The sequence below is a fragment of the Schistocerca americana genome, chromosome 6 (genome assembly GCF_021461395.2).
Source record: "Schistocerca americana isolate TAMUIC-IGC-003095 chromosome 6, iqSchAmer2.1, whole genome shotgun sequence".
In the NCBI taxonomy this organism is placed as follows: Eukaryota; Metazoa; Arthropoda; class Insecta; order Orthoptera; family Acrididae; genus Schistocerca; species Schistocerca americana.
In genome coordinates, this window is record NC_060124.1 from 491,008,688 (window position 1) to 491,152,866 (window position 144,179).

Sequence of the window (144,179 nt, forward strand, 5' to 3'; positions counted from 1 at the left end):
CTGTTAGAGGTCAGGTATGCATTTCTTTTATTTAATGATGGACAAGGAACCAAAATGTATCTTATAATTTATAATGAGTAGAAAATTTTGGTCAGATGGATTACACAGAGGTTGTGTGTGGACACTGTGTCTTCGGATTGTATGGGATGCTGAATTGAAGTTGCATTAGGATTTTGTCTGTACTTGTTCGAGGAGACTGACTAGAGGAAAGAGTTGTTATGGAAGTGAAATGATATTGGTGCTGAGGTTTATATGTAGCGACGTATTATTGAGGTATTGAGAGTATATGAAGTTGATGATTATTGGAGTTTTTGTGGACAAGAGGTAAGATAAATGATATTGATGATAAGAGTTATATGTATCGACGTATTGAAGAAGTATTAGTGACGTATTGAGATTATGTGATGCTGATGATTATTGGAGTTTTGGTGTATAAGAGGTAAAGTAAGTGAGGAGCATATTTTTTTTGTTGGTCTTAATGGAACAAGGAGGATGAAGATAGCAGACTAGAACACTAAAATAGAAGGAAGATAGTCTATACACACACTTTGTTAAATCACTAAGCAGTATATACTTTTTTTTGGAGAGAGGAAGTAATTGCATATCTTGGCTCACTGACAGTTGTTCAACAACAGTACATTTTGATTTGGCTTGGCAAACATTGGTCATGACATGATGACTATGACGTTGACCTAACTATTATTGACTGTTATACATTGCTGCCAGTACTACTTGATACACATGATGAACATCAAATTTTGACAGAATTGCATTTACACAATTAACACTATTTAATTACACAGTAGTACTTAATGTGGATGAAAGATGAGTGAGTGTGTTTTGTGTGTTTTCCTTTCCTAATCCTACACACCTATCTCCTAAATATTATTTTATTTGTTTGTAGTGGCTTGCACTGACACCCATGAATATTATAGGTTTACTGGTATTTGTGTATTGTAATAGTTAATAGGACAATTATCTGACATCATTTGTGTGTTTGTTATGATTTGTATGTTACTGTAAAAGCATTTGTATGTGCATTCAAACTATTGTTCATGCCTGAACTGTCTGATTAGTGAAGATAAATATTCTGAACTGTTACCTGCACTTTTCAACATGATGTGTGACATTTGGTCGTGTTTAATTTCTGCTGATGAACTGTGTGATCAGTGATTGTAAAAAAAAAATTATGGACTGTTACTTGTACCTTTTCTACATGATTGGTGCCAGCAGGACATGTTTAATTTCTGCTCATAAACTCTGATGAACAGTGTGATCAGTGCTAGTGAATTTTATCGAACTGCTTCTGCTGAGAGAGGTGACTTTTTGCTGTCTGCACCTGCTCAACATTGCTGGGTGCCTCTGATGGACTGCTTCTACTGAAAAGATGTCCCCTGTTGCTGTGTGCACCTGATCAACATTGCTGATGTCACTAATGGACTGCTTCTACTGAAATGGTGTCACTTGTTGGTGTCTGCACCTGCTCTCAACATTGCTGGGTGCAACTGATGGACTACTCCTACTGAAATGACATCACTTGTTGGTGTCTGCACCTGCTCTCAACATTGCTGGGTGCAACTGATGGACTGCTTCTACTGAAATAATGTCACTTGTTGCTGTCTGCACCTGCTCAACATTGCTGGGTGCAACTGATGGACTACTCCTACTGAAATGATATCACTTGTTGCTGTCTGCACCTGCTCAACATTGCTGGGTGCAACTGATGGACTGCTTCTACTGAAATGGTGTCACTTGTTGGTGTCTGCACCCACTCAACGTTGCTGGGCGCAACTGATGGACTGTTTTTACTGAAATGATGTCACTTGTTGGTGTCTGCACCTACTCAACATTGCTGGGTGCAACTGATGAACTGTTTCTACTGAAATGAAGTCACTTGTTGCTGTCTGCACCTGCTCAACACTACTGGGTGCCACTGATGGACTGCCTTTTACTGAAATAACGTGACTTGTTGCTGGGTGTACCTGCTAAACTTTACTGGGTGCAACTGATGAACTGCTTCTACTGAAAAGATGTCACCTGTTAGTGCCCCTTTTTTTTGTATAAACTAATCATTGAAAGCATTTTATGTGAACATTTGTATAAACTGATTTTTTGTATATTGTGTAAACTATTATGTAAAGCCACATGTATGACAAAATTTGTATTGCCTACTGTATTTTAGATATTAGGTTATTGAAAGGTCAGTGCAAAGCCAAAATTTTTAACTAATTATGTGATATTTAGGTATTAATATTATCTTTTATTTTTGTCTGTATTTTTCTGGACGAATTTGGTGGTATTTTCACCACCAATGCTGGCAAAAATACCATCAAATTCTGGCCTGTGGAGGAGGGGCATATGAAAGGTGGCTACACTGTGCCACTGCGCCAGAGATTGCGCCAAAGAGTACTATTAAGCCGCCTCCACTGTGCGTGTTAAGAGTTCGTAGCAGTCAGTGGTTGTTGAGAGTTCATAGCAGTCAGTGCTAGTAGAGAGCTCGTAGAGGGCAGTGTGTGTTAAGAGTTCGTGCCGAGATGTGCTAGTGGGCACTGCCTGTCGTGAAGTCGGAGTAAGATGTTGTAGTAAAGAGTGTTGTTCCATGTTTTATGCAGTTATTTGATGGGAGAGATAGCAGATGTTATTGTGTGCATTTCGTCAATATATATGAAGGTAAAAACTACAATGTTCTTTTATTAATTGTGTGTCTGAAATAATGCGTCACTACAGGTTCAGTCAACAAAGCATCTGGCTTGTGTTCTTGTATTAGAGTGAATTCTGGTTTTCTTGCGTAATTATAGTTTTTCTAAATTTCTTTTGTCACGTCAGTACAATTGATATTTAAGAATTCTTGTCTTGTTTGAGAAGAACCGTGCCAGATGTGGACGTTGAGTCACACTCCCACATATAGAACAGTTACTTTTGTGCTTATTGGTTTGTAGGTTTTATAGTTGCTGGGGGACTTAATTAATTAACTGTGTTTACGAAAATTTTCTTACATTGTTTGTTGCAGTCAGATAGCGTAATAATACTAGTCAGGGCCAACCGATTACGAGACTTGCGTAATCGGACTAACAGCTACTAAAAATATTTCCAATCGTATTTAATTAAGCCCCCATGCAAGGTGGTTCCAAATTATGCTGTTGAAACATTCTTTTGGGTTCTGTGTCTGCCCATGAATACATTTCCTTAGAAGGTCAGGATGAGCCAAGTCTCTGAAAACAGGCTTAATTGCTGTAATAACAGCAGCAGGAAGAGAATGCTGGTGAGAATAAGATTCTCCATTTGCCTGAGCGCTATTGTATTTGCACCACGAATTTTCTCCTGATGGACACAATCCATGACATGGCTTATCATCAGTAGAGGTCTTATGGAAGAATATGGCCCAAACATCTCTCTTCATTGCCCCCAGATTTTCTTTATTTCTCCTAATTGCCTGCCCATAGTATACCTGCAAGTGTTCTATTGCAGTTTTAGTTAAACAACCCTGCCCGATCAAACAGCAGAAGCAAAACAATACCGACCGTTGCATTCCAAGGATAGCCAACACACTCGGGAGTAAAAAAAATCACTAACGTGTAATGTATGGAATATAAGATCTAAAATATATGCAGAAAAGTGGGTGACAGAAAAGTGGGCGTGGAACATAAAAACACGTGCTAGGAAAGTGCTCTTTAAATGCTCGAAAAATATTTTTTTTTCAGCAAAATCCTTTACAGAGTACTTAAATAAAACTTTAATCTATCGAAATATGATGAAAACCAAAAATCTATGTTTTTCGACCTGAACCACAGTGTGGTCCCCTTAGCTCTGGGGCTCGTCATGTTCTCAAATTCACAGAAACAGTTATACAAAATATAATTTTAGACTCTTCACAACTGTTGGCTGAATTTAGGCGGATGCCTGTGCTTACAGTGTCTAGAAAACTTTGCTCAGGAGTAGATAAAACTTTTATCTCTGCCGATGGATATTGATCACTAGTCTAATTACTGTTCCTGATTCTAAAACTACAATTTCATTATCTTCTTCGTCACAGGTTATGAAGCTAGAAGCGCCAGAACAAAATGGCGCTACTCTTCTACACCTTAAAAAAGGGCTGCAGACAAAGATAAAATTAATTTATGTGGATAAAACATCCTTGATCAACATCACAGAAATTCCTTCATTTGACAAGCAATCTTTGGATTAATAAAACTTTTATTACTTCATAAACCGTCATGCAGCTATTTTCTGGTTCCTGTAGCATCATGAGTGACAGACATGACTACACGTTATCATGACGATACGACAATAAGAGCTTATGACAATAAGAGTGTTTCATGCTGAACAGATTATGACAATGTGTAATGCCTCGTGACTGCTACAGAAGTTTAAAAAAGTTGGTTACAACAGTCGCCTATCTTCTCATTCGACAATGTCAAATAACAACGGAAAAAATAAGTAGGTAACTTCAATTATTTCAGAGATAATTAAAACTATGACTACCGCTCGTACTAACTACCTTTTTTTACAAACTTATGAACTTATCATTTACTTTAGCGGCTTTGCAGTTCCCTGTATAACTTACATTTTCTAACCCAATGTCTCTCGAGTGTTCGCGTGGCGTTATTACTGCGAGCGCGGGATGGAATGAGTCCACAGCGCCGCTCAGTCTATAACTCCCCGCACCGTTCACAGATGGAGTTGGCAGCTCAGCGATTTGCTAATGGACGGACTCGGCGACGGCGCATGCGCAGAGCGAAGGCTCTCACCCGCCTGTAATCCGTGTCGTTATCTGCGACTGTGCCTCAAGTGGAAGTCCTGATGAATAATGGCAGGGGAGGCCCGGGACAAAGCAATCCGCAGAAGCCGGGCCTCTAATAAACGGTAGGCTGCGGTCGCGCCCTGTTATTCCGAAAACCAATGGCGCCCTCCGGCTGTACACAGCGCCGCAACGGACGAGACGGCGAAAGGCAGCGCAATTCCTTCTGCTGTTTTACTTTAACTACCACTTGCCCTGTTTGGCTGCGTGCAGTGAACTCGGACCCTCTTTTGCGAAATGCGAGCAAAGTTATTCTTGTTGTTGCAACCGACAGCACACTAGACTCCTTTATCTCTTTTTTTTTTTCATTTTTTCTACATTCAATTTTTATTCTAATCTGTTACAGAGCTTTCCAAATTTTTCGTCGTGGCGACACACTTATAATGCATACAATTTCGTGAGACACACTTTCACTAATATTAACAAAAGAGATTCTGCTACAGCAAATGATGTTTATTTTTCATTTCTAGGTACGGTATAATTACTATATGAGGGTGATATGATAAGTCTGGTAAAACAATCAAAAAAAAAATGTTTCTTTCCTAAACAACTCACCTTACTTCTCGATACAAACTCATTTGAGGGATTGTTGTGACTGTAGAAAATTTTAATTTTTATTCTTGCTTTTGTGACCATAATAAGAGTCCAGGCTCCATATGCAAACAGCCAGCCGACATTAAGAAATAGTCCACCAGGACGTAGGGAGAAGATAAGCGGTGGAGGCTGCCAAGTATGGCTTGTTGATCAATTAACTTAGTGTTTGACTTCCTGCCAGAGGAAGCAGCATGACGCAAACACTAGGGCGATGATACAGCAAGAGAGAGTGTCAGTCACGTCCGGGAAAGACTCATGTGGAACCAAATGAAGTTGTGTGCAGCTAGAAACGAGAGTGTCGTGTGGAACCGAAGGCATTCTTGCGCAAGCCGACCAATTAGAAACGAGAGTGTCATGTGGAAGCATAGGCATTCTTGTGCAATCTGATCACTTAGAAATGAAAAGGTCGTGTGAAACAAATTAACTCGTGTGCACCCAAGTACATGAGAAACGAAATAAAAGGTCAGGCAGCGGAATAGCTAGAAGCAGAGATTCAGATGCAGATTCAGAGCCAGTGCCGGCACTTTGGAGATTCCGCAGCGAGAAGCCAGCGGGGCCGAGTAGGCCGACAGCAGCCGATATAGCTGATAAAGACTTCAACAAAGAGAAGACGGTAATAGACTCTGGTGGACACTCAGGAACTGCAGGTCAAGTAGGATTTTTTTTTTTTTTTCATTGGGATAGTGTTGAACAGAGGCTGTCAGTCTTTGTCTCAGTTACTTAGAGGGATTTCAGTGCTAACCAAGAACAAGTGATTGCTTTGTACTTGTTTCTTATATGTACCAGCAATTAGCTTTGAAGTAGCAAGTCCGAATAAGTAGACTGAATGTTACTAAGGGGTTTATGGTCCAACACCTCACATAAGTATATGTGAGAATAAACTTGACAGAAGCTAACCAATCTTTTCTGCCTATTGCAATTCTGTAAACTATTTTCAGGAAACTTATTCGCTTCAAACAAAGGAGATTCTCTCCCTCTCATCTCCGATATAAAGGTTGAGAGCAATTTATAACCAACCCATTGTCGTTAACGTTCCGATTGTGCTACACATCTCGCACTTATTTCATTCTGGTATAGTGAGGCTGTGCCAGGACGCAACAGGAAGGAACCCCTTGCGTCCGAGGTAGCAAAAGGCCAATGATATTTACGGCATTCGACGCCCCACATATTATGAACCATGGAACCACAATATTGGTTGCTTGGAACTACTGACGGCCCTGGGAGAGCCAGTCCTGACAAAACTCTACCATCTGGTGAGCAGGATGTATGAAACAGGCGAAATACCCTCAGACTTCAAGAAGAATATAGTAATTCCAATCCCAAAGAAAGCAGGTGTTGACAGATGTGAAAATTACCGAACTATCAGTTTAATAAGTCACAGCTGCAAAATACTAACACGAATTCTTTACAGACGAATGGAAAAGCTAGTAGAAGCCGACCTCGGGGAAGATCAGTTTGGATTCCGTAGAAACACTGGAACACGTGAGGCAATTCTGACCCTACGACTTATCTTAGAAGAAAGATTAAGGAAAGGCAAACCTACGTTTCTAGCATTTGTAGACTTTGAGAAAGCTTTTGACAATGTTGACTGGAATACTCTCTTTCAAATTCTAAAGGTGGCAGGGGTAAAATACAGGGAGCGAAAGGTTATTTACAATTTGTACAGAAACCAGATGGCAGTTATAAGAGTCGAGGGACATGAAAGGGAAGCAGTGGTTGGGAAGGGAGTAAGACAGGGTTGTAGCCTCTCCCCGATGTTGTTCAATCTGTATATTGAGCAGGCAGTAAAGGAAACAAAAGAAAAATTCGGAGTAGATATTAAACTCCACGGAGAAGAAATAAAAACTTTGAGGTTCGCCGATGACATTGTAATTCTGTCAGAGACAGCAAAGGACTTGGAAGAAGGGTTGAATGGAATGGACAGTGTCTGGAAAGGAGGATATAAGATGAACATCAACAAAAGCAAAACGAGGATAATGGAATGTAGTCGAATTAAGTCGGGTGATGCTGAGGGAATTAGATTAGGAAATGAGATACTTAAAGTAGTAAAGGAGTTTTGCTATTTGGGGAGCAAAATAACTGATGATGGTCGAAGTAGAGAGGATATAAAATGTAGACTGGCAATGGCGAGGAAAGCGTTTCTGAAGAAGAGAAATTTGTTAACATCGAGTATAGGTTTAAGTGTTAGGAAGTCGTTTCTGAAAGTATTTGTATGGAGTGTAGCCATGTATGGAAGTGAAACGTGGACGATAAATAGTTTGGACAAGAAGAGAATAGAAGCTTTCGAAATGTGGTGCTACAGAAGAATGCTGAAGATTAGATGGGTAGATCACATAACTAATGAGGAAGTATTGAATAGGATTGGGGAGAGGAGAAGTTTGTGGCACAACTTGTCCAGAAGAAGGGATCGTTTGGTAGGACATGTTCTGAGGCATCAAAGGATCACCAATTTAGTATTGGAGGGCAGCGTGGCGGGTAAAAATCGCAGAGGGAGACCAAGAGATGAATACACTAAGCAGATTCAGAAGGATGTAGGTTGCAGTAAGTACTGGGAGATGAAGAAGCTTGCACAGGATAGAGTAGCATGGAGAGCTGCATCAAACCAGTCTCAGGACTGAAGACCACAACAACAACAATGGCAACAGTGGTCGGGTCGGGACTGCTGTCATCCAATGCTGAGAACGGCATGAGGCTTAGAAGCGTAGTTGAACTCCTTTGTCGACGAGTAATTGACAACAGTGCTACAGTGCTAGTGGTGTTGACACAAAGCAGAACAGTGGCAACAATAAACACAGTAAACGTTGTATGATATCTGCTACACAGTTGCTGAAGTAGACATTTCGTCAGAAAGGGACGCAAGGAATTTCGCGGAGTGAGAAAGAAGTGGCAGATGATTATATTAGCGTTTCTGCAAGGTGAGTCAGTGGGATGTGTGATGTATGCGCTCGACTATGTGGAGAATGCACGTGAGGAATGCAATGATGGCCATACATCCTGAACAAGTGAAGGTATAACTGAACCAAGGGGTCGAGCCATGTGGTTCATCATCCTTGTCGGACAGGGAGCCACAAATCCCGTCTCCAGTGAAACGTAGTAAAGGACAATCGTTGCCCAAGGAGCCTATACCACACATAATACCGTAGATGTAAGATTATCCGCAGCATAGTAAAAAACAAATTATGAACAGATTTGGAATAAATCCGCAGCATAATGACCGTGTAGTGCAGGGGCGGGCAAACGTTGCACGCGGCTCACGAGCGCACAGCGCTGCACGTGTGCTGCTCGCGTGCAACCGTCGACAGGGGCAGTGGCGACAGCCGGCAGGTTGCGGCAGTGTAGTGCCAGGCTAAGCTGCGGACGTTGATGCGAAGCGAGCACTATATAGTGAACGTTGTATTTCAAGAAACGGAGAAGTGGAGATTTGCTATCTTTTAAAAAGTAATGGGGGAATCATTTTTTTCTCTGTGCAAAAACGTGAAAATTCGAAATGTTTAATATGTGGCAGTATTCTCGCTGGTCAACGGAAGTTTAGTATTGAAGGCCATTACAATAAATTACACAAGGACGAGTACAATTTATTGTCGGATTCTGAGCGGATGGGGAATTGACTGAGCTTAAGAAGAGCGATCTGACGATACCAGATGAATCTGTCGTAGTTGGCCGGCCGGAGTGGCCGAGCGGTTCTAGGCACTACAGTCTGGAACCGCGCGACCGCTGTGGTCGCAGGTTCGAATCCTGCCTCGGGCATGGATGTGTGTGATGTCCTTAGGTTGGTTAGGTTTAAGTAGTTCTAAGTTCTAGGGGACTGATGACCACAGCAGTTAAGTCCCATAGTGCTCAGAGCCATTTGAATTTGTCGCAGTTGCTGTTGTCACGAGAGATCTGCTACTTTCTCTCGTCATGTCTCTCATCTAACTGATTTAACATTTTATGGAGCACTGTTTTAAGTTTTCAGGACGACAACAATAATAGCCCAGCGGTATGTGCGAGTTATAAGACTGCGCTTAATATAGCGAGAGCTGGCAAACCATTTGCTGAATTAATCAGTCTCGGTTAAGAGCAAACATCAGTGATGAAAATCTACGTAACTGTTTGTGTTTGTCTGTATGTAGAAATTTTGTTCCAGATATTAAAGTATTGTAAACTCCACCTGCGATAATTAAATAAAACGTATCGTAGGTAATAGGTACTCTTTCAAACCATGATTTCTTTCAAGCACTCCTACTAACCTTATTCATTCACTCAATAAAGCAAGCTAGGAAACAAAACGCATTACAGAGGAAGGAGCGGGCAGAAGGTATGGTGGGGATGGGAGATAAGCGGGTGGCCAGCTTGCCCCTGTGTGCACGCAGAACACCTGTTAACTGCACGCGTGCAAGTGCACCGCACATGTGCGGGATTCCTGCCTGCCCCTGGTGTAGTGCATAAGAAAAACTACGCATATTCAAGGGAGGACAGGGCGCATGTGTTGGTGGTGTTGGCTCGTTTTAAGGATGCTTCATGCAATTTACAAGATGTGCGTGATAGAGACGTACTACGTTACACACATCAGATTGCGTGCGACGTAGATTGCAGTGGTTTAAACGGAAGCAGTAGATTGTTGCTCAGATTCAGACGGTGCTACACAATTGGAAGACGTAAGATAACGAAATTTCAAACAGAGTGTCAACATGACGATGCACAGCACACCGTGGATTTGGCCCGAAAAATTATAGATGAGAAACAGATATACGGCATAGTTCAGTAAGGGATTTGTTTCCAGTTCGACCAATCGGGATTTTATGAAGAAATGCATACGACCGAAACCCTGCAAATTAGAGGTACCAAGAGAATTGTATCAAGTTCAGTTTACATCAGTGCGTTAACGCATTTGTATACAGTAGACTTGGCCACTGTTTCTATGTTTCGATACAGTGTATCGATACGTGGAACTGTTTCAGTGTTTCGGAACGGCTGTGGTTCACTGTTTCGAAACAGTGGTGTTTCATTCCACCCCTGTCTCGAATATCTGGACCAGATTCGATCTCGAGCCAGACACAGAAACTGTATCGTTGTTTCAAAATAAGGCTGTTTCAGTCCACCTGTGCTTGGAACGGACTGATTGTATCGAAACAGTGATGTTTCATTCCGCTCTGTGTCGGACGAGATTCGGGCTGGGCACAGGTACTGAAACACAACATACCACTTCGTGAAACACTTTCAAGAGTGTCGAAATCGTTTTGACAAGCAATAGCATGAAGCTTAAGATATCTGAAAATAAAGCTTCGTTTCTAGATGACTGTCCTATTCCGAAATGGCGTAACATTTGCTTTATAAACATTAACCAAACAATAAAACAACGCATACTATTCACATTCAAAATAATAAATATGTGAAAATCATTCAGTTAAATTACACTTTTTTATAACATACGTTTCTCCGTTCAAGTACAGTAATCATGTTAAGAAACGCAAGTAAACCTAGAACATTTTGAATAAAAAAAGGCGTAGAGTGACAGTTATTATACATATACATAAATTTAATGTTGGTATAATTGCAAGCAATCTGTTTGACATATCACTGATAGTGTAATGGTGAACGGGAAGGGCTGGGAAGCATGGTGAATTTACAGTAACGGTTCGAAACACCTTGAAAGACAAAATTTTTTCTGTTATATTTTGTTATTTATTCGAATTATTTGGCATTATTTGTGAGTCTATGGTCACTGTGCCTATTATCCACAATGACTCCCTTTGTGTGCATGGGAATTAGCAGGATGGGTATATTCCCATACTAGCGGAATGTGGGAATCCCAGTACCATATCCGTTGTTTCTGCAATTCGTTCCCACCTCCAGTTCCGTTCGTGGTGGTTCTCCTGTCTTCAGCTATGGCTGTCCTCAGCCAATTGAAAAGTATGAAAGTCACACGACACGAAAGCAGCGCATTTGCTGCATGAATTACGAAACTGCCAAGACGCCTAAGTGATAGTTTCATACTTTCGGCGATATGATTAGCGCTCTCGCACCTCATTTGTGTTTATATGGACATACCTGTACAGTAGACATTCAAGATGATAAAATGTCTAGGTTCATTAGATTACAAAACACAAACTGTTTCACTGTTTCGAAACAGCGTATCGAAACATGACATTGTACTGTTTCATTTGTTTCGAAACAGTTACGTGTTTCAGTTTGCCCACCTCTAGCATACAGTTATACCGAGCGTTAATCTGGATAGTAATGTACTGGAAAGCTATTTATTGTGCTGCGAGAAATTGGAGACGCTCTGCCCCCTACGATTCTTTCCCAGGCACGTGAGCTTGCAAGGGCATCAGGGAATTTTTACGTCGTAGCAAGTAAAAGTGTGAAAAAAATGGGCTTAAGAGAACTATAACTATGGTATGAGCACTGCTTTTGGCCAGTAGTTAGTCAAAATAACATGCTCTTGCTTCATTCCTGGGTGCATATAAAAATCATATTCCTTTAGAGCTAACTATCCCTCCTAAAAGTGTGACAAATTGCTGTTCATACAATCTGGAACCAATGGATAAATTTAACTTGTAGATATTTGTTTTTTTTTCTGTGCCTATAAAACAAACTATCACACCATCTGCAGCTACGCCGTAAAGGATAGCCAGTTTCACAATAATTTCCACGACAGACTGTTTCGCATATGATGCATGCCATCAGATTCCATCAGTTCCCATCACCCCGTTACACCAACAAGATTCTGTATGCATTTTTTAAGAGTGGATAACTAACTGAACATCCTGCACGGCTTGTAACTCCTAAGGAGTTCGCCTTCGATCATGATGATGCGAACCTCTGTGATCACTGTTGAGGGTCATTTTTCATTTAGTGTAGCCTACATGCTGCAAGTTGATGGTTTGTTTTGAACATTTCTTCAGTGTCGATGACGTCCACCGTGGGAAGTGTAAAACACACGTCCCATAGAAGGTTGATCTCTCCGCATTGTGCTGCCACTTCCTCGGACGAGAAATTAAAATCAAAAACTAGCTCCAAAATCCCCAAAGATTTCCCCAAAACAAGTTCCAAATTCCATTGAAAATGAACAAGCAAACAAATTTCCAGTTAACACTATTATTTGGATATTAACCAGTAATTGAATCAGCAATCTAATACTTAGCAACTTATTAACATACGAAAGAAGGATAGGATTCCAGTAAAATCAGACTCAAAATTCAAAATCATAGTAAATCGCAAATTCATTATAATTAAAATTCGCAAAGTAGAACCAAACGTTCCCAAAGAATACTCCGTGTGACTACTCTTTGAGATTGGTGAGTAATGGCTAAGGATAATTCAATCCATTGTCACTACGTTACGAGAGTTAGCCGAAGCAGGTCATACTTTTGAATGCTCGTGTATGTAGCCGCAATTAGATTTTTTTTTCAGAACTGATTATTGCGCTCTACTATGACGCAGTGAAACGATACTTTCACTTCAAATATTACGTTATTTAGAATTCAAATAGAGGACTTGCATATATTACACAGAAGTGACTTTTAATTAGATAACCTGAAGTTAACATTATGTAGGATGTGAACACAGATAGACAATTTCATTCGTAATAACTAATGGACTATGGAACTTGGCGATAGTTACGAAGCAGATAATTTATAATTCCCTCCAACACCTGGGAAAGCTTCTTCCTCACGGCTCTGTTAGAAAGTGACTAATATTGTGTAATAAACCAGCATATCGTGTCAATTCACGCATTTATCATTCAAGTTTTACAATATTATTTATAGAGATAACGTGCTGCGATATGATTTGACTGACGCGCTCGGCGCTTATGTAGAAACCCTTGACGCTAGGAATTAATAACACTGTTACGAATGATTACAGATTTGAGATTACAACCAGTCTATAGGGAATTTGGTGTCGCTGGAACTAATTTGAACTTATCATTAACATTTAAATAGCAACTGATAATCCATCAATTACAAGCGATTTAATTACGACATTTGGAGACGTAAATATCTCGCACAAGTCGCGGGTTCAGTTCATCGATGGTCTGTTTGTAACGTCGACACTGATACATAAGAAAGAACAATCTCATTGCTCTACCGCTGAGTGTTAGTGAAGTGTTGGCAGAAGAGCCAACACTGTGTTGCTAGAGGACTGTGTTGCTAGAGGAGGCCGAAATGCACGCGTTTAATTATACGCTGTCTGGCGCGAGGTCTGGAACAGTTAAGGGAATTAATAGTAGCAAATAAAGTACGTAGTTGATATAATACTTTAACCCACAATTGGTGTACATCGCTCTTGACGGTACAGGTTATAATGTCAATATCAAATGCTATGGCGCCTTGCTAGGTTGTAGCAAATGACGTAGCTGAAGGCTATGCTAACTATCGTCTCGGGAAATGAGAGCGTAGTTGTCAGTGATCCATCTCTGGCTAAGTCGGCTGTACAACTGGGGCGAGTGCTAGGAAGTCTCTCTAGACCTGCCGTGTGGTGGCGCTCGGTCTGCAATCACTGACAGTGGCGACACGCGGGTCCGACGTATACTAACGGACCGCGGCCGATTTAAAGGCTACCACCTAGCAAGTGTGGTGTCTGGCGGTGACACCACAGTTAACCAAAACCGAAAACCCGAAGGACGTTACAGCTTCCCACACACTCATTTTCTGTCGCCCTCCTCTTGCACATGGTGAGTCATTAGCAGCTAATATTTTTCCTGTCATAATTGTTAACACAACACTTCCAACTGAGCCTTACTAAGCGATCCTCCAGCTTTTTCATTCTACCAGTAAAATAGGTTCTGTCAAACTCCACAAAATACTCGTTGACTGAAACTATCACTTCTCACTTCCTCATGTGATGAAAATTTCTCTCCAGCAAGCCACTGTTTAAAATCAGGAACAGGAAGAAGTGACTAAGGGCAATGTCTCGTGAATAGCGTGGACGAGGAATCAGTTCAAAGCCCAGTTCATGCACTTTCGCCATTGTTATCGCTGATGTGTGGGGTGGTGAATTATCCAGGTGAAAGAGCATTTTTTGCTTGCTAGCCGTTGTTTTTTCAGCCAGTGCAAGTTTCAGACGATCCTAGTTATAGCTCTCCCTTTTTCTAAGTATCCTGTGAGGATTATTCCTTGGGAATCACCAAAAAGAATAGCCATCACATCACAAGCTGACAGAACGGTCTTTGCTTTCTTCGGTGCACTTCACCAACCTTTTTCCATTGTTTTGACTGCCGTTTTAACTCTAGTGTGTCATGATGAATTCAGATTTCATCAACAGTCACAAATCGGAGCAAAACGTCTTGCGGATAGCGATTACACCTCGCCAGACACTGTGTTCAAATGTTGTGCTGGATGCCTTTCGGTCGACTGTTAACAATCGCCGTACTCACCACACACACACACACAGTTTCCTCATAGCCAATTCTCCATGCAGCATATTACACACTCGCTCAGTCGAGACGCCTACATTCTCAGCAATCTCACAAATTTCTATTCGGTTGTTTTGCATTACCAAATCATGGATTTTGTCAATGGTTTCCTTTGTGGTGACCTCAACAGGACGGCTGGAGCACGCTTCGGTGCTTGTCGGACCACGTTTAAATTCATTAATCCAAAGGTGAATGGTCTTCAATGGCGGTGCTGAATCAGCAGGAACTTCGTTCAATTCTGTTTTGATTTGAGCGGCAGTCCAACCCCTCGAATGAGAATGTTTAACCACAGCAGGAAACTCGGTTTTCTCCATTTTCAGTCGCAGTTGACCACTGACCAATTCATACAGCTGTGAACAATGAACAGTACCCTGCATATTGTTGAAATTCTGTTTACCATCCTTCGAATAATCAATCTTACCAACCGTAGAAGTGCTACAGAAAGGTTCCGTTCTTTAATGGAAATTTACCAGATATATCAAACAACACTCGTACGTTAAACATATTCGTACTATACATTTAGACACAGATACTAAACTTTTCAGTACTACTACGAATGATGTGATTCACCAGACCTGACGAGGATTGCAAATATCTTATATTAAGTCGTACATAGGACAAATTCAGATAAACGCCAGGGTAGCTGAGAGTGCTAACGCGCTGCTTCCTGGATTGGGGTAGGCGCGCCGGTCCCGGATCGAATCCGCCCGGTGGATTAACGACGAGGGCCGGTGTACCGGCCAGCCTGGCTGTGGTTTTTAGGCGGTTTTCCACATCCCACTAGGTGAATGCCGGGCTGGTCCCCACGTCCAGCATCAGTTACGCGCGTCGCAGACATCTGAAACACGTCCGCACTATTTCACGATTTACAGTAGACGCAGACAGTTGGGGTACACTGTTTCCGTCCTGGGGGGTACGGGGTGGTGGCAGGAAGGGCATCCACCCATCCCTAACACTGCCAAATCCGTTGTAACCACGCCGACCCTGCGATCGCTGCGGGACTATGGCGTCAGCGAAAGAAAGAATAGGACAAATTCAGATATATGTCATCTGTCTCAAACTTCCAATGTTTTTATATTATTCATAATAGGAAATGAACTTTCACACAAATATGTTATAGAAAACTACAGTAAAACAATGAGTGGTCTTCTATTTTGATGAGGATATTATAGCAGACTGTAAGTGCAGTATCAAGACACAAATGAATTAATGACATTAGCTACCAGTGGGCATAGATTTAAATCAATGAGTAAAACTGAAAAATCGTTGTGGACGCGCATTCGGAGATGGGTCTCCAGTTTGATAATCAGATCGCTGACCACTGCGCCATCCGATCACGGTAGTCTTCGCAACTGGACGGACTACCCAAGCACATCTCTCGTCAGACCCAAGTTCTCAACGTATCCACACACTACTTGTTTAGTGCCCCTCGTCCATTATCCTCATTACTCACAGAATCCACCAATTTCCATAAGAGTTTGAGCGTGGTGTGAATCTGCACTGCGGTGATCATTTCCCATCCTCGCCTTAGTTATATATGTGGTGTCTGTTCTTTCGGACATGTCCGAAATAACGGACGCCACATATAGAAATACAAACCTTGCGTTCGCATAATTCTCGGTGCTCAGTTTCTTTGTTCATCAAATCTGCCAGCTTCTCCTCTTCATCGAGCCGTGGATCACAAGTACTGGAAAGCGCGAAATGGTTTCCTATCCATTTGTATTGGTTTACATCTAGTGTTGGCAAAATATCCAACCTCTGTTTCAATTGCACTAAAATGTCACGAATCAACAGCTGTATTTTGTTACCAGCTTCACATTTAGATGTCAATGCAAACATTTCAAGGATGCCTTGTATAGTTTCTCAGTCATACCTCGACTTTCTCTCTTACGACTGCAATTTTGTCTATGGCGGTAAGGACAAATACCGCCTTACCTTGTGTACTAGCATTTGTCTCGTTGAGAATTCCCAGCCGAGTTAGGTGTTCTGCTCCCCAGTATGATTGCAACTCGCCACGCTAGTCTATCCTCTGCAAGTTTCTCTATCTCTTCACAACTACTGCAATCTAAATCCAACACCCATTAGAACCTGCTTACCCTATACAATTCCAAGGATCCTTCTACATTTTTATCAGCCCGCCATCCAACCCCCCCCCCCCTTCCGCCACACGCACTCCCTTCCATTACCAAAGTGACGTTTCTCTAATGTCTATCAACGGCACCCATCTCTTAGACTATTTCTACCATGAATTTCTTTCTCCTCGAGTTTGATTCACTACCTCCTCATTAATTCGATTTATCCCACTAATCTTCATAATCCTGGGGGCGGTTTCCAGAATGAGATTTTCACTCTGCAGTGGAGTGTGCGCTGATATGAAACTTCCTGGCAGATTAAAACTGTGTGCCCGACCGAGACTCGAACTCGGGAACTTTGCCTTTCGCGGGCAAGTGCCCTACCATCTGAGCTACCGAAGCACGACACACGCCCGGTCCTCACAGCTTCACTTCTGCCAGTATCTCGTCTCCTAACTTCCAAACTTTACAGAAGCTCTCCTACGAACCTTGAAGGACTAGCGCTCCTGAAAGAAAGGATACTGCGGAGACATGGCTTAGCCACTGCCTGGGGGAGGTTTACAGAATGAGATTTTCACTCTGCAGTGGAGTGTGGGCTGAAATGAAACTTCCTGGCAGATTAAAACTGTGTGCCCGACCGAGACTCGAACTCGGGTCCTTTGCCTTTCGCGGGCAAGTGCTCTACCATCTGAGCTACCGAAGCACGACTCACGAACATTTTCTGTATCCAGAAAGGCCCGTACAGATCCTGCAACATACGGTCGTGATTTATCCTGCTGAAGTGCAAGGTTACGCAGGGATCGAATGAAAGGTAGAGCCACGGTTCGTAGCACATCTGAAATGTAATCGTCCACTGTTTAAAGTGCCGTCAATGCGAACAAGAGGTGACCGAGAGGTGTAACCAATGGCACCCCATACCATCTCGCCGGGTCATACGCCAGTATGGCGATGACGAATACACGCTTCTAATGTGCGTTCACCGCGATGTCGCCAAACATGGATGCGACCATCATGATGCTGTAAACAGAACCTGGATTCTTCCGAAAATTGACGTTTTGCCACCCGTGAACTCAGGTTCATTGTTGAGTACAACATCGCAGGCGCTCCTGTCTGTGATACAGCGTCAAGGGTAACCGCAGCCATGGTCTCCGAGCTGATAGTGCATGCTGATGTAAACGTCTTCGAAATGTTCGTGCAGATGGTTGTTGTCTTGCAAACGTCCCCATCTGTTGACTCAGGGATCGAGACGTGTTTGCACGATCCGTTACAGCCATTCAGATAAGATGCCTGTCATCTCGGCTGATCCGTTACAGCCATGCTGATAAGACGCCTGTCATCGCGATTGCTAGTGATACGAGGTCGTTGGGATCCAGCACGCCGTCCCGTATTACCCTCCTGAACCCACCGATTCCATAGTCTGCTAACAGTCATTGGATCTGGACCAACGCGAACAGCAATGTGGCGATACGATAAACCGCAATCGCGATAGGCTACAATCCGACCTTTATCAAAGTCGGAAACGTGATGGTATGCATTTCTCCTCCTTACACGAGGCATCACAACAACGTTTCACTAGGCAACGCCGGTCAACTGCTGTTTGTGTATGAGAAATCGGTTGGAAACTTTCCTCATGTCAGCACGTTGTAGGTGTCGCCACCGGAGCCACCCTTGTGTGAATGCTCTGAAAAGCTAATCATTTGCGTACCACAACATCTTCTTCCTGTCGGTTAAAGTTAGCGGCTGTAGCTTGTCATGTTCGTGGTGTAGCAATTTTAATGGCCAGTAGTGTAATGAAAGAGTCACGTGCACCGGCGCCACTGTTTCCTGCAAACTAATAGCGACAGGGTGCGCAGAATCATAAAGACCAGAGACCACCACGAATCACTTATTCTGGGAAACGCTGGGCAAGGGACAGTTCAGAGGAAACGGCCGTGATGTGGAATGGGAAGAGGCCATCCTGCATCTTCTGGATGGGAGTGTAACACCAGGAGCCATTAGTCTGGCGCCAAGCTGACTGAGGGTTGTTTGACTCTTACTAAGAAGCAGTAAGGGCAGCTGCCATTCACTAACGTAAATAAATTCTGGAGTGGGAGATGGATCCTGGCGGAGGTTCGAGTCCTCGCTCAGGCGTGGGTGTGTGTGTTCGTCCTTAAAATAATTTGGGTTAAGTAGTGTGTAAGCTAAGCGACTGATGACCTTAGCAGTTAGGTCGCATAAGATTTCACACACATTTTTTGAGTGGGAGATGTGTACGTGGAGGGGCCATGATTTGGTGGAATACTAAATGGGACTAATAGTGGGAGTCAGGCTCCAGTACTCAAAGTCCCCACTATTGGTTAACTTTATTAAAATTCTGTCTGGGGACGAAGCTACTGCCTTATTAGAATGCATCAGATTGAGTGATGTTCGGAAGAACCTCTATCATTGGCGAGGAAAATCAAGCGCAAAGGACACTCTCATAATGCAAAAGTAAAAGTTCATTTCTCTCTGGGAGCACACAGTAGAGGAAGCCTTGATCCCAGGATGCAGGGTGACTTCGATTCCAGGCTGTGAGGTAGAACAGCCTTCGATGCAGAATTAATAACTAAAGAGTTCAGTAGCTGCCGCAGCAGCCACTCACTGTCACTGGTAACCTTGAGAGTGGTGAGCAACAGAAGTAGTCACACGATGAGCTGTAGGAGGCTCATGAAGACTTCAGATTAATGTTAGACTTTCACTTTCCAGTGTGAAGCACACTTATTAGCAGTCAGAGGTTCAGCAGGCGTTGATTAATTGTAGTACACTCATGCTCATAAATTAAGGATAATGCTGATACATGGTGAAACAACGCTCTGGTTGGCGGTTTGCGGGTTTAAATCACCTCGGGGTATGACCATGCGGTGCATTTGACCTGCGGTTGTCGCACAGTGGCGCTGGCAGCAGTCCACATACGCAGAGGTGTGTTGGCGCATGTCAGAGCGCGGTGCAGCGCGTAAGGGTGCAGACGTTTCCCGACGTGCTAATGGTGACTGTTGAAAATGGCTCAAGGAACACATATAGATGCCGTTATGAGGGGTGGAATACTAGGGCGACTGGAGGCTAGTCAAACACAGCAGGTCCTAGCACGAGCCCTCCGTGTGCCACAAAGTGTGATCTCGAGATTATGACAACGATTCCAGCAGACAGGAAACGCGACCAGGCGCTGCAGTACGGGACGTTAATAGTGTAAAACGCCACAAGAAGACCGATATCTCACCATCAGTGCCTGCAGACGGCCACGGAGTACTGGTCGGGATCTTACCCCAGCCACTCGAACAGCTGTCTCCAGACACACAGTCTACAGACGACTGAACAGACATGGTTTATTCGCCTGGAGACCTGCAAGGTGCATTCCACTGTCCCCTGGTCGCAGGATAGCCCGTAAAGCCTGGTGTCGAGAACACAGTACATGGTCATTGGAACAGTGGTCCAGGTTATGTTCACAGACGAGTACAGGTATAAACTGAACAGTGATTCTCGCCGGATTTTCATCTGCCGTGAACCAGGAACCAGATACCAACCCCTTAAAGCTCTTGAAAGGGACCTGTATGGAGGTCGTGGTTTGATGGTTTGGGGTGGGATTATGATTGGTGCATGTACACCCCTGCATATCTTTGACAGAGGAACTGTAACAAGTCAGGTGTATCGGGACGTCATTTTGCACCCGTATGTCCGCCTTTTCAGGGGTGCAGTGGGTCCTACCTTCCTCCTGATGGATGATAACGCACGGCCCCACCGAGCTGCCATCGTGGAGGAGTACCTTGAAGCAGATGATATCAGGCGAATGGAGTGACCTGCCTGTTCTTCAGACCTAAACCCCATCGAGCACGTCTAGGATGCTCTCAGTCGACGTGTCTCTGCACGTCTTCAAACCCCCAAGACACTTCAGGAGCTCCGACAGGCACTGGTGCAAGAATGGGAGGCTATACCCCAGCAGTTGCTCGACCACCTGATCCAGAGTATGCCAACCCGTTGTGCGGCCTGTGTACGTGTGCATGGTGATCATTTCCCATACTGATGTCGGGGTACATGCGCAGGAAACAGTGGCGTTATGTAGCACATGTGTTTCGGTCCGGTTTTCTCAACTTATCAGCAATACCGTGGACTTACAGATCTGCGTCGTGTGTGTTCCCTACGGGCCTATGCTATTAGCGCCACCCGGCCGTGGTGGCCGTGCGGTTCTAGGCACTTCAGCCCGGAACCGCGTGACTGCTACGGTCGCAGGTTCGAATCCTGCCTCGGGCATGGATGTGTGTGATGTCCTTAGGTTAGTTAGGTTTAAGTAGTCCTAAGTTATAGGGGACTGATGACCACAGATGTTGAGTCCAATAGTGCTCAGAGCCATTTGAACCATTTATTAGCGCCAATTTTGTGTAGCGTCAAGTTGTGTGGCACCACATTCTGCAGTTATCCTTAATTTATGAGCATGGGTGTATAACAAAAAAAAGGTCCTTCAGCACGTTTCATTATGCTGTGCTCCACATAGACGCCATTGACAAAGCAGTACTTCCGCATTACGATACCTATAATAAGCGAAAGAAAACAAATGTTCTGCCGTGAGAGCAGATGTAGAAGTGTAGCCATAATAATTTCAAGTCTTAAGCTACCACTTGCAAAAAGCACGCAGACACCTGGAAGTGTATCCATAAAAAACGTCTTGAGTTCCGCGACCATTCGCAATGCAGTGCAAAGCTACATCTAATACAGATCCTTAGAAATATTTTTTTACAGTGAGGGTAAGGCTTCATGCTCCCCTGTACCTTCTGGAAGACAAATATTTTCGTGCTAAATGATTTTTGTTTGTGTTAAAAGAAAAACAAACTTTGAAATCACGTCGTATTTTCTTGTGACCACAGTATTGTTTCGAGTTAGAAGATTTTTCGTCATAACATTTCTGTGTTACACGTTTTACACGGTGTATAGACGTCTGTAGTATTTTTCCGTCACCAGCTATGCTCACATGAGTCTCAGCCAAGATCCAAGAGCTACTCACTCTCAGAGCCCGGAATCAAAACGATCAGTTTGTAAGTAATCATGTGCCACTTACACGTAAGGAAGAACGACTGCTGTCCAGACAGTTAAAAGCCTACCTTTTTCCTTTAAAACATTAACTAAGTTTTCAAATGAAGTGTTGAACACGTTTCTCCCTAATTTATATAGCAATATTTTAAGTCAAACACTACATGACTCAAAAAATTTGTTATTAGTGTGGTAGAAAATTCTCGATCGCAAGAGGGGTATTTGAAAAGCATTTCTGACTAGCACAGATTGAATATTAAGTATATAAGCTGCCTAAACAAATGCTGACCGTGTAATGAACTTAATATTATAGGCTTAGTTCATGGATTACAAATGTGCTTGACATCTTTCACAATTATCATTTGGAATATTATTAAACAGTCAGTTTTGGTGTATCCGTAATCAAACTACTGCTCCAAGCATTGCAGTAAGTGCTGAAAATGTATCCGGTTCCTGCACTGCAAAGGGAACATATTTTCTTTCTTAACAAACCAAGCAGAAAAATGGGGCTAGGTTCTATGAGGCCACCTAGTACTGACATGCGTGGACAAATAAAATCCTACACTACATTAATATGCATAGAAAGATATGAGAAATTTAATGTTGTACTGTTAGCTGATAGTATAGAGATGGTAGTTCCACTGAGACAACATAAATCATCAACAAAAGTGATGCACCAGTTCGCAAAACATTATGAAAGCTGCATATTGTTTCCTTAACTTTTTAAAAGAGAGAGAGAGAGATATCGTAAGCCATTTATAATCATGGAAGGAAAAATTATAGATGGATACTGCCACCGACGAGTGCAAGTGGATTCGAATGGTTCCCAAAATGAATATCGAAGTCCTGTTGCAAACCGACAAACGTACGGAACAAGAACCTATTCTCAATAAACATTACATGAAAATACACTGAGAACATAAGAACAGTCAGTCGACACGAATGAATATAATGGCCAATAGCCTGCATCAGGCAGAAATAATCACCCAGCTGTACCAGGTATCATGCCAAACAACCACCACCATCCGCCAAAATGTGTATATCAGACCAAGGGAGGATCCAGAAGCGAAGATGAAGCTTTCTCTTTCAGAGCTTCTCGGTACAGCTAAAGTGTGGCGTCATGCGTTCTCGTTGGATCGCACTGGTTAAAGTTCCTGAACTGACCGTGATATATTACGCCACGTGGCACAAACATATCACCGCTGCCCCGTCGGACTCACTAGATACGCTATACTTTGCAAACAAGTGACTCGCACTGTGCGCGCTTGCGTGAGATATATGAAAATTTGAAACTAGCTTGCATGGCGTCGTCGTGTTTCACAGCGCACTCAGTACGTGTTTGTTGGGCGCACACCGACTCAAAATCCAGACATGCAGTGCCCCAGCTATCAGTTGCCGATTTCGTCGTACACGAATGGTTGTGGTAACTACGATATCATTTACATTTGTGATATAATCCCCATTCATTATGAAATTCGCTCTTCCAGTGCTATATGAATATCGAGTTACAGGAGGAAATGCTCAAGCGCATCGACACTGGACTTTACTTGCACATTTTGTGAGTTAGGCAGCAAAAATTAAGAGACAATGGTGAAAAATGATTAGAAAAGCAAACAGGGTGATAGCGTGTCAGGTGTTCTAGTTCTAGGGATGTTTGCCACTCGACCACCCCAGAATTTGTTCAGATTTTATGCACAAGTTTGTTGATTGATAAAAGGAAGACACACAAATTTGTAATTTTTGATGAGCGGCAGCCTCTTCTGTGAAGGATTACACAATGTTATGGCGATGTGTCAAAAATTTTATCCTTGTTCGGGTTGCTGTATTTCTGAAGAAAACTTGGCAAGGTGTTCGAACAACTTGCACTGGGCAAATACGGAGCATTTCATATCATCTGACTCACTAGTTTTGCTCCAAGCGGAATTTAAAATCGTCAGTGAATTTGGTCACGACAAAATTTCAACATTTAAGTTGCTCGATATTTTCAAGTAGTCACGGTTTGTGACCCTGCCGTCTAATAGCTTGTTTATAACTACTGCGAGTTTAATGAATTATGGGTGTATAGCTATTTCTTTTTTTTTTTTTTTTCAAGTATGAAGCTGAATTTAAAACGAACAAAATTTACCTGTAAAATAAATGATTCTAACACCCGTGTGTCTACCTCAAAAGTGACATCTGAACTACGAGTATATTTATGCCAACCATCATTTGAAATAGCATTCTGTTCTTTATTAAATATCAAATATCGACGATAGCATTTTCCCTGAAGATCTATAAATATTCAGCGAAGTTTCCCATGCAGATCATTATTTCGGAGGATGATAATCTTATAACACTACAATATTTGTATGAAAGATGCATGCACAAGTTCAATCTGCCTTCAATGAAAAGTGGATCGTTACTTTTAAGTTTTCTACTTTTTTGACCAGCATTCTATAAGAAAAAAGTGATCGACTGTGAAAAATGTAATCAAATTTTATTCTGCCGGTGAGTTTTTGTATTGCTGCTCTGGGAATACTTACTGTATTCTTGTACCATGGAACTCCAAGGGAACATAGAATTCGAACAAAATGCTAAACAGTGTTGATGACTTAATTGCTAAACAAGAAAAACTGTCGTTCTTACTCGGGTTTCGTGATTAATCTATACTTTATGTGAAGATAGTATCTGTTCTTTCGGAAACAACAGATACAACATGTTCCCGTTGATATTTATATACCCCTGTAAGCAGCTAATGGCCTGTATTTCATTGTAATTTCGTAATCTATACTGTGTGAGCAAGATGTATGAGACAGGCGAAATACCCTCAGATTTCAAGAATAACATAATAATTCAAATCTCAAAGAAAGCAGGCGTTGACAGACGTGAAAATTGCCGAACTATCAGTTTAATAAGTCACAGCTGCAAAATACTAACGCGAATTCTTTACAGACGAATGGAAAAACTAGTAGAAGCCGACCTCGGGGAAGATCAGTTTGGATTCCGTAGAAATGTTGGAACACGTGAGGCAATACTGACCCTAAGACTTACCTTAGAAGCTAGATTAAGGAAGGGCAAACCTACGTTTCTAGCATTTGTAGACTTAGAGAAAGCTTTTGACAATGTTGATTGGAATACTCTCTTTCAAATTCTGAAGGTGGCTGGGGTAAAATACAGGGAGCGAAAGGCTATTTACAATTTGTACAGAAACCAGATGGCAGTTACAAGAGTCGAGGGGCATGAAAGGGAAGCAGTGGTTAAGAAGGGAGTGAGACAGGGTTGTAGTCTCTCCCCGATGTTATTCAATCTGTATATTGAGCAAGCAGTGAAGGAAACAAAAGAAAAATTCGGAGTAGGTATTAAAATCCATGGAGAAGAAATAAAAACTTTGAGGTTCGCCGATGACATCGTAATTCTGTCAGAGACAGCAAAGGACTTGGGAGAGCAGTTGAACGGAATGGATAGTGTCTTGAAAGGAGGATATAAGATGAACATCAACAAAAACAAAACGAGGATAATGGAATGTAGTCGAATTAAGTCGGGTGATGCTGAGGGAATTAGATTAGGAAATGAGACACTTAAAGTAGTAAAGGAGTTTTGCTATTTGGGGAGCAAAATAACTGATGATGGTCGAAGTAGAGAGGATATAAAATGTAGACTGGCACTGGCAAGGAAAGCGTTTCTGAAGAAGAGAAATTTGTTAACATCGAGTATAGATTTAAGTGTCAGGAAGTCATTTCTGAAAGTATTTGTATGGAGTGCAGCCATGTATGGAAGTGAAATATGGACGATAAATAGTTTGGACAAGAAGAGAATAGAAGCTTTCGAAATGTGGTGCTACAGAAGAATGCTGAAGATTAGATGGGTAGATCACATAACTAATGAGGAAGTATTGAATAGGATTGGGGAGAAGAGAAGTTTGTGGCACAACTTGACCAGAAGAAGGGATCGGTTGGTAGGACATGTTCTGAGGCATCAAGGGATCACCAATTTAGTATTGGAGGGCAGCGTGGAGGGTAAAAATCGTAGAGGGAGACCAAGTGATAACTACACTAAGCAGATTCAGAAGGATGTAGGTTGCAGTAGGTACTGGGAGATGAAGAAGCTTGCACAGGATAGAGTAGCATGGAGAGCTGCATCATACCAGTCTCAGGACTGAAGGCCACAACAACCACAAACTGTGTCTTTACTATAGTGCGATTTTCCTGACAAAATTTGAATCTCAGCAAAGATCACACTGTATTCAATTTTCAAAAACAGTTTTTCACGTTCGAGAAACATTTAAACAAATTTATGAAAGACAGGAAGACCGTAATTGAACGTCACGTCGACGTCGAGGTCAGAGACTGAGAACAAGTTAGCTTTGGATGGGGAAGGAATGAACTTTCAGAGGAACCATCGCGCCATTTACCTTAATCGATTTACGGAAATCACGGAAAATCCAAACCTGGATAATCAGACGCAAATCTGAACCGTCGTCCTCCCGAATTGGAATCCAGCGTCTTAACCACCACTACACCTCGCACGGTTGGAATTATTGAAAATCTGGCAAGTGAGCTAAAAAATATTTCATCGAAATACAGCTTCACCTCAGGTGAGGAGCTGCTTCAAGAAAGTAGCGGCAGCATCACCAGGATCGATCTGCTGGAAAGAACGGCTGGGAGGACTGGTGATATTCTGATCACGTGTCCCACGATGATAGATCACCTCTGTAGGCTATAGTTGGTTACCCGGAACAGGACTGAGGCCTACTGTAAATCATTCATTCATTTTCAAAGCTCTATATTTCCAAAGTATTGCAAACACAGATAATATCGATGCGTGAATAGATGACGATAAATGATGCCGTAAACTCACCGAGTCTGTATAGCGCCTATCAGTTGACGTTAAGAGCACAGTGCCATGACAAAATAGGAGCAAATCAAAGTACATTTTGCCTCCAAACTGATATTCATGGACGTAGCAGCCTTTCATTTATCTGGAAAGCTTAACCACCGCAATGTGACTATGAGTGTGAGTGTGTACGTGTGTGTGTGGGGGGGGGGGGGGGGGGGGGCAGTGAAACCCTCATAGAATTGTAGTCCTTCAATGAGATTCACCGAAGGCTAATGTTTTCTACACACTGTCACAGACGAAGCCGTGCGGGCGGTTTTCTTCTATGAGAAGACTGTGACGGCTACGGAGAGGGAGTGGCTCTGTTACCTTGCCCTAAGTTCAACTTACCCAACGCCTTGTGACATTTTGGGGGGGGGGGGGAAGGGCACTTGAAAGACCTTATTTACGTATCCCTACTACCTAGAACACAGGAGAGCTTCAGAGAATGCATCAGTGATGTTTTTATGACCACTGACAAGATGTTGTTGCATAAGATATCGAACTAACTCGACTACCGCTTGTACTTGTGTCTACCGACCAAAGGGAAACTAATAAAAGTTTACGGACTGCAGAATGCAAACTTGGTGAGCTATGGTTCTATTCATGCTTCAGTCATACCTGTCTGTACGGGTTCAAAAATGTTCAAATGTGTGTGAAATCTTATGGGACTTAACTGCTAAGGTCATCAGTCCCGAAGCTTAAACACTACTTAACCTAAATTGACCTAAGGACAAACACACACAACCACATCCGAGGGAGGACTCGAACCTCCGCCGGGATCAGCCGCACAGTCCATGAGTGCAGCGCCTTAAAGTCGGCACTGCTAATACTTTGAAAAATGTGGACCTGATAAAACGAATAAATCATTTTTAGTACCCCTGTGTAGTACTTCAAGCATAGCTAAAATTCTAAAATGTTGCAGCGAGAATTTGTACTCTCCCTTCACTTCCGAGGCACTAATCACGATATACTGAAATTGTGTGCTTGAAATTTGTATACGAGAGCTATTCGGAAAGTAATGTCCGATCGATCACCAAAATGGGAACCATATTGAAAATCTGCCGTAGCTTTCCATAGATGAGTTGGACACTCTGTCTCTACCATGCCCGTCGATCGCGTCACGTCGCTCTTTTTAGTTGTGAGCGCACGTTGAACGTGTGAAGATGCCTAGCAAATAGTGGCTTCCGCCGAGTATGAATACCTGTGAGAGATTTCGCCTGATTTCATGCAACCTGCACTACGTAAGTGTCGTGCATTTCCTTCTTCATGACAATTCTCGGCTGCCCACTGCAGGGGCAAAGAGAGGGCACCCACAGCGTTTTCGATGTGAATTGTTTGATCATCCACGGTACAACCCCGACTTGGCTCCTTCTAATTTTCATCTCTGCTCACATGAACCACTGGATATGAAAAGAACATTTTAGCACAGATAACAAGATGCAGATCAGCAAAGAGAATTAACAGAAAGCACAGGCCTTCCGTGACAAGGGTATTGGAAAATTGGTACAACGCTACGACAAATGTCTCAGTTGGAGCGAGGCTGTGTAGGAAGTAGCTGGAAGGCGTATATGACTGTTGCAAACCAAAGGTTTTTGATTTTAACTCTGGTTTCCATTTCGCGACCGCTCGGAACTTGCTTTGCGAACAGCCCTCGCAGTTTCCTTTGAACTTTTATCAAACATGCACACGTAATTTGACCAAAATCTGAAATGGTCGAGTGGTGAACATCTCTAAAGCTAGACAACCTGACGTGAAACCATCCAAGAATCTTTCACGTCTCACGGACGATGGGAGTACTTGAACCGCTGCGAGACCCGGGCACAAAGGCACATCTACCGTACTTTGCTTCTGCCCCTTTGTCTGCATCTCGGAATTTCGGAGCAGCCTGTCGGCCAATTAAAAGCGGACTAAGTGAATTCTGTCTCCGGCCGGAGTTGTCCACCCGCTGCGCCCCTGGGGCCATCCTCCCGCCTCCCCCACCCCATCCCGGAACGCCGCCCACAGGAAATTAGCATATTATTGGGAAACGGAAGTCGTGTCGGAATGGTTGGCTTAATTAAGTTGATGTTCTGCTGACAAGTCGCTGTCCTCTTCGCAGACTTGCGGCCTCTTAGAGGCCACTAAATGTGAGGAAAATTCTGTCTGTTGTTTTCGCCAGGCGGTCTGTCCGTTTGATTGAAGCCCCATTCCGCGTTCTTCCTATCGCAGCCATATTTACTATTTACAGCGACGTTACCTCCAGTTTCGCGTTTCGTAACGCGTTTCACTAACTGAGAATGTTGCTTTCTAAAGAATAGTTCTCCATCAGTGGCGAATGGAAAAGTGTACTCAATGAGGCGATGTTGACGATATTAGATTAGGAAAGTTGTAGCTGAGTCTTGTTATTTACGATTCAAAATAGGTGACGATGGCTATAGCAGAGAGGAGATAAAACGCAGACTGGCGATAGGAAGAGAAGTATACCTGAAAAAGAGGAATTTGTTAACAATGTAAATTTAAGTGTTAGGAATTCTTTTCTGAGGGGGGGGGGGGGGGGGGGAGATGTGTCGATTGTAGCCTCGTACGGAAGTGAGACGCGGGGGATATAAACTGTTCAGGCAAGAAGAGACAGGAGAATGTTGATGAAGATTAGATAGGTAGGTCGTATAACTGTTGAGGACGTACTACATCCGATTAGACATGCATTACTTCTTGACACAAATGATTAAAGGAAGGGATCCGTTCGTAGGAGACATCATGAACATCAAGAAGTAGTCCATTTGGTAATGTTGGTTGTGTAGAGGGTAAAAACTGTAGAGAGGGCAAAGGACTCTAAATAATAATAAAAAAATCATTCAATACTCGCAAACCACTCAAATTATCACAAAAACTCTAACAATCAAAAAAGTCAAGAATGTTGAAGTGTTTCCCAAAGCCACGTAACTCTATGAAGGTGCTTCATTCGCAACTATCCGTTCCACGTCGGTGTAGACACATCTTCAGGTTTATAATGGTTATATTTTCATAATGTAGATAGACAGTTATGGAGTCCCAGCATTCAAGAAGTAAATGTCAATCTACGTTACGAAAACACAAGCATTATAAAGCTGAAGATGCGTCTATACTGACGTGAAACCGGTAACTGCGAATAAAACACCTTCATACAGCTATGCGGCTTTTGGAAACTCCTCAGTATTCTTGACGTTTAAAACTGTTAGAGTTTTTATGATAACCTTTATAGTTCCTGAGTACTCAGTGTTTTACGCTGCTATTCACAATGTCTCTGACCTGTGATTGCCCTCCACAGAAAATTGTTTGGACCAAGGATTGATTACAGCAAGCATGAAGAAACGGATGCATGTCGCAGAACATGTGGTGAGACAAAGAGGCTTTGTAGAATAGCGTGGAGGACTGCATACAACCAGCCTTCTGATTGAAGAACATAACTATAACGTTCAAGATATTTTAACTATGTTGCTAGAGTTGTCCCCGTCTTAGAATGCTCGATTGAGATTTTGAATTGACATTACTACAGAAAGAATCACTATTTTGTAAGATCCCATTCTTATTTGTTATTTTTTGTAAGGCCTAGTTGTGAGATCCAAAGAAATATCCAATATTCTATGAAAAAATCGTAGTCTTGGCCAATAAAAGGAACCGTACATACAATAGTGTCTGGCATTGTTCTGAAGGGATAAAGCGCTATTTCTTGACTTTTTAACGAAACTGGTCGCTTTTTTTCCATCGTCCAAACGGATATATGTTCAGACAGGAGTTAATATTTACTGGTAGTGTGGTGATATATAGAGAGCGCTTTTTCTCGCCTGTATTGTGTAGATAGTGTCTGCGTTACTTGACATGTAAAAAAAAGATTTTTATAGCTTTGGAATGGCTTGGTAGGAAGAAAGAAACACCTTAGGGCACAATTTTTGTTATTACTCCTTTGTAGGGAATCGTCGAGGCAAAGGACTTAGATAAAGTGAGAAGAATATTTCAGCTCAGAAAATCAGAACGCTACGCCACAATATAAGCTATATGTAGTTTAAAACGTACTCTTGTGTTACTATTGTAGTTAAAAAATAAAATTTGGAAGAATTGTTGTTAAAAAAGGAATAAGCGGAAAAACTGAGTTGATAAAATTCTTCTGTTTATGTGATCCCAATGACAATGCGTAGAAGCTACGATTTTTCGCCCACTATTTCAAATGGCCTTCCGCAGAGTGCTTTTGCTAACAGAAAAAAACACAGTAAAGAAGACCATTTGCTACAGTGGCCGAAACGTCGGAAGTCTTACACATCGGTAGTGGGGTGACATAGGCAGAAGAATTTGATTTACTATGACGACGGCTGCGGAAGCCCACAGGTGCGCTCGATCACACACACACACACACACACACAAAGCGAGCTTGAATATATGAAAAGCCTATTCATGAATGTTCGGCTAACTACTGAAGGCACTACGATTTTAAATAATTTCTTAAGCATCCTAACTGATAGTGAAGCTAGATCCCAGGTCAAAAATTGTAACAGAAAAATCAGTTTTACTGTGCACAGTATACGAGGTGTGGCTAGAAAAAAACCGGACTAGTACTGGTGAAACAATAAAACGAATGCAATAAGGCTGAAAGTCGCGTGGCCTGTCACGTGACTCTCGCTCCGCCTACTGCTCGAGTTTCATCTGCCTCCTGCACTCAGTCTGCCCGTGGCGTCTGTTTTAAGTAGTTGACGTTTTGTCTGTGCGTCGGAAAATGTTGAGTGTACAGAAAGAACAGCGTGTTAACATCAAATTTTGTTTCAAACTAGGAAAATCTGCAAGTGAAACGTTTGTAATGTTACAACAAGTGTACGGCGATGATTGTTTATCGCGAACACAAGTGTTTGAGTGGTTTAAACGATTTAAAGATGGCCGCGAAGACACCAGTGATGACACTCGCACTGCCAGACCATTGTCAGCAGAAACTGATGCAAACATTGAAAAAATCGGTAAACTTGTTCGACAAGATCGCCGTTTAACAATCAGAGCAGTGTCTGAGTTAACAGGAGTTGACAAGGAAAGTGTTAGGCAGATTCTTCATGAAAGTTTCAACATGAACAAAGTGTGTTCAAAAATGGTTCCAAAGTGTCTCACAATTGAACAGAAGGAACGCCGAAGAATGATTTGTTCTGACATCCTGGAAAACATTGAAAGTGATCCCACCTTCTTACAAAATGTTATTACTTGCGATGAATCGTAGTTTTTTACTTACGATCCCGAAACTAAACGCCAATCGATGCATTGGAAAACTCCTGGTTCTCCACGACAAAAAAAAGCACGAATGTCAAAATCGAAATTCAAGGCAATGATGATTGTTTTTTTTGACATCAAAGGGATTGTGCACATTGATTGGGTACCAGACGGACAAACAGTGAATCAGCATTACTACATTAGCGTCCTGGCTACCCTACGTGAGCGAGTACGGAGAAAACGGAACGATTTGTGGAGAAAAAAGTCATGGATCCTTCACCAAGACAATGCCCCAGCTCACAGTGCGTTGTCAGTGAAGACGTTTTTGGCAAAACACAACATTCCCATCTTAGATCATCCACCCTACTCACCTGATTTGGCCCCCTGTGACTTTTTTCTTTTCCCTAAAGTCAAGTCAGCTTTGAAAGGAACTAGATTTGAGACTGTTGAAGCAGTAAAAGAAAAAGCGACGGAAGTAATGTATGGACTTATCGAAATTGATCTGCAGCATTGCTATGAACAGTGGAAAATTCGTATGGAGCGGTATAGAGACCGAGGAGGAGAGTACACTGAAGGAGACAACATGAAATTGTAAATAATTGTAAATAAATGTTTTTTCCAGCATCAGTCCGGTTTTTTTATAGCCGCACCTCGTAAAGTTTCTCGAAGTCCTTGATCTCAGCTCTCTCCAGAAGTCTCCTGTACGTCTTCTTACGTAGCAGCTTATTCCCAAACTGTTACACAACATGTTTCGAAATTGCTACGCACATCTCCGCAGTCTATGTATTCGATCCTTTTACACAGTCCGTCCAACAGAAAAGCAGATTGACGCGAAATAAAATACAAGTTGTTGGTTGTTTGTAGTGTACATGCCTTTGTATTCAAAATAGTCTCCTTGTGAGTCAATACACAACTGGAAGCGCTGGAAAAGTTGTTCGAAACAATTCTGATTGTCAACATTTGGAATTGCCTCCAGGACCGTTGTCTTAGCCTTCTGGATATCGGAAAACGTGTCGAAACGCAGTCCGTTGGTTCCCATTTTCAGTTTGCGAAATAGCCAGAAGTCGTACGGAGCCAACTCCGGCGAATGAAGAGAGTGCTCCAGCGCAACGATACCTTTTTTAGCCAAGAAATGGCGTACGATCTCGCTTTTGTGCGTCGGAGGGTTGTCCTGCAATATACACCACGTTCCTTGGTTACGGTATTCGGGTCTCATCCGATTAATCCTCGCCCATTAACGAGTTATAACACCCACGTAATAAAGTGCATTCACCATTTGACCTTCTGCAGCGAAATCTTTATGGAATCAAAGAAAATTGTGAGCAGTGTCTTGACACGACTTCCCTGCGTTCGCCCTTTTTCGGTTTCGGAGATTCTGGACGTTTCCATTCCGAGTTCTGGCGCTTTGTAAGTTGCTCGTACCGAAAACACAACGTATCATGGCCTGTTACGATGTTTCCATCGCCGATTGTTTCATGTCTCTGCAGAGTTCCACTCTGCAATGTTTTCGATCGACGTGAGTGAGTTGGACGCAAAGCGACAACAGATCTTTTCTTTGCAAAAATTTTCAGTCACAATGCGATGCACAGTTGGTTTAGGAACTCCAATGAACTCCTCAATTAACCTGGTAGATTCACAACGATAATTTCGAAGAATTTCAGTCACTTTTCAAACATTTTCTTCGACTCGAAGTGTCGCTGATGCTCCTGGACTTTACGACTCATTTCTCCGCTACCGTAAACACATCGCATCATTTTAAAGGTTTCTGTGGCACTCTTACCCACTCTGAAAAAAACTTAATGTTCGCACGTTGCTCCATTTCTCTTTTCACGACCGAGGATCAAAACACACTGCTACAGCTTTGTTTACGAGGTGCATACAAGTTCTAAGGCCTCCGATTTTTTTTCTAATTAACTACTCACCCGAAATCGATGAAACTGGCGTTACTTCTCGACGCAATCGCCCTGCAGACGTGCACATTTTTCACAACGCTGACGCCGTGATTCCATGGCAGCGGCGAAGGCTTCTTTACGAGTCTGTTTTGACCACTGGAAAATCGCTGAGGCAAATAGCAGCACGGCTGGTGAATGTGCGGCCACGGAGAGTGTCTTTCATTGTTGGAAAAAGCCAAAAGTCACTAGGAGCCAGGTCAGGTGAGTAGAGAGCATGAGGAATCACTTCAAAGTTGTTATCACGAAGAAACTGTTGCGTAACATTAGCTCGATGTGCGGGTGCGTTGCCTTGGTGAAACAGCACACGCGCAGCCCTTCCCGGACGTTTTTGTTGCAGTGCAGGAAGGAATTTGTTCTTCAAAACATTTTCGTAGGATGCACCTGTTACCGTAGTGCCCTTTGGAACGCAATGGGTAAGGATTACGCCCTCGCTGTCCCAGAACACGGACACCATCATTTTTTCAGTACTGGCGGTTACCCGAAATTTTTTTGGTGGCGGTGAATCTGTGTGCTTCCATTGAGCTGACTGGCGCTTTGTTTCTGGATTGTAAAATGGCATCCACGTCTCATCCATTGTCACAACCGACGAAAAGAAAGTCCCATTCATGCTGTCGTTGCGCATCAACATTGCTTGGCAACATGCCACACGGGCAGCAATGTGGTCGTCCGTCAGCATTCGTGGCACCCACCTGGATGACACTTTTCGCATTTTCAGGTCGTCATGCAGGATTGTGTGCACAGAACCCACAGAAATGCCAATTCTGGAGGCGATCTGTTCAACAGTCATTCGGCGATCCCACAAAACAATTCTCACCACTTGCTCGATCGTGTCGTCAGACCGGCTTGTGCGATCCCGACGTTGTTTCGGTTTGTTGTCACACGATGTTCTGACTTCATTAAACTGTCGCACCCACGAACGCACTTTTGACACATCCATAACTCCATCACCACATGTCTCCTTCAACTATCGATGAATTTCAATTGGTTTTGCACGCTGTTCAAGTAAGGAAAATATCGCCATTTTAAGTATTTCAAACAGTTCTCATTCTCGCCGCTGGCGGTAAAATTCCATCTGCCGTATGGTGCTGCCATCTCTGGGACGTATTGACAATGAACGCGGCCTCATTAAAAAACAATGCGCATGTTTCTATCTCTTTCCAGTCCAGAGAAAAAAAATCGCAGGCCTCATAACTTGAATGCACCTCGTACTATGAGCAGTCTGTGATTCCAGCACTCTTCCTTTTAAAACGGCAGGTAGTCGAACACCATCCTACTTAATTCTTGCATCAGATTATAAATGGTGATCGTGGTTTCACGAGTATGAAATCCATCACCAATTTTGTGGGATGGATTGTGTATGCTGCTTCGTAACTGGTGCCAATATTCAAGACTGTTAGTGACTGTCCAGATGATTAGTTTTTTCCTTCCTTTCATTGCAGTGAAGGCTCTGTTCTTTCCTGCAGACTTGAAAGCTTCTTAGCTGGCTTAGGTGACATAGTTTACTTAAGAGGACCAGGCGGAGCTATAAATACGTTCATAGCTGAGATCTGTCCTTGAACTCAGGTAGAGAGTGCAAAATTCGCTTCGGCCCATCTCTTCTCATCAAGCAGCGCAAGGGGCGTCCTATGTGTTGTAAATCCCCAATGTATAATGCCTAAAGACCTCCTTTGGAAAGACATTGTGTATAGCCGGATGCAGACTCTAGAATGGGAGAAGCATTGGATTCGCTATTACTCTTCGGGCTCAGTGCAGAAGAAAATTAAGATCCTCAAAAGGCCTCTCTGACTTATAATAATTATTTCTGTAGAACACACACTGCCTTTCGTGTGTCTACATGTTACACCATTTGATAGGCCAGGGTTAGACCAGTTGTGGAGAGATTTTCCGCCTTTCTCCCCAAGCCAGGCTATCACTGGATAATCATGCACATCTGCAGGAGTAGGAGTTTGTTTTACTTATTTATAAAATTGTTACTGGACAGAACATAATCATGACATATCGGTAGGAGTAGGAGTTTGTTTTACTTATATACAAAATTATTATTGGACGGAAGCCGCAAGGTCTGCTGCAATAAGCTGGCGAGATACCTACACTGCTAGAAACAGACGAGCCTCAAAGACAGACGACAAATACTGCTGAAAGATCGATTAGTAAAAACTTGGTGACAGAGGACCAAAGAGTAAAGACTTGCTGCCAGACAACAGATGAGACGAGGCCTGTGATCCTAAGGAAGGATGTGTCCTTTTTAGAACTGAGAACAGAGGATGAAATGAACTCAAAAATCACCCGGTACTGCCATTGCCTTCCACATTCTGCTGTATGAGAGTGGTGGCAAGGATGAGACAGTGATGCAGTACGCGAGTCGAGGGGGATGTGATACTAGTTATCTCCCATCAGGGGCTAACTGCATAGTTTTAAGGATTGCAGCCAGCCGGTTGCTTCCACCATGCACTTTGCCGCCTCTACTGATATTGTTTCTTATTGTTATGTGTTCCTTCTTTAATAACAAAACATTCTCACAATCATTGGCCGTATCCGCGACTTAGTTTCATGTCTATGCTTTTATTGTGTTCACCCACCAGTGCCAAGGTTAAATGGTTCAAATGGGTCTAAGCACTATGGGACTTAACATCTGAGCCGACCGGGGTGGCCGAGCGGTTCTAGGCGCTACAGTCTGGAACCGCGCGACCACTACAGTCGCAGGCTCGAATCCTGCCACGGGAATGGATGTGTGTGATGTCCTTAGGTTAGTTAAGTTTAAGCAGTTCTAAGTTCTAGGGGATTGCTGACCTCAGAAGTTAAGTCCCATAGTGCTCAGAACCATTTGAACCATTTTGAACTTAACATCTGAGGTCATCAGTCCCGTAGACTTAGAACTACTTAAACCTAACTAACCTAAGGACATCACTCACATCCATGCCCGAAGCAGGATTCGAACCTGCGACAGTAGTAGCAGCGCGGTTCCGGACTGAAGCGCCTAGAACTCCTTGGCCACAGCGGCCGGCTGCAAAGGTTATATTTCATAATTACAATCTTTATTCACTTATTAAATGTTCACGTACGTATCTCAGTGGGTAATTCATACGTTGAGACCTCATGATAATAAACCGAATTGTTTCAGTGACCGCTTTTTTGTGTCGTAGACAGATGAGCCCCTTCATTACTGAGTTGACAAAAGTCAGGGGAATGCCGACCGAGACAACGGAACATTATGGAACTCAAGCCATCTTGTCACTCCAACGTTCAATCTTTATGAATCAGAATTCATCACTTTTGAATTTTAAACGACCGCCGGAGAACTATACAGATGGGTAAAATAATCATATGGTAGGTGTCATGTGGCTCAGAAAGTTCAATTAATTTTGATCTTACTTGTGGTCACCTGCATCTAGTGCAGTTATGCTCCTAAGATTATAACCTTAGATATAAGATTATGTTAATTTTTATGCTCCGTTGTTAATTCGTAACTGTTAGTCGACTGTTTGGACCGGCATAATAAACTATCTCTCATAAGCAAGCATCTGATTTACAATTGTAGCTTCAGTACCAGCCTAGTTCATCTTGATGGACGGGATTTTCAGACGAAGTCTACTGCGGATCCGCTAGTGTCACATAATGCTAATGAATCTGGTATTACATATCATCTCATTATCGAATGTCACGTTAAACAGAGGCCAAAAGGTAATGAAGGCAGCCTGACAGGGAAACACCACCATCTGACCTCATATTTTAAAGAAAAAAAAGCCCTTTTAATATGTGAACCCCATCATCGATCCCGGGCAGAAATTTGGGCCGTTCTTCTGATAGTGCGTAGTCATAACTTTCTGAACATACTGGGTGTTTCAGAAGTGGTGGTCAATATTCGGGGATATAACAGGAATGCCCATTCGAAACAAAAAAGTCAAGTAAACATTGGGTCTAAAACACATACCTTAAGAGCTATGAGCAACTCTGGGGAAGTGGTAGTATGGACTAAAACAAGAAACAAGGTTCAATAAAAGTGTGCCCTAAAACGCATAACTTAAGAGCTATAAGCAATTCTGGATCTTCGACACTGTGAAACAAATCTCTTCTGCTGTAAGCTCCTTGCTTTCCATATTTTGAGAAGTGGTAGTATGGACTAAAAGAAGAAAAAAAAAGTTCAGTTAACACGTGCCCTAAAACGCATAACTTAGGAGCTATGAGCACTCGTTCATCTTCGCTATTTTGAAACACAATTCTAATGAACAAGTGCTCAGAAATTTTAAGGTATGCATTTTCGAGCACATGTTTATTGAATATTTTTTATTGTTTTGGTCCACACTACCACTTCCTAAAATATGGAAAGCAAAGAGCTTGCAGCAGAAGAGATTTGTTTCACAGTATCGAAGATCAAGAATTGCTCATAGGTATTAAGGTATGCGTTTTAGACGCCATGTTTACTTGACTTTTTTGTTTCGGATGATCATTCCTGTTATATCCCCGAATATTGACCACCACTTCTGAAACACCCTGTATAACCATTCAACATGTTCGCGGACCGGTCGTCACTTACTCTACCCCGAAGGAGACGCCTAACGCCCGAGGGAGAAGTGGAGTAAGAGTTTTTTGAGATACGATTTGACGATTGTAACAGGCTTTGTTTACTGTGTCACAGTGTGCGACTTCTAATCTATAAGTAGACTTTGGTTGAAACATTTTCATCTTGCGATTCACTGATCCAATGTAAACGAATGAAACGAAGGAGTGTGTAACTAAAGAGGTAGCGTGGTGCTGTTCAATTTTTAACACCGCTTTGTGCGCTGTTTGAATTAGATTTTAACTCTGGCGCTGTTAAAAGTGAAGAACGTTTGCAGGAGATGCAATGTTCTTCAACCTGATTGGCACCATTAAATTGTGAATTGAAAACCATTAACTCAATTTCATCGTAATTCTTCAGTTGCTTCGGTTTATTCAATTTAATTTTAAGGCGTGTGTATATGAAGGGCTAATTTCAATATTGGTACAAGTCCATTACGTCCACTTTTCCGATTATAATGCTTCTGAAATTAATGATCCAAACAAACAGAAAGAAAAGTTCATCTCTAGCAAGAAGCCATATGCTTGAATATTTCTGGTACCTCAACTGCAGATTTTTCAGCGCTCATTTGACTTTGGGACTCTGTACCTCTAAATGAACAAAAATGGACTTGTACTACTATTGAAATAAGCCCTTCATATCAGCAGGATAAAAATACGAGAATACTGTTAGAATGAAATTGAACGCATCTGTGCGCAAGGGTGACAAGTTACATACTCATGCACTGAAGGTCATGGAATAGCCATATGCACACATACAGATGGCTTCGTATAGCGTACGTGAGGTATAAGAGGGCAATACACTGGCGGAGCTGCATTTGCTCCCAGGTGATTCATCTGAAAAGGTTTTCGACGCGATTATTGCCGCACGACGGCAATTAAGAGTCTGAACGTGGTATGGTAGTTGGAGCTAGACGCATGGGACATACCATTTCGGAAATTATTAGGGAATCCAGTGTTCCGAGATCCATAGTGTCAAGAGTGTGTCGAGAATATCAAATTACAGGCATTACCTCTCACCGCGATGAGCCATGTTCACTCCCAGCTATGCGTTTTCGTGAACTTCGCTGTGTATCTGTGTTTGATTTCCCGCCCTTGTTGCGGTTACGTCGTGGTTCTTCTCCCTTCTATGTGTGGCAGCAGTGATGTGTTTCGCTATTTGCGCCGTATACCATCTTTGGGTTGGTGCATGTAGTTTCCGGTTAGGGGGTCTGGAGGCAGTCGGTCGGTTGTTGCGGACGAGGGGAGTTACCTCCGCGCCAAGAAGTCGGTTGGGTCCGTTGGCAGCTCCTGCGCAGTGTCGGAGGGTGTGTGCAGCTCTCCGATCGCCACAAGCTTCGTGGTTCACCGACCCAGGACGTCAAAGTTGAATAGTGGTTTCAACCACCCAAGCAATGTCCTTTCATGTTGTGGTGGTTCGTGTCGGTGGTTTGCTGTTGGGGAGGTTTTCCTGTGAACAACACCGAGTATTTCTACTGCTGAAATTTAGCCGCCATGCGCTGCAATTAAATATTTTGGTCGACTACAATTCGAGTGCACCAGTGTGAATTTTCTGCCTTGTGGCCGTTAGTGTTCTGGTTACCTGCCCTGGACACTGACGTAAATTCAGGCAGTGTTCTTTTGGGGGAAGTTAACTATATTACCGTGTTTCAAATTTAAGTGTACCAGAGGAATTTTTCTGCCCAGTGGTCGTTAGTGTTCCGGTTACCTGGTCCTGGCCAGTAACGGAATTCCAGGCAGCGTCCTTTCCTCACCTGTTGTCGCTGTCCAACATGGTGTGTAATTTTGACAGCTAATACATGCTCCATTGTGGATTATCACGTTTGTAACCTTTTCTGTTTGTGTGCTCATGTACTGATTGATGGGAAGCAAGTCGTCGTTTCGGTCGGTCCGTGGCTGTCCCCAGGTTGGGTTCCGACGGATCAAGTGTAGTTGGACTCACCACCTGTCTCGTGTAAGTGAACGATGGCAGACCGACCACCCTGGAAGCTTCTGAGTACCACCGCTGTTTAATTATCTGTTTTTAGCTGCTTAAAATTTAAGGGTTATGGTTATTTTTTCTTAAAATTTTGCAAAATTGTTTTTAAATTTATCTTTTAATTTTGCAAAATTATTTTTAAATTTATCTTTCAAGCTTAAATATTGCGGCCGGGGTAACATATTTTAAAATTTTGAAACTTAATTGTGGCCTTCAACCATTGGTATTGTACCTTGCATATGTTTGTTCTATCTGCTTTGCCTTAAGGCTTTCCACTTAGCTGTGATATGTTTTTTTTTATTTTCTTTATTTGCCTTTTAATTGCATTTTTATCTAGTTGGTTTATAAGATTGCTCGTTTTTAAACATTCTGTCCTTCTGCCATTAAAAGTCTACGGTAATATATTCTAAAATTTTGAAACTTAATTTTGGCCTTCAGCCTTTGATATTGCACCTATCTACTTTGCTGTGATGTTTTTTTTAATTATTTTATTGCTGTCTTAATTGGATTTTTATCTTGTTGATTTGTTAAGATTTCTTGTTTGGAAGCCTTCAGCTGTGAAAGAGTTGCATTCGGTAAAGGTCAGGCTGTGTGCCACTTTGGTTGTAAAAGTGTTATTAAATTACGATAAATTACAATTAGAAGGCGAAACTGACCCCAACCTTATTTGACCCTTTCCACAATCTTAATTGTCTGTTCTGCCTGGTGGGTTTAGCGGGCGTATCACGCGGCAACGCAGTGGCCGATGACCTTCACTTAAGGACAGAGAGCAGCAACGTTTACGTAGAGTTCTCAGTCCTAACAGACAAGCAACACTGCGGGAAATAAAGCTGAAGTTAGTGTGGGACGAACGACTAACGGACCCATTAGGACAGTGCGGCGAAATTTGGCGTTAATGGACTATGCGAGTGCCTTTGCAATCAGCACAGCATCACCTGTAGCGCTTCTCCCGGACCTGTGTCCATATCGGTTGGACCTCGAACTACTGGAAAACCATCGCCTGGTCAGATGAGTCCCGATTTCTGATGGCAAGAGCTGACAGTAGGGTTCCAGTGTGGCTCAGACACCACAAAGCCATGGACCCAAGATGTCAACAAGGCACTGTGCTAGCTGGTGACGGTTCCATAATGGTGTGGATGGTGTTTACATGGAATTTGAAACGTCCCCTTAGAAAAATTGTAAATGACTGTATTTTGACCATAGCTGGGCAACAGCAACGGTTCCACGTAATAAGATATCACTCCATGTTAATGTAATACTGCCGCCTTCTGAAGAAGATAGATTTAAATCTATCGAAACCTAGGTAAAGATTACTTTATCCTTTGCAACTGGTCGGCTGTTTTTAATCTTATAAATGACTGTGCTTAAACTGACACACAATATTTTTAGCGCAACGCAACCTGACTTTCAAAAATCCCTAGAAAAGAATGGCCCTGACTAACAATAACCTATACTATTCATGAATCACTTACCTCACAAAAATCTTCGTTACTAAAACTACTGCAATACAGCGTGCGCCAATACTGCCAGCTGAACAAAAGATTCTAACTACTGAAGGCACCAACTACTGATAGTCATAGTTAGCAAATGAAAAATTTTGATAGAGAACAAACAATGTATTTACCTTAATAGTGTTCTAAAGTCATAATACATATATCAGTTCATGATATCTAGTGTGACTTGGCAAGACAGCCAAACCACTATGAGATAGCCGAAATGCACGCGTTTAAGCTCACGCAGGCTGGCGTGAGGTCTGGAACAGTTAAAGGAGTTGAGTCTAGTAAAAAAAAAAAAGTACGTAGCTTCTGGAATACTTAACTTTAATCCATAATTGGTGAACATCGGTCTGACGGTACATGCATCACAAGATAAATATCAAATGATAATGGCGCCTTGCTAGGTCGTAGCAAATGACGTAGCTGAAGGCTATGCTAACTATCGTCTCGGCAAATGAGAACGTAATTTGTCAGTGAACCATCGCTAGCAAAGTCGGCTGTACAACTGGGGCGAGTGCTAGGAAGTGTCTCTAGACCTGCCGTGTGGCGGCGCTCGGTCTGCAATCACTGATAGTGGCGACACGCGGGTCCGACGTATACTAACGGACCGCGGCCGATTTAAAGACTACCACCTAGCAAGTGTGGTGTCTGGCGGTGACACCACATCTAGTATTACAAATTTGCTCTTTCTGGCGGACACACGTCCAGATCGTCCGCTCTTAAAATTCTGCCATCTCTCTCCCCACATCCACCACTGCTGGCGGCTCACCTCCAACTGCGCAACGCTATGCGTTGTTCACATCCAACCGCCCACGGCTACAGTAGCGAATATTTCAACAATGCCAACCAGCCACAGACTGCACACAGCACAGTCAGTGATTTTCATACAGAGCGCTACGTGGCGTTACCAACATAAAAACCTAAACAGCCTGCTTATAAATTGGGCCCTTTGGTCCATGGACTGTAAATGGTTATGTTCGCCTACTTAGAGACAATTTGCAGCCCTTAATGGATTTCACGTTCCCAAACGACGCTAGAATTTCATCGGGCCACAATTGTTCGTGATTGGTTGGAAGTGTATTCTGGACAATTAGAACGAAAGATTTGGCCAACCAGATCGCCCAACATGAATCCGGTAGAACATTTATGGAACATTTTCGAGAGGTCGGTTCGTGTACTGAATCCTGCACCGGCAATGATTTCGTAATTATGGATGGCTATAGAGGCAGCATGGTTCAATGTTTCTGCTAGGGACTTTCAGCGACTTGTTGAGTTCGTGTCACTTCGAGTTGCTCCACTACTCCTGGAAAAAGGAGGTCGGACACGATAGTGGGAGATATCTCACGAGTTTTGTCACCTCATTGTACTACATACCTACTTTTCAAATAGGAAAATAAGATTCTTTTCTCGAACAGAATTTCAAAACACTTTGTGCAGATGTTTCCGCCTCCCCCTTCTCTTCCCTCGCCTTTAACGTATTGCAATTAAGACTGCCCTGGTTGTCATTCTGATGTATAATCTTTTGCTCTCGGTCATTAAGAGGCTGCAGTGGGGAGGAGCGAGTGGCAGACAACCGCTGTGCGCAAAGTTAAAAAAGTGAAGGTCATAACTGTGTATCATCAGAACTGTGGCCCCAATTTCCGTGCGGGATCGGTCGCTTAGGCTGATATCATGAAGGTGTACCTTTTTCTCCATAAAATATGACGTCGAGTTGATGATGTTTCCCTCTGAGTGATATTACGTAAAGTTACATGACTGGGGCCAACAACAACTGACGAACCAAAATAAAGGCACAGGCGAGATCCCACAAGGAATACTGTAACACACACAGGGACGCTAACCACAGATGGTCTCAGTACGCCAGTGTTCAATATGCCTAAGCTGAAGGGGAGAAATCTAATCATTCAGTCTCAAACGGGAGTACTATTTTTCTATTTTGACAAACTCCTGTACCAACCTCTTCACTCAGCACACCACTTCCACCCTCAATTACTTGTATGTATTCCAATCTCTGTCCTCCTGTAGATTTTCTTCCCTCTACAGCTCCCTCCGTTTCAATGGAAGTTATTCCTTGGTGTCTTAACACATATCTAATTTGGTACTCTCCTTTCCCGGTCTTCTCACAATCCGTGAGTGACTTCTATATTATGCTCTGCTCCAAATAAACATTCTCCCAAATTTCATAGAATAACGTCGATATTTGACACAAGTAGATTTATCTTGTCCAATATTCCTCTTTTTACCTGTGCTAGTCTGATTTCCACATCCATTTCACTTCAATCATATTGTGTAATTTTGTTTTTATGGTAACAGAATTCCTTAACTCTGTCTACTTCGTTGTCACAAATTTTTGTGTCTAAGTTTCTTCCTCACCCAATTTCTGCTACTCCTTATTACGATCACCTTTCCTCGGTTTACTCTCAACCCAGTCTGTACTCATTAGACCGACCATTCCATTTAACACATCCTGTAAGTCTTCACCACTTTCACCAAGGATAGCTATCTCATCAACGAACGTTATCATTGTTACCGTTTCACCTTGGATTTTAATCGCGTCTTGAACCTTTCCTTAGTTTCCATTACTGCTTTTTCAATACATACGACGGGGTACCTAAAAGAAACTGAACTAATTTTTTGGTTGGCAGAGCTTTCGTAGTACTGCATCTTGCCGCTACGAGTGCATGTTGCCGCTACGAGTGCATAGAGTGAACATTCCAGAGTCAGTAAGCCGTGTGCCATGGCTGAAGAAGGTTATGTCTAGTTTCTGCCGAGTTTATAGTGACAACAGCTTTGTGTGATTGCCGTTTCTACAACGGCTGATTTTTGTGAGCAGCGTGCGGGAGGGGGGGAGGGGAGGGGGGAGGGAAATTCTGCTTTTTGCACTGAGAAAAGTGCAACAGAAGCTGTTTAAATGTTGAAAACGGCGTATATGGTGATGCTATGAGCAAAGCACAACTTTTTGACGGGTTTTATTGTTTAAAAATGGTGAAATGCAGTTGATTGCAATCCTCGTTCTGGTCGTCCTTCCACAGCCCAGACACGTGGAAATGTTGCAAACATTCGCACAGTCATCAATGAAGATCGACGAAGAATTTGTGGAGCTGTCCGGACTTCAGTGCAGCGAATTGGGACAGAAGATTTGAGAATGAAAAAAGTTGGCTGCTAATAGTTGCCACAACTACTGACTACTGAACAAAAAAGAATGTCACGTGGAAACATGCTGTGCTTTTGAAAAAAAAAGAAAAAAACGAAGTTATCTAAACTTTTTTTCCAAAAATTATCGTAGGTGAAGAAACTTGCTGCTACGTTTACGATCATTAATCAAAGGAAGAATAAAGTCAGTGGTAGACTTCAGTTTCGTCTCGCCCCAACAAGTGAAATCAAACATTAAAACAATGCTGATTTATTTTTTCGATGTGAGACGAGTCGTCAGTTCAGAGTTTGTTGCACAGTGCCAGACAGTTATCCAGGCTTTCTACTCGGAAGTATTCAAAAGATTGCGCAACAGTGTGGGGCGGAAGTGTCCTGATTTATATTAGTCGAGTGACTGGTTTTTCCATCATGACAATGCCGCTAATCATACGCCCCTTTCTGTATGACAATTCTTGATCAAAAATGGCATGACCCTTGTTCCTCATCCACATACTGAGCCGATCATGCACCGTGCAACTTCTGTTTGTTTGCCAGAATGAAAATCGACATGAAAGGGAAGCGTTTTGCTGATGTGAAGAACAAAAGGGACGGAGACGCTGTCAAGCATCACATTAGATGAATTTAAACAATGTATTGGGAAATGGAATAGAAGATTAAACCAGTGTATTACTGCAAGAGGAGAATGCTTTCAAGGGGATCGATGGTTTGTGCTTAAAATGTGAATAAATAAGTTCCAAAAAAAAGTTCGGATTTTTATTGGCACTCCTTCGCATACTGAAAACTATATCCATGCCTCACATCCTTTTGAATCTGACCATTCAGTTATTGGTCTTCCTTAATCTCTCCTTATTATCTCTTGGTTCTTGTGCATACAAGGTGCATTCAAATATAATGCAACCAAATTCATAAAAAATAATTTATTGAATATATTCGTACAAATAATAAAAATTTTTCAAAATAGCCCCCTCTTGCGTCGATACGCGGAGGCGGTGTTTTCATGTCTGGAAGGCATCCTGGAATGCCTTTTCCGGAATGTCCCTTAGAGCTCATGTAACATGCGCCTGGATGCTTTCAATCGTGTCCCAGTGTTTTCCTTTCTTTTTATTTATTTATTTATTTATTTATTGTTCCGTGGGACCAAATTAAGGAGAAGTCTCCATGGTCATGGAACGAGTCAATACATGAAATTATAACACGATAGTAGGAACAGATAAAATGAAATATAAAAAACATATTCAGGCGACAAGTCGTAAGTTTAAATAAAGAAAATCAACAATATAACACTGGCATTTGCTTAATTTTTCAGCTCGTCCAGGAGCTCCTCGACAGAATAGAAGGAGTGAGCCATGAGGAAACTCTTCAGTTTGGACTTAAAAGGGTTTGGGCTACTGCTAAGATTTTTGAGTTCTTGTGGTAGCTTATTGAAAATGGATGCAGCAGAATACTGCACTCCTTTCTGCAAGAGTCAAGGAAGTGCATTACACATGCAGATTTGATGTCTGCCTAGTATTAACTGAGTGAAAGCTGCTAACTCTTGGGAATAGGCTAATATTGCTAACAAGAAACGACATTAAGGAAAATATATACTGTGAGGGCAATGTCAAAATTCCCAGACTATTGAAAAGGGGTCGACGAGAAGTTCTCGAACTTACACCACATATAGCTCGAACAGCTCGTTTTTGAGCCAAAAATACCCTTTTTGAATCAGAAGAATTACCCCAAAAAATAATACCGTACGACATAAGCGATTGAAAATATGCGAAGTAGACTACTTTTCGTGTTGAACTGTCACTTATTTCAGATACTGTTCTAATGGTAAATAAAGCAGCATTTAGTTTCTGAACAAGATCCTGGACATGGGCTTTCCACAACAGCTTACTATCTATCCGAACGCCTAGGAACTTCAACTGTTCCGTCTCGCTTATAATATGCCCATTCTGTCTGATCAAAATATCGGTTCTTGTTGAATTGTGAGTTAGAAACTGTAAAAACTGAGTCTTACTGTGATTTAGCATCAAATTATTTTCCACAAGCCACGAACTTATTTCATGAACTACGTTATTTGATACTGTTTCAATATTACACACAAGATCCTTCACTACCAAGCTGGTGTCATCAGCAAACAGAAATATTTTTGAATCACCTGCAATACTTGAAGGCATATCATTTACATAAATAAGAAACAGCAGCGGCCCCAGCACCGATCCTTGGGGAACGCCCCACTTAACAGTGCCCCATTGGGACTGAGCATCACTACCACTCTCAATATTGCGGAGAATTACCTTCTGCTTTCTGCTCTTAAAGTAAGAGGCGAACCAATTGTAAGCTACTCCCCTTACTCCATAATGGTCCACCTTCTGCAGTAATATTTTGTGGTCAACACAGTCAAAAGCCTTGGTTAAATCAAAGAAAACACCTAGCGTTCGCAACCGTTTATTTAATCCACCCAAAACCTCACAGAGAAAAGATAATATATAGCATTTTCAGTTGTTAAACCATTTCTAAAACCAAACTGTACATTTGACAGCAAATTATGTGAATTTAAATGCTCCAGTAACCTTGTATATACAACCTTCTCGATAACTTTAGCAAACACCGATGGCATAGAAATTGGTCTAAAATTGTCAACATTATCCCTGTCTCCCTTTTTATAAAGCGGCTTCACTACCGAGTACTTTAATCGGCCAGGAAACCGACCACTCCGAAAGGAAAAGTTACAGATATGGCTAAGTACTGGGCTGACATACATAGAACAATACTTCAGTATTCTGCTAGATACCCCGTCATATCCAGGAGAATTCTTGGTCTTTAGTGATTTGATTATTAACCCAATCTCCCTCTTGTCAATATCATGGAGGAGCATAACAGGTAACAGACTCGAAACACTTTTTTCTAAGAGCGGTATATGATTCCCTGTTGGGACAAGGTTTCTATTTAGTTCACCTGCTATATTCAGAAAGTAATTATTAAATATTGTACATATATGCGACTTATCAGTAACACGGACATTCCCACTACGCACTGATTCTATATCTTCGAACTGTCTCTGCAGACTAGCCACTTCCTTTACGACTGACTATATGGTTTTAATTTTATCCTGAGACTTAGCTTTTCTATCTGCATACCACATACTTTTTGCCTTCCTAATAACATTTTTAAGCACCTCAAAATACTCTTTGTAATGGACTGCTGCATTTACATCTTGCCTGTTTCTAACGTTTTGATATAATTGCCACTTTGTTCTACAAGATATTCTTATGCCTCTAGTCAGCCACCCAGGCTGCCTGTTTGTGCTAGTACCCTGTTTTGAACGTTCTAACGGAAAGCAACTTTCAAAGAGCACGAGAAAAGTCTTGAGAAAAGCATTATATTTATCATCTACTGTATCAGCGCTATAAACATCTTGCCACTCTTGTTCTTTGATAAGGTTTACAAAGGTCTCTACAGCAACTGAATCAGCTTTCCTAAACAGTTGATAACTATATCTAACATGTGTTGCAGCACAGAAATCTTTTAGAGTTAAAATTTGTGCGTCATGATCTGAAAGTCCATTCACCTTTTTGCTAACAGAATGCCCTTCTAGTAATGAGGAATGAACAAAAATTTTGTCTATGGTTGTTCTACTGTTCCCTTGCACTCTCGTTGGAAAGAATACGGTTTGCATAAGATTATATGAATTAAGGAGATCTACCAGCATCCTTTTCCTTGTACAATCACTTATGCAATTAATGTTGAAGTCACCACATATAATTAACTTTTTGTATTTCCTATAAAGTGAACCAAGAACCTCCTCTAGCTTTAGAAAAAGTGTTGTGAAATCGGAGTCTGGGGATCTAGAAATAACAACAGTTAGAAGTTTAGCTCCATTAAATTTAACCACACCTGCACAACATTCAAACACTTTTCAGTGCAGTACTTTGAAACATCTATTGACTCAAATGGGATGCCGTTTTTCACATACATGGCTACTCCCCCACACCGCAAAGATCTCCTAGAAAAGCTGCCAGCCAACCTGTATCCTGGTAAAGGAAGCCTCTGAATTATCTCCTTATTTAAGAAGTGTTCAGATATACCAATAATTTCAGAGTCAACATCTTGAAACGTCCCCTTTGAACAATTATACATGACTGTGCTTAACCTGACACACAATATTTTGTTAGCGCAACGCAATCTGACTTTCAATAATTCGTACAAAAGAATGGGCCCTGACTAACATTAATCTATACCTTTCACAAATCACTTACCTCACAAAAATCTTCGCTGCTCAAGCTACTGCAATACAGCGAGCGCCACTACTGCCAGCTAAATAAAAGATTCAAACTACTGAAGGCACTAACTACTGATAGGGATAGTTAGCAAATGAAAGATATTAATAGAGAACAAACAATGTATTTACCTTAATATCATCACAAGTCATAATATATATATCAGTTCATGACAAATTACAAATCTCCGCCATCTCTCTCCCCACATCCACCACTGCTGGCGGCTCACCTCCAACTGCGCAACGCTACGCGCTGTTCACAGCCAGCTGCCTAACACTACAATGGCGAGTATTACAACAATGCAAAGCAGCCACAGACTGCACACAGCACAGCCAGTGATTTTCATATTGAGCGCTACGTAACGTTGCCAATAAGAAAACATAAACAGCCTACTTACATAGCCCCCATGCTCCTCACAAAAAATTTTACAAAATTTTTTTTGGGCAGTGGCCAATAATGATTTGATAAAATTTTTCATAATTACAATAACAAACATATCAAATGCACACACTTATTGATACAATGTTGGTCAAAAGCTAAAATTTTCTCACAGTCCATAAAGACAGTCCTAATCGTACATAACAGTAGAATAGCAGTGTTTTTTCTCAAAGTCTGAGCAGTAAAAGAAAATGCACACGGAAGTAGTGGATTTCCATGCAGTCTTGAAGAAGTAGTGTTGTTCTTCCAATGGAAAGACAGTGCTGACTCTTGATATGCATACAGGTAATGGGCCACAACAGAGCAAACCCACAGCAGAGTCAGTCGAAATTTTGAAGAATATTGGTAGTTAGGTCATCACAGAGCAGACCCACTGTAGTCCTGGTAGAGATTACGGTACTGGTGGGCCACCAGAGGTGCAGACCCACTGCAGTCCTTGTAGAAATAATGGTATTGGTGGATCATCAAAGATGTAGACCCACTGTAGTCCTTGAAGAGATAGCCAGCAGCCATCTGTTGTGACTGTGCAGGTGCACAATCACCACTGAAGAGTCTTGCGGAGAATATAGCAAGTCCATAAACCACCACTTGTGCACTCACAAAGTTTTTGGAATTGTCCTTAGAACCAGCAATGCTGTTATCCAGTCCCTTGCTGAATTGTTAACACACTTGCAAACACTAACAGTCCCTACTTCTCACATATTGTCCATATACTATGACCAACAGAAACGTGTGCAGTGAAATGTAACTTACAAGTTAATAATGTCATGAACTGGTGACAATTACAATTTTATAACATAAGAATACAATTACAAAGGTACAAAATACATCATTAAAAACATAATAATACAGATAACATTTGTAGTAATAGGGGCTTTACAAAAGAATAGAAATAAACATATACATCAGTGTTACAAAAATAGTGACATAAGTACATACATAAAATAATGAGAATAGTTTTCGAAACATTAATTTCACACATGAACATTGAAACAGAACAGAATTGTAAACAACTTTACAAAGAAAATAACATATTATTAATGCAACTTATATTTGAGGATAACAGTATTCCTCCTCATAGTGAATATAGCTTAGTATTAGAAGAGAAAAAAAAATTCTATGAAACAGTACACAGAGACAGGAAGAAAACAAATACTCAAGGGTACACAAACACACAGTGGGATAACACCAATAGGAAAGGACAGGGTTCGTTTTCAGTGTAACATTTGGTACTGCAGTCCAACCCAAAACTTCATATATCTTTCCTCTTATTTCATCCTTTGTTTCCACCAAAAAAAATCCTATCCAAGCATGCTTTCTGTATTTATATGTTCACACATTTCTTACCTCAACATTTATTTCCAAGAAAATCCTACCTATACCTGTTTTCTCAATGCATTTCTTTACCTATTCTCCATAGTCAGTTTCTTATATAGTCTACCCCCTCTTAAGCTAACTTAAATCTACTGAGCTCAGATGCTAAACTAAGGGACGAGGCAATGCAGCATCACATAACAATTAATATAAACAGCAATTACCAAAAAATTGGAAAATTGCAAAGCAAGCTACCATAAATCTAAATTAACAGATAAAATGCAAAATTACAACTAATATGAGCCAATGTGCAGCAACATGAAAAATCAATGAGTAGTAAAATTGGCTTAGCAGAGTAACACAAATTAAAGTTCAGTAGCACTATGCCTGGCAAACAGCAGCTTATATCTAAACATGACATAGCTCAAGAAGAAAAAATATTACAGTAAAAACAACAATGCAGATAAGGGAAATGTATATTCACATCTTAATGTCTGTGTAATTAAAGTGGTGCACCACAAGAAGTTATTCTACCAAAAAGTTACCAATTACTTGAAAAGAAAATTATGAATGCAGTTACTAGTTCCTTCTTATTGTTCTTTCCTTTCCAAGTGCTCCTTTTTTAAAGAATGTGGATCATAAAATAATTATTTAATAGATCTGTTGACAGAAAGTGTTCACATTAGCAAATGCATTTCATTTTATAAAAGCAATGCTGCAACACAGCTGGAAACCAGATATCAAGTGAAATAAGCAATTACGCAAACCAAAGCATAAAAACATCATTCAATAGTCATGTGGCATTTCGTAAGTCAGTAGCTCTCAACTCTCATAGAAAGACACTTGTCATAATCAGGTGTGCAGATGTACGAATATTTCTTGTCATTTTATTAGGCATTTCAGTAAATATCGTAAATTAAGAGCTAGTGTAATCATATGTTTTCAAGTTCGACCGTGTCGCATTAGCGATGAAAGGCACACCCTAATGGCTTGTTCTCCAGGTGTTTTCCTGTGCTCTGAAAGGCACGCGCTAATGGCTTTTTCTCCAGGCGTCTGACACAGCTGGGTGCCCACGACGCATTATGTGTAGGTGGTCCGTTAACTTTCTTACGGAAATATTTACGACAGCAGTTTCCGCTACAGAGACAGTCGCATATAAAAATATTTCACAGGTCAAGAATTTGCGTTACAAATCTGTAGAAACAAAATCCTATGAATATAACAGTGTCCAAAAAATGTTCAGTGGCATTGTGATACATTCACACATGATTCACACATGTCATAACTCTTAAAGTACGATTCTTGGTTTCCAACATCCTTTTCATAAATCAGAGTCCCTAAACACTACTCATTATTCCTTACCTCATTATACATATACATATTCGTCGACACTTCTTCAATATTTCATCGTGAGAAATACGTAGCATAATAAACATTCCTCAACAACATAATACACATCGTCGTCGTAATAATATCATAACACTTCAGTCAAATCTCAAAATCGTCGTAACTTCCTCCAATAATTTCCAAGCCTAAAAAAATTCTCTGCTCATGTCAAAAGTGTCAGCTGCCTCAAACGTACTTTAAAAATCATGAATCCATACCAAATACATCATTCAAAGCTCTCATAGTATCACAATGGTTCCAAAAAAAAAAATGAACAGTTTACAAAGTACAGACAAAATACAGTTTCATAAGTGTGAAGTTATCCAGCTGTGTAATTAAGTAAACATCTGTCACTGACGTAGAAAAAAAATGTTTATCTCTCAGTTAAATGATCAGATAGCTGTGTAATTTGTGTGTTAGAGAAATATGGTACCGATGTGTAAAGTTGTATAAGCAAATACCATATTAGCTAGGGTTCCTTGTGGTTGCCACACACATGGTACACAAAGTAGGCATGTACCCTCCTGAGGATTAATGTAATTATACCCTCAGGTGTTACAGATTACAGCAATGGAATGAAATGTATCACTGAAAACTTTCTTTGTAATTCAAAAATCTTTAAAAATAAATGTTTTAAGTACAAAATTAATCACTGAAATGCGTGTCCTGTAGCGCTAAATGTGCATATTGTTGTAAGATAATCTCTGGGAAGTGTCGTAGTTATTGTCCTCCGAAAGCTAAGTTCTGCAGAAGTCAATGTACTTACCTCATGATACACAAAAGTGAAATGCTTTGCGTATAGATAACTTAGTTACTACGCTTATTGTTGTGATGAAGAAATTACTGTGCTGTAACGTATTGTTGTCCTACGGAAAAGGCTGTCTCCTTGTAGCAATAGCACAAAAGTCACCACTAAAACATGTCTCACTTTATAGAAGAATTCAGAAAAAACTGTGCAGATATAAGACAGATACACCGCAAAAGCAACATTGTAAATTGTCATGCATTAGCAGCGTCGTGATAAAATCGTGTAGCTGTCACATAAACTAACCACTGTGTCATCTGGCATTTCACAGAAAGCACCTCAAGTCCAGAATCCACTCTCAAGCAAACCAAAATGTTGCATGAAAATTTCATTAGCAGTGCTGGTATATGTTCTAAGTATGTAAGCCTAATATTCGTTACGTAATCGTGCAACTAACAAGGAGGAATGTATAAATAACAACACTGTGTCGTCTGTTCGCAATAACAATGCATTCGCAATTTCTGTTTGAATAAGTTCTCTTGGTTCTTGACTGGATATTTAACTTCAAACATTGTTGCATGGTAACAGTTTCTTAAGTCTGACAAAGCATACTAGAAATGTGAAGCGAAACGTTTTATGGCAAAGACAAAGTTAAAAAGCAGATTATCTCCCAATAAATGGTTTTACATTTGAAATGTGGTGTAGCCCTTTACTCTTACTAGCACGCAGAGTTTCAACTTTAACGCAATTATCATGTGGTATACGTCGGTAAAGAATACTGGAATTTTGCTCAAGGTTAGCGTCAATGTTATTTTTCCCTGAGCCAGCGGGCGCACGCGGCTGCCTGCGGTGTGAGTCATTGTCTGTTTCTTTGTTGGCGCGCGCCGTTACTGGGATTAGGAGGCCTAACTTCCACAAATTCGCCTTGCCCAGAGGGCCCAGCTCTGTTTAAAGCTCGCCAGTTCTGATGGAATTCAGGTCTGTCGTTATGTCGGTAGTTGACATAGTTTCTTGTTTGTCGGTCATGTGGTGGAGAATTTCTCCCGGAATCGTAATTGCGTGGTGGACCGTTGCGTCTGAAGTTATTCTGTCTCCCTTGATAATAATTATTTTGGTTCCCATATTGTCTGTTTCTCTGATTGTCTCTGTGATAGTCATTACTGCGGCGAGGTGATCTTTCCCTGTAATTATTACTACTCTGCCAGCGGTTGTCATACGGGTGGTGTCTATTTTGGTCACGATTTACGTTGTAAGAATAGAATTGTCGTGTCCAGTTATTACTTCTTTCATCGCGGATTTGCGACGGATGTGACCTGTAATTGTTGTGTTCCTGGTTTCGCGTTCCGCGATTGTCAGTGTCAATTTCTAATTCTTGTAACAGTCCCTGAAATGCTTCAATGTCGTCTTTGCAACGCCCTGCCAAAATAATGTGTCGTAAATGTTCAGGTAATTTGATTAAGCAAATGCGGATGAGTTCTGAGGGGCTGTATGGGTTTGACAGGTACTGATTCTTGTGCAACATGTCTTCAAAATATTTCACAAGACTGGAAAATTCAGATTGTTCGAAATGTTTCATCATTACGATGCCATGTTTTACGCGGTCTTGTGTGGCTTGAGACCAATATGCTGAGAGGAAGGCATGGTAAAATTCTCCTTCACTGTGGCAATCGTGAATGACCGATCGCATTCTTACAGCTGGTTCATTCTCTAAGTAGCCACACATAAATTCTAATCTGTGCTCCAATGACCAGTTGGGAGGAAAACAATGAGAGAATTGATGGAGCCATGCTTGTGGATGAATGTCGTTGCCAGAATTCTTAAATGTTTTGAATTTACGTGTAGTAATGAACAGCTTATAGTCAAAATCATCATGTCGGCGAGTCGCATATCGGTCATTGTTAGGTCGTGTCGGCCGTTCCATCTCAAAATTCGGTGCACATTCCCAATTTCTTTCATTACTTCCGAAATGCCCTGTGTTATTATTTTGCAGCTTTTCCGTGTTTCTAAGTCCCTCTCCCCGTGTTGGAGCGCGAGTGTCCTCTGAAATGCGTAATTCTTGTACTACTTGTGCCAACTGATCTTGTACTTCCCGGATTTCTCTTTTGTACTGTGTATTGATTTGATTTTGATTTTGTTTGAATTTTCTTATTTGTTCATACTCTTCTGTGTCAGTGAAGGCTACGGGTCTTGTGTCATTCAGATCATCATCTACCTTTGTAGATAAGTTAGTGAATTGATCCGAAAGTTCGGCTACTTTCTCCGATAGTGTAGTTATTTCCTCAGCGTGTTTTTCTGAACCAAGTTTCAGAGTATCTACTTTGTCCTTTAAGTTTTCCTGAGCTTTTGCAAGTTGCGTAACCGAATCGGTAGATGCAACTGAGTCAAATTTAGCCCACAAGGTCTCATGATTTTCATGAACAATGGTTTGCAGCTCTTTTATGGCTGCTTCGTGATTCTGTAATGCATTTTCATGCCGCGAAAAAATAGGTTGAAAATGCTCACAAATTTGTGTTTTTACGTCATTACAGACTTTTTGACATTTCGATTCAATGTTATGTAACTCAGTAGTTAAATCTTCACGCGTTTGTTCAAGAGTTTGTTCCAATGAGTCTAACTTTTGAAGCTGTTGCTGTGTTTGTCTCTGGTGTTGTTCCATTGTGTCTAACTTTTTAAGATTTTGTTCCACTGTGTCTAACTTTTTAAGATTTTGTCCCATTTGTTTCTGATTTTGTTCAAGTGTTGTGTCTAACTTTTGTAGCTTTTGTCCCATTTGTTGCATTAACTGTAATAACAATGCACTGGTGTCTGAAACATGGTCCTCAGTGCTTTTCGGCAGTGAATTTGCACCGGCAACATTGACATTTTGACATGCAGAAAATGTGTCTTGACTTATTTGAGAAAACGGCGAGAACCCAAAACCTGAGTCTACAGTATTCGCAAAATTGTGTCCTGACATTCCCGATTCCTGAGGCAAGCTGTTGCCGACCGATCGATCGATAATGCGTCCCTCTTCACTAACTGTTTCACTGTCCACGCCATTGTTTGCCGCCTGCTCCATTTCCCTATGAACAGTTACCAAATTACTACTTTGAACATCAGCTAATTCATTACTCGGTGGCGCTAACACACTGCTTTCATTTTCACTGTCATTTCTCAGTTTACTTTGGAGCCTAGTATTACGTTTTTCACACGCCATTATTGTCACAGTATTTCACACGACAACACAGAAAAACACAATTTGAAGATCAAAAATAAGAGAACACATTAACATAGCACTGAAAATAATATCTAGTTAATTGCAAGCGCAGCTGCGAAATACTTGGTGCAAATCTACATGCATGCCACAACTGTTTTACTGTACAACAATGAAAAACTACAACTACAAAGGAAATTCTCTCTATGATTACGCGCTACCAATAAACAATAGCTACACCAATTACACAAACTACAAGAAAAAATCAGAAGATTCCAGTGAGGTATCCTCGGCTAAGGGTCGACATATGAAACGTCCCCTTTGAACAATTATACATGACTGTGCTTAACCTGACACACAATATTTTGTTAGCGCAACGCAATCTGACTTTCAATAATTCGTACAAAAGAATGGGCCCTGACTAACATTAATCTATACCTTTCACAAATCACTTACCTCACAAAAATCTTCGCTGCTCAAGCTACTGCAATACAGCGAGCGCCACTACTGCCAGCTAAATAAAAGATTCAAACTACTGAAGGCACTAACTACTGATAGGGATAGTTAGCAAATGAAAGATATTAATAGAGAACAAACAATGTATTTACCTTAATATCATCACAAGTCATAATATATATATCAGTTCATGACAAATTACAAATCTCCGCCATCTCTCTCCCCACATCCACCACTGCTGGCGGCTCACCTCCAACTGCGCAACGCTACGCGCTGTTCACAGCCAGCTGCCTAACACTACAATGGCGAGTATTACAACAATGCAAAGCAGCCACAGACTGCACACAGCACAGCCAGTGATTTTCATATTGAGCGCTACGTAACGTTGCCAATAAGAAAACATAAACAGCCTACTTACAATCTATAAGCAGTTCACTAACTTTATCTCTAATACCTTGTATATTTTGATGAAATATACTAATTCCCTCATTACTCGGATACCTAAGGTTTGTCAAAAGTGATTCCTTGTTAGAGAGACTTCCCTTAAGCAGGAATACCAATCAGCTGACTTCAATCTAAAAAAGGTGCGGCTCTGACACCCACTACTGCAGGAATTTTCCCATGAGTGATCCCACCACCCCCACCTATGCTGTCACCTTCGCCAACCTCCCCTTCCCATACCTGTTGAGGTGGAGGCCATGTCTAGTGAACCCCATCCTCCTGATAGACTCCACCGCCACCACTGAAATGCGACCCATGCTTTATGTCATCAGCGCACCCCCAAGTCTCATGTTATTACGCCTGATGGCTGTATTAAGATGAGGCCGATCGTGACGCTGAAACAGTTCCTCGAAATGCACATTCATGTTGCCAGTCTGAGTGGCTATCTTTTCCAGGTCACCATCTATGTCATACTCCCCATCCCTATCAATACTATTACCAGCCCCACCGACAATCACTATCTGATCCTCTTTAGTAAAATCCCTACATAACCCCCCTAAGTTAACAGTCACCTGAGCCAATCATGCATTAGACTTCACAATGCTGGTGACCTGGTACTCACTCTCCAACGCCGGCCGCGGTGGTCTAGTGGTTCTAGGCGCTCAGTCCGGAACCGCGCGACTGCTACGGTCGCAGGTTCGAATCCTGCCTCAGGCATGGATGTGTGAGATGTCCTTAGGTTAGTTAGGTTTCAGTAGTTCTAAGTTCTAGGGGACTGATGACCACAGACGTTAAGTCCCATAGTGCTCAGAACCATTTTGAACCACTCTCCAACACTTCCTGCAACTGCTGGCCTACACCTCTGCCATGAGAACTACCTAACAGCAGAACCTTTTCCTTCCTCTTCGACTTTGCAACTGTCCTAGCAACCGTAACTGCTGAGGTCTGCTGCATACTTCCTACATCTACAGCTACTTGAGATTCCACTCCACTCTGACAGTTGGTCATATCTATTGCAAACACCAATAGTAAAACTATTTGAAAATCTTCTTCTCCTAGCAGATCTTTTGCCAACAGCCAGCTCCCATTCCCCAACCCCCTTCTCCCTCCTCATCCTATCTGGCTCCCCCTGTGCGTTTTTCAATGCACCTGAAGGGCACAGATCTTACGCTCCTGCTCCTCTATCAATTTGCTCTTGCTACATAACCTGCAGTTCCAGGAGAGGATCTCACCAAAATGCCCACTGGCTTCCCCACTGCATTCCCCCCCCCCCCCAGTGCAAATACTTCGAACAAGTCTCACACCGCAATCCACTACTCACGAACCTAGGGCAAAGCCCACACTTCTCACTCATGGTAAAATTTACACTTTTTAAAACAAGAAAACTACTTTATCTAAGTTCCGCTACTACAATAAGAAGATGTTAAAAACCTGACTATAATAATCACAAACTTACTCTACAAGGGAAGCAACTACTATTATTAAAAGTATTAATCAACAACAAATGAGAATATAACAAAAGAGTAATACAGAAAGATAATCAAACGTCTAATGATACAGTAACGAAACTGAAAACAGTTCCCAAAAGGTTCTTCTGAAATTATTTCACCAGAAAACACCAAGAACACCGGTTGAAGACTACTAAAGTACCTAAATAAACCACTATACACACACAATTATTTAGTACCTAGCTTTCGATGCGCCGCTACAACTGCAACTGGTCAGCGCGGAATGTAAACACAGGTAAGAGGTTAAGTTGCTCGATACGAAACACTCACAAATATCAGGTCACAACACAAGAAAGGCAGAGGCGAATGAAGAAACCACTAATAAGTCACTTATATAGTAAATATTATCACAAAAACCGTCTAAATATGTATCTGAAACCTAAAAATATATAAAAAACTTAGCGATCACAAACGCAGTCACTCGCGTATGACGTCACACCAAAGACTCCTTTTAACCGAGGAAACAAAAAAAAGTCAGTGGGAGCCAGGTCAGGACTGTAGGGAGGCTGGGGTACGAATGGGGTCTTTTTTCTGGCCAGGAAGTCGTTGACAATGAAGGCGCTGTGAACTTTCCACGTGTCCTTGATGTCGCTTCGGCACCACGAGACCCTCCTTTTCAGTCTTTTGAGCATTTCCAAGTAGAAAGCTGAGTTCAGTGTAGTCCCATTGGTACGAATTCGTGGTGGACAGTGCCTCTGACGTCACAGAAGACAATGAGCATGGTTTTGATCCAGGACTTACTCATGCGTGCCTTCTTGGGACGGGGCGACGACGGGGTGTGCCTCTCTTGAACTCTGCCTTTTTGTCTCAGGGTTGTACTAAAAAATCCACGACTCATCACCAATGATAACTGAGTTTAAAAAATGAGGATCATTTTCACACATTTCCAACATTTCTTGGCACCGAACCACTCGCATGTGCTTGTGTTCGTCAGTCAATACTTTTGGGACGAGTTTGGCACACACCTTTCTCATGTTCACATCTTCTGTCACAATACGGAAAACGGTTGTTTTTCACATGTTTAGAGTTTGTGCTATCAATCGAAGGCTCAGCTGGCCGGCCGCGGTGGTCTCGCGGTTCTAGGCGCGCAGTCCGGGACCGCGCGACTGCTACGGTCGCAGGTTCGAATCCTGCCTCGGGCATGGATGTATGTGATGTCCTTAGGTTAGTTAGGTTTAAGTAGTTCTAAGTTCTAGGGGACTGATGACCACAGCTGTTAAGTCCCATAGTGCTCAGAGCCATTTGAAGTCTCAGCCGCTGTCAGAGTTCACACAATTGCGCACCCGGGTCACATTTTCGTCGACTCGTGCGGTTGATGGCCGTCCACTGCGAGGTTCGGCGGTGATTTCCTCTCGGCCCTCCATGAACGACTTGTGCCACCGGAAAACTTGTGATTTGGACAAGCGATCAGTCCCAAAGGCATGCTGAAGTAATGGAAACGTTTAAGTGGCGGACTTCCGAACTTAAACGCAAAATTTGATACGTACCGTTGCTCTACAGAAGGATCCATCGAGACGTGTAACATAACCTCGAAACGGGGTTGACGGAAACGCACGTCCTGACTCTCCGGCAGCTCGCAGCCAAATGAGACAAACAGCGTTTTGAAGCTAACACCCCCCTCCACTTATCCCAGCCGGTTACAACACGGTGTGATGTACCGCTGCATCAGAAAAAAATTGGCCGCATTACTTACGGAACGCACTCTGTGTTGTATGTTCTCTGTCTTTCCCCATAGCCTACACCTATTTTCTCAGAATTTCGAGCTCATTACGTTCCACATCGTCGAACTGTTTTTTTCCAACTCGAAAATCCTACGAACGTGTCTTGATTTATCCTAATGTTAAAATATATATCGGCTCAACCACTTGTTTATAGTGTAAAACACTAAGATTGACGCGTTTCGGAAGTCAAGCTTCCATCATCAGAGTAATAAAAAGTAAAAGAACCTGTTAAAACTCGCTAAAATGGAACATGCATCAGGCACAATAAAATTGATAATAAAATTAAAACATCGTGGCTACTTCCCTTGTTGCAGCCGTGTTTTCCAAGGTGCATCTCCACATAGTCGTCAAAATATAAAAAACTCTAAAATGGTGTCGCCTATGGTGTACAACATCTAACCACATGGCTCTCTCCTCTATCGTCGTAAATCGCCCGTGCGTCTTCGTTGATAAAACACACTACGTAGCCAAACACGACACTGAAACGCGAGTGAGTTCACGCGCAAGTAAACAAGGAAGTGACAGAGATGTCTATTCAAACAGATAACGTATACATGTTCAAAGGACCTCATGAAATGATGGTATCCTGCCAATTGCTAAAAATGTAGTTACTAAAAGAAACCAGTGAAATGTTTGAAAAAGTTATTTGTATCACCAGTTAGCTGTTCATTCAGTATGTTCTGATTATCCACGCTATGTATCGTAATTTCCAGCTGTTCTAGTAGATCCAGCTGTTTGCTTTTGTCCTGTCTATGTAAAATAACGAGATCCTGATCTATTCCCAACATGGGCTGTCTCGTTTCCCTAATATGCGTGGCTACAGCTGACTTTTCGAAATTATTAAGCCGGAAAGCATCGCTATGTTCTTTGTAACGTACTTTAAAGGACCTACCAGTCTGGCCTACATAGCTTGCCTTGCACGTGTTACACTGAATTTTATAGACCCCAGCTCTCTCATATTTATCGCTTTCCTGCTGTAAATTATTTCTTAGTTTAATTAATACGACAGAAACAGCGCGCGAATGCAAGGAAGAATACCTCAAATAATATTACGAGAGTCAAAATACCATACTTCGGTGACATTTCGCAAAAAGTGGCTAACATTTTCAAACCTTTTAAAGTTGATACCGCTTTTCAGACCATTAATACGCTGCGGTTTAAACTAAGAAATAATTTACAGCAGGAAAGCCTGGATAATCGGAACACACTGAATGAACAGTTAACTGGTGATACAGACATTTCACTGGTTTCTTTTAGTAACTACATTTTTAGCAATTGGCAGCATACCATCATTTCATGAGGTCCTTGGAACATGTATACGTTACCTGTTTGTATAGACATCTCTGTGACTTCCTTGTTTACTTGCGCGTGAGGTCACTCGCGTTTCAGTGTCGTGTTTGGCTACGTGGTGTGTGGTATCAACGAAGACGCACGGGCGGTTTACGACGATAGAGGAGAGAGCTATGTGGTTAGATGTTGTACACCATAGGCGACACCATTTTAGAGTTTTTTATATTTTGACGACTATGTGGAGATGCACCTTGGAAAACACGGCTGCAACAAGGGAAGTAGCCACGATGTTTTAATTTTATTATCAATTTTATTGTGCCTGATGCATGTTCCATTTTAGCGAGTTTCAACAGGTTCTTTTACTTTTTATTATTCTGATGATGGAAACCTGACTTCCGAAACGCGTCAATCTTAGTGTTTTAGACTATAAACAAGTGGCTGAGCCGATATATTTTTTAACACTGACATGCACAACCACGACCTCTCATCCAGTATGGATAAAATCAAAGTTGATTTATCTTAATTTTCTTAATTCTTGCTTTCGTTATCAATCGCAACGTCGTAATTTTTTTGTCCAAAACGGAACTCGTCTTCAACTAACAGATCTTCAGTTTTCTTTTCCATTCTTGTGGTAAACGTTAATAACGTAAATCAACACGAACATCGTGTTTGCCTCGCACGGCGACGCCCCTGGTGTCGTACCGTGCTGCCAATGTTTTCCAGCTTCGCCCCGCGCCGCGAAACTTGTCGTCCGCGGCTGGGGCTGCCTGGCGCGGACAGCTGCCAACGAGCTTTCTGCCCAAACACCGGCAGCGCCGGCACGTCGCTTCTCGACTGCCTGCTGCCGCTGTCGCCGCCGCCACTCGCCCGGGAATATCACCGCCGTCATAGGCCGCCAAATGAGTTCACGCCAGCCTCTGTTAACGCTGATGTGGGCTCTCCTCGACGCGTTACCGCGCGCGTGCGTCATCGAACCACAACGTCTACCGTATCACTAACAGCGTTGCAGCTTCAAAATCTGGTCTCTGTATCAGTTTCGACTGACGTCGGCTTACAATGGACCTTGTAATGGTACTTGAATTACGCAACCATTACGGCACCTCCACTTAACCTCTCGATACCAGCAATACTCTACTGTGCTTCTGTAAAGTAGTTAACATATTTCTGAGACAGCATTCAGGTTTGATTTCATTAATGTAGAGGTATTTTGATACATCGATATGTATATATTACAATGATATTATTCTTATGTGTATTCTTTCATTTGTCACTATGATCTTTGACGTACTTGTAACTCTAATTTTCGGGCGCGTAAGCGATTATTAGTTAGTTGTTAGAGAGTCGGACCTCGAGAAAGTCAAGTCTTGGACGTCATGTTGGAAAGATGCATAACGTAGTCGGGTTATAAAATGTGAACTTTAACAGTGAGGAAGATGTTTTCAAGTATGTTTTGTATTGTGAAGTGATGTTTTGTGTGTTATGCGATATTGCAACAAAAGCAATAAAAAGGAAGTGTAACTTAAATTCGGAGTGCTGATTATTTTTTACATCACCATTCTGCTAACTTTCAAAGGTTTAATCTTCAACAATGGTTTGTGAAACACATATATAAAGCTTTTGAATATCGCATAATAAAACCTAGGCCTCTTTGCATCCGAGCTTGGAATCATCACCACCTAGATTTTCGACGATTGAGCCATGATTTTACAACGAGACCAGCGTGGGAAACACGAAAAGATGAGTGCCTAGTTTGTTCATTATTACATGAAATGACTTTATTAACTGTGCTCTAATGACACCTGCCACATAATAACTTTGTCGTTGTTCGAAAATTCAGTATTTAGCAGCGTGAGCAACACCACAATCATTATTAAATTTTGACCTTTGTTGTGGTAGGGTTGTTAGAACGTGACGTCACGTCAGGACGACGCCTTAAAGGAAAACAGATGTTTATTACACGCTACCGCAAGAAGGGCCCCGGGAGTAGACAACTTTCCATTAGAACTACTGACAGCTTTGGGAGAGCCAGTCCTGACAAAACTCTACCATCTGGTGAGCAACATGTATGAGACAGGCGAAATACCCTCAGACATCAAGAAGAATATAATAATTTCAATCCCAAAGAAAGTAGGTGTTGACAGATGTGAAAATTACCGAACTATCAGTTTAATAAGTCACGGTTGCAAAATATTAACGCGAATTCTTTACAGACGAATAGAAAAACTGGTAGAAGCCGACCTCGGGGAAGATCAATTTGGATTCCGTAGAAATATGGGAACACGTGAGGCAATACTGACCCTACGACTTATTTTAGAAGCTAGATTAAGAAAAGGCAAATCTACGTTTCTAGCATTTGAAGACTTAGAGAAAGCTTTTGACCATGTTGACTGGAATACTCTCTTTCAAATTCTGAAGGTGGCAGGGGTAAAATACAGGGAGCGAAAAGCTATTTACAAAAAATGACTCTGAGCACTATGGGACTCAACTGCTGAGATCATAAGTCCCCTAGAACTTAGAACTACTTTAAACCTAACTAACCTAAGGACATCACACACATCCATGCCCGAGGCAAGATTCGAACCTGCGACCGTAGCGCTCACGCGGTTCCAGACTGTAGCGCCTAGAAACGCACGGCCACTCCGGCCGGCGGCTATTTACAATTTGTACAGAAACCAGATTGCAGTTATTAGAGTCGAGGGACATGAAAGGGAAGCAGTGGTTGGGAAGGGAGTGAGACAGGGTTGTAGCCTATCCCCGATGTTATTCAATCTGTATATTGAACAAGCAGTAAAGGAAACAAAAGAAAAATTCGGATTAGGTATTAAAATCCATGGAGAAGAAATAAAATCTTTAAGGTTCGCCGATGACATTGTAATTCTGTCAGAGGCAGCAAAGGACTTGGAAGAGCAGTTGAACGGAATGGATAGTGTCTTGAAAGCAGGATATTAGATAAACATCAACAAAAGCAAAACGAGGATAATGGAATGTAGTCGAATAAAGTCGGGTGATGCTGAGGGAATTAGATTAGGAAATGAGACACTTAAAGTAGTAAAGGAGTTTTGCTATTTGGGGAGCAAAATAACTGATGATGGTCGAAGTAGAGAGGATATAAAATGTAGACTCGCAATGGCAAGGAAAGCGTTTCTGAAGAAGAGGAAATTTGTTAACATCGAGTATAGATTTAAGTGTCAGGATGTCGTTTCTGAAAGTATTTGTATGGAGTGTAGCCATGTATGGAAGTGAAGCATTGACGATAAATAGTTTGGACAAGAAAAAAGTAGAAGCTTTCGAAATGTGGTGCTAAAGAAGAATGCTGAAGATTAGATGGATAGATCACATAACTAATGAGGCGGTACTGAATGGGATTGGGGAGAAGAGGAGCTTTTGGCACAACTTGACTAGAAGAAGGGATCGGTTGGTAGGACATGTTCTGAGGCATCAAGGGATCACCAATTTAGTATTGGAGGGCAGCGTGGAGGGTAAAAATCGTAGAGGGAGATCAAGAGATGAATACACGAAGCAGATTCAGAAGGATGCAGGCTGCAGTAGGTACTGGGAGATGAAGAAGCTTGCACAGGATAGAGTAGCATGGAGAGCTGCATCAAACCAGTGTCAGGACTGAAGACCACAAGAACAAAAACCGCAAGAAAAGTAGTACACCCTTTTAGAGGTTTCCAATTCACTCAAAATTGTTGCAACATTGTGTATGGAACACATAAAAAGAATGTAAATGTCGTCTGACTAGGGTCTCCCGTCGGGTAGACCGTTAGCCGGGTGCAAGTGTTGCGATTTGACGCCACTTCGGTGACTTGCGTCTCTATGGGGATGAAATGATGATGATTAGGACAACACAACACCCAGTCCGTGAGCGGAGAAAATTTCCGACCGTGCCGGGAATCGAACCCGGGCCCTTCAGATTGACATTGCTACCGGGGGCAGACTATGAAACACATGAAATGATTACATTTTTAGGGCAAGCGGCTCTGAGGTAACAAGTGTCGACCCATGCTGAAACAGCCTTGTTAGTTCATGATGTAGCGTGCACAGGCGGAAATGCAGGCGCTGATTCCGGCTCCCAGTCGACTGTACAGATGCTGAATACCGTCCTGGGTTACGTTATGCCATGTCTACTCGACCATTTCACGTAGTTCTGTCAGAGTTGTTGGTCGACGAAGCACACGAGTCACTTCTCGTCCGATCATAACTGGAACGTTAGTTCCTTTTTGAACTGCAAATTCCTCAACCTTTAATACAAACGGAGTGGAAGAACTTGCCCCATACAGTGACCATTTCATTTCAACATATTTATATGCATCATAGATAAATCATAAAGAGAATTACAATCATAAATCAGATAATTACTTCTTTAAGAAACGCCATTCGGGCAAACTTTACAAACTGCTTTTTATATAAAATAACACATGAGTTAATCTCTTTAAAGACATTTAAAAACCTGCCACTCAGGCTGATTTTACAAACTGCTTGTTATATGATACCACAAGCGAATTAATCTCTCTACAAGCATTTAAAAAAAACCGCCACTCGGGCCAAGTAAATATCTTAAAATAAACTTTACATCAAATAACCAGGAAATCAATTATTATTTCCACATAGATTGAAAACCGCCCCTCCCGGTCGAGATATTACCAAACAACTTTACAAGGTTATAGACAGTTTGATCAATAATAACCCAATTATTTCCCCACCAAAACTGACATACGCCACTAAGGCTGAATTGCAAAGCAATTTTAGAAAACGGTTTCAATTAAGACACATTTTTCTAGAAATCCTTCAAAATTCTTAAGACAAACATTTAAAACATTTAACCCGGGCAACCTTGCAGAGCCACCATAGGTTTTAGAAAACTGCAGCTTGTACAGTAACTGAAGCCCGAGATTGCGAGGGCGCGACTTGGCCACGAACGGTGGGGGCGACTGAGTACTTATCTTCGAATTAAGATGCGGACTCCGTTTGTACTTCCACCCCGTTCAGAACACCGAAATCGGTACGAAACAGCACACGCGAGCTCAATCGAAGTCCACCGCCCGTACGCCCGCTAGTAATTTAAAAGGGGAGGCTCTGCACTTCGGTGGCCCACTGCTTCCGATCACTGAATCATAATTCAGAAGCGACAACAGGGAACCAAACAACCCTTCCTTCACCTTAATACTCAAGTTTACACAGAAAACAATAATAAAACTGATTTTATTCCATTAATTAAAACTTCCGGGCTGAATTGCCGTGGTCCATATATAAAACTTCTTCTCCTTCCTGACGTTTCGTTGCCTACTGCGGGCAACATCTTCTGAGGTGAGTCGGCGACTGGCTGCTAGGCGCTGGAGGTCCCACTTATATAGAGCGCTTAGATGGCGCCACCACTCGTCACGTGCTTTCGACTTTAAAACTATCTCCGGCTAGTGCCATCTCTCTCGATTACAGATAATCGATTGTCACTTCGTTGGTACGAAGTCGACCGCCATATCTTGTCTAGTTTTAATCCTTCTTCTTTTCTATTAAAATTATTTCCGTGCTTGTAGATCTCTATAGCTTCTCTATACATGCGAGTATAATAATGTGAGGTCCTAGACAAGATATGGCGGTCGACTTTGTACCAGCGAAGTGACAATCGATTACCTGTAATCGAGAGAGATGGCACTAGCCGGAGATAGTTTTAAAGTCGAAAGCAAGTGACGAGTGGTGGCGCCATCTAAGCGCTCTATATAAGCGGGACCTCCAGCGCCTAGCAGCCAGTCGCCGACTCACCTCAGATGATGTTGCCCGCAGTAGGCAAAGAAACGTCAGGAAGAAGAAGTAGTTTTGTATATGGACCACGGCAATTCAGCCCGGAAGTTTTAATTAATGGAATAAAATCAGTTTTATTATTGTTTTAAAATGAGGCCGCTTTCATTGTCAATACGTCCCAGAGATGGCAGCACCGTACAGCAGATGGAATTTTACCGCCAGCGGCGAGAATGAGAACTGTTTAAATACTTAAAATGGCGATATTTTCCTTACTTGAACAGCGTGCAATCATTCGTTTTCTGAATTTGCGTGGTGCGAAACCAATTGAAATTCATCGATGGTTGAAGGAGACATGTGGTGATGGAGTTATGGATGTGTCGAAAGTGCGTTCGTGGGTGCGACAGTTTAATGAAGGCAGAACATCATGTGACAACAAACCGAAACAACGTCGGGATCGCACAAGCCGGTCTGATGACTCGATCGAGCAAGTGGTGAGAATTGTTTTTGGGGATCGCCGAATGACTGTTGAACAGATCGCCTCCAGAGTTGGCATTTCTGTGGGTTCTGTGCACACTATCCTGCATGACAACCTGAAAATGCGAAAAGTGTCATCCAGGTGGGTGCCACGAATGCTGACGGACGGCCACATGGCTGCCCGTGTGGCATGTTGCCAAGCAATGTTGACGCGCAACGACAGCATGAATGGGACTTTCTTTTCGTCGGTTGTGACAATGGATGAGACGTGGATGCCATTTTTCAATCCAGAAACAAAGCGCCAGTCAGCTCAATGGAAGCACACAGATTCACCGCCACCAAAAAAATTTCGGGTAACCGCCAGTGCTGAAAAAATGATGGTGTCCGTGTTCTGGGACAGCGAGGGCGTAATCCTTACCCATTGCGTTCCAAAGGGCATTACGGTAACAGGTGCATTCTACGAAAATGTTTTGAAGAACAAATTCCTTCCTGCACGGCAACAAAAACGTCTGGGAAGGGCTGCGCGTGTGCTGTTTCACCAAGACAACGCACCCGCACATTGAGCTAACGTTACGCAACAGTTTCTTCGTGATAACAACTTCGAAGTGATTCCTCATGCTCCCTACTCACCTGACCTGGCTCCTAGTGACTTTTGGCTTTTTCCAACAATGAAAGACACTCTCCATGGCCGCACATTCACGAGCCGTGCTGCTATTGCCTCAGCGATTTTCCAGTGGTCAAAACAGACTCCTAAAGAAGCCTTCGCCGCTGCCATGGAATCATGGCGTCAGCGTTATGAAAAATGTGTACGTCTGCAGGGCAATTACGTCGAGAAGTAACACCAGTTTCATCGATTTCGGGTGAGTAGTTAATTAGAAAAAAAATTGGAGGCCTTAGAACTTGAATGCACCTAGTACGATCAAACGCTAACTGCCGCCCGTACTCGGGCACGCCGTGCTCACCGTCGTCTCTCCAACGTCTCGCTAGTACGCGCACTTCCGCGTGTCGTGCCCAGCGCTGTTGTCCCTTTCCACTCCGTACTGCCCCCTATATCCTGAGCCAGCCCAGGATCCAAAGACAAACTTCTGCCCGAGGGAATGTACAGTGCCTAAGCCAAAGATATCCCTGGCGGCAGTCCCGCCACGACTCAATATCCCATACGTGTTCTGTTGAAGGTAAGTCTACAGATCGTGCTGCCCAGGAAAGTTGCTGCGCGTCTTGCAGAGCACTTTGAGTTTCACGAGCTTTGTGTAGGGGAGCATCATCCTGTTGGAACAACACATCCCATTCATGTGGCAAGAACGGCAAAAGAATGGTTCTAACAACATTTTGCAAGTGCCAAGCTCTGGTTAGAGTTCCCTCCAGAAACATCAAAGCTGATGTTGTACCTTATAGTACCCTAGACCGTAAGGCCGGGAGTGGGGCAACGTGTCTTGGACGAATGCATTCCATGAGACATAACTCACCAGGTCTACATCGTACCACGGTGCGCTGTTTCATCTTCCAAGTGACCCTCTGGTCTGGAACTATTTGAAACCCAAGTGACGTTCTGGTGACAAACAGACCCGAACTATTTGAAACAGTTAACGCAGAACAGGGAAACAGCGATCATAAAGCGGTTGCTGCATCGATGATTTCAGCCGTAAATAGAAATATTAAAAAAGGTAGGAAGATTTTCCTGTTTAGCAAAAGTGACAAAAAGCAGATTTCAGAGTACCTGACGGCTCAACACGAAAGTTTTGTCTCAAGTACAGATAGTGTTGAAGATCAGTGGACAAAGTTCAAAACCATCGTACAATATGCGTTAGATGAGTATGTGCCAAGCGTGATCGTAAGAGATGGAAAAGAGCCACCGTGGTACAACAACCGAGTTTGAAAACTGCTGCGAAAGCAAAGGGAACTTCACAACAAATATAAACGTAGCCAAAGCCTTGCAGACAATCAAAAAATTACGCGAAGCGATATGTAGTGTGAGGATGGCTATGCGAGAGGCGTTCAATGAATTCGAAAGTAAAGTTCTATGTACTGACTTGGCAGAAAATCCTAAGAAATTTTGGTCTTATGTCAAAGTGCTAGGTGGATCAAAACAAAATGTTCAGACACTCTGTGACCAAAATGGTACTGAAACACAGGATGACAGACTAAAGGCGAAATACTAAATGTCTTTTTCCAAAGCTATTTCACAGAGGAAGACTGCACTGTAGTTCCTTCTCTAGATTGTGGCACAGATGAAAAATGGTAGATATCGAAATAGACGAAAGATGGAGAGAGAAACAATTAAAATCGCTCAAAAGAGGAAAGGCCGCTGGACCTGATGGGTTACCAGTTCGATTTTACACAGACTATGCGAAGGAACTTGCCCCCCTTCTTGCAGCGGTGTACCGTAGGTCTCTAGAAGAGTGTAGCGTTCCAAAGGATTGGAAAAGGGCACAAATGGTTCAAATGGCTCTGAGCACTATGGGTCTTAACTTCTGAGGTCATCAGTCCCCTAGAACTTAGAACTACTTAAACCTAACTAACCTAAGGACAATACACACATCCATGCCCAAAGCAGGATTCGAACCTGCGACCGCAGTGGGTCGCGCGGTTCCAGACTGTAGCGCCTAGAACCGCTCGGCCATCTCGGCCGGCAAAAAGGGCACAGGTCGTCCCCGTTTTCAAGAAGGGTGTCGAACAGATGTGCAGAACTATAGACCTATATCTCTAACGTCGATCAGTTGTAGAATTTTGGAACACGTATTATGTTCGAGTATAATGACTTTTCTGGAGACTAGAAATATACTCTGTAGGAATCAGCATGGGTTTCGAAAAAGACGGTCGTTTGAAACCCAGCTCGCGCTATTCGTCCACGAGACTTAGAGGGCCATAGACACGGGTTCACAGGTAGATGCCGTGTTTCTTGACTTCCGCAAGGCGTTCGATACGGTTCCTCACAGTCGTTTAATGAACAAAGTAAGAGCATATGGACTGTCAGACCAATTGTGTGATTGGATTGAAGAGTTCCTAGATAACAGAACGCTGCATGTCATTCTCAATGTGTAAGTAGGCTGTATTTGTTTTCTTATTGGTAACGCCACATAGTGCTCCATATGAAAAATCACTGGCTGTGCTGTGTGCAGTCTGTGGGTCGTTTGCAGTGTTGTCTGCCATTGTAGTGTTGGGCAGCGGCAGCTCGATGTGAACAGCGCGTAGCGTTGCGCAGTTGGAGGTGAGCCGCCAGCAGTTGTGGATGTGGGGAGAGAGATGGCGGAGTTTTGAAATTTGTAAGACTGTCATGAACTGCTATATATATTATGACTTTTAAGGTAAATACATTGTTTGTTCTCTATTAAAATCTTTCATTTGCTAACTATGCCTATCAGTAGTTAGTGCCTTCCGTAGTTTGAATCTTTTATTTAGCTGGCAGTAGTGGCACTCGCTGTATTGCAGTAGTTCCAGTAACGAAGATTTTTGTGAGGTAAGTGATTTGTGAAAGGTATGGGTTAATGTCAGTCAGGGCCATTCTTTTGTAGGGTTATGGAAAGTCAGATTGCGTTGCGCTAAAAAAAATATTGTGTGTCAGTTTAAGCACAGTCATGTATAATTGTTCAAAGGGGACGTTTCATATTGCGACCCTGTCAGGATACCTCACTGGAATCTTCTGACTTTTTTTTTTTTTGTAGTTTGTGTAATTAGTGTAGCTTTTGTTTTTTGCTAGCGCGTAATTGTAGAGAGAATTTCCTTTGTAGTTGTAGTTTTTCATTCTTGTAGAGTAAAACAGTTGTAGCATGCATGTAGATTTGCAGCAAGTACTTCGCAGCTGCGCTTGCAGTTAACTAGATATTATTTTCAGTGCTATGTTAATGTGTTTTCTTATTTTTGCTCTTCAAATTGTGCTTTTCTGTGTTATCGTGTGAAATATTGTGACAATAATGGCGTGTGAAAAACGTAATACTAGGCTCCAAAGTAAACTGAGAAATGACAGTGAAGACGAAAGCAGTGTGTTAGCGCCACCATGTAATGAATTAACTAATATTCAAAGTAGTAATTTGGTAACTGTCCATAGGGAAATGGAGCGGGCGGCAAACAATGGCGTAGGCAGTGAAACAATTAGTGAACAGGGAAGCATTATCGATCGATCGCTCGGCAACAGCTCGCCTCAGGAATCCGAAATGACAGGACACAATTTTGCAAATACTGTAGATTCAGGTTATGCGTCCTCACCGTTTTCTCAAATGAGTCAAGACACATTTTCTGCTTGTCAAAATGTGAATGTTGCCGGTGCAAATTCACTGCCGAAAACCACTGAGGAACATGTTTCAGACACCAGTGCACTGTTATTACAATTAATGCAAGAAATGGGACAAAAGCTTCAAAAGTTAGACACAGTGGAACAAAATATTAAAAAGTTAGACACAATGGAACAAAATCAGAGACAAACACAGCAACAGTTAGACGCAATGGAACAAAATCTTCACACAACGGTTGAACAAACACGTGAAGATTTAACTACTGAGTTACATAACATTGAATCGAAATGTCAAAAAGTCTGTACTGACGTAAAAACACAAATTTGTGAGTGTTTCCAACCCATTTTTTCGCGTCATGAAAATGCAGAATCACGAAGCAGCCATAAAAGAACTGCAAACTATTGTTCATGAAAATCACTACACCCTGCAAGCTAAAATTGACTCAGTTGCATCTACCGATTCGGTTACGCAACTTGCAAAATCTCAAGAAAACTTAAAGGACACAGTAGATACGATTTCAACACAAATGGACACTCTGAAACTTGGTTCAGAAAAACACACTGAGGAAATAAGTACACTGTCAGAGAAAGTAGTTGAACTTTCGGATCAGCTAAATAATTTATCTACGAAGGTAGATGATAATCTGAATGACACAGAAGAGTGCGAACAAAGTAGGAAATTCAAACAAAATCAGAATCAAATTAATACGCAACACCAAAGAGAAATCCGGGAAGTACAAGATCAGCTGACACAGGTAATACAAGAATTACGTATTTCAGAGGACACTCGCGCCCCAATACAGGAAGAGGGACATAGAAATACGGAACAGCCACAAAATAATAACACAGCGCATTTCGGAAACAATGAAAGAAATTGGCAAGGTGCACCGAATTTTGAAATGGAACCGCCGAAACGACGTAACAATGACAGATATGCGACTCGCCGACATGATGACTTTGACTATAAGCTGTTCATTACTACATGTAAATTCAAAACACTTAAGAATTCTGCCAACGACATTCATCCACAAGTGTGGCTCCATCAATTCTCTCATTGTTTTCCCCCCAACTGGTCATTAGAGCACAGATTAGAATTTATGTGTGGCTACTTGGAGAATGAACCAGCTGTAAGAATGCGATCGGTCATTCACGATTGTCACAATGAAGGAGATTTTTATCATGCCTTCCTCTCAGCATGTTGGTCTCAAGCTACACAAGACCGAGTAAAACATAGCATCATAATGATGAAACATTTCGAACAATCTGAATTTTCCAGTCTTGTGAAATATTTTGAAGACATATTACACAATAATCAGTATCTTTCAAACCCATACAGCCCCTCTGAACTCATCCGCATTTGCTTAATCAAACTGCCTGAACATTTACGACATATTATTTTGGCAGGACGTGGCAAAGACAACATTGAAGCTTTTCAAGGACTCTTACAAGAACTGGAAATTGACACTGACAATCGCGGAACGCAAAAACAGGAGCACAACAATTACAGGTCACATCCGTCACATTTCCGTGATGAAAGAAATAATAACTGGACGCAACAAGGCTATTCTCACCACACAAATCGTGACCAAAACAGGCACCACCCATATGACAATCGTTGGCAGAGTAGTAATAATTACAGGGAAAGATCACCTCTCCGTGGTAATGACTATCACAGAGACAATCAGAGAAACAGACAATATGGGAACCAAAACAATTATTATTACGGGAGAGAGAATAACTTTAGACGCAACGGCCCACCGTGCAGTGATAATTCAGGGAGAAATTATCCACCACTTAACCGAAAAGAAAGAAACTACAGGAACTACCGACATGACGACAGACGATATGATCGTAACGACAGACCTGAATTGCATCAGAACTGGCGGGATTCAAACAGAGCAGGGCCCTCTCGACAAAGTGAATTTGTAGAAGTTAGGTCTCCAAACCCCAATAACGACGCGCGCCAACAAAGAGACAATAGGCAATGACTCATACCGCTGGCAGCCACAAAACGTACGTATGAAACTAACGATGCAGCTGCCGTAGCTAGTAATTACGTAAAAATGGAAGACATTAGGGACGTCTTACTCCAGGAACACGACATAAAACATAACAACATTGTATATCCTGTGATTCACATTACTGTAAATGACGTAAAGTTTACGGCAGTACTTGACTCTGGCAGTCCCGTTTTAGTAATTAGTGAAACAGCTTTTAGCAAATGCAACAAATCGAACGATTGCCCCACACTTCCGTTACGTAAGATTAAATTACAAGGTGCAATCTTTGGAAAAAGTATAGATGTACGCCAACAAACCAATTTAGAATTCTTTTGCCAAAGCCACAGCTTCTCTATGAACTTTCTTATTGTTCCATTATTGTCGACGGAAATTATATTGGGAGTAGACTTTTTGAATGAATACAAACAATCTTAAACTTTCACAATGCGGAAATAAGTTTAGAGAAGGAAGGTAAGTGAATAGCTTTGAAATTTGAAAATTGGCTCTCAAACCATGACGAGGAAATTAATCGGCTTTACCTTCTGTTAGACAACAGTTCGGAATTTTCTACGGAACTAGACACTAACAATCACTCTGAAAGTACTGACAGGGATGATATCGACGGCATATTTGAAATTAATGAGTTAATTCAGAATAAAATTCAAACAATTGAGAATTGTAATGACACTGATAGGCAGGACCTTTTTGAGATTTTACAAGCACATTCCACAGTTTTTACTCATAAAACAGGAACAATCAAGGGATTTCAATACCAATTTCGTGTTCGTGAGCATACTAAATTTTGTGTTAGACCATATGTAATTCCAGCACATTACAGGGACCGTGTTAGAACAGAAATACAATCTATGCTTGACGAGGGCATTATTGAGCCTGCAGTAAGCTCATACAACAATCCATTACATGTTGTTGAGAAGAAAAATGGATCGATCAGGCTTGTCTTAGATTCGAGACAAATCAATACTATCATTATTCCTGAAACAGACAGGCCGCAAACGTTGGAAGTACTTCTACAAAATTTTAATGGTGTAAAAGTGTTGTCTTCCATTGATCTCAGATCCAGCTTTTATCAGATCGAACTTCATCCAGAATGTAGAAAATACACAGCTTTCCTTTGTTTCGGCGTTTGTTATCAGTTTCGGAAACTTCCCTTTGGTTTGAACATTTCTTCAGCCGCATTTATTCGCGGGCTAAATTCCATATTACCTGAGTTCTTAAAACGTCACATCACCTTATATGTGGACGATATTCTAATAGCAGAAGCTTCATGGGAACAACATAATCGCATCCTCAACAGTTTGTTACGTATTTTTGCAGAATCTGGAATTACAATTAACTTGGAAAAGTCTGAATTCGGTAGGTCAAAGGTGAGGTTTTTGGGACATATTATTTCCTCTGAAGGCATTCAGCTGGACCCTGAAAAGTTAGAAGCAATCAGAGCCATTCCAGTTCCATCCACAAAAAAACAAATCCGCAGTTTTCTAGGTCTCGTAAATTTTTACCGTCGTTTTCTGAATATGCAAATTCTTGTTACACCAAAACTGTGTTCTCTCACTGAAAAAAATACTATTTGGAACTGGGACGAACAAGCACAGTTGGAATTCAATTCTTTGAAAGAATCGCTACTTAATGCGCCAATACTAGCTCATCCAGATCTGTCACTAGATTTCTGCCTTAGCACGGATTCCTCTAAAGTCGGTCTTGGTGCCCATTTATTTCAAGAAGCCACAGAAAATGACACTACTGTTCAGAAAACCATTGCTTTTGCTAGCCGAGTGCTAACAAAATCTGAAAAAAATTATTTCGTTACTGAATTAGAAGCTTTCGCAATCGTTTGGGCATTTAACAAATTCCGTTTCTTTCTTTCTGGTAAGCACATAAAAGTATACAGTGATCATCGTGCATTACAATTTATTATGTCTTCAAAATTAAATCATGACAGGTTAAAACGTTGGGCATTGTTTCTGCAAGAATTCCACTTCACAATAGTCTACATTCCCAGGAAGGAGAACATTGTTGCGGACGCACTGTCACGCGCACCGGCTGGGGTTGAGAAAAGTAACACAGAAGGCAACCTCGAGAAAAATTTCAGTATTCTTTACATTCAGAAAGTCGCCTTTGAAAACTTCATCACCACATCTTTAATGGACATTGCTCATGAACAAGATAAAGATCCGATTTGGAAAGACATCAAAAGTAAATGGCATGAAAAGACACACACTCAGATTCGGCATTATTAACTGGTTAGAAACAACATACTGTTCAAGCGCTGCACTGTTGATGACAAGCTATGGGTACTTTGCATTCCTGACGATTTTGTAAGTAGGCTGTTTAGGTTTTTGTAGGCTGCTTAGGTTTTTTTTATTGGTAACGCTACCTCTGTATGAAAATCACTGGCTGTGCTGTGTGCAGTCTGTGGCTGCTTTGCATTGTTGTAATACTCGCCATTGTAGTGTTAGGCAGCTGGCTGTGAACAGCGCGTAGCGTTGCGCAGTTGGAGGTGAGCCGCCAGCAGTGGTGGATGTGGGGAGAGAGATGGCGGAGTTTTGAAATTTGTCATGAACTGCTATATTTATATATGATGATATCAAGGTTCCCTATTAATATCTTTCATTTGCTAACTATCCCTATCAGTAGTTAGTACCTTCAGTAGTTTGAATCTTTCATTTAGCTGGCAGTAGTGGCGCTCGCTGTATTGCAGTAGCTTGAGCAGCGAAGATTTTTGTGAGGTAAGTGATTTGTGAAAGGTATAGTTTAATGTTAGTCAGGGCCATTCTTTTGTAGGGAATTTTGACAGTCAGATTGCGTTGCGCTAACAAAATATTGTGTGTCACTTTTAGCACAATCATGTATAATTGTTCAAAAAGGGGACGTTTCATATGTCGACCCTTAGCCGAGGATACCTCACTGGAATCTTCAGATTTTTTCTTGTAGTTTGTGTAATTAGTGTAGATTTTGTTTATTGCTAGCGCGTAATTATAGAGAGAATTTCCTTTGTAGTTGTAGTTTTTCATTGTTGTACAGTAAAACAGTTGTGGCATGCATGTAGATTTGCAGCAAGTTTTTCGCAGCTGCGCTTGCAATTAACTAAACATTATTTTCAGTGCTATGTTAATGTGTTCTCTTATTTTTGCTCTTCAAATTGTGCTTTTCTGTGTTGTCGTGTGAAATATTGTGACAATAATGGCGTGTGAAAAACGTAATACTAGGCTCCAAAGTAAACTGGGAAATGACAGTGAAGACGAAAGCAGTGTGATAGCGCCGCAGAGTAATGAATTAACAGACATTCAAAGTAGTAATTTGGTAACTGTTCATAGGGAAATGGAGCAGGCGGCAAACAATGGCGTGGACAGTGAAACAATTAGTGAAGAGGGACGCATTATCGATCGATCGGTCGGCAACAGCTTGCCTCACGAATTGGGAATGACAGAACACAATATTGCAAATACTGTAGACTCAGGTTTTGGGTTCTCACCGTTTTCTCAAATGAGTCAAGAAACATTTTCTACTTGTCAAAATGTGAATGTTGCCGGTGCAACTTCACTGCCTAAAAGCACTGAGGAACATGTTTCAGACACCAGTGCATTGTTATTACAATTAATGCAACAAATGGGACAAAAGCTTGAAAAGTTAGACACAATGGAACAACACCAGAGACAAACACAGCAACAGTTAGACACAGTGGAACAAAATCTCAAAAAGGTAGACACAATGGAACAAAATCTTCAAAAGTTAGACACTACACTTGAACAAACACGTGAAGATTTAACCACTGAGTTACATAACATCGAATCGAAATGTCAAAAGGTCTGTAATGACGTAAAAACACAAATTTGTGAGCATTTCCAACCTATTTTTTCGCGTCATGAAAATGTATTACAGAATCACGAAGCAGCCATAAAAGAACTGCAAACTATTGTTCATGAAAATCATGAGACCTTTCAAGCTAAAATTGACTCAGTTGCATCTACCGATTCGGTTACGCAACTTGCAAGAACTCAGGAAAACTTAAAGGACACAGTAGATACCCTGAAAATTGGTTCAGAAAGACACATGGAGGAAATAAGTACACTATCGGAGAAAGTAGCCGAACTTTCGGATCAGGTCACTAACTTATCTACAAAGGTAGATGATGATCTGAATGACACAAGACCCGTAGCCTTCACTGACACAGAAGAGTATGAACAAATAAGAAAATTCAAACAAAATCAAAATCAAATCAATACACAGTACAAAAGAGAAATCCGGGAAGTACAAGATCAGTTGACACAGGTAATACAAGAATTACGTATTTCAGAGGACACTCGCGCTCCAATACGGGAAGAGGGACATAGAAATACGGAACAAACACAAAATAATAACACAGGACACTTCGGAAATTATGAAAGAAATTGGCAAGGCGCATTGGATTTTGAGATGGAACCGCCGAAACGAAGTAACAATGACCGACATGCGACTCGCCGACATGACGATTTGGACTATAAGCTGTTCATTACTACACGTAAATTCAAAACATTTAAGAAATCTGGCAACGACATTCATCCACAAGCATGGCTCCATCAATTCTCTCATTGTTTTCCTCCCAACTGGTCGTTAGAACACAGATTAGAATTTATGTGTGGCTACTTAGAGAATGAACGAGCTGTAAGAATGCGATTGGTCATTCACGATTGCCACAGTGAAGGAGAATTTTACCATGCCTTCCTCTCAGCATATTGGTCTCAAGCCACACAAGACCGAGTAAAACATGGCATCATAATGATGAAACATTTCGAACAATCTGAATTTTCCAGTCTTGTGAAATATTTTGAAGACATGTTCCATAAGAATCAGTATCTTTCAAACCCATACAGCCCCTCAGAACTCATCCGCATTTGCTTACTCAAATTGCCTGAACATTTACGACATATTATTTTAGCAGGACGTTGCAAAGAAGACATTGAGGCTTTTCAGGAACTGTTACAAGAACTGGAAATTGACACAGACAGTCGCGGGATGCAAAAACAGGAAAACAATCACTACAGGTCACATCCGTCACAATTCCGTGACGACAGAAACAATAACTGGACACGACAGGTCTATTCTTACAACGCAAACCGTGACCAAAATAGACACCACCCGTACGACAACCGTTGGCAGAGTATTAATAATTACAGGGAAAGATCAACTCTCCGCTGTAGTGACTATCACAGAGACAATCAGAGAAACAGACAATATGGGAACCAAAATAATTATTATTACGGGAGACAGAATAACTTTAGACGCAACGGTTCAGCGCGCAGTTACGATTCAGGGAGAAATTCTCCACCACTTAACCGACAAGAAAGAAACTACAGGAACTACCGAGATGACGACAGACGATGTGATCGTAACGACAGACCTGAATTGCATCAGAACTGGCGGGATTCAAACAGAGCAGGGCCTTCTCGTCACGGTGAATTTGTAGAAGTTAGGTCTCCAAACCCCAATAACGACACGCGCCAACAAAGAGACAATAGGCAATGATTCACACCGCTGGCTGCCACAAAACGTACTTATGAAACTGACGACGCAGCTGCCGTAGCTAGTAATTACGTAAAAATGGAAGAAATTAGGGACATCTTACTCCAAGAACACGACGTAAAACATAACAACATTGCATATCCTGTGATTCACATTACAGTAAGTGACGTAAAATTTACGGCAGTACTTGACTCTGGCAGTCCCATTTCAGTAATCAGTGAAACAGCCTTTAGCAAATGCAACAAATCGAACGATTGCCCCACACTTCCGTTACGTAAGATTAAATTACAAGGTGCAATCTTTGGAAAAAGTATAGATGTACGCCAACAAACCAACTTAGAATTCTTTTGTCAAAGCCACAGCTTCTCTATGAACTTTCTTATTGTTCCATTGTTGTCGACGGAAATTATACTGGGAGTAGACTTTTTGAATGAATACAAAGCAATCTTAAACTTTCACGATGCTGAAATAACTTTAGAAAAAGAAGGTAAGTCAGTAGCTTTGAAATTTGAAGATTGGCTCTCAAACCATGACGAAGAAATTAATCGGCTTTACCTCCTGTTACACAACAGTTCGGAATTTTCGACGGAACTTCAGCTAACAATCATTCTGCAAGTACTGACAGGGATGATATCGACGGCGCATTTGACACTAATAAGTTAATTCAGAATAAAATTCAAACAATTGAGAATTGTAATGACACTGATAGGCAGGACCTTTTTGAGATTTTACAAGCACATTCCACAGTTTTTACTCACAAAACAGGAACAATCAAGGGATTTCAATACCAATTTCGTGTTCGTGAGCATACTAAATTTTGTGTTAGACCATATGCAATTCCAGCACATTATAGGGACCGTGTTAGAACAGAAATACAATCTATGCTTGACAAGGGCATTATTGAGCCTGCAGTAAGCTCATACAACAATCCGTTACATGTTGTTGAGAAGAAAAATGGATCGATCAGGCTTGTCTTAGATTCGAGACAAATCAATACTATCATTATTCCTGAAACAGACAGGCCGCAGACGATGGAAGAACTTCTTCAAAATTTTAATGGTGTAAAAGTGTTGTCTTCCATTGATCTCAGATCCAGCTTTTATCAGATCGAACTTCATCCAGAATGTAGAAAATACACAGCTTTCCTTTGTTTCGGCGTTTGTTATCAGTTTCGGAAACTTCCTTTTGGTTTGAACATTTCTTCAGCAGCATTCATTCGCGGGCTAAATTCCATATTACCTGAATTCTTAAAACGTCACATCACCTTATACGTAGACGATATTCTGATAGCAGAAGCCTCATGGGAACAACACAATCGCATCCTCAACAGCGTGTTACATATTTTTGCAGAATCTGGAATTACAGTTAACTTGGAAAAGTATGAATTCGGTAAGACAAAAGTGAAGTTTTTGGGACATATTATTTCTTCTGAAGGCATTCAGCCGGATCCTGAAAAGTTAGAAGCAATCAGAGCCATTCCAGTTCCATCTACAAAAAGACAAGTCCGCAGTTTTCTAGGTCTCGTAAATTTTTACCGTCGTTTTCTGAATATGCAAATTCTTGTTACACCAAAACTTTGTTCTCTCACTGGAAAAAATACTATTTGGAACTGGGACGAACAAGCACAGTTGGAATTCAATTCTTTGAAAGAATCGCTACTTAACGCGCCAATACTAGCTCATCCAGATCTGTCAGAAGATTTCTGCCTTAGCACGGATTCTTCTAAAGTCGGTCTTGGTGCCCATTTATTTCAAGAAGCCATAGAAAATGACACTACCGTTCAGAAAACCATTGCTTTTGCTAGCCGAGTGCTAACAAAATCTGAAAAAAATTATTCCGTTACTGAATTAGAAGCTTTGGCTATCGTTTGGGCATTTAACAAATTCCGTTTCTTTCTTTCTAGTAAGCACATAAAAGTATACAGTGATCATCGTGCATTACAATTTCTTATGTCTTCAAAATTAAATCATGACAGGTTAAAACGTTGGGCATTGTTTCTGCAAGAATTCCGCTTCACAATAGTCTACATTCCCGGCAAGGAGAACATTGTTGCGGACGCACTGTCACGCGCACCGGCTGGGCTTGAGAAAAGTAACACAGAAGGCAACCTCGAGAAAAATTTCAGTATTCTTTACATTCAGAAAGTCGCCTTTGAAAACTTCATCACCACATTTTGAAGGACATTGCTCATGAACAAGATAAAGATCCGATTTGGAAAGACATCAAAAGCAAATGGCATGAAAAGACACACACACAGATTCGGCATTATTACCTGGTTAGAAACAACATACTCTTCAAACGCTGCACTGTTGATGACAAGCTATGGGTACTTTGCATTCCAGACGATTTTGTTAATAAGCTCATTTGGTACATTCATTTCAGCTACGCACATTTTGGTCCACGAAAATGTTATCATATTCTTCGAACGACTTGTTATTTTAACAATATGGAAAAGAGAATTCGAAGAGTCTTGTCTATTTGTAAACTTTGTCAAAAGGCGAAACCATCTACTGTCTCACATCGTGCTCCGTTATTTCCTATTATTCCTTCTAAATTAAAAGAATTTGCTGCTGTTGATCTCTTGGGACCGCTTGTCAGAACATCTAATTGATTTTCGTACATTTTAGTCGCTGTTGAACTTACTTCAAAATTTGTTTCTTTCACTCCGTTACGTAAAGCCACTGGACGATCTGTATCCAACGCCTTTGTTAAAAATTTCTTACGTGAAGTTGGACACGTTAGCAAAGTCATTTCAGATAACGGACCTCAATTCAGATCTGCTGTTTGGTCACGCATGCTTCGGAATCATAAAATCAAACCAGTTTTTATTTCATTGTACTCACCACATTGTAACCCGTCTGAACGGATTATGAAAGAAATCAATAAGCTTTGCAGACTTTATTGTCACAGAAAGCATCAGCATTGGGACAGATATTTACACTTATTTCAAAATGTGCTGAATGAAATGCCTCATGATTCCACTGCTTTACCACCTACTCTTGTACTAAAGAATGAAGAACCACCGAACAGAATCAGAGAGCCTGTACCTTTCCCAAATACACGTAAACTTCGACACAAAGACATAATTGATTTGGCTCTTAAAAATATAAAATCTGCAGCAGACAAAAGGAGAAAACTACACGGTAAAGCAAATGCAAAGAAATTGTATATTGGTCAGAAAGTTCTCATTAAAGCTCATTCATTGTCACATAAGAAGAAACACTTGAGTCACAAATTCTTTCTAGTTTACAATGGACCTTACAGAATCCGACGTATACCACATGATAATTGCGTTGAAGTTGAAACTCTGCGTACTAGGAAGAGTAAAGGTTTACACTACATTTCACATGTAAAACCGTTTATTGAAAGATAATCTGCTTTTTAACTTTGTCTTTGCCATATAACGTTTCACTTTACATTACTAGTATGCTTTGTCAGACTTAGAATCTGTTAATATGCAACAATGTTTGAAGTTAAATATCCAGTCAAGAACCAAGAGAACTTATTTAAACAGAAATTAAGAATGCATTGTTATAGTGAACTGATGACACATCGTTATTGTGTGTGTACATACTTGTTTGTTAGTGGCACGATTACGTAACGACCATAAGGCTCACATACTTAAAACATATACTGGTACTGCTAATGAGATTTTAATGCAACATTTTGGTTTACTTGAAAATATATTCTGGATTTAAAGTACTTTCTGTGAGATACCAGATGACACAGTGGTTAGTTTATGTGACAGCTACACGATTTTATCACGACGCTACTAATGAGTGACAATATACAATGTTGCTTTTGCGGTGTTTCTGTTTTATATCTGCACAGTTTTTCTGTTTTATTCTGGAAAGTAAAACATGTTTTAGTAGTAACTTTTGTAGTATAGCTACAATGAGACAGGGTTTTCCGTAGCACAACAATACATTACAGCACAGTACGTTCTTTACCACAACAATAAGCGTAATAACTAAGATATCTATACGCAAAGCATTTCACTTTCGTTTATCATGAGGTAAGTACATTGTCTTCTGCAGAACTTAGCTTTCGGAGGACGATAACTACGACACTTCCACAGAGATTATCTTACAGCAAGACGCATATTTAGCGCTACAGGACACGTATTTGAGTGATTAATTTTGTACTTAAAACATTTATTTTTAAAGATTTTTGAATTACAAATAAAGTTTTCCGTGATACATTTCATTCCATTGCTGTAATCTGTAACACCTGAGGGTATAATTACAATAATCCTCAGGGGGGCACACGCTTACTTTGTGTACCATATGTTTGGCAAGCACAAAGAGCCCTAGCTAATATGGTATTTGCTTATACAACTTTACACTTCGGTACCATATTTCTCTAACACAGAATTACACAGCTATCTGATTATTTGACAGAGAAACAAACATTCTTTTTACTACGTCAGTGACAGATGTTTACGCAATTACAGAGTTGGATTACTTCACACTTATGAAATTGTATTTTGTCTGTACTTTGTAAACTGTTCATATTTTTTCAGAATCATTGTGATACTATGAGAGCTTTGAATGATGTATTTGGTAAGGGAGCATGATTTTAAAGTACGTTTGAGGTAGATGACACTATTGAAATGAGCAGAGAATTTTTTTTAGGTTTTGAAATTATTACAGAAAGCTACGACGTTTTTGAGATTTGACTGGGGTGTTATGATGTTATTATTACGACGACGATGTGTACTATGCTGTTGAGATATGTTTATGATCAATAAGATGAGGCTACCGTATATGAGGAATAAGAAGTATGTTGGAAACCAAGAATCGTGCTTTAAGAGTTATGAAATGTGCGTAAATGCGTGACTGTATCACAATGCTGACGAATATTTTATTTGGACACTTATATTTATAGAATTTTCTTTCTACAGATTTGCAACGCTAATTCTTGACCTGTGAAATATTTTTATGTGAGACTGTCACTGTAGCGGAAACTGCTGTCGTGAATATTTCCATAAGAAAGTTAAGTGACCACCTGCACGTAATGCGTCGCGGGCACCCACCTGGGCGACAGCCGCCCGAAATAAAGCCATTAGCCTTTCAGCGGCACAGGTAGAAAAAAAAGGGGAGGCCATTATACTCGCTATTGACATTTCCTTGTTGAAAGCATACTGTGGAGCTCGTAATTTATGATATTTACTGAAATGCCTAATGAAATGACGAGAAATATTTTTACATCTGCACACCTGATTACGACAAGCGTCTTTCTACGAGAGTTGAGAGAATTTCTACTAACTTATGAAATGTCACATGACTATTGAATGATATTTTTATGCTTTGGTTTGCGTAATTGCTTATTTCATTTGATACCTGTTTTCCAGCTGTGTTACAGCATTAGTTTTATAAAATAAACTTAGATGCATTTGCTAATGTGAACACTTTCTGTCAACAGATCCATTAAATGATAATTTTGTAATCCACATTCTTTAAAAAAAGGAGCACTTGGAAAGGAAAGAACAATAAGAAGGGACTAGTAACAGTAACTGGACACATAATTTTCTTTTTAAGTTCATGGTAATATTTTTTTTATAATAAGTTGTTGTGGTGCACCACTTTAATTTACATAGACATTAAGATGTGAATATACACTTCCCCTTATCTGAATTGTTGTTTTTACTGTAATATCTTTTCTGCTTGAGCTTTGTCATGTATAGATATAAGTTTTATATTTTTTATATTTGCTGCTGCTGTTTGCCAGGCATAGTGCTACTGAATTTTAAATTGTGTTACTCTGTTAAGCTAGTTTTACTACTGACTTATTTTTCTTGCTACTGTACATTGGCTCATATTAGTTGTAATGTTGCATTGCTTGGTAATTTATATTTACTGTAGCTTGCTTTGCAGTTTTCCATTTTTTTTGCATTGCTGTTTGTGTTAATTTGTTATGTGCTGCTGCATTGCCTCGTCCTTTAGTTTAGTATCTGAGCTCAGTAGATTTAAGTTAGCTTAAGAGGAGACTATATAAGAAACTAACTATTATAAATTTATAAGAAATGCATTGAGAAGCTATCAGAAAATGGTCTGGCAAAATAAAAAGGATACTGTACAGTGGAGAAAAACTATTATTGACAGAGGATGTGAACAGAATACAGAAAGCAGAGAGAAAAACTATTTTTGACAGAGGATGTGAACAAAATACAGAAGGCAGGCTTAGATAGGACTTTTGGGAATAATGATGAATGAAGGGAGATCTCCAAGAAGCAAAGAAAGTTTTGTTTGCAAAATACTGCAATGAAACAAACCTGTCCTTTCCTATTGGTGTTATCCCACTATGTGTTTGTGTACCCTTGTGTATTTGTTTTCTTCCTGTCTCTGTGTAGTTTCATAGAATTTTTTCTTCTTTTAATATTAAGCTACATTCACTATGATGAGGAATACTGTTATCCTCGAATATAATTGGCATCAATAATGTGTTATTTACTTTGTAAAGATGTTAGACATTATTAATTCTGTTCTGTTTAATGCTCATGTGTGAAGTTGATGTTTCAAAAGTTATTGTGATCTTTTATGTATGTACTCATGTCATAATTCCACTGATGTAAATGTTAGTTCGATTCTTTTGTAAAGCCTGTTTTACTACAAATGTTATCTGTATTATTATGTTTCAATGATATTTTCTGTATCTTTGTAATTGTATTCTCATGTTATAAAATTGTACTTGACACCAGTTCATCACATTAAGTAACTTGTGAGTTACATTTCACTGCACACGTTTCTGTTGGTCATAGTATATGGACAATATGTGAGAAGTAGGGACTGTTAGTGTTTGCACGTGTGTTACTAATTCAGCAAGGGACTGGATAACAGCATTGCTGGTTCTAAGGACAATTCCAAAAACTTTGTGAGTGCACAAGTGGTGGTTTATGGACTTGCTATATTATCCACAAGTCTCTTCAATGGTGATTGTGCACCTGCACAGTCACAACAGATGGCTGCTGGCTATCTCTACAAGGACTACAGTGGGTCTACATCTTTGATGATCCATCAATACCATTATTTCTACAAGGACTGCAGTGGGTCTGCACCTCTGGTGGCCCACCAATACCGTAATCTCTACCAGGACTACAGTGGGTCTGCTCAGAGATGACCTACCACCCAATACTCTTCAAAATTTCGACTGACTCTGCTGTGGGTTTGCTCTGTTGTGGCCCATTACCTGTATGCATGTCAAGAGTCAGCACTGTCTTTCCGTTGGAAGGACAACACTGCTTCTTCAAGACTGCATGGAAATCCACTACTTCTGTGTGCATTTTCTTCTACTGCTCAGACTTTGAGAAAAACACTACTATTTTACCGTAATGAACGATCAGGACTGTCTTTATGGACTGTGAGAAAATTTGAGCTTTTGACCAACATTGTATCAATAAGTGTGTGCATTCTGTGAGAAAATTCGAGCTTTTGACCAACATTGTATCAATAAGTGTGTGCATTTGATTTCTTTGTTATTGTAATTATGAAAAATTTTTTCAAATCTGTATTGACCACTGCCCAAGCCAATTTGTAAAATTTTTTTGTGGGGAGCATGGGGGCTATGTAAGTAGGCTGTTTAGGTTTTTGTAGGCTGTTTAGGTTTTTTTTTTTGTTGGTAACGCCACCTCTGTATGAAAATCACTGGCTGTGCTGTGTGCAGTCTGTGGCTGCTTTGCATTGTTGTAATACTCGCCATTGCAGTGTTAGGCAGCTGGCTGTGAACAGCGCGTAGCGTTGCGCAGTTGGAGGTGAGCCACAAGCAGTGGTGGATGTGGGGAGAGAGATGGCGGAGTTTTGAAATTTGTCATGAACTGCTATATTTATATATGATGATATCAAGGTAAATACATTGTTTGTTCTCTATTAATATCTTTCATTTGCTAACTATCCCTATCAGTAGTTAGTACCTTCAGTAGTTTGAATCTTTCATTTAGCTGGCAGTAGTGGCGCTCGCTGTATTGCAGTAGCTTGAGCAGCGAAGATTTTTGTGAGGTAAGTGATTTGTGAAAGGTATAGTTTAATGTTAGTCAGAGCCATTCTTTTGTAGGGAATTTTGAAAGTCAGATTGCGTTGCGCTAACAAAATATTGTGTGTCAGTTTTAGCACAGTCATGTATAATTGTTCAAAAAGGGGACGTTTCACTTTGCATTCCTGACGATTTTGTTAATAAGCTTATTTGGTACATTCATTTCAACTATGCACATTTTGGTCCACGAAAATGTTATCATATTCCTCGAATGACTTGTTATTTTAACAATATGGAAAAGAGAATTCGAAGAGTCCTGTCTATTTGTAAACTTTGTCAAAAGGCTAAACCATCTACTATCTCACATCGTGCTCCGTTGTTTCCAATCATTCCTTCTAAATTAAAAGAATTTGCTGCAGTTGATCTATTGGGACCCCTTGTCAGAACATCGAATGGATTTTCGTACGTTCTAGTCGCTGTTGAACTTACTTCAAAATTGGTTTCTTCCACTCCGTTACGTAAAGCCACTGGACGATCTGTATCCAACGCCTTTGTTAAAAATTTCTTACGTGAAGTTGGACACGTTAGCAAAGTCATTTCAGATAACGGACCGCAATTTAGATCTGCTGTTTGGTCACGCATGCTTCGGAATCATAAAATCAAACCTGTTTTTATTTCATTGTACTCACCACATTGCAACCCTTCTGAAAGGATTATGAAAGAAATCAATAAGCTTTGCAGACTTTATTGTCACAGAAAGCATCAGCATTGGGACAGATATTTACACTTATTTCAAAATGTGCTGAATGAAATGCCTCATGATTCCACTGTTTTACCACCTATTCTTGTACTGAAGAATGAAGAACCACCGAACAGAATCAGAGAGCTTGTACCTTTCCCGAATACACGTAAACTTCAACACAAAGACATAATTGATTGGGCTCTTAAAAATATAAAATCTGCAGCAGACAAAAGGAGAAAACTACACGGTAAAGCAAATGCAAAGAAATTGTATATTGGTCAGAAAGTTCTCATTAAAGCTCATTCATTGTCACATAAGAAGAAACACTTGAGTCACAAATTCTTTCTAGTTTACAATGGACCTTACAGAATCCGACGTATACCACATGATAATTGCGTTGAAGTTGAAACTCTGCGTACTAGGAAGAGTAAAAGTTTACACCACATTTCACATGTAAAACCGTTTATTGAAAGATAATCTGCTTTCTAACTTTGTCTTTGCCATATAACTTTTCGCTTTACATTTCTAGTATGCTTTGTCAGACTTAGAATCTGTTAATATGCAACAATGTTTGAAGTTAAATATCCAGTCAAGAACCAAGAGAACTTATTTAAACAGAAATTACGAATGCATTGTTATTGTGAACAGACGACACAGTGTTATTGTGTGTGAACATTCTTGCTTGTTAGTTGCATGTTTACGTAACGACTATAAGGCTCACATACTTAGAACATTTACCAGTACTGCTAATGAGATTTTAATGCAACATTTTGGTTTACTTGAAAATACATTCTGGATTTAAAGTACTTTCTGTGGAATTAATGATGACTTAGCAGTTGGTTTCTTTGACAGCTACATGATTATATCACGTCGCTACTAATGAGTGACACAATTTATATTATTTCTTTTGCGCTGTATCTGTTTTATATCTGCACAGTTTTTCTGAATTATTCTGGAAAGTAAAACATGTTTTAGTAGTAACTTTTGTAGTATAGCTACAATGAGACAGGGTTTTCCGTAGCACAACAATACATTACAGCACAGTACGTTCTTTACCACAACAATAAGCGTAATAACTAAGATATCTATACGCAAAGCATTTCACTTTCGTTTATCATGAGGTAAGTACATTGTCTTCTGCAGAACTTAGCTTTCGGAGGACGATAACTACGACACTTCCACAGAGATTATCTTACAGCAAGACGCATATTTAGCGCTACAGGACACGTATTTGAGTGATTAATTTTGTACTTAAAACATTTATTTTTAAAGATTTTTGAATTACAAATAAAGTTTTCCGTGATACATTTCATTATATTGCTGTAATCTGTAACACCTGAGGGTATAATTACAATAATCCTCAGGGGGGCACACGCTTACTTTGTGTACCATGTGTTTGGCAAGCACAAAGAGCCCTAGCTAATATGGTATTTGCTTATACAACTTTACACTTCGGTACCATATTTCTCTAACACAGAATTACACAGCTATCTGATTATTTGACAGAGAAACAAACATTCTTTTTACTACGTCAGTGACAGATGTTTACGCAATTACAGAGTTGGATTACTTCACACTTATGAAATTGTATTTTGTCTGTACTTTGTAAACTGTTCATATTTTTTCAGAATCATTGTGATACTATGAGAGCTTTGAATGATGTATTTGGTAAGGGAGCATGATTTTAAAGTACGTTTGAGGTAGATGACACTATTGAAATGAGCAGAGAATTTTTTTTAGGTTTTGAAATTATTACAGAAAGCTACGACGTTTTTGAGATTTGACTGAGGTGTTATGATGTTATTATTACGACGACGATGTGTACTATGCTGTTGAGATATGTTTATGATCAATAAGATGAGGCTACCGTATATGAGGAATAAGAAGTATGTTGGAAACCAAGAATCGTGCTTTAAGAGTTATGAAATGTGCGTAAATGCGTGACTGTATCACAATGCTGACGAATATTTTATTTGGACACTTATATTTATAGAATTTTCTTTCTACAGATTTGCAACGCTAATTCTTGACCTGTGAAATATTTTTATGTGAGACTGTCACTGTAGCGGAAACTGCTGTCGTGAATATTTCCATAAGAAAGTTAAGTGACCACCTGCACGTAATGCGTCGCGGGCACCCACCTGGGCGACAGCCGCCCGAAATAAAGCCATTAGCCTTTCAGCGGCACAGGTAGAAAAAAAAGGGGAGGCCATTATACTCGCTATTGACATTTCCTTGTTGAAAGCATACTGTGGAGCTCGTAATTTATGATATTTACTGAAATGCCTAATGAAATGACGAGAAATATTTTTACATCTGCACACCTGATTACGACAAGCGTCTTTCTACGAGAGTTGAGAGAATTTCTACTAACTTATGAAATGTCACATGACTATTGAATGATATTTTTATGCTTTGGTTTGCGTAATTGCTTATTTCATTTGATACCTGTTTTCCAGCTGTGTTACAGCATTAGTTTTATAAAATAAACTTAGATGCATTTGCTAATGTGAACACTTTCTGTCAACAGATCCATTAAATGATAATTTTGTAATCCACATTCTTTAAAAAAAGGAGCACTTGGAAAGGAAAGAACAATAAGAAGGGACTAGTAACAGTAACTGGACACATAATTTTCTTTTTAAGTTCATGGTAATATTTTTTTTATAATAAGTTGTTGTGGTGCACCACTTTAATTTACATAGACATTAAGATGTGAATATACACTTCCCCTTATCTGAATTGTTGTTTTTACTGTAATATCTTTTCTGCTTGAGCTTTGTCATGTATAGATATAAGTTTTATATTTTTTATATTTGCTGCTGCTGTTTGCCAGGCATAGTGCTACTGAATTTTAAATTGTGTTACTCTGCTAAGCTAGTTTTACTACTGACTTATTTTTCTTGCTACTGTACATTGGCTCATATTAGTTGTAATGTTGCATTGCTTGGTAATTTATATTTACTGTAGCTTGCTTTGCAGTTTTCCATTTTTTTTGCATTGCTGTTTGTGTTAATTTGTTATGTGCTGCTGCATTGCCTCGTCCTTTAGTTTAGTATCTGAGCTCAGTAGATTTAAGTTAGCTTAAGAGGAGACTATATAAGAAACTAACTATTATAAATTTATAAGAAATGCATTGAGAAGCTATCAGAAAATGGTCTGGCAAAATAAAAAGGATACTGTACAGTGGAGAAAAACTATTATTGACAGAGGATGTGAACAGAATACAGAAAGCAGAGAGAAAAACTATTTTTGACAGAGGATGTGAACAAAATACAGAAGGCAGGCTTAGATAGGACTTTTGGGAATAATGATGAATGAAGGGAGATCTCCAAGAAGCAAAGAAAGTTTTGTTTGCAAAATACTGCAATGAAACAAACCTGTCCTTTCCTATTGGTGTTATCCCACTATGTGTTTGTGTACCCTTGTGTATTTGTTTTCTTCCTGTCTCTGTGTAGTTTCATAGAATTTTTTCTTCTTTTAATATTAAGCTACATTCACTATGATGAGGAATACTGTTATCCTCGAATATAATTGGCATCAATAATGTGTTATTTACTTTGTAAAGATGTTAGACATTATTAATTCTGTTCTGTTTAATGCTCATGTGTGAAGTTGATGTTTCAAAAGTTATTGTGATCTTTTATGTATGTACTCATGTCATAATTCCACTGATGTATATGTTAGTTCGATTCTTTTGTAAAGCCTGTTTTACTACAAATGTTATCTGTATTATTATGTTTCAATGATATTTTCTGTATCTTTGTAATTGTATTCTCATGTTATAAAATTGTACTTGACACCAGTTCATCACATTAAGTAACTTGTGAGTTACATTTCACTGCACACGTTTCTGTTGGTCATAGTATATGGACAATATGTGAGAAGTAGGGACTGTTAGTGTTTGCACGTGTGTTACTAATTCAGCAAGGGACTGGATAACAGCATTGCTGGTTCTAAGGACAATTCCAAAAACTTTGTGAGTGCACAAGTGGTGGTTTATGGACTTGCTATATTATCCACAAGACTCTTCAATGGTGATTGTGCACCTGCACAGTCACAACAGATGGCTGCTGGCTATCTCTACAAGGACTACAGTGGGTCTACATCTTTGATGATCCATCAATACCATTATTTCTACAAGGACTGCAGTGGGTCTGCACCTCTGGTGGCCCACCAATACCGTAATCTCTACCAGGACTACAGTGGGTCTGCTCTGAGATGACCTACCTACCAATACTCTTCAAAATTTCGACTGACTCTGCTGTGGGTTTGCTCTGTTGTGGCCCATTACCTGTATGCATGTCAAGAGTCAGCACTGTCTTTCCGTTGGAAGGACAACACTGCTTCTTCAAGACTGCATGGAAATCCACTACTTCTGTGTGCATTTTCTTCTACTGCTCAGACTTTGAGAAAAACACTACTATTTTACCGTAATGAACGATCAGGACTGTCTTTATGGACTGTGAGAAAATTTGAGCTTTTGACCAACATTGTATCAATAAGTGTGTGCATTCTGTGAGAAAATTCGAGCTTTTGACCAACATTGTATCAATAAGTGTGTGCATTTGATTTCTTTGTTATTGTAATTATGAAAAATTTTTTCAAATCTGTATTGACCACTGCCCAAGCCAATTTGTAAAATTTTTTTGTGGGGAGCATGGGGGCTATGTAAGTAGGCTGTTTAGGTTTTTGTAGGCTGTTTAGGTTTTTTTTTTGTTGGTAACGCCACCTCTGTATGAAAATCACTGGCTGTGCTGTGTGCAGTCTGTGGCTGCTTTGCATTGTTGTAATACTCGCCATTGCAGTGTTAGGCAGCTGGCTGTGAACAGCGCGTAGCGTTGCGCAGTTGGAGGTGAGCCACAAGCAGTGGTGGATGTGGGGAGAGAGATGGCGGAGTTTTGAAATTTGTCATGAACTGCTATATTTATATATGATGATATCAAGGTAAATACATTGTTTGTTCTCTATTAATATCTTTCATTTGCTAACTATCCCTATCAGTAGTTAGTACCTTCAGTAGTTTGAATCTTTCATTTAGCTGGCAGTAGTGGCGCTCGCTGTATTGCAGTAGCTTGAGCAGCGAAGATTTTTGTGAGGTAAGTGATTTGTGAAAGGTATAGTTTAATGTTAGTCAGAGCCATTCTTTTGTAGGGAATTTTGAAAGTCAGATTGCGTTGCGCTAACAAAATATTGTGTGTCAGTTTTAGCACAGTCATGTATAATTGTTCAAAAAGGGGACGTTTCACTTTGCATTCCTGACGATTTTGTTAATAAGCTTATTTGGTACATTCATTTCAGCTATGCACATTTTGGTCCACGAAAATGTTATCATATTCCTCGAATGACTTGTTATTTTAACAATATGGAAAAGAGAATTCGAAGAGTCCTGTCTATTTGTAAACTTTGTCAAAAGGCTAAACCATCTACTATCTCACATCGTGCTCCGTTGTTTCCAATCATTCCTTCTAAATTAAAAGAATTTGCTGCAGTTGATCTATTGGGACCCCTTGTCAGAACATCGAATGGATTTTCGTACGTTCTAGTCGCTGTTGAACTTACTTCAAAATTGGTTTCTTCCACTCCGTTACGTAAAGCCACTGGACGATCTGTATCCAACGCCTTTGTTAAAAATTTCTTACGTGAAGTTGGACACGTTAGCAAAGTCATTTCAGATAACGGACCGCAATTTAGATCTGCTGTTTGGTCACGCATGCTTCGGAATCATAAAATCAAACCTGTTTTTATTTCATTGTACTCACCACATTGCAACCCTTCTGAAAGGATTATGAAAGAAATCAATAAGCTTTGCAGACTTTATTGTCACAGAAAGCATCAGCATTGGGACAGATATTTACACTTATTTCAAAATGTGCTGAATGAAATGCCTCATGATTCCACTGTTTTACCACCTATTCTTGTACTGAAGAATGAAGAACCACCGAACAGAATCAGAGAGCTTGTACCTTTCCCGAATACACGTAAACTTCAACACAAAGACATAATTGATTGGGCTCTTAAAAATATAAAATCTGCAGCAGACAAAAGGAGAAAACTACACGGTAAAGCAAATGCAAAGAAATTGTATATTGGTCAGAAAGTTCTCATTAAAGCTCATTCATTGTCACATAAGAAGAAACACTTGAGTCACAAATTCTTTCTAGTTTACAATGGACCTTACAGAATCCGACGTATACCACATGATAATTGCGTTGAAGTTGAAACTCTGCGTACTAGGAAGAGTAAAAGTTTACACCACATTTCACATGTAAAACCGTTTATTGAAAGATAATCTGCTTTCTAACTTTGTCTTTGCCATATAACTTTTCGCTTTACATTTCTAGTATGCTTTGTCAGACTTAGAATCTGTTAATATGCAACAATGTTTGAAGTTAAATATCCAGTCAAGAACCAAGAGAACTTATTTAAACAGAAATTACGAATGCATTGTTATTGTGAACAGACGACACAGTGTTATTGTGTGTGAACATTCTTGCTTGTTAGTTGCATGTTTACGTAACGACTATAAGGCTCACATACTTAGAACATTTACCAGTACTGCTAATGAGATTTTAATGCAACATTTTGGTTTACTTGAAAATACATTCTGGATTTAAAGTACTTTCTGTGGAATTAATGATGACTTAGCAGTTGGTTTCTTTGACAGCTACACGATTATATCACGTCGCTACTAATGAGTGACACAATTTATATTATTTCTTTTGCGCTGTATCTGTTTTATATCTGCACAGTTTTTCTGAATTATTCTGGAAAGTAAAACATGTTTTAGTAGTAACTTTTGTGGTATAGCTACAATGAGACAGCCTTTTCTGTAGCACAACAATACGTTACATTATAGTACTTTCTTGATCACGGTAAGGTACGTAATAACTACGATATCTATTCGCAATGCATTTCACTTTCGTTTATGATGAGGTAAGTACATTGACTTCAGCAGAACTTTGCTTACAGAGGACGATAACTACGACACTTCCACAGAATTATCTTACAGCAAGACGCACATTTAGCGCTACAGGCCACGCATTTGAGTGATCAATTTTGTACTTAAACCATTTATTTTTCAAGATTTTTGAATTACAAAGAAAGTTTTCCGTGATACATTTCATTCCATTGCTGTAATCTGTAACACTTGAGGATATAATTACATTTATCCTCAGGGGGGTACACGCTTACTTTGTGTATCATGCGTTTGGCAAGCACAAGGAGCCCTAGCTAATATGGTATTTGCTTATACAACTTTACACATCGGTACCATGTTTCTCTAACACACAAATTACACAGCTATCTGATCATTTAACTGAGAGATAAACATTTTTTTTCTACATCAGTGTTACATGTTTACGCAATTACACAGTTGGATAACTTCACACTTATGAAATTGTATTTTGTCTGTACTTTGTGAACTGTTCATATATTTTGGAACCATTGTGATACTATGAGAGCTTTGAATGTCGCATTTGGTATGGGATCATGATTTTTAAAGTACGTTTGAGGTAGATGACACTATTGAAATGAGCAGAGAATTTTTTTTAGGTTTTGAAATTATTGCAAAAAGCTACGACGTTTTTGAGATTTGACTGAGGTGTTATGATGTTATTTTTACGATGTGTATTATGCTGTTGAGGTATGTTTATGATCAATAAGCTGATGCTATATGAGGAATTTGATTATGCTATGTATTTATTATGATGAAATATTGAAGTGTCATAGCAAGATTGATGTGTCGATGAATATATATGTGTAATAAGGTAAGGAATAATGAGTAGTGGTTAGGGACAAGGATGTTGGAAACCAAGAATCGTACTTTAAGAGTTATGAAATGTATGTAAATGCGTGAATGTATTACACTGCAGACGAAAATTTTTTGGACACTGTTATATCAAAAGGATTTTGTTTCTACACATTTGTAACGCAAATCCTCAACCTGTGAAATTTTTTTATATGAGACTGTCACTGTAGTGGAAACCGCTGTCATAAATATTTCAGTAAGAAAGGTAAGTGACGTAATGCGTTTTGGGCGCCCAGCTGAGAGATAGCCGCCTGACAAAAGAAAGCCATTAGGTGAAGAAAAAAAAAAAAGGAGAGGCCATTATCCTCGCTATTGACGTTCCTTTGTAGAAAGCATCGCAAATATGACACGCTCATTACTTGAAAACATTCGATTACTCGTACTTTGTGCTACTTACTAAAATGCTTATGAACTGATGGGAAATATTCATACATCTGCACACCTGATTATGACAAGTGTCTTTCTACGAGAATTGAGAGAATTTCTACTAACTTATGAAATGCCATATGGCTAATGAATGGTGTTTCATGCCTTCCTTTGTACATATTAACTCATTTTGTTTAATATCTAGTTTCTAGCTGCACTGTAGCATTGGTTAAAATAAAATTTTATGGATGTACTAATATAGATATTTTCTGTCTACAGATCCAGTAAATAATAATTTTGTGATACTTCAAAAAAAAATGAGGGAGCACAAAAAGACATTTACCTTCACAGGAACTGTATACATAATTTTCTTTTCAAGTACTTGGTAATTTTTTGTAGAATTAGTTTTTGTGGTGCACCACTTTAATGACATAGATATTAAGATGTGAACAGACATTTCCCTTATCTGCGTTGTTGTCTTTAGTGTACTATTTTTTCTGCTTGAGCCTTGTCATGTTTAGGTATAAGTTATAGCATTTCCTGCTGCTGTTTGCCAGGCATAGTGTTACTGAATTTGACTTTATATTACTCTGTTAAGCCAGTTTTACTACTGATTTATTTTTCTTGTTGGTGCGCATTGGCTCATATTAGTTGTAATGTTCCATTGCTTGGTAATTTAGATTTACTGTAGCTTGCTTTGCAGTTTTCCATTTTTTTTGTCATTGCTATTTGTGTTAATTGTTTTGTGCTGCTACATTGCCTCGTCCCTTAGTTTAGCGTCTGAGCTCAGTAGATTTAAGTTAGCTTAAGATGGGGTAGGCTATATAAGAGAAAAGGTTGTGATGAATGGAAAGAAATGCATTGAGAAGCTATAAGAATATGGTTTGGCTAAAAAAAAATATTTTGAAAGAGGATATGAACCAAAAAGTAGGGTTTAGAGACAACAAGTTTAGGTAGGATTTTCTTGGAAATAAATGATGAGGTAAGATAATGGCAAATAAATAATGAGGTAAGAAATATGTGAACATATAAATACAGAAAGCATGCTTGGATAGGATTTTTTTGGTGGAAACAAATGTTGAAATAAGACGAAAAATATATGGAATGAAGTTTTAGGTTGGGCTGCAGTACCAAATGTTACACTGAAAACAAACCCTGTCCTTTCCTTTTGTGTTATCCCCCTATGTGTTTGTGTACCCTTGTGTATTTGTTTTCTTCCTGTCTCTGTGTACTGTTTCATAGAATTTTTTTCTCTTCTAATGCTAAGCTACATTCACTATGATGAGGAATACTTTTATCCTCAAATATAATTTGCATTAATAATATGTTATTTACTTTGTAAAGATGTTTAGACATTATTTATCTGTTCTGTTTTGTTGCTCATGTGTGAAGTTGATGTTTCAAAAGTTATTCTGATCTTTTATATGGGTACTTATAATTCCTGTAACACTCATGTATATGTTATTTCGATTCTTTTGTAAAGCCTGTATTACTGCAAATGTTATCGGTATTATTATGTTTTTAATTATGTTTTCTGTATCTTTGTAATTGTATTCTCATGCTATAATATTGTAATTGTCACCATTCATCATATTATTAACTTGTAAGCATTCATTTCAGTGCACACGTTTCTGTTGGTCATAGTATATGGACAATATGTGAGAAGTAGGGACTGTTAGTGTTTGCACGTGTGTTACTAATTCAGCAAGGGACTGGATAACAGCATTGCTGGTTCTAAGGACAATTCCAAAAACTTTGTGAGTGCACAAGTGGTGGTTATGGACTTGCTATATTATCTGCAAGACTCTTCGATGGTGATTGTGCACCTGCACAGTCGCAACGGATGGCTGCTAGCCGTCTCTACAAGGACTACATTGGGGCTGCATCTTTGATGGCCCACCAATACCATTATTTCTACAAGGACTACAGTGGGTCTGCACCTCTGGTGGCCCACCAATACTGTAATCTCTACCAGGACTACAGTGGGTCTGCTCTGTGATGACCTACCTACCAATATTCTTTAATTTCGACTGACTCTGCTGTGGGTTTGCTCTGTTGTGGCGCATTACCTGTCTGCATGTCGAGAGTCAGCACTGTCTTTCCGTTGGAAGGTCAACACTACTTCTTCAAGACTGCATGGAAATCCACTACTTCTGTGTGCATTTTCTTTTACTGCTCAGACTTTGAGAAAACACTGAAATTTTACTGTGACGATTGATGAGGACTGTCTTTATGGACTGTTAGAAAATTTTAGCTTTTGACCAACATTGTATCAATAAGTGTGTGCATTTGATATCTTTGTTATTGTAATTATGAAAAATTTTATCAAATCATTATTGGCCACTGACCAAAAGAATTTGTAAAATTTTTTGTGGGGAGCATGGGGGCGATGTAAGTAGGCTGTTTATGTTTTCTTATTGGTAACGCCACGTAGTGCTCCATATGAAAAATCACTGGCTGTGCTGTGTGCAGTCTGTGGGTAGTTTGCATTGTTGTCTGCCATTGTAGTGTTGGGCAGCGGCAGCTCGATGTGAACAGGGCGTAGCGTTGCGCAGTTGGAGGTGAGCCGCCAGCAGTGGCGGATGTGGGGAGAGAGATGGCGGAGTTTTGAAATTTGTAAGACTGTCATGAACTGCTATATATATTATGACTTTTAAGGTAAATACATTGTTTGTTCTCTATTAAAATCTTTCATTTGCTAACTATGCCTATCAGTAGTTAGATCCTTCCGTAGTTTGAATCTTTTATTTAGCTGGCAGTAGTGGCGCTCGCTGTATTGCAGTAGTTCCAGTAACGAAGATTTTTGTGAGGTAAGTGATTTGTGAAAGGTATAGGTTAATGTCAGTCAGGGCCATTCTTTTGTAGGGTTATGGAAAGTCAGATTGCGTTGCGTTAAAAAAAATATTGTGTGTCAGTTTAAGCACAGTCATGTATAATTGTTCAAAGGGGACGTTTCAAATGGAGAGAAGACTTCCGAAGTAAGAGTCATTTGAGGTGTGCTGCAGGAGAGTGTCATAGCACCGTTGCTATTCACAATATACATAAATGACCTTGTGGATAACATCGGAAGTTCACTGAGGCTTTTTGCAGATGATGCTGTGGTGTATCGGGAGGTTGTAACAATGGAAAATTGTACTGAAATGCAGGAGGATCTGCAGCGAATTGACGCATGGTGCAGGGAATGACAATTGAATCTCAATGTATATAAGTGCAATGTGCTGCGAATACATAGAAAGATAGTTCCCTTATCATTTAGCTACAAAATAGCAGGTCAGCAACTGGAAGCAGTTAATTCCATAAATTATCTGGGAGTACGCATTAGGAGTGATTTAAAATGGAATGATCATATAAAGTTGATCGTCGGTAAAGCAGATGCCAGACTGAGATTCATTGGAAGAATCCTAAGGAAATGCAATCCGAAAACAAAAGAAGTAGGTTACAGTACGCTTGTTCGCCCACTGCTTGAATACTGCTCAGCAGTGTGGGATCCGTACCAGATAGGGTTGATAGAAGAGATAGAGAAGATCCAACGAAGAGCAGCGCGCTTCGTTACAGGATCATTTAGTAATACCGAAAGCGTCACGGAGATTATAGATAAACTCCAGTGGAAGACTCTGCAGGAGAGACGCTCAGTAGCTCGGTACGGGCTTTTGTTAAAGTTTCGAGAACATACCTCCACCGAGGAGTCAAGCAGTATATTGCTCCCTCCTACGAAGGGACCATGAGGATAAACTCGGAGAGATTAGAGCCCACACAGAGGCATACCGACAATCCTTCTTTCCACGAACAATACGAGACTCGAATAAAAGGGAAAACCGATAGAGGTACTCAGGGTACACTCCGCCACACACCGTCAGGTGGCTTGCGGAGTATGGATGTAGATGTAGATGTAGTCTCTGACAGCACCAGTCGAGCCGTGCACGTCGGTGTTGTGGCGCGATTTAAAGACGGTCTACTGGTGTGCGTGCCCGTATTCCCACTGCTAATAATCGGTTCGCAACAGTTTGTCTTGACTTGTCTGGGCTCACAAGCCGTCTTATTGGTGCTTCGGTTGCTGTACGATCTGCCACTGCTGCCCTTAAATGGTTCCAATGGCTCTGAGCACTGTGGGACTTAACATCTGAGGTCATCAGTTCCCTAGAACTTAGAACTACTTAAACCTAACTAACCTAAGGACATCACACACATCCACGCCCGAGGCAGGATTCGAACCTGCGACTGTAGCAGCAGCGCGGTTCCGGACTGAAGCTCCTAGAACCGCTCAGCCACAACGCCCTGCTACTCCTGCCCGTAGAATACAACGATCCTGACGGGTGTTTGTATTGCGTGAATGTCCAGAACCACGTATATGAGTGTGAAAAAAATGGCTCTGAGCACTATGGGACTTAACTTCTAAGGTCATCAGTCGCCTAGAACTTAGAACTAATTAAATTTAACTAACCTAAGGACATCACACACATCCATGCCCGTTGCAGGATTCGAACCTGCGACCGTAGCGGTCGCCCGGCCCCAGACTGTAGCGCCTAGATCCGCACGGCCACTCCGGCCGGGGAGTGTGAAAATGTTCACATGAGCACTAACACCCGGATTGTTGCACAACTGACGAACCATGTCCTACTTGTGTGACAATTCTCCGAAGGAATCATCCCGTTACTCGGAAGGGCACAATTTGACCCCGTTCAGATTCACCCCAGTTGGTTGTAGGAAGCACGATTGCGTCTCTGTGGCGTCGTTACCCCTGCTCGCTTCACACTTCTGCACCACACTGACCCTTCTGGCTGTGAGCATTCCCTATTAAAAGGTAGATAGAGATGTGGCTCTAATAGCTATGCCACTACGTTGTCTGTTGGCGGGCGACGTTGAAACCATTATCAGAGCATCACCTGTCTCCCACGTGGCATACATCGTCATCGGTTATGACTCGTCGTCGTCTTTCCAGCTGCACTTATTTCTTTTTCTATAAGTGAATTTGCCGATTTTTTTTCCATCGTACAATCATCTTATGCCATCGGAAATCCCTTGTCTCTATTGGTGGCAAAATTTTTTATGGAAGACGTTGTGGAGAAGATATCAGATTCTGCAAGTTTTAAGTTTTGTTGTCTTTTGGAGGTATGTCGATATCAGTGTTGTAGTGTAGCCTCATGGTAATGGGAGACTTCAATCCATCGACCTTCTGAAAATGTCCTGTTTTAATGTCTTACTCATGCCTCTGAGAATCAATTTCCAGTGAAGTTATCGTAATATACTTGTCCAATGACTTAATTAATCTTTATGACGATTTTATCCGTGATAAAATGTGCATTCTGGCATTGGCAATAGTCAGGTTTCAAAGACAACGGTACTGTCTGCCTTTCGTGCAGAATTTTTGAAGCCACATCCTTCATAGAGCAGTTGGAGTGGCATGTATCTCTGTTCTCGTTAAGGTATTTTTACCATCAGGAATTTTCCATGTTCATACGTATTTGGCTCGCCCTACCAGTATATTAGGTGGACTTGGGCAGTTTACAGTCGAAACACTAGCGACAAATATAGTATGGTTACGGTTGAATACCTGTATGGTATGGATCATCTTCAGATTAGTTTAATTTCCGCAGTGACGCAGTGGAAGAGGGTTACTGGTAAGTGAACATCCTACTTGGCATCCATTGAGTGAGATATGTCCATTGTAAGACATAAAATTGTTTCAAACAAAGCTAATGACTTTAAATGTGATAGTGTAAAGACATATAAACGGCTTTTAAAAAACTGTAGCCGGCCGTGGTGGCCGAGTGGTTTTAGGCGCTTCAGTCCAGAACCACACGACTGCTACGATCGCAGGTTCGAATCCTGCCTCGGGCATGGATGTGTGTGATGTCCTTAGGTTAGTTAGGTTTAAGTAGTTCTAAGTTATAGGGGACTGATGACCTCAGATGTCCCATAGGGCTCAGAGCCATTTGAACCATTTTTTTTAAATTATACACAAGATTTTAAAGTGTTTTGAGGAGATGAAAAGAAACATTTTCGTATGTGATCAAAATGTCGCAGATGCACAATTTCCCCGCTAGGGTTTCATGATGGTTTTGATGCTAGTAATGACCAGAGACGGTTTTCAAACTGCTGTGTGATAAATATTGTTTTACAAACGTTGCTGGAACTCTTCTCCATGTGTATAACAACTGGTATCTGTGTGCTAACAATTGTCTAACACGCTCAGAACAAAAAGTGTTTCACGAGCAACTGCTGCTGCTGTAACAGTGGAAGACCATCTCACAAGTATTGGTGAGCCTGATCTTTCCCTTAGATTATCAGATACAGGGTGTTTCAAGGTCTTTGCACCAAACGTCCAGGGATGATAGATCATGTCATGCGGAACAACTTCTATTAGAGACAAAATGTTGGGTGTGCTTCCGGGCGACGTTAGGCGTTTGCTAATGTTGATTACGCCTTTGAGGGCGAGGGGGTCTATGTCCTCTGCGGTGTGCAATTCACGGTGTTTTGCCTACAATCCAGATATTTGCTCCACGTGAAATGGGGTAGGCCAAGTTCCTCATTGACTTCTAAAATACCTTTCCCCGCTTGGATACATTAATTTTAAGTTTTTTTCTGTTGAAAGCCAATCTAGAAATTTACTATTGTAGGTCAAATGCCTGTACAGGACATCTAGTTAGTAGACCCTGCCAGCTTGGCGAAATTTCGTCGTCCCAGGACCGGCGGATTCAGCACACAAGACTTCAAGCGTCGCCAGAAGATGTCAGCGAACACTTTGTCTCTAACAGACGTTGTTCCCATTGATATGTTCTATCAGCCCTTGACGTTTCATATCAAGACTATGAAACACTCACTATCATGCGTATCTTTCCCTTTCCTTTGTACATCTTCTATATTACGTGCTGTTGCCTATATTGAATGATTATTTTTTTTACTGTTTCGGGCGCGTTCAACTACATTACGTTGATTAATGCGTTGTCTGGCTTGACAAATTGTATGATAGCCTGGCTTTCAGTACTAAAAAGTAACGTCAAAACTGCCTCTCTGGAGGTTTTATCGTCCCTAAAGCCAATTGTCATGTAACAGATCCTTACTTTTTTTAATTCCTTTCGCGTATTATTCTGGTCAGAAACTTTAATGCTAGGTTTGTCAGTTTGAGGATACAACAGTATAAAACGCTGAAGGCTTAGTCCAGAATGGTGTTTTAGTATGGTACGACTGGTAACACCTGCATGTTCCTTGAGTAAAATTATGGAACACCTGCTAGTATGTAGATGCAGAACACAAATAGTGGTACAATGACATATTTTAGATTGACACCAGAGGTCTATTAATTTTTGTTGGGATGTCTCTCTTCTAAATTTTCACAATAATACAGTAAAATGTGTATATGCTCAAACAAGAGAATGAAAATTTGCACCAAGAAAGCGATTCGAACCCGGGTCTCCTGCTTACTGTGCAGATGCAACCTGCCTCAGTGTCAGTGGCTTTGCACAACTGAGAATGAATCATCTGATTAAAGCACCGATGCCTGGGATTTAGGAGCGATACCCCGTTTCATTCGATGCTGAGGTGCTATTTCAGTAGGGTTGTAGAATCTCTGTGACGCTGCTCGACTGTGATTGGAATACCAACTGGGTTGAGTCGTAACGAGGAATTTGGTCTGAGGAAGGAGGTGTGCTGGGGTAGTCCGTGTAGCTCTGCAAAGTCACTGTGCCAGGGTGGCGTTGTGGTTCGGGCACCTGCCTAGTAAGCAGGAGACCCTGGTGCGCATCAGCCTTGCTACAAATTTTCATTCGTCGCTTCAGTCTGCATATACAGGGTGGTCCATTGATAGTGACCGGGCCAGATATCTCACGAAATAAGCACCAAACGAAAAAACTACAAAGAACGAAACTCGTCTAGCTTGAAGGAGGAAACCAGATGGCACTATTGTTGGCCCGCAAGATGGCGCTGCCATGGGCCAAAAGGATATCAACTGCGTTTTTTTAAATAGGAACCCGCATATTTTATTACATATTTGTGTAGTACGAAAGAAATATGAATATTTTAGTTGGACCACTTTTGACCAAAATGACCAACGGGCATGTGCTATGTATGCTGCTCGGTATCCTGGACGACATCATCCAAGTGTCCGGACCGTTCGCCGGATAGTTATGTTATTTAAGGAAACAGGAACTGTTCAGCCACATGTGAAACGTCGACCACGACCTGCAACAAATGATGATGCCCTAGTAGGTGTTTCAGCTGCTGTCGTGGCTAATCCGCGCATCAGTAGCAGACAAACTGCGCGAGAATCGGGAATCTCAAAAACGTCGGTGTTGAGAATGCTACGTGAACATCGATTGCACCCATACCATATTTCTATGCGCCAGGAATTGCGTGGCGACGATTTTGAACGTCGTGTACAGTTCTGCCACTGGGCACAAGAGAAATTACGGGACGATGACAGATTTCTTGCACGCGTTCTATTTAGCGACGAAGCGTCATTCACCAACAGCGGTAACTTAAACCGGCATAACATGCACTACTGGGCAACGGAAAATCCACGATGGCTGCGACAAGTGGAACATCACCGACCTTGGCGGGTTAATGTATGATGCGGCATTATGGGAGGAAGGATAATTGTCCCCCATTTTCTCGATGGGAATCTAAATGGTGCAATGTATGCTGATTTCCTACGTAATGTTCTACCCATGTTACTACAAGATGTTTCACTGCATGACAGAATCCGATGTACTTCCAACATGATGGATGTCCGGCACATAGATCGCGTGTGGTTGAAGCGGTATTGAATAGCATATTTCATGACAGGTGAATTGGTCGTCGAAGCACCATACCGTGGCCCGCACGTTCACCGGATCTCACGTCCCCGGACTTCTTTCTGTGGGGAAAGTTGAAGGATATTTGCCATCGTGATCCACCGACAACGCCTGACAACATGCGTCAGCGCATTGTCAACGCATGTGCGAACATTACGGAAGGCGAACTACTCGCTGTTGAGAGAAATGTCGTTCCACGTATTGCCAAATGCATTGAGGTTGACGGACATCATTTTGAGCATTTATTGCATTAATGTGGTATTTACAGGTAATCACGCTGTAACAGCATGCGTTCTCAGAAATTATAAGTTCACACGGATACACGTACCACATTGGAACAACTGAAATAAAATGTTCAAACGTAAGTACGTTCTGTACTTTAATTTAAAAAACCTACCTGTTACCAACTGTTCGTCTAAAATTGTGAGCCATATGTTTGTGACTATTAAGCGTCATCTATCACAAAGCGAAAAAAAGTGGTCCAACTAAAACATTCCTATTTCTTTACGTTCTACACGAATATGTAATAAAAATGGGGGTTCTTATTTTAAAAAACCCTGTTGATATCCGTTTGACCTATGGCAGCACCATCTAGCGGGACAACCATAGCGCCATCTGATTTCCCCCTTCAAGCTAGACAAGTTTCGTTCTTTGTAGTTTTTTCGTTTGACGCTTATTTCGTGAGATATTTGCCCCGGTCACAATCAATGGACCACTCTGTTTACTTCATAGATGTTTGAAACTTCAAAAGGTCTCTGGAACGATACATAGTGATGAAAAAGATAAACGCAATGCGAAGAAGGAGTTGTGCGACATAAAATATAGTTGGCAGGCCTGTTTCTTCATCTGGAAGATGATGTCTATTCAAATTTTGCACCAGTCGTATAAGAGTGGCGCTATTAACTCCACTATCAGGAAGCAATGAGTTTTGCTTTAAATACACGATGTAACGGTCGTCAGAATTAGTTATATTTGAAATTGGACGTTTGACGCGATGTTATTCAAGAATGCCTTTAAGGCGCGAGAGAGGTCATTATCAACACCTCAGAGTTTGAAGAGTTCATGTGATAGGGTTACAAGAAGCTCGATATTCCTTCTGCAGAATTATAGAAAGGCTGTGGAGGAATGTAGCAACTGCACATGACTGTTGGCATCGGTAGTCACTAGAATGTACGGGCGTAAGAAGACCGGGCTACGGACAGCCACGTCGCATAACCGAGAGTGAAGACCATCGTTTTATTTTTATTTTTATTTTATTTTACACTTCTAGTTCCGTAGGACCAAATTGAGGAGAAAAACTCCATGATCATGGAACATGGAAGTTCATGAAATTACAAGGAAGTTATAATAGATAAAGTAAAATCTTTATGAATCCTAAAAAGACGACAAGCTATAAGTTTACATAAACGCAATCAACAACATAATCAGTTTCATTTTTCTAGGAGCTCCTCGATAGATTAGAGGGAGTTACCCATGAGGAAACTTTTCAGTTTGGATTTGAAAGCGCGTGGATCACTACTAAGATTTTTGACTTCTTGTGGTAGCTTATTGAAGAAGGATGCAGCAGAATACTGCACGCCTTCCTGTACAAGAGTCAAAGAAGCGCGATCCAAATACAGATTGGATTTCTGTCCAGTATTTATTGGGTGAAAGCTGCTAATTCTTGGCAGTAAGGTGATGTTGTTAACAAGGAAAGACATTGGTTGGTTGGTTGGCTTTGGGGAAGGAGACCAGACAGCGTGGTCATCGGTCTCATCGGATTAGGGAAGGATGGGGAAGGAAGTCGGCCGTGCCCTTTCAGAGGAACCATCCCGGCATTTGCCTGGAGTGATTTTAGGGAAATCACGGAAAACCTAAATCAGGATGGCCGGACGCGGGAGTGAACCGTCGTCCTCCCGAATGCGAGTCCAGTGTCGAACCACTGCGCCACCTCGTTCGGTGGGAAAGACATTACAAATATATATACTAAGAGGCCAATGCCAGTACATCGAAACCAATAAACAGAGGTCGCTAGCGGTTCGCTAACTTACACCACTTGTTGCCTGAACCGCCCGTTTCTGAGCTAAAAATATAGTTTGAGAATGGGAAAGTTGTCCAAAAAAATAATTTCAAACGTCATAAGAGAATGAAAACAAGCAAAGTAGACTATTTTTCATGTCGAGTTATCACTTACTTCAGACACTGCTCTAATAATGAAAATTGCAGCACTAAGTCTTTGAACAAGATCCTGAACATGGCCTTTCCACGACCGTTTACTATCTATCGAAACACCTAGAAATTTAAACTGTTCAGGCTCACTAACCATTCTGTGTAATTAAAACGTCAGATTTTGTTGAATTGTGTGTTAGAAACTGTAATAACAGAATCTTACTGTGATTTGGCATTAGTTTATTTCCTACAAGCGATGAACTTACGTCTTGAACTGCACTATTTGAAACAGTACCACCGCTGCACACAACATCCCTTACTACCAAGCTAGTGTCATCAGCAAACCGAAATATTTTAGGTTCACTTGTAATACTAGAAGGCGTATTATTTGTATAAATAAGGAAAAAGGTGCGGCCCCGCCACTGGGGCACCCCCACCCCCCACCCCCTTAACCGTGCCCCACTTGGACTCCAAATCATACCCTTTCTCAGTACTTTAGAGAATGACCGTGACCGTTTACTGTCTGATCTTAAAGTGAGAGGTGAACCAGTTGTGCGCTACTTCCCGTATTCCGAAATGGTCCAACTTCTCAAGAAATATTTTGTGATCAACACAATTAAGCGCCTTAGTTAAATCGAAATAGATGCCTGGCTGCAAAATTGTACGTAAGTCTGGTGATTCGACCTGTTATGTTACCATTCATGAACAGCATTCCAGGGGGTGTTTTCCAAGAGGATAACGCTCGCTCACACACCGCTCTTGTAGTCCAATATGCTCTACAGAGCCTCGACATGTTGCCTGGACCTAGTCGAGAACCAGAGCCGTATCCAATCCAGCATATATGGGAATCATCAGGCTACGGATCCAACGCCATCCACGAACAGCACTAACCGACCGTGTATTGATCGACCAAGTAGAACAGGCATGGAACTCCATCCCACACACTGACATACGGCACCCATGCAAAACAATGCATTCACGTTTGCAAGGTTGCATACAGCATTCTGGGGGTTGCATCGATTATTAATGTCCCAGCATTTCTTATTTGCAACGGATTATCTCGCGCTTACATTAATCTGCGATCTTGTAATGTTAATCATTTAAATATGTTATCCTGAGAAATGTATTACCGAAATTTCATTACCCTACATTCATTATTTTTTGAAGTTTCATTTTGTGTGTGTGTGTGTGTGTGAGAGAGAGTGAGAGAGAGAGGGGGGGGGGGCGGTGGGTCCAGTGCCTCAACGTGTTTTCAGAATGAAAACACGGCGTTTTGTTTATTATCTATACGATTGGTCAGTTTCAAATTCGGTAGTTTTCAAGCACGTATCTCAGGCTTACAGCTTCGTTCTACACTATGATATATGATAAATGTGGACAGGAATACATCTTATTTCTGTCTGGGTCTGGCAGAAGTAATATGTATTCCTAGCCACATTTACCAGCGATATATCATAACGTAAAACGAAGCTGGAAGCTTAAGATACGTGCCTGAAACCGAAAAATGTTTGAAACTGGCCAATAGCATAGATATTAAAAACGAATACAGCTTACACGGACCATGTTTGGATTCTACAAATTATTTTTTTGGTGTTGCGATTTTTTTTTCCGTCAGTGTAGTTTGCTTTAATGGATGCAGTAAAACACCGAAAATAGCACATCTAGACAGTTGCAGGGACGGTTGGATTGACACAGCAGTATTCAAGAATATTTGGCCCTCACTAACCTGTTGTTATACATAATTAACGCAGAATGCATATTTTCTGAAGTCGAAGTTAAATTTCTCTTCCATTGTGCGATGTCCGTTTCAACGTCAGCTAAACAAAGATTCAGGCCGGAATGCCATGAAAAGCGTGCTGTCCCGTGTACTGCAGCACATTTTTTTCCTTCCGCCGCTAGAGGAGCGTGTTCGAGTTTCGTTGCTGTGACTAGTCATGTGAAAGTGGTCGCCAGAAGAGTGCGAGAAACAGTGCGAGCGCCTCATTGGTCGGCGATAGGAGGGCTATCCAGAGAAAAGCAGTTGGGATACGCCGGCAAAAATATACAGGCCCTGGTCAAGTTGAACAGAACCGCGGAGTCGAGAGACATAGTGGAGCAATTAGACAGTGAATGGTCAACAAGGTGTACAAAGGAGTGCAAGACATCGCTCAGGTGCAACAGCAGACGGTGCTAACCTTCCCAAGTCCAGAAGATACGACAGCTGGAAGACAAGAAAGAATCATGAAAAGCAGACTGTAAGAGTGACTCCATAAGACCAAGAGTTGAATTGTGAAAAACACGGTCGGATCTTTGTTGCGTATGCATTGGTAGCACAGTGCCTCATACAGAATGAACGTTAATGAAACCGACAGACTACAGAGGTGGATTTCTGACTGGAAAACCAGGAAAAAGTCCTATGAACATGTGTCCAGAAATGGGCAGTATGAGTGCTACGACAACAAATCGTCCTGGAACGTAGTACAGAGGTGCATCTCATCCACGTCACAACAAATGGTCAAAGTTGCCTCCATGGGATTGCACGAGATAGGGTAGTAGCGGTTGCCATGCAGGATTCACGTAATCGTACTTTAGCTTAAAATATGTTGGCGGGCAACTTCCATGAAGTTTGTAGTAGGGTTCGTCTCAACAGCCTGTAGAAACCAGTCCTCTAAATCTGGTGTTAACACAGTCCGCCGCCTTCCCGCACATTCGTCTGTCTGAAAGGACTAAATGTGTGTGTGTGTGTGTGTGTGTGTGTGTGTGTGTGTGTGTGTGTAAGTACAATCTAACTTCTGCACCATTTCAGTGCAGTAATGTGTTCATTGTAAATAAGTATTATAGAAGTTGTATTACATGTTTATTACCTTATAAATAAATGAAAAACTTTTTTATTTTAGATTCAGTGCATTAGTATTTGTAAAATGACTTTCATATAGTGTTCATTAAAAAATGACGATCATTCCACTTGGGACCTGTGGAATGGTACATTAGGTTATTTGTTTTAGTTGTAAATATTTGTCACGTATTGTTGTTTTTCTGACATGTTCCACATCCTGGAGGACCTCCTCACTACGGATCAATTGGAATGAAAGTAAATCTAATCTAATCTAATCTATGGTCACACAAACGGCCAAAAAGGGCTTGATATGTTGTGCGCTGTGGTTGGAGTTTGTGAGGGTACTTGTTTTGGCATAGCCGTGCTGCCTCTCGACCGTTTTCATCTGCTAGTGCGCACACAAACACCATCTCTGCCTGTTCCCGACATGAACACCGGACCATTCTGATGCTTACACTACGCTGCGTCAATGACCAGGCTGCAACACACAAGGGTCACACGGCACGTGGTCAGAGGAACTGTCATTCGTCAGCACCACCTACCGTGGCAACGATGCATTTCCGACACGTGTTCATAGGACCTTTCTTCCTCCATTTCCAGTCAGGAATGTGTCCCAGCAGTTTGTTGGTTTTATAAATGTTCACCGTGTATAATTCTACGTCATTTGAAAAAGCCTTCCAAGGCCTTGCTGGGCTCTGATTTTATTATAATTTTGCTTGATATCATGAAGCATGGCGCAGCTGTTGGGTGATATAATTGTATCCTAGGAACAAGCTGTAGTGAATCTGTTGCCTGTCTATGTATCTTCACAACTGGCTGTATGTTAGTTCCTCTGTGAGAGTATACTGTACTGTCCATATGTATTGTCTGTCAGACTCGTGATTAGAGTGTGGGTTGTAGCTGAGTGTTAACACACTATCAGGTGAACAAGTGTTGTTGTTGCAGAATTACTTCAGCGCCCCTATGAAAAAATAGTTTAAATAGAGCAAAGCTATACTTTTATGTATGAACTGTATACATGCATCTTAGGCTATGTTTTCTATCGTTCCATTTTGGAGCCCAATCATGTTTTTCTACGTTTTTACTGTGGGGTGGGAAATTCTTTATATTAGATTTATACTATGGTAGCCGAAGTTAGCTATTTTAGATGTTCCATCGGTAGCGTTTCCGTTGTATGTTTATGCATACGCTTTTGCATTTCATTTTTTATTTTAATAAACCAAAGTACTTCCTTAAAAGCACACACTTGCACAACGGTCCAGCCAAACTCCGCTCTCATCGAAAACCTGCGCCGCTGTGTATGCTGGCCTACTCATCAGAAGACATAAGCAATTTAAGCAAGGACAAAATACAGGGTATATCACCCGATTTGGTACGTCAATATTTCTGAAAGTAATAAACATATGTAATGAAGTTTGGTTTTTGATGAATGGGAAATTCAAAGATTTTTTTCCATACCTTTTCATAGATGTTCAGTATGCTCCCCTCGAGATACACAGCATATGTCAATGTAGTATTCAAATTGCTCTCACACTGCAGCGACCATGTCTTGAGTTACAGCTGCTGTTATGCGATGTCTCACTTCATTCATTATTGTTGGTAACGGAGGAACATAAAAAGAGTCTTTTATAAGCCTCCACAACAAATAATCACATACAGTCAGGTCCGGTGACCGTGGAGGCCAGTAATGTAAGGTTGAATGGTTCGGTCCAGTGCGACCGATCCATCGTTCAATAATCCTTTGACTTAAAAATTCCCGCACTTCCAGATGCCAGTGTGGCGGTGCGCCATCTTGTTGGTAAATGAAGTCGTTCGAATCAGTCTCCAATTCTAGGAAAAGAAAGTCCTCAAGCATATCGAGACATGTACTTCCTGTAACAGTTTTCTCGGCAAAGAAAAATGGACCATATCCCTTTTCCCATGAAACTGCGCAAAACACATTAAATTTTGGAGAGTCCCTCTCACGTTGAACAACTTCATATGGTTTTTCCGTACCCCATATTCTCACATTATGACGGTTCACCTTTCCATTTAAATGAAATTTTGCCTGAACTCTAAGTGTGGAAGGAAACCTCCATCCTCCATCTTGCCACGAACGAAATTACAGAACTCCACAGGTTGTTGTTTGTCACCTTCACGAAGAGCTTGCAGTAGCTGAATTTTGTATGGTTTCATGTGTAAAAGCCAGTCAGACACAGGGGGCACGTCGAGCGGTCGAGCTGCACGGCGAACGGATCTCCTTGTGAAACTATGGCGAATGCGTTCGACGGCTGTGTCGGGCACTCGGGGACGGCCCGGTGATCTGCCTTTACACAAACAACCTGTTTCTCGGAATTGTTCATGCCACCGTCTAATGCTCTGTGCTGTAGGGGGAACCACACCACACCTAGTACGAAACTTACGGAGAACAGTTACTAGTGACATGCACCCCGCAAAACGTAGAACACAAAACGTTTTCTGTTGTCCCGGCATCATTTTTACTAGAACTAAAGTGGGCGCACACTGTTGCTACCTAGCGGAACCCATGTAAAACTTGAGAGTTCGCTCTTTCCAGCAGTACGTTGTTGACGCACAAATCTCAAATGACATAATAGTTATAATTTCTTTTAAAATGGATGATTCTTTTTGATACACTTTGTATATATTATCTACCACCATAAACCACTAACAACAGTTCTTTACTACGCATACCGCACCCCAATATGTGCGAATGGTTCAATACACGTAATTACTGTATGGCGATATTGCGTATGATGGATTAGTAATGAAAGAGATACGTTGTTTTCCATTAAGTCTTTTTGTTCAAATGGCTCTGAGCACTATGGGACTTAACATCTGTGGTCATCAGTCCCCTAGAACTTAGAACTACTTAAACCTAACTAACCTAAAGACATCACACACATCCATGGTTCAAATGGCTCTGAGCACTATGGGACGCAATTGCTGAGGTCATTAGTCCCCTAGAACTTAGAACTAGTTAAACCTAACTAACCTAAGGACATCACAAACATCCATGCCCGAGGCAGGATTCGAACCTGCAACCGTAGCAGTCGCGCGGTTCCGGACTAAGTCATTTTGTATATAAACCTATAACTACGAGTAAATAATGCTTTTCGATAACATTTTAACGCGTATTCGACCGTTCCTGAGTTCCAGTACTGCTGTTATATAATACATGTTGCAGTATGAACTTCAGGGGAAAAAGTTGACTGTGTAGAACACTGGAAAAATATGAAACGCTACAATGCAGAACACTGTTGTATTTGTATTGGAGCCCCACGAAACTGAAAGGCAATTACCGCGTCAAGTTGAAACACTCATTTTAAACATTCATAACAACGGACGTAAAATCAATCAACAGAGTCATAACTATTTCTTCACCCCTCCCCCCCGCCTTCCTGTATCTCTCTCGCTGTTTCGCTTATTTTGACAGTGAGCTATTGCTGATCTATACTAAGCGTTCGAAGAATATGCTGAGAGACCTCATTTCCCAATTCGGAATAATGTCGGTGAGGAGAAATTTTTTACCCCATTTAACAAAGGTAAAATTTTATGTTTGCCACCCGTGCAATATACTATCTCTCTCTCTCTCTCTCTCTCTCTCTCTCTCTCTCTCTCTCTCTCTCTCCTCACAGTACGAAGCCAGCATGTTTGCTGTAGAAGAGTCTTATTTTCCACCAGAACCGATCATGCCGTGACCGAACCGGCGTAGGTACAACCTGAGGTGAGTAAAATGGTTCGTGGACAGTTGCCTTTTCACTCCCCTTTTATTCTAACGGCTACGCAGCGTAAATGAAACTTCGATTTTTAATGCAGTTGATAGAGACTACGTGTCAAAATAAGCTGATATATTGCTCAAGTGAATTATAACATTAATAAACAATCACTCTAGAAATTTCAAACAACTGCAGAAGGATAAATAGTTTTAATCCTTAGAAAACGAATGTAGGGGACTTAAGGTACTGAACCAAGAAAGTTTAGAAACAAAGAAGCCTTTTCGCGAGCCCATTAACTTAAATTACTGTTGTCATCTCTCCTTCAGAGAAGGAAAAGTCTGCATAAACAAATCGCCTGCTTAACGAACAGTTGGTTTGTTGGTTAGTTGGTTGGTTGATTCGGGGGAGGGGACCGAACAGCGAGGTCATCGGTCCCAACGAATTGGGAAAGGATGGGGGAAGAAGTCGGCCGTGTCCTTTCAAAGGAAACATCCCGACATTTGGCTAAAGCGATTTAGGGAAATCACGAAAAACCTAAATCAGGAAGGCTGGACTTTGGCTTCAACCGTCGTCTTTCCGAATGCGAGTCCAGAGTGCTATGCACTGCGCATCTTACCCGATTTAAAAAACAATTTGTGCATACATGGTGTCTTCTACGAAACATCAGATGCTTTTTCTTTGGTGCTTCGGCAGATTTTACAGTTTCGTTGTTGTAATGTGTAGCTGGATTCAGCCGAAACAAATAGTCCGCATTAAGTCTTTCATGCCACGCCCAGTGGCAACAGGAAGCGTCGGTTTTCTTTCCCGTTACGAGCAAAATGATTTTTAATGCTGAATTATACGTGCCCATATACTGAGCGGTCCCAAATATTAGTCTAGTGCGATATATTTTTATCGATAAGTGTGAATAGGGGCAGTAAAACTCGAAGAATAATCAGTACTATAGTGGAAATTACTGGGCAGCGGTTATTTCTTGTCTTTTACTGTCCATCTTCGTACATATCTATAAAACAAATCGCACTAGACTAATTTAGGACTGCAAAATCGAAAGGGCACGTAAAATTATGCTTTCAAAACCATTTTGCTCGTAACAGGAGACGCTTTCTGTTGCCACTGGGGGTCGTATGAAAGACTAGATTAGCACTGTTTCGGCTGACACCGCCTACACTCCATAAAAACTGAATTGCAAATATCTGCTGTAACATCAGAGAAAATGCGACTGACGACGTGTGCGTGTATGTGTGTGTGTATGTTTTAGAGATACAGATTACATGGTTGATATTGTAAGTATGCTGTTTAGATTTTTATGTTGGTAACGCCACGTAGCGCTCTATGTGAAAATCACTGACTGTGCTGTGTAGAGTCTGTGGCTGGTTTGCATTGTTGGAATATTCGCTATTGTACTGTTGGGCAGTTTGATGTGAACAGCGCGTAACGTTTCGCAGTTGGAGGTGAGCTGCCAGCAGTGGTGGATGTGGGGAGAGAGATGGCAGAATTTTGAGAGCGGATGATCTGGACGTGTGTCCATCAGAAAGAGTAGATTTGTAATACTGGACATCATGAACTGATATATGTATGATGACTTTTGAACATTATTAAGGTATATACATTGTCTGTTCTCCATCAAAATCTTTCATTCGCTAACTATGCCTATATGTAGTTAGTGCCTTCATTAGTTTGAATCTTTTATTTAGCTGACAGTATTGGCGTTCGGTGTATTGCAGTAGTTCGAGTAACGAAGATTTTGGTGAGGTAAGTGATTCATGAAAGGTACAGGTTATTGTTAGTCACGGCCATTCTTTTGTAGGGATTTTTCAAAGTCAGATTGCGTTGCGCTAAAAATATTGTGTGTCAGTTTAGTGTTAATCAGAATAAGCAAAGAGAGTAATGTCTGAGTACGTTCAGTTTTGCTCAGCTGTTTGAAAATCTAACAACGTAGAGGTTTATCAGCACAGGTTCTTTCTTTCCCCAGAATCTTTTGAATGAAATTCCAGAAGTTGGTGTGGTTGCAGTGACAAAAGAAACCTCACTCAAGATTTAACTGCGAGTGCGATCTAAGAAATGGGATTCACAATTCAAAACCGTGATGCGTCACGTCAAGGTTGCTGTGTGTAGACGGGTTATTCCTGTAACCGAAATTGCAGATCTGAAGTTCGTTCTAGAGGAACCGAAACCGGTCATGTGAATAAACATTTTATGCAATCAAGACGGATTATAAGTAACATTGTAAAACCATTGATTGCGGTTATTCGGACCTTATGTCTGTTTTTGTAAACTTGATCGGAAATATTAATCAATTTTAGTGGAATCCTACTCCTAGAGGTCATATATAGATTACTAGCAGCAAATAACGGAAGATTTTAAGCGATACAGACAAAAAATTAATCCCCACAGGAGACATCTTGTGTAACACAACAAACTACCCAGGAGACTTCACCGCGCAACACGGCCTCTAGCCTTCATAATGATCTCAAATCTGCGAGGAAGAGAATCCATTAGTTTGTTCACGTATCCCATATCCAGCTGAAGGTGTCACTGATGATTAAGCCCAGGAGAGCTACCAAATTGTGTACATGTTAATCTCTGTGTTACACCCGCTGGTCCAGTTAGTCCCATACTTCCCGCAGCGTTTGAAACGGGGCGATCCTGCAGGACATGCGAGGTCCGACAGAGAGCCTGAGTGTTTTTCAAGCAATGACTGTATGTGTGCAGCCCACGCCTGTTGTCATCTTGGAAGACGAGAGTGCCAAGAGCATTCTTATGACAAATATATAGAAAGAAGTGCAGTGCCTGGATACGGAGAATCTTGATGGGATACCGAGAATCTTGATATAAATATCCTGGCTCAACTTCACGCTAAACCGAGGAAGTGTGCAGAAATTACGATCAGCTACAGCACGGTACAGAATAACCTACGGCGTAAAGAATACACTTTGGATTGATCATCTCACTGGGCCGTCGGAGCACTCGACACCTTACGTTTTGTGGAAAGAGAATCGCATCTCTTTGGTCCACACTACATACGTCCAACTACTGTCCACTTCCTGTGTTGCTTGACACATTGAAGGCGCGGATCTTTATGTGCCAGCGTGAGCCACGGCCATTTTGTGAAGCGTCCAACTCCAAATGTGCACTGCATGCAGTTCCCTTCGCAATTTTCTCTCGGAAACTGCTTGAGATGTATCTGCTTTCGCTGACATCATCTGAAACCGATTACCATCGAAACAAGTAACACTCGTCTCTGATACCTGTCGGGACCAACTTGCGACCACTGTTCTTACATCAGGCTCCGTCGCTGCGATGTTTGCACCATTCTTGTAGACATGTTCTACAGTCCGTGTCCCAACGTAAACTAATCAGGTATCATCGTTCACGATGTAGCCATGATCTCCTCCATACGTGATAGCTGTTTTTTGTCGTTCTGTCACGTCTCCACGTAGATCCATCTTAATGCGCTGATTTCATACAAGCAACTGGTACACATCCGTCGCTTCACTGCCACGACGTATGTCAGCAGTGAAGGGTCACATGATCGGCAGGTAACAATTATACACCAACTGTAGCTCTCCAAGGGACCAGTGTCCTGTTTTATGCTGATGACCAAAATTTTGTACACTGTACTAGTTGCGGTAAAATCTTCTGTACGCATTTTGTAGCATCTATAACTTAAATTTCTCAAAATATCAATAATGTGTCGAATTATATGCGAATGTGCATAGACTTCGATGGTGACGACAGTAAAGTACGAGGGCAGTTCAATAAGTAATGCAACACTTTTTATTTCTCGGCTAATTTTGGTTGAAAAAAGCGGAAATTTCTTGTGGAATATTTTCAAACATTCCCGCTTCGTCTCGTATAGTTTCATTGACTTCCGACAGGTGGCAGAGCTGTACGGAGCTGTTAAAATGGCGTCCGTAACGGATGTGCGTTGCAAACAACGGGCAGTGATCGAGTTTCTTTTGGCGGAAAACCAGGGCATCTCAGATATTCATAGGCGCTTGCAGAATGTCTACGGCGATCTGGCAGTGGACAAAAGCACGGTGAGTCGTTGGGCCAAGCGTGTGTCATCATCGCCGCAAGATCAAGCAAGACTGTCTGATCTCCCGCGTGCGGGCCGGCCGTGCACAGCTGTGACTCCTGCAATGGCGGAGCGTGCGAACACACTCGTTCGAGATGATCGACGGATCACCATCAAACAACTCAGTGCTCAACTTGACATCTCTGTTGGTAGTGCTGTCACAATTGTTCACCAGTTGGGATATTCAAAGGTTTGTTCCCGCTGGCTCCCTCGTTGTCTAACCGAACACCATAAAGAGCAAAGGAGAACCATCTGTGCGGAATTGCTTGCTCGTCATGTGGCTGAGGGTGACAATTTCTTGTCAAAGATTGTTACAGGCGATGAAACATGGGTTCATCACTTCGAACCTGAAACAAAACGGCAATCAATGGAGTGGCGCCACACCCACTCCCCTACCAAGAAAAAGTTTAAAGCCATACCCTCAGCCGGTAAAGTCATGGTTACAGTCTTCTGGGACGCTGAAGGGGTTATTCTGTTCGATGTCCTTCCCCATGGTCAAACGATCAACTCTGAAGTGTATTGTGCTACTCGTCAGAAATTGAAGAAACGACTTCAGTGTGTTCGTAGGCACAAAAATCTGAACGAACTTCTCCTTCTTCATGACAACGCAAGACCTCACACAAATCTTCGCACCCGAGAGGAGCTCACAAAACTTCAGTGGACTGTTCTTCCTCATGCACCCTACAGCCCCGATCTCGCACCGTCGGATTTCCATATGTTTGGCCCAATGAAGGACGCAATCCGTGGGAGGCACTACGCGGATGATGAAGAAGTTATTGATGCAGTACGACGTTGGCTCCGACATCGACCAGTGGAATGGTACCGTGCAGGCATACAGGCCCTCATTTCAAGGTGGCGTAAGGCCGTAGCATTGAATGGAGATTACGTTGAAAAATAGTGTTGTGTAGCTAAAAGATTGGGGAATAACCTGGTGTATTTCAATGCTGAATAAAACAACCCCTGTTTCAGAAAAAAAATGTGTTGCATTACTTATTGAACTGCCCTCGTATAATACTAGATTCACACGAGGCACTAACAACTTGAAAATTCGTCTTACTACATAACAAGCAGAAAGAAAATCCAGACAGCATTATTAAATACTTCGTGGCGTGTGGTAACCCATGTGAAATAAATTCGTCTGTACTCAGATACAGAAATTTTAAACATTACGACTAGGAAATGTGTTCGAAATAAAAACAGTCTTCCTTGCTAAGGCCATACTATATTTCTTGCTTATTTTGTTATCCCTGAAAATAATCTGAAAATGACCCACAAAGGCGTAACGCGATTTTAATAAAAGAGTAAATTGCAACCGAAACTGTTGTTAATTCAGATATTCTTCAGATATTCTGCGTACAGCTGTTGTACCAGATGGTCTAACGAACTGAAAGATATTTTATGAGGGAATATGTCATTACAAAATAAAACCTTGTAGTAACTTTAAAATATATTTTATTTTTCAGAATTCTCTGTCGCAGTCAATGTGGAAACGGCAAACTTTAAAAACAAAATTAACTATCAAAAATTAGCTCCATTCGTGTAATACATATTATACAGATGTATCTGATTGGTTGTCTGATTGGGTGAGGGGACCAAACAGCGAGGTCATCGTTTCCATGGTTTAAGGTGGCAGAAAATCAGGGAGAAACGACAGTTCAGTTCACTCGAGGGGAAGGAAAAATGGGCAAACAAAGAGCTAAAAGGAACGTCGGAGCAGCAGAAAGAGTAAAGAACAGGATAGGATGAGGGGTGCACTGGTGAGAGCAGTGGGATCCCAAGGATGCTACGTACATTGGGGCATCAGCATTGCCACCGACCCTTCCCAATACCCACACCATACCATGATCATCACATAATGGGGACAACGCCACGGGGAGAACACACAAGAAAACGGGAAACAGAGCAACACAAATACCAGACAAAACATAGGGAAAAGGGAGGGAAAAACATGGCCAGTGTGAGGTAAGACCAAGGCCGCCAAAACCGCCAACGCTAACCGAGGCACTCCAATTCCAGAAGGAAATTCAGGTACTGAAACCTGGGAGGACAAATCAGTTTCGTGAAGAAAACTGAGGACAGATGTTTCCATGGGAGATTCCGCCACTAACACCTGGGACAAGGAGGTGAGGGGGGGCGTATTTAGCCTGAAGGAACGAAAGGTGGGCTCAATCCAGCGAAATGTGGATCACCATGAGGGGGACCCCGCAACTACAAGGGGCAGGGCGCAGGTAGCTCATTGTAGAGTAAAAAACCATGTGCCCACCAAGTACGTGAGAGACTGTGGGAAAAATAACATGTGGTGGGAGTCTCCTGGATTGTACGAAGATTGGGGTTGGCCCCCAAGAGTCACCTCATGATTGAACAAAGAGGAATTTGGTGCGACAGCCTGAAGGCCACTCATTTAGTCCACACATAACAAAACTCAGGTGAGAGAGGACCATTTAATAAAGTAGTGGGCTCGGTATATTTGCATCATTTCCGTGATAAACACAGCACATGTAGCAGGAAAGAGATGCTGTCCCATGCAACAGAAGATGTGAAGGCAAATTCAATGTGATCGGGAACATCCTGAAACCCTCATGGCAGTGGGCAGAACAAACAATGGAACGATATTGGAGCAATAGAGTCTTTCGGACCCTTGAAGGGATCCATCCGAATCTGGAGCCAAGGAACTAACCAAGCAAGGGGGAGGGGGGGGTGTTGGGAGAGAATGTGGAAAATAGGACAAGGAGGGAAGATGGAAATTGCGGTGAGGAGAAGCTAGGCGGGGCGCAACTGGTAAACACCTCTGGGAACGGGCAATGGGCAGGTGATATTCCAAAGCCACAAAGAGAATAGAGTAGGATGGGTGAGCAGGAGTAGAGTAGATAGTGACGTCATAGGGAAGCAAGAGCTGAGACTGCCACACCAAAGGAGAAGAGATCTCAGCATCAACCAGAAGACTATCGACAAGGCTAATGCGAAAGGTGGCGGTGGCTAAACGGTACCCCTCGTGAACCCGTCGTGGACCAGGTCCAAGAGGAGCAGCATGCAAGTGGCAGACAATCCATAAACTTGACACCCATAGTCAAGATGAGATAGAATCAACACGCAATAAACGTAGAGAAGAGAAGATTGATTCGCACACCAAGAGGTTTGGGGAAGGAAGTGAAGCACATTGAGTTTACGAAAACAGCCTACCTTCAGGAGGTGGATAGGGGGAAACAAAGTAAGCTTGTGGTCAAATAGAAGACTCAAAGGGCGGAACTGGGGGACCACAGTCAGGTGTTGGACGTCGAGATATAGCTCCAGATCAGGATGGACTGTAGTACGGCGACAGAAATGCACCTCCCTTGACTTAAGGGAATAGAATTGAAAACTGTGTGAGAGCGTCCAGATAGAAGTGCGTGAGATGGCACTCTGGAGCTGTCGCTAGGCAGTGGTCATGAATGGGACTTAGCCCAGATACAGAAATCACCCACATACAGTCAGGGGTTCCATTAATAGTGATGACACAGGAAAAGATGCTTAGTATAGCGCCCTTTGGGATGCCGTTCTCTTGACTTTGGGGTCAGCTGAGAACAGTGCCAGCACAAAGTATGAACAAGTGGTGGAACAGGAACCAGAGAATAAAAATGGGAATGGGGCCCCTAAGACCTCACTCGAGGAGCGTAAGTAGGATGTGGTGGCGCCAAGCTGTGTAAGGTGGTGCTGGAATTTTATCAAAAAACAGAAAGAAGAGTCGCATAAACACCGGGATCTACAGGTAACATTTCTCATGGATAACGGCCTTGGGGGTCGAAACCGATCGTGATTATTAAATCAGAAAGAAAGGGCAACTGGTGTGGTACTTTATTCAAAGTCAATACTGCAGTTGCGGAACCTGCATCAAGATGCTCCATAGGCTGGACAATAAGTCTTCTGGCTCTGTCTATGGCGTCCCGTCATGCCTCATTTTATTTCATTCCTTATTGTTTGCAACTTACCTGCTTCTGACTCTCTTGAGCATTTCACTTACAAAATTGTTATAGTACCTATTCAGATCGCAACAAAATGACATATGCAGTTCACAGAACAGATAGCGTACTACTATAGAACTACAAAATTAGTGAGTCGCAACTAGAATCACTCGTATAATAGGATAACAGTGTGTACAAATACGAGGCGGCATGGATGTAAGCTCAGTTACACATCACTGTCGATGCCTGAACAGTTATGCTTTCAGTAACTCGCGAACTGGTATTTTCTAACATTCTGCGAAGAGGTTCTGTAGCAAGTATCGATGTGTAGTGTAGGTTGTTTGAGACAGGGCAGCGGAAGAGCGTTACCGACCTGTCAGGTAGGTAGCGCTAAGTTCGACCATGTTCACTTATAAGTTTGAAACACACTAGGTTCTAGGAATCATGTAATGAGTACACGTTTGTCGGAGGTGGCAGCAGGAGTCGACAGATTTGGTGAGAAAGCTCCATTTAATACAAGTGGCTCCTAATAGGCAAGGTGTTGTAAGTCAATACATTTTTATGGAACTCGACAAAGCATGATTTATTTTTTTGTTAATTCTGCACTGTAAACTTGTGTTGATCTGCAAATGTGAACTGCTATTTAGGTGTTACAAAATTTCAGAGTTTTTGTGTTTCTTGTGAGCTAGTTGCTAATTATGGGATCGTGATCTGGTCATTAAAGCTTAAACATGACGCATTCTGTTTCATCATTCTCTCCTACAATTTAGGTCATTCTATATTTTGCTGGAAATCGTACACATAAATTTGAATCCCTGTGATAACCGAAATTCTCGAATTATGTTCCATGTTTATCTTGGAAGCCTTGTGCGTTACGCCTTTGCTTACTCCATTTGAAATCAATATAAATTATTAATTCCATTTGCTATTATTCATTTCTGATTTCCTAACCCATTTATTGAATACTCACATACATCCCTGCTTTATCTTTGTCTGGCGTCATCTGGTCCACACACATTGCAGCTAATGATTCCAAACAGTGCAGATGATGACGTGAGTTGGATTCACGTACAGGGTGTGGTAGATAAGTAATGAGACTGGCCGCCGCGCGGCGCCCCAGTCGCTCGCAGGGCGGTCTCCACCTGTACGTCACGTGGTGGGGGATCTGAGCTAACAATAGAACCGGTTCGCAGTCGCGTCGGAGCTCTGGTGCAGTGAGGGTAGAGCTTCGCGTATTACGTTGTTTGTGTGCCTGTGACACTTGTGAAAACGCTGAAGATGGATCGCTCGATAGAACAGCGGTATGCAATCAAATTTTGCTTTCGCTTGGGCAAAACTGCTTCGGAAACTTTTGCTATGATTACGGAGGCCTACAAAGAAGACTCCCTATCAAGAGCTCAAGTGTTCCGGTGGTTTAATGAATTTAAAAACGGGAGGGAATCCGTTGAAGACATGGAACGATCTGGACGCCCTTCAACGAGTCGTGTGGATGAAACGGTGGCCAAAGTGAAAGAACTCCTGGACTCCGACTGTCGTTTGAGTCTCAAAATGATCGCCGATGAGGTCTCCGTGAATAAATTTACGGTTCACCAAATTGTTACGCAAGATTTGATGATGAGGAAAGTTTGCGCAAAATTGGTTCCCCGAGTGCTCACCGCCAAACAAAAGCAACAACGAGTGGACGTTTGCCGTAAGATGTTGAATGATTTGGAAAATAATCCACACCTTTTAGACAATGTAGTAACAGGCGACGAATTGTGGACATTCCAGTACGACCCGGAAACGAAAGCCCAGAGCTCGGAGTGGCACACACCGGTATCCCCGCGTCCGAAAAAAGCAAGAATGTCAAAGTCCCGCATCAAGACAATGCTGATTGTGTTTTTCGACAAGCGGGGCTTAATTCAAAAAGGGTTTGTCCCTCAGGGGAAGACTGTCAATGCCAAATTCTACAAAGAAGTCCTTCAGCAATTGCACAGAGCCGTCAAACGGAAGCGACAGGACCTTGCTCAACGCTGGCGTCTCCACCACGACAACGCTCCGGTGCACACAGCGTTCCTCGTGATCTCCTACTTGACCTGAATTGGAGTTGAAGTTTTTCCACAGCCACCATACAGCCCTGACTTGGGTCCTCCTGATTTCTTCCTATTTCTGAAGGTCAAAAGATGCCTGAAGGGTCATCGTTTCGACGATATTCCGAACATCCAACGTGCTGACACGAAGGCACTAACTGGGATAACTCAAATGGACTACAGTGGGGCCTATGAAGCTTGGAAAACGCGCTGGCAACGTTGTGTCGACGCCCAAGGCGAGTACTTTGAAGAATATTAACGTTTTGTACAAATTGGATCAATAAATTTGTTTTTCTAGACTGAGTCTCATTACATATCTACCACACCCTGTAGTTTTCCCACGTTATTTGTGATAAACAGCCCGTTCTCTGCACGCAAGTTTTCAGGTAGAAGCTAAGTTTTTCCGTTGATTTCTGACTGCAGAATTACTCTGGCAGATTTTCTACGGTGTGTGTGTCAATGTTCCACGAAATATCTGTATAATCTGGTGTTAAACAATGTGGTAGCTAGTAAAGGAATCTTTCGGGGAACTGGTTTTAAAAATATTATTTCAGAGACCCCTGTCAAGTCGTTACAAGTTTTTTCCCAGAGTAAGTTGGGCTGTACCTGTGTAACACAAGTTGCCTGCCTTTCAGAACCGAGGCAGTTCTGTCAGGTTAAATCTGCTGACAAGAGACGCCTTTGGCACTCTGCTGAAGCCGCTAGAGAATTCACGCCATCGGTTTAGCCAATAACGAGCGTGGGAAGCAGGCCACGTGTGTGGACGCTAGAGGTCTCTGGAGAGCAGAACGCTCTTACTTCGCTCTCTTGTGATCGAGACTTCGAGTGGAACAGTCTTTCTCGTGTGGCAGAGTCTCTGAGTCTGCACCCCATGGCCAGTAACCAACAGATCTTAAAATTAATCACTTCGTCTTTCGCCCAATTTCCTTAGTTTGTTCATCTTGGTAGACTGGCCTGCACGTGGCACTTTCTAACTTGTATGTCGTACACTGAAATATATTCTCTTTATTTGATTTTAAATGACGATCAGTTTGCCTTTAGGAAATGTGAAGGCACCAGTTCTGACGCAGCGGTAAACAATGGAAGCCAGACAGAAGAAAACTCAAGACGGTTCATAAGATTTATAACATGAAAAAAAAAAGTTTGTCAATGTCAAATGGTGCAAGATCTTGGAAATCCGGAGAAAGCTTTAGGGAAAGACGGGTAATATACAATATGTACAAGTACCAAGACAGAACAATAAGAATGGAAGATTAAGAACGAAGTGCACAGATTAAAAAAGGTGTACGACAGGAATGTAGCTTTCCGCCTCAACTGTTTAATCAATACATCGAAGAAGCAATTATGAAAATAAAAGAAAGGTTCAAGAGTGAAATTAAAATTCAGTGTGAAAGGATATCAGTGATAAGATACGTTGATGACATTGCTATCCTCAGTGAAGGTGACGAAGAATTATAGGATCTGCTGAATGGAATGAGCAGTCTAATGAATACAGAATATGAATTGAGAGTAATTCGAAGAAAGAAGAAAGTAATGTGAAGTACCAGACAAGAGAACAGCGACAAAATTAACATCATAACTGGGTGATTATGGAGTAGATGTAGTTAAGGAATTTTGCTACCTATATGTTAAAGTAACCCACGATGGATGGAGCAAGGAGGACATCAAAAGTAGATTAGCACTGGCAAAAAGGACTTTCCTGGCCAGAAAAAATTTATTAGCATCAATTACAGATCTTATTTTGAGGAAAAAATTTCTGAGAATGTACGTTTGGAGCATAAAACTAGAACTGAAGATAATAGAAGCATTGTTGCTACAGAAGAAACTAGAAAATAAGGTGGACTGATAAGGTAAGAAATGAATAGGTTCTACGCAGAATAGGAGAGGAAAGGAATATATGGAAACACCGACTGTAAGAAGGGATAGGATGGTAGAACATCTGTTAAGGCATCAAGGAATAACTTTCATGGTACTAGAGGGAGCTGTAGAGGGTAAAGACTGTAGGGAAAGAGAGAGATTGAAGATGTAGATGGCAAGTGCTAAACTAAGATTAAAAGGATGGCACAGGAGAGTAATTAGTGATGAGCTGCATCAAACCAGTCAGAAGACCGACCACCCAAAAAGTTTTGACCTAATGTCGTGTTCTATCATTTAACGCCAGTGCTGGACGCCAATTCACAAGTCCTGACAGCTCGACCACCTGCACATTGCTGTCAGAGTCGGGATCTATTCCCACATTTCGGTGCTTAGGTTCATACTGTTACTTTCGGTTCATGGCTGATGTTGCAATTCTGTACCTTTCTGCCAATTCGCCGATGTGTTCGGTACGCGAGCGCAACGAACAGTCTTGTTTTCGAAAGAGAGCCCCAGCATTATTCTCTAAGCATCTCGGAAGCGATGCCGAACTGTCCTAGCGAACCGAAACGCTGTTGTCAGTTCTCCTCGTGCCAACCGATCAAAAGGCAATGTGCCTCAGATCCGCGCATGCGCACTACAGCGCCACGAATTCGAAGTGGCTCGTAGCCGACACAGGCATGGCATTCTTTACAGTACCGAAAAGTGTGGTTAGAGTATGTAATACTGTTCAAATTTCGCTGACCACTTGCTTCCATGAATGCATGATGACGATAGAATATTGACTGCGTTCTGGAAGGTGTCGTAAAGGTCACATTATGTCATTTTATTCTCATTCACATCGACGTCTTGTTCTGGATTTTACATTTCGGAATATGAGTTAGGAATTGAGTGTTGTACCACATTGTACAAATACATCTATAGGAACACCCGAAAAATTCGTCGTTTTTTCTGTATTCCGTCTTTCCTTAGTTGCTTCAAAATTCATGGAGGTACGTTCCGTCTATGCAGGTAATTGAAGTCTGTTTGTTTATTGCCATACGCATTTCGCTTCTTTTATTTGTGAAGATGGTTCACAAATAAAAGAAGCGCAACGCATATGGCAATAAACAAATTGCCTTCAGTGAGTTGCATAGACGGAACACATTTCCACGAACCCGAAAATAGTTTAAAAGAGTGCCAAAGAAGAAGAACATGCCTAGAATATGGTTGGAACTCGCTCCTAGAGTTACGAATGATGAAGTAGCCTGCTTCCCTATATGATACATGAACGATTTGGTTCTTAAAAACAAAATTTTAAAAAAATCGCCTTTTATAATTTATATCTGATGAATCAAAATGTTTCATATATGGTGGTACAGTCTGAAAATATTGTGGCGGGAATCTTTCATCTCTGTCTACTGTTGCTAAGGATTCGATCGCAGATAAATACTTGTGACAAGCTAGAGTAAAAAGACGATTGCAGGTAGTTTCATTCGCAGTAATTTACGCTGTGCTCTTAGATTCCTGTCCGACCACACTCTCGGAAATCGCTATGTATTGCGAAAAAAGTGGTGAATTATTTGTGACAAGAAGAAGTACAAACGTCACTGTCAGTTGTTTCACGCTCAGTAATTTCATCTTTCATTTCTTAAACATGTGGAAACCACGAAATCGGATATAGTCTTCACTGAGAAAGCGCGCTCTTACGTGTAAACTACAACGAATATATCAGAAAAATGCTTAACTTTGACAATTGTAAGTAGGCTGTTTAGGTTTTTATGTTGGTAACGCCACGTAGCGCTCTGTATGAAAAACACTGGCTGTGCTGTATGCAGTCTGTGGCTGGGTGGCATTGTTGTAGTATTCGCTATTGTAGTTGGTTCAAATGGCTCTGAGCACTATGCGACTTAACTTCTGAGGTCATCAGTCGCCTAAAACTTAGAACTAATTAAACCTAACTAACCTAAGGACATCACACACATCCAAGCCCGAGGCAGGATTCGAACCTGCGACCGTAGCTGTCCCGCGGTTCCGGACTGAGCGCCTAGAACCGCTAGACCACCGCGGCCGGCTCGCTATTGTAGTGTTGGACAGTTGGCTGTTAACAGCGCGTAGCGTTGCGCAGTTGGAGGTGACCCGCCAGTAGTGGTGGATATGGGGAGAGAGATGGCGGAGTTTTGAGAGCGGATGATCTGGACGTGTGTCCATCAGAGGCAATAAATTTGTAAGACTGGATGTCATGAACTTATACATACATATTATGACTTTTGAACACTATTAAGGTAAATACATTGTTCGTTCTCTATCAAAATCTTTCATTTGCTAACGATGCCTATCAGTAGTTAGTGACTTCAGTAGTCAGAATCTTTTATTTAGCTGGCAGTATTGGCGCTCGCTGTATTGCAGTAGTTCGAGTAACGAAGATTTTTGTGAGGTAAGTGATTCGTGAAAGTTGTAGGTTATTGTTAGTCAGGGACATTCTTTTGTAGGGGTTGTTGGAAGTCAGATTGCGTTGCGCTAAAAATATTATGTCACTTTAGTGTTGATCAGAATAAGTAAAGAGAGTAATGTCTGAGTACGTTCAGTTTTGCTCAGCTGTTTGAAAATAAAATAATGTAAGGGGTGAATCAGGACAATCCTTCATAAATTTTTTTAAGGGGAGGTTTCACAATTAATGAAGTCTCAGAACGTGTTGCAAACACAAAGAGCAAAAAAAGTATTTCCGCATTCAGCGGTATACGAAAATTCATCCTTTTCCACCACACTTCGTCACCTTACCAACTTTGCTACTACAACTCACTTGGTGTTGGCGCTTTATTTTATTGATTCAACGAGAGAGAGACGCAGGCTGACTTCGTTGCCAAATGATTCAGGCGTATGCCGTAAATGCATGAAGTTTTGCAAGGTTTCCTCCATCAGGCTTCACAAAATTCCTTTGCATTGTTACTTCAAAGTTTTAAAAGCGCATCGATAATGAATAAGTAAACCACTTGCGGGAAAGAGTACGCGAAGTCTCTAGTAATTTGAGCTAACACTCATGTGATATATGTAAGCAGAGCCGACCTTTTGAAATTTAATGATTTTTTAAACTCTTTATTACGTAAAAATAAGAGGTGTTTTGTGAGAATATTGACCGAAACTGCTCTTTACATTACAATCATTCACAGTAACAACAATACAAAGCATATTTCTAACAAAGCGAGCCGGTGTGACCGAGCAGTTCTAGGCGCTACAGTCTGGAACTGCGCGACCGCTACGGTTACCGGATGGATGTGTGTGGTGTCCTTAGGTTAGTTAGGTTTAAGTAGTTCTACGTTCTAGGGCACTGATGACCTCTGATGTTAAGTCCCATAGTGCTTAGAGCGATTTGAACCATTTCTAACAAAGGAAAATAGTCTATTATGCACTCACTTTCCACCTAGACGTGTCCTGGTAACTCTTCAGTAACACAATCACTAACTCCAAAGCTAAAACCGCTCAATGTGTCTAAAATAACAAATTATAGGTGTAAATAAAACACACTCAACTGAACGAGAGGGCCATGCCGCAATTCAAAACCTCTCGATACAGCTGTCGAAAAATCGGCAGGAGGACCTATCGGTATCCGGTCTCAGAAGCTTACTGAATAAGAACTTCGAATTAAAAAACCGGAACTGACGTCACTACAGTGGCCAACCTACTGTACCGATCGGTATGAGCGATACAGAATAGGGCCCAAGGCCGCTGTTCCACGCTGCGGGCCGAAACCTGCTGCCGCAGCTCGTCCACTTTGCTGGCGACCAGACGCTGTCGTCGCACATTCCGAGGCGCCAGATGCCGCAGCGCCACTTGCACCGAAACGCACGCGTGCCTACTGGGTGCAGTTGTCGATTGTCAAACTACACCGCACCTGTCGCAATGTCTGCCGCGCGCGAAAGGCGCCTAAAAACTGGAACTGCGTCCGCTCCATTCCAGTGGACTCACCAAGCGCACAGCTGCTGTGTACTGCCTGTGCTTTTTCCTTTTGTGTTGGAGGATTAGCCGCTTGTTTGGCGATTGCTTCCACCAGACTTTGTATTTGCTGACTCTGTAACAAGATCAACTGTTGTAATTCGGCAGACATAGTGAACACAAATTAAACCAGCCCCCAAAATTTTATCGCTATAATTAGTATAACCAGAAACAAGTTGAACCAGCCCTGCACACGAGTTCGGAAGTCCTCGTCGCCAGTTTTGTGGCGGCGTTCGTAGCGACAAGCAATTCGCTGTAGAAACGGCTTACGAAGTCACCGCCACACTTTTAATAGCGGGCCGACCGGTCCGCTGGAACAGTGAACAGAAAGATGAAAACCCAAACACTCTGATTAAATAAAAGTCGGTACTTATCTTTATTAACGAAGATACAGATACACAGTAGTGAACTCCGTGTCTACAGAAATCTGTCTAGTTCGAATCGGAGCGGCTAGGTCAGCGTCGGCTGACGACAAACAACAACTCTGCTGCGATGAACACACAACTGACTAGCAAGTACACAATTCGGTGGCGAGTATACAACTGAGCGGCGAATACAGAACTGTCCTAGCGCTCGCGACTCCAGCGCTTAAGAAGCCAGAAGCCAGCGGTGGCGCGCGCAGACTTGCGGCGATTTCCTGTCTCGCTGGCGCTGCTTATACGGACGGCGTCCGGACTTTGATGCTGCCAACCTTTTGGCAGCGGGCTCGGGTGGCATTACTGGCTAGGATATAACACTCCTCCCCCCCAAATCGCCGCACCGTCGTTGAATAATGACGTGGCGAGCGTCGACGGCGGGGGAGGGGTCTGGCCGCAGGCGTAGCGGAAGAGACCGGGGCGGAGACTGTTGTCGGTGGCAGTCCCCGGTCCGCACCCCAGCATTGGGTGCGCGGGGCCTCGGGAAACACCGACTGAAAACCGAGGTCAGGGTGCACGCCTGTGACCACGGGCGCAGCTTCTGGGACTGGACGCGACGAGGCGTCGGGACCCACGAAGAGAGGCAGCGTCTCCTGACGCTGCGTCGACGGCTGCTGAGTGGGCGCCGGACAAGGCGCGGCGGTGTCAGACTCCTTGGGGGTGCCCAAGGAAAGCGGCTGCAGGACAGGCTGCACAGCCACCGCTTGGGAAGGCGGCCCGGCTGAGGGGTCGACGTCCATCAGCTCCGAAGGCGGTGGCGACTGAAGAGGGACCGCAGGCGCCGGAGCGACCACCTGGGGCGCTCCCGGATGAAGCTGCGCGGGAGGCATCAACGGGACGGGCTGTCGGCGTGGTAGCGGCGACGGCTGCTGCTGCTGCTTTGGGGGCGGCAGCGAAGTCGGAAGGCGCGGCTGGAACCCGCCGCGGACCAAATCTGTGGACAAAGAACGAGCGGCAGAATCCGGGCGGCCAGCGCGGCGCAACTGGTTCTGATGCCTCCTGTGCACCCCAGTAGCACCTTGAACAGTATAAAAACCGCGACCCTGCACACTTATCACGGTACCACGTTCCCAACGACGGCGACCGTGATAAACTCTGAAAAAAACGGCGTCGTTGCGCTGAAAACGCGTGCGATGCTCAGAAGCGGCGGGTCGATCCGGGGGGTGCAATGACGACGGCCGTGGAGAAGCTCCTCAGGCGAAGGGCCGTCGCGTGGCGTGGTCCGGTACGACGACAGGAACGTGATGATGGCCTGCTGACGTGCGTAGCACGAAGGCGGTCCATAGGATCCTTGAATGTGCGTACAAAACGTCGTCAGAGGAATCGAAGACATCATCCGCAGCAATCGGCAATCTAGAAAGCGCGTCAGCGTTTGCATGCTGAGCTGTAGGGCGATACAGTATCTCATACTGGTATTGTGATAACAAAAGAGCCCAACGTTGTAGTCTCTGAGCGGTCCGCTGAGGAACTGGTTTAGACGGATGAAACAGTGACGTCAGGGGCTTGTGATCTGTTACTAAATAGAATGGTCTACCATAGAGGTAGTGATGGAATTTTGTGACACCGAACACAAGAGCCAACGCTTCCTTGTCCAATTGGCTATAATTACACTGAGCTTTGTTTAGCAATTTAGACGCGAACGCAATAGGACGTTCGGTGTTACCGACTCGGTGAGACAACACAGCACCGATGCCGAAAGAAGAGGCATCACAAGCTAACACCAGAGGCTTGTTAGGGTCGTAATGGACCAGACAACGATCATTCAATAAAGCCTCTTTAAGCTGCTGAAAGGCTGATTGGCAATCAACTGACCACACAAACGGAACATTCTTACGGCGGAGACGATGCAACGGTGCAGCAATCTGTGATGCATTAGGTATAAACCTAATATAATACGTCAATTTGCCAAGAACTGCTTGCAATTCATGCAGATTGCGAGGGGCGGGCAAATCACGAATAGCTGCTAAATGTGACTGGGAGGGATGAATGCCTTGAGCATTAATAACATGTCCCAGATACTCCATCTCCGTAAGGAAAAATGAACATTTATCGATGTTGCAACGTAGGCCTGCCTGAGACAACACTTTAAACAAACACTCCAAATTACGGAAATGTGCAGCAGGCGTCCGACCGGACACAACAATATCGTCTAAATAGTTGCAACACGATGGCACATTAGCCAGAAGTTGTGACAAAAAACGCTGAAAAACAGCTGGAGCTGACGCACAACCAAAAGGCAAACGCAGAAAACGGAACAACCCCAACGACGTGTTTATGACAAAATACTGTTGTGATTGCTCGTCGAGGGGCAATTGCAAATATGCTTCACGGAGATCAATTTTGGAAAAGAAACGAGCTTCCCCTAACTTATCCATCAGCTCGTCCGGTCTAGGCAAAGGAAAAGAATCAATGACACTCTGAGGATTAACTGTCGACTTAAAATCAGCACACAAACGTAACTTGCCAGACGGTTTCTTTATAATAACTAAGGAAGAAGCCCACTGGCTCGCTGAAACGGGTTGAATAACACCGTTGTTTTGCCAACGACGAAGTTCATCTGCTACAGGTGCCCGGAGGGCGTGAGGCACTGGACGAGCACGACAAAATCGAGGCTGAGCATTATCTTTTAACGTAATATGAGCGGCAAAGTTCGCAGCACAACCTAGTTCGTCTTTAAATGTCACTGTATCGTTTACACAAATCGGTTATGCTGGCTTGAGGAACAACAACAGAATTAATTTGCAGCACATTGTCTTGGATAGACAGGCCAAACAAGTCAAAACAGTCTAATCCGAAAATGTTTACACTGTCTGTAGCGCGGAGCACTCTGAATGAAACTGTTTTTGTATTGCCACGGAATGTGGCTGGCACGCTACGTGCACCTAACACAGGAATTTGTTCTCCACTATAAGTAGCCAAAGAATGTTTTGCCGCTGAAAGTTTAGGGCGGCCGATAGCCGCATACGTAGCACTATTTATGAGAGTCACAGACGCACCAGTGTCTAATTGAAAATTGAAGGTCTTATCCTGGATGCGTAGCTTCACAAATAGTTTATTACACTGTCTCCGGATCGGTGCAGTGGAGGCGGAAGACACAAAATCAGCGCGTTTAGCGCGTGTTCGCTGCTTACGACAACTCGTGGGTTGGGCGGGTGGAACAACAACTCCCGCTTCACTTGCAGTCTGTACATTACTTTTTACAGCGTTTGAATTACGCTTGGGTCGCATAGCAGAGGGCTGGGTGGGTGGCTTATTGCGAACAAGTTTATTACCCACACGAACCGTGGAAGAGTCTTTAAACGCGACCTTCTGGGCGGGCTGGCTTTGAAGAACATGAATATCCATGGGCTGGGCAGCACTAGAATTGTTCTTGCGTTTACGCAAACAAACAGTCTGGATGTGTCCTTTCCTTTGACAAAAGTGACAAACCGCGTTTCTTAACGGGCAACGTTCACGAGGATGAGCAAGAACACACTTAGGGCAAGACTTAACTCTATCATTTTGCACACGCGGCTGACGAATGTGTTTAACATGACGCGGCCGGCTAGTGTTTACAGTCTGACTCTGCCGGTGGGGCCGCGGGCGTGACAGAACTTGCTTAGCACAGGCAATTTGAGAAATACATGTCTGATCTAACTCACACTCAGCATAGTCAAAAGTATCTTGGGCTTCAATGATGTTCATCACAGTCTCTAATGACGGGTCAGGCAACTTAAAGGTAGCAGCACGAAAACGAGAATCTGCAATGTTTTGAGTAATAGCGTCTCGTAACATGACATCACTGTAGGAAGCTCCACACACACAATTAAATCGGCACTGACGGGTGAGGCCCCGTAAATCTGTTAACCACTCTTTATGAGATTTATGTGACAGTTTCTTTAATCTGAAGAACTTGAATCTGGCTGCTGCCACATGAACTCGCGACTCGAAATACTCAGCAAGCTTGTTAACAACAACGTCATAGTCTAAAGCTTCTGGCTGGGATTCCGGGAACAACTTACAAAGTAGTCGATAGACTTCCACGCCTGCAGTGGAAATTAAATAAAGCTGCCGCTCAGTACCTGTGATTTTGTAGACTGTCATGTGCGCCTGCAACTGCGCGAAATATTCTCGCCATTCTTCTCTTGATGCATCAAAAGCACGGAAAGGTGGTGCTGCCTGTGCTTGTTCCTTTTGTGTTGGAGGATTAGACGCTTGTTTGGCGATTGCTTCCACCAGACTTTGTATTTGCTGACTCTGTAACAAGATCAACTGTTGTAATTCGGCAGACATAGTGAACACAAATTAAACCAGCCCCCAAAATTTTATCGCTATAATTAGTATAACCAGAAACAAGTTGAACCAGCCCTGCACACGAGTTCGGAAGTCCTCGTCGCCAGTTTTGTGGCGGCGTTCGTAGCGACAAGCAATTCGCTGTAGAAACGGCTTACGAAGTCACCGCCACACTTTTAATAGCGGGCCGACCGGTCCGCTGGAACAGTGAACAGAAAGATGAAAACCCAAACACTCTGATTAAATAAAAGTCGGTACTTATCTTTATTAACGAAGATACAGATACACAGTAGTGAACTCCGTGTCTACAGAAATCTGTCTAGTTCGAGTCGGAGCGGCTAGGTCAGCGTCGGCTGACGACAAACAACAACTCTGCTGCGATGAACACACAACTGACTAGCAAGTACACAATTCGGTGGCGAGTATACAACTGAGCGGCGAATACAGAACTGTCCTAGCGCTCGCGACTCCAGCGCTTAAGAAGCCAGAAGCCAGCGGTGGCGCGCGCAGACTTGCGGCGATTTTCTGTATCGCTGGCGCTGCTTATGCGGACGGCGTCCGGACTTTGATGCTGCCAACCTTTTGGCAGCGGGCTCGGGTGGCATTACTGGCTAGGATATAACAGTTACTTTACCAGATTGTGGTTTCATGCACCATTTCTGTTGCCGCTTGTTTGAACTGTCCCCTTTAGTAATGAAAAGTGGGTTGTATGGAACAGAGTTTCGTAGGTTATTTAGTTATTGAATTATATTGGGAAGCAGCTTCACCTGCTGATTAAAGTTACTTGATCGTGGTGTCTGTCACTTATCATTACAGTGTTGCCATATCGGCTGCCGCTCGGTTAAGGCCGACACACGGACATGGAGGGTCACTTCCCATTTTACGAGTGTTGAAGGGCTGTTCATGTAAAGCGGAGTAACGTTGGAGGCAGCTGCCGTCAGGTGTGGCGAGACCACGAGAAACTGTCCACAGCTGATTTTGTGCCACCAATAAGTGAACAGCGGTAAACGACGCCTTTTGTAGCCCTTCATTTACACTCATGTCCCAACCTAAGCACATCCTATGCACCCAGAAAACAGCGGTCAAATACCTGCGGCCGAACTATTAATTGGACTCACTTCGTTCCTGGCAGTTGTTTAAAGCAGACCTCTACAATAAACAAAAGACAAAAAATTCAGTTTCAGTACTAAAAGCGAACTTCTCACTTTCATCGGTTACTTGAAACTACTTTCATACTGGCTGTACGAGCTGAAGCGATACCAACTAATGAGCATTCCTGCTTCGAACTCGATTTCAGGCTATAGACGCACAAACATTCCACATGAAAATAAGAGTTATAGGGAAAAAAAGAGCTAATAAAAAACTCTGTCCGATGATCAAAATGCTCTGACAAAGGATTAAAAATGAAAAATTACATTTAAAACAATTAACTGAATAGAATAATAATCAGAATCAATCTGATAAGGTTCTACAAATAAAAAAAAGTCACCCAACGAGAATCTGACCCACAATCTTCTGGACGTGAGTTTGATACCTTCTGCGCTATAGCATCATGCAAATTTACTGCGTCATTAATACCTCTACAGCAAGAGTTGCAACGACCATTGGCTACTCTCAAAAAGTTATGAAGCTTTTCTACTGTAGGCCAATGTCGTGGACGATAGTAATAACTGAATATGGGACCCCGAACTGCGTCTTGTGTGAAAGGATGCAATAGTGTTTTGGCTAATTATGTGTACGAAACGAGCGTATTGCATTCCCATAGTTTTGTGTGTATGTGTGTGCGTGCGTGTTGTTCTTGGGGTATTTATCAGTTCTGATGAAATGCGAAATAAAAGGGCCGATGCAGGACTCGTGATCCAAATACATCAAGAACAAAATCATACAATGAATTGGAAGTGAACTGGCCATTCCTCGTGGTAGTTCGGGCGTGACGTCGAGCCCTCTGATTGGAGGAAGAAAGCTCCAGCCCATGAAGTGTCAACTATCAAGTTGGTTTGGGGGGGATCGTTTGGGGGAGGAGACCAGACAGCGAGGTAATCGGTCTCATTGGATTAGGGAAGGACGGGGAAGGAAGTAGGCCGTGCCCTTTCAAAGGATCCATCCCGGCGTTTGTCTGGAGTGATTTAGGCAAATCACGGAAAACCTAAATCACAATTGCCGGACGCGGGTTTGAACCGCCGTCCTCCCGAATACGAGTCCAGTGTGCTAGCCACTGCGCCACCTCACTCGATCAACTATCAAGCAATTTCAATCAGACTGTAGTAATATTCTGGGTTTAGGCACCTCCATTATTTTCGTTTAGTATGCGTGTGAGTTACACTATTTGATTTCGTACTGAGTGCTGTTTCTTACATTGTCGCTTATTTATTTTCATGCTTAGTTGACGTAGTAGTTTTGCAGGGATATTGTTGAGAGCTTTCGATTAATTTCCAGAAATCTGCAGCTAGCAAAAATTCAGGTCCGCAGAGTCCATCCCAGCATGGCATTTTCTTCCGTTTCGCTTTCGTGCGATGATCCATCCCATTTTCTTTCGTCTCCCTTAAGAACACCATTTCTGTGCCCCTGATGGAAGGAGATTCCTATTCGTCTCTCCACAGACGTGGGCGCCTCACGGTTTCTGTAACCCCGTGGCTCCATACCGAGTGTCATCCTTGTAAGAAAAATGGCAAACCATTAGACCAGTGATCGGCAAAATTTATTTTCGGCCCGAATAAAGTATTCGGCCCTCAGCGGTATTTTATAACAATATGTATGTAGCAACTGACAGCCGAATCCAAAAACGTCAACTACCGTTAATAGCTTCTTAAAAGTGGGTTCTCCTACCCAGTAACAAAGGAAAATGCTTACAGACAGCAAAATTTAGATGAGCTTTATTATAATCGACGTCTTTGAATTCCGCTGCTTGCTAAGTAAGGTTTGCCGCCTACGTCATGGGCACAATTGTATGCAGCGCAGGCAAATCGATGAAATATTTTATTGTCTGCTTTCCAGTGCTGATAAGTCACGAGCGTGAGCATCTGGCACTGATCAAAGTCTATTGCACGAGGAATATTCGTAAAGTAAGGTCCGATCGATCGTGAAATGGAAACTACTGTGGAAATGAAAAGTATTTTATTTGTAAAAACTACCTACACCTTCCCTCTAATTCTCTACGTAATCACCCCTCCGACTTAGATATTTGTCATAGCTTTTAACCAACTTTCAAATACTTTCGTCAAAGAGGACAGCCGCTTGTGCTTTCCGCCAATTCTCTACGTTGACCTGGAGCTCATTGTCTGTGCAAAAATGTTGTCTTCATACTCAGCGGTTCATGTGAGCAGAGATGAAACTCAAGGGGAACCTACTACGTGCTGTATTGTGGATGATCAAACAATTCCCGTCGAACCCGCTGCAGGAGCATCTTCATTGCCCCTGCAGAGTTCAGTAATTGTCATGAAGAAGGAAATACGTGACAGTTATGTGGGCTGCATGACTTCAGGTGAAATATCACACCAGGTCCCCAGACTTGAAGGGAAACACTATTTTTCTAGGCACCTTTACGTGTTCACTGTGGGCTCGGAATCGAAAACAGCAACGTGTTGCTACCGATGAGCGTACTAGAGACACTGCCCAATACATTTGTGCAGAGCTTCATCGGATTTTCACTGTGGTTTACATTTCGCGCCCGATCGGACCTTACTTTCCAAATAGCCATCGTATTAAGGTCAAACGGAAGTAACCTGGATTCGTGAATGCGCATTATAGAAACTGTCATCTTCAAGTGTGGTATATGTTTGTAGCAAATGATAGAAAGTCAAATTATGACTATTGTAATTCAATGCAATGAGTAAAAGAAAATTTACATTTAATAAACATTTGTGATCATATCTCGCACTGCAATTACCGTTAGCGATTAACGTAACATACTGATTTGTTTTCTACCAGTTAATACCACGATCGCCGGGGGGAAGTCTGGTGATGAAAAGAGTGGCAATGGCATATTTTTTGCCCTGACCAGCACTGCTGCCTGAAGAGTAGTAGTCAGACTGATTATAATATACAGGGTGACAATTATCGAACTACATGAGAAAAAGGTGCATAAAGGTGGGAATTTGAGGAGATGGGATCTGGATAAACTGAAAGAACTAGAGGTTGTAGAGAGATTCAGGGAGAGCATTAGAGAAGGATTGACAAGAATGGGGGGAAAGAAGTACAACAGAAGAAGAATGGGTAGCTTTGAGAGACAAGATATTGAAAGCAGCAGAGGATGAAGTGGGTAAAAAGACGAGGGCTAATAGAAATCCTTGGGTAACAGAGGAGATACTGAATTTAATTGATGAAAGGAGAAAATATAAAAATGCAGTAAATGAATCAGGCGAAATGGAATACAAACGTCTCAAAAACGAGATTGACAGGAAGTGCAAAATGGCTAAGCAGGGATGGCTAGAGGTCAAATGTAAGGATGTACAGGCGCATATCACTAGGGGTAAGATAGATACTGCCTACAGGAAAATTAAGGAGACCTTTGGAGAAAACAGAACCACTTGCATGAATATCAAGAGCTCAGATGGAAACGCAGTTCTAAGCAAAGAAGGGAAAGCAGAAAGGTGGAAGGAGTATATAGAGGGCCTATACAAGGCCGATGTTCTTGCGAACAATATTATAGAAATGGAAGAGAATGAAAATGAAGATGAAATAGGAGATATGATACTGCGTGAAGAGTTTGACAGATACTGAAAGACATAAGTCGAAACAAGGCCCCGGGAGTAGGCAACATTCCATTAGAACTACTGACAGCCTTGGGAGAGCCAGGCCTAACAAAACTCTACCATCTGGTGAGCAAGATGTATGAGAGAGGCGAAATACCCTCAGACTTCAAGAAAAATATAATAATTGCAATCCCAAAGAAAGAAGGTGTTGACAGATGTGAAATTTACCGAACTATCAGTTTAATAAGCCACGGCTGCAAAATACTAACGAAAATTCTTTACAGACGAATGGAAAAACTGGTAGAAGCCGACCTCGGGGAAGATCAGTTTGGATTCCGTAGAAATGTTGGAACACGTGAGGCAATACTGACCCTACGACTATCTTAGAAAAGAGATCAAGGGAAGGCAAATCTACGTTTCTAGCATTTGTACAATTTGAGAAGGATTTTGACAGTGTTGACTGGAATACTCTCTTTCAAATTCTGAAGGTGGCAGGGGTAAAATACAGGGAGCGAAAGGCTATTTACAATTTGTACAGAAACCAGATGGCTGTTATAAGAGTCGAGGGGCATGAAAGGGACGCAGTGGTTGGGAATGGAGTGAGACAGGGTTGTAGCCTATCCCCGATGTTATTCAATCTGTATATTGAGCAAGCAGTAAAGGAAACAAAAGAAAAATTTGGAGTAGTAATTAATATCCATGGAGAAGAAATAAAAACTTTGATGTTCGCCGATGACATTGTAATTCTGTCAGAGACAGCAAAGGACCTGGAAGAGCAGCTGAACGGAATGGACAGTATCTTGAAAGGAGGATATAAGATGAACATCAACTAAAGCAAAACAAGGATAATGGAATGTAGTCGAATTAAAGCGGGTGATGCTGAGGGAATTAGATTAGGAAATGAGACACTTAAAGTAGTAAAGGAGTTTTGCTATTTGGGGAGCAAAATAACTGATGATGGTAGAAATAGAGAGGATATTAAGCGTAGACTGGCAATGGCAAGGAGAGCGTTTCTGAAGAAGAGAAATTTGTTAACATCGAGCATAGATTTAAGTGGCAGGAAGTCGTTTCTGAAAGTATTTGTATGGAGTGCAGCCATGTACGGAAGTGAAACGTGGACAATAAATAGTTTAGACAAGAAGAGAATAGAAGCTTTTGAAATGTGGTGCTACTGAAGAATGCTGAAGATTAGATGGGTAGATCATATAACTAATGAGGAGACATTGAATAGAATTGGAGAGAAGAGAAATTTGTGGCACAACTTGAGTAGAAGAAGGGATCGGTTGGTAGGACATATTCTGCACCAAAGGATCATCAATTTAGTATTGGAGGGCAGCGTGGAGAGTAAAAAGCGTAGAGGGAGACCAAGAGATGAATTCACTAAACTGATTCAGAAGGATGTAGGTACTGGGAGATGAAGAACCTTGCACAGGATAGAGTAGCATGGAGAGCCGCATCAAACCAGTCTCTGGACTGAAGACCACAACAGCGAACATGAAAAAAAGTAAATTAGTTACAAACTACGGCGTGCACACATTTTATTCAACATGTAAACGTCACTAGAGTTATTCGGATTTGGTTTGTGATATGTTCGATATGCCTGCCATCACTGGCGATGATGTGGCGCAAACGAATAGCGAAATTTTGCATGACCCGTCAAAGTGTCGGAAAGAGCTAATGTCAATGACCTCCTGAACGGCTGTTTTCATCTCACCAATGGCTTTGGGGTTATTGTTCTACACCTTGTTTTTAATATAGCCCCACAAATAGGAGTCTTATGTGTTCATGGCGGCCAATTGAAGCCCATAATAGCGGTCCCCAAAGTACTCCTACAGGACATCAAACACTCTCCTGCTCCGATGGGTTCGAGCTTCGTCTTGCGTAATCCTCATCTTTTCGAAATCAGGGTCGCTTTGGAAAATGGGGATGAATCATCTTCCAAAACATTCTTGTACCATTCGACAGTCAACGTGCCATCAAGGACTATCCCACCCATTATTCCGGGACTGAACACTGCACACCACACAGTCGACCGTTGAGGGTGAAGATTCTCGATCGCGAAAGGCGGATTCTCTGTCCCCCAAAATGCACCAATTTTATTGACGTACCCATCCAAATTATAGTATGCTTCGTCGCTAAACCAAACAGTACAAGCTCATACTAATTGCCATCACGCACCCCGTGCAGTTTGAACATCCTAACGCAAAACGTTCAGAAGTTACGGCGATTTTATTTCATATAGTTCAATAACTGTCACCTTTTACATCGTCATTATTGTCAATGAGCATGACAGAGGAAGCTTGTCCTGTTATTTTTTACTAAACGCTTTTTGTGACTTTGATTAGTTCATTTGGGCAGGGGACCAAATAGCGAGGTCATCGGTCCCATTATATTAGGGAAGGATGGGGAAGGAAGTCGCCCGTGCCCTTTCGAAGGAACGATCCCAGAATTTGCCTGAAGCGATTTAGGGAAATCACGGAAAACCTAATGCAGATTGGCCGGACGCAGTTTTGAACCGTCGTCCTCCAGAATGTTAGTCCAATATGCTAACCATTGCGCCATCTCGTTCGGTTTCGATTTTGAGCCCTCTGTTGCAAGGTATGAAGAGTAATAATTTTTGCAGTATCAATATTAAAGCAATGTCATTTTGCCTACAAACCTTGTCATTTCTTCCAATTTAAATAGTCCCTTCTGTGAACCACTGATATCGATAGGACTTACGTTCGAGTACAGTGGCCACAGTAGTCGTCGGGAAAAGTGGCTAAGATGTTCACAGCAACAAGTTAGTTACTTCCAAAAACACACATAATACAACAGACAAAACTAACTTCTACGTTCTAAGCCTTTTATATATAACACTGTCATAAGCCATTCTATACCTTTGTGACAATTTTGAGTTAATTAACGTATATTATTTAAAACTGTCTCTGCTCTGTTATATTTGGCCTAATAATGGTCCGATTGAAAATGCTCTGCTGCAGCCGCAGATAGATAGAAAGTACTTGTATGTCCGCAAATCAGAACAATAGGTGACGAATCATGTTGTGACGGCACTGACGATAGGTACAGAAAACTGGTTACTGTGTAAGTCTTCAGAAAAATGCAGTAGTTCCAATATATTATTTTCTTTTTCAGTTTAAAATATTTGAGGTGGTACCTTATTATATGCAGATTTAAATGTGTAAGTAGAAGGCTTCCTTCAGTAAGATTGTTTGGTGAAAATTGACTGAGTGACCATTTACCCCTGTCTCCTTCTCCCTTTCCGACCCGAGGTGTCGCCCTACAGTGCCAATATTGGCTAATAAACAGAAAGTTTAACGACCACTGCATTAGATTTTGACCGTCCTGGGATTGTGTATTAGACATTAGATTACTTACACGAATGCATGGTGTCCGTTCTTTCGGACGTGTCATAGAATCTGATGGGCCTATCTGGGCAATGGATCCACCTTCTTCATTGCGGATGCACCAATACGTCCGATCTCCTGTGGGAATCTCGTGAGTAGCGAACGGGAGTGTAATGGACAGATGGTGCTCGATGGGAGAGTCGATCGGCCGGGAGGCGTGCGTAGACAGTCCGTGCAGTGGCAAAAACGCTGTGTCCCAGCTGGCGCAGTGGTTACTGCACTTGCCTGATAACCTGGAGATCTCGCATTCGAATCTGGGCCCGATACACATTTTCATTCGCCGCCGCTGGTTCCGTTTAATGTCGCTATGCAGCTGACGGCAATGATCCGCTTTCTTTCCTTTCCCATTTGTCCTCTCTCCTCCTTCAATTTGTACACTACTGGCCATTAAAATTGATAGACCATAAAGATGACGTGCTACAGACGCGAAATTTAACCGACAGGAACAAGATGCTGTGATATGCAAATGATTAGCTTTTCAGAGCATTCACACAAGGTTGGTGCCGGTGGCGACACCTACAACGGCTGACATGAGCAGACTTTCCAACCGATTTCTCATACACAAACAGCGGTTGACCGGCGTTGCCTGGTGAATCGTTGTTGTGATGCCTCGTGTAAGGAGGAAAAATGCGCACCATTACGTTTCCGACTTTGATAAAGGTCGGACTGTAGCCTATCACGATTGCGGTTTATCGTATCGCGACACTGCTACTCGCGTTGGTCGAGATCCAATGACTGTTAGCAGAATATGGAATCGGTGGCTTCAGGAGGGTAATACGGAACGCCGTGCCGGATCCCAACGGCCTCGTATCACCAGCAGTCGAGATGACAAGCATATTATCCGCATGGCTGTAACGGATCGTGCAGCCACGTCTCGATCCCTGAGTCAACTAATGGGGACGTTTGCAAGACAACAACCGTCTGCACGAACAGTTCGACGACGTTTGCAGCAGCATGGACTGTCAGCTCGGAGACCATGGCTGCGGTTACCTTTGACGCTGCATCACAGACAGGAGCGCCTGCGATGATGTACTCAACGACGAACCTGGGTGCACGAATGGCAAAACGTCATTTTTTCGGATGAATCCAGGTTCTGTTTACAGCATCATGATGGTCGCATCCGTGTTCGTCGACATCGCGGTGAACACACAATGAAAGTGTGTATTCGTCATCGCCATACTGGCGTATCACCCGGCGTGATGGTATGGAGTGCAATTGGTTACACGTCTCGGTCACCTCGTGTTCGCATTGACGGCACTTTGAACAGTGGACGTTACATTTCAGATGTGTTTCGACCAGTGGCTCTACCCTTCATTC